General features: G+C 43.0%; 4 protein-coding genes across 5 annotated transcripts; 2 read left to right on the forward strand and 2 right to left on the reverse strand.

Moving 5' to 3' along the window:
* Positions 1 to 7,868: 7,868 nt before the first annotated feature.
* Positions 7,869 to 8,525, forward strand: ATOH7 (atonal bHLH transcription factor 7). Its single transcript, XM_058029564.1, has one exon. The coding sequence runs from the start codon at positions 7,869 to 7,871 to the stop codon at positions 8,358 to 8,360; it is 492 nt and encodes a 163-aa protein (XP_057885547.1). The 3' UTR covers positions 8,361 to 8,525.
* Positions 8,526 to 17,823: 9,298 nt separating this feature from the next.
* MYPN (myopalladin) lies at positions 17,824 to 61,052 on the reverse strand. Its single transcript, XM_058029288.1, has 19 exons — positions 60,115 to 61,052; positions 51,843 to 52,018; positions 50,809 to 50,860; positions 48,677 to 48,824; positions 46,048 to 46,119; positions 45,660 to 45,801; positions 45,062 to 45,085; positions 42,972 to 43,088; positions 42,189 to 42,555; positions 39,604 to 40,173; positions 37,578 to 37,722; positions 28,503 to 28,724; positions 27,918 to 28,067; positions 26,998 to 27,077; positions 26,365 to 26,491; positions 24,173 to 24,380; positions 22,925 to 23,090; positions 20,947 to 21,080; positions 17,824 to 17,993 (listed from the first exon to the last, which is right to left on the reverse strand). Exons 1-19 carry the CDS (start codon positions 61,050 to 61,052, stop codon positions 17,824 to 17,826), a joined length of 4,008 nt encoding a protein of 1,335 aa, XP_057885271.1.
* A 30,526-nt stretch (positions 61,053 to 91,578) lies between these two features.
* HERC4 (HECT and RLD domain containing E3 ubiquitin protein ligase 4) lies at positions 91,579 to 121,229 on the forward strand. Of its 2 annotated transcripts, none has more exons than XM_058029129.1 (26): positions 91,579 to 91,686; positions 92,459 to 92,606; positions 93,792 to 94,081; positions 96,738 to 96,897; positions 97,934 to 98,010; positions 99,745 to 99,966; positions 101,818 to 101,909; positions 103,169 to 103,299; positions 103,960 to 104,120; positions 104,447 to 104,523; positions 106,501 to 106,625; positions 107,123 to 107,182; positions 107,631 to 107,742; positions 108,074 to 108,263; positions 109,266 to 109,438; positions 110,380 to 110,496; positions 111,496 to 111,519; positions 112,017 to 112,115; positions 113,302 to 113,469; positions 113,566 to 113,709; positions 114,571 to 114,737; positions 115,522 to 115,588; positions 115,802 to 115,884; positions 118,138 to 118,321; positions 118,855 to 118,957; positions 119,839 to 121,229. In XM_058029129.1, exons 3-26 carry the CDS (start codon positions 93,856 to 93,858, stop codon positions 120,045 to 120,047), a joined length of 3,171 nt encoding a protein of 1,056 aa, XP_057885112.1. In that variant the 5' UTR covers positions 91,579 to 91,686; positions 92,459 to 92,606; positions 93,792 to 93,855; the 3' UTR covers positions 120,048 to 121,229. The 2 variants fall into 2 exon arrangements, with proteins under 2 accessions (XP_057885112.1, XP_057885113.1); XM_058029130.1 differs by having other exon boundaries at positions 92,459 to 92,556.
* A 5,171-nt stretch (positions 121,230 to 126,400) lies between these two features.
* Positions 126,401 to 142,293, reverse strand: SIRT1 (sirtuin 1). The gene is made up of 9 exons (XM_058029520.1): positions 141,852 to 142,293; positions 139,424 to 139,540; positions 138,261 to 138,502; positions 136,860 to 137,012; positions 135,607 to 135,754; positions 133,219 to 133,298; positions 130,597 to 130,783; positions 129,325 to 129,873; positions 126,401 to 128,428 (listed from the first exon to the last, which is right to left on the reverse strand). Exons 1-9 carry the CDS (start codon positions 142,291 to 142,293, stop codon positions 128,106 to 128,108), a joined length of 2,241 nt encoding a protein of 746 aa, XP_057885503.1. The 3' UTR covers positions 126,401 to 128,105.
* Positions 142,294 to 143,277: the final 984 nt, after the last annotated feature.

The following is a 143,277-nucleotide window of genomic DNA, read 5'->3' on the forward strand; positions in this document are numbered from 1 at the left end:
GTTTTTTCACACCTTGATATTCGATGATCCTCAACAGGGAAGAGTCTTCTAGGGAATTAATTTTGTTCCATGCTGCATTTCCATACTGTCTCTCAACATAGTTACCCATTCAGTTTCTGGTTTTAGGACTTTTTGTAGGCTTTCTACTCAATTCCAAAGGAAAAAAAAAAAAAAGGCTAACTTGTGAATGGTCTTGGTATTTTTTTTTAAATGTAGAGCAAATGAAATTGAGGGGCTTTTTTAGCATTGCAGTAATGTTAATGTATTTCTTGTGCTTCTGCTGTCACAGAAAATAGGCAATTTCAGAGTAACTTAGTGCAGTGTAAGAAAGATTGTTTTTTTACAAGGTTGGCGTGGGGAACTGGCTCATTCTAAGGCCTCTCATGCTGGTGTTTGGCAGGAAGCAGCTCCTGGGGACAGGAAAGCCATCCCACCACCTGACCCAGCAAAAGGCTGCCCTGTCAGCAGGCAAAATGGAATAACAAGTCACACCTTCTGCTTGAGGCTGGCTGACCATGCCTGTTGGTTAAGGAAGAGCACAACTAATTTCCTACCAAAAGATTTTGGTTCACCCATTCTTTGCAGCGAGCTCGGGGTCTTTGGTTTTGTTTCATTTGTAGCAGTGGTGTTGCTGCAGTGTCAAGCAGCCCGTTGAATTCAGCTACATTTATAAAGGTCTAAAAACAAGTGCACACATCCTGCTTCACGCAGGCAGGTTCATGAATAGTTGGGCTTTGGTTGCTGCCATCTCTGCAGAATCTGTTTGGCACAACCATTTCTGGTTTGAGGCTGAAAGGACCAACTGGAGGTTCTCCTGTTTGGAGGGCAGTGGGCAGTGGGGATAAACATGGGAGTTCCCATCCCTGGAATCTCACAGATCCCCTTGTATCTTACAGAGGTGACCGTGATGCACAGGTGTGAGGAATGGGCAGGGTGATAATTGGATGAGAGACACCTGGAAAAGTTAAAAAAGGAAAAGGACTGCAAGGGAGAGGAGGACTAAGGTAAGAGCCCCAGAACTGAGAGGTGAACACCCTCTGGAGAATTGCTCTCCCCAGGCTCTGGTGCTGAACCTGAGTCTATAATTCCTTCTTCTGGGAGGAAATGTGGTCAAATCAGCTGATGGAGTATGTGCTGACCATCTTCTTCATCTTTCTAGTCCTGAGCTGTCTGATCTGTGCAAAGATAATGATTTACCACTTGTGCTGCTGATTACCCTGTTAGAGGTTTTATAGAGCAGGCTAGGAAAACATCTATCAGAGATCACAGAAACAATAATTCCTGTCTGCAAATAGGAGGATAAAGATTCCTTCACTCATCTGGTTCATGGTGCAGAGCATGCATGGTGCTTTTAGGAATTCTCAAGCTATATAGTAATGGAAGGTCAGCCCTGGAAGACTCTTGTCTCATTGAAATTGAGTATGTAGGAAAAGAAAAGGTGCTTAAAGAAACTGAATTACATCTTAAATAAATGGGTTCTTCTCTTGCCTATGTCAGAATGCCTATGTAATGTTAACAAGTAGTGCTTAACAAGTATATTTGGCTTTTTAAAAAATTTGTATTGCCTGGTGGTACTGGAGACAGTGCTGATCAAGTCAATTGACAGCTGAAAGATGAACAGAGAGTCAGTGTTCAGTCAGTATTTACCCAGAGCAGTTGGCTCAGCTGTGGAACTGCAGCAGCCAAGCTTCAGTTCTGCTGGAGCAGTGAGCAGTGAGCATTGAGCCAGGTCACTGTGTGTGCCCTGGTGTGTTGTGTCTGTAGGTTCCCCTGTGAAAAACATCAGGACAGCGTTGCAAATTGCTGAGCCTGTGCAGGTGCACTTGACCTTGGCAGATAACCATATTTTTAAGCACATGCCATGTATATGGTACTGAAAAATTCCCTAGCTTTGTAATACATCAGAGCTTTTCTGCTGCTCTAGTGGTGCAGTGGGTTACCAATCATTCTGGGTGGAAACTTCTTTCATGATCTATTGTGTGTGTATACAAAGATACATAATGTAACCAAATTCAGTATATAATGTAAGTGAGAAACAATTAAATGTTCAAGACATGTCCCTCTGGTAACACGATAAAAGGACTCCTTTCTCCTTTTTGGTTTTTTGAGAGGTTTCTGAGCTCCTGTTTCTAAAGTGTGCTTTCAAACAAAGTTATGTTGAGAGGGTGTTCTGTGCAGGATCACTGGGGACAGCTCTGCTTTCTGGGCCTCAGCTGAGGGAGGTGAGAAGGACAATGTGGAACAGAAGAGAAATGGGTGAATTTCAGTGGTACTGGAGGGTGGTGGAGCCTGAGGTGCAGCTGGGAACAGGTCCTTGGCTGCCAGAAACAAGAGCCCAGAGATGCTGAGGAGGAAAGTGAACTGTTCTTTACAGGAAAAGGTGTCCAGTGCCAGGCTGGGAAGCCCCAGGTGAAATGACTCAAACTCCTGCTGCAGCTGTAGGTTGTTATTCCATTTCCAGTATTAGTTACTGAGTGTCCCTGCAGGATACAGCATTCTCTAGTGAATTGTTGGGTTTGGATGCTTCTGTAGCCGTGGCAGGGAAAACAACACAAACAACCAAGGCAGGAAAAGGAGTGGTTCTGCACACCATGGATTTCTAGCCTGTCTCGTGAGCTGAGTCAAATGTTACAAGAAATTGGGCCCTCAAGGATGGCCATATTTTGGTAGTTACCCACCTGCTCTTAATTAGGCAGCATCCAGCTTGCCATTCTCTCTGCTTTGCTCAGGGTAAGCAGCAGTGTGACGAGGCTTGAGGCTTTTAGAAAGGCTCTACCTGAGAGGAAATAGTTCTGGCTAGAAGGGAGAGGTAAGATTCTTATTTTGATACGTTGCTTGTGTATGCTTTTGTAAATACAGGTGGAGAAAGTAGGGAGGAATTAGACTTTAACCAGAAATATTGCTTTCATTTAATTTTAAAATTTTGTCTCTGGTCCCAGTCACTCCCCAATAAAAGTAATCAAAGTAATTAGATTGTGTTTTCCATAGTAGTGCAGGTGAAAGACATTCATCTCTTAGTGGGTGCTGCACTAACTGCATCTGAGTTTTTAACCTGGATACCTAGCAGACAGTTTTGAATGGGTTTATGTATGTAGTCGTAAATCCTGAAACTACCTAATTTCTTTAATGGATTGAAACTCCTTTATTTTCCTAATATTGATGGTGACTTGAAGTTGCTAAAATAATCTGGTTAATGACTGAAATAGCATTCTTATCTGTCTCTTGTTTTTCTCTGAGGGAAGCATAATATTTTGGTTAATAATAATGGTTTAGAATTAAAATATGACTCAGGAATAATGCTGTGAGGATTGTGGAATAGCACTAAATTGGTACCTGCATAGTTAGAGAATCAAAGATTGAATTTTGAGCAACTGGGTAGACATAGAAATTCTTTTGGTGATTCTGATGTTTTTCTGGCTTGAGATTATCTAATGAGGATAAAAAGTAAAAGGGAATTTTTTTGAGAAATGGTTGATGTACAAAACCCACAAAACTAATATAAGTTAGGATTTAAAAAAGGTTTTAGCACCACAGCAGTTTATCACATCAGGATATAGTAAGAGCTTTAAAAATATATATATATAATAAAAATATTGATAATAATTTAAAAAATATTTCAAATGGTAATACATACGAGGAATTGTTAAAAGTAAAGGGAGGAGAGAGTACAATTACATAAGGGCTAATTGAGACAAACTGAAATATAGAGGAAATCGAACTGAGTGAAGGAAACCTATGAAAATTCCAGCTGATACCCTTTCTCCTATACCCTGAGCAATAAAGCAGATTATTTTTTAGTTTGAGGTAACAATATCAAAAGGCAATGCAATGGGGCTGGGCAGATGAACTAGATTGTGTGAGTAGGACCTTGATACATTTTGTATTTTTGTTTCATAGAGCAGGAACTTTACAAAATTTCAAGTGATGAAAACCAGGGATTTTGGTCAGCCAGCATTTTTTAGCTTTGCCTATGAGCTATAAAATCCTGTTATTAGTTCATTGTTAGTCTGATTGGATCTGGGCTCTTGTCCTGTGATTTGATAGTAAATCATTTGCGCTGAAGTTACAGCGTGTTCAGTAGGAGAGATAAATCACAGCTCCTCTCCTGAGATTACAGCAGCATGTTAGTCAAAGCATGAGGATGGTGGTGAATCAATTAGGAAGGGAGAATTAACAGCACTGCTGTGTGCTGGGTCACCGTGCATTAGTGAAGGAAAATACAAAGTTTCTGAAGCACTGTGATTTTTCGATATATTTGAAGTCTTCGTTGTAATTTATGCTGGCTGGACATATTAAGTTAAAAAAACAAACTGCTGCCAAGTGAAAAAAATACAGTACTCTGTTTTAAAGGGGAGCTTTTTGTATTTATGGTCAGCAGCATTCTTAAGATGAAGAGTGATTAACTACCTGAATTGAGTAGCAGCTAGTTCATGAGAACACACAGCATTTATTACCTTACAGAACACCTTAATTCTCTGGTGTTCTTTTAGATGAAAAAACATTTGACATTCACTGTAGGAGACATAGGGTTTAACTAACAAACTTAGGGATAACAAAATTAGGGCTAGAAGGCTGCAGGAGCACTAAAGTATGCTTAGCAATTGCATGAAGATCAGATGTGGATCTTCTTTCCTGCACATGCAGTATTCCCGTGGAGCATCCTCAGAAGCAGAGATCTCACAAGTTCTAATTGCTGATCCTTTAGGGGAGACATATGTTTGCGTGGGGTTTTGCAGGGAGCTGTTCTCACACAGACAATCAGAAAGTGGTGCTTTAGCGAGTGCTAAAAGCTCTTTATGTTTGGGGAATAGGTCAGTGCACACACACACAGCCAAGTCGAACATTTCTAACGAAACGTGACCAAGTTGCACTTCTTTAAAAATTGAAGAAGTGGCATACATTTTGATAATGGAATAATGGAGGCTCCCCACCCCAACTATCATCTCTGCTCATGATCATTAGGATGGGGAATATTAAGAGCAGAGCAACTGGGCGTAACAGCCGACGTCCAACATCTGTCGCGCTGGGGTCCATTAGTGTTCAATTGCATCCTATTGTTTTTGGATTATTCAACTTCATTTCATTGTCATTGCTTCTGCTAGGGATTAGTCAGCTGTTTACAGCTACACCAAGTTTTGGAGTCATAATGGAAACAATTGAGCTATAGTTCTAAATAAATATACAGTATTCAGTCTCTAATGAAAAAAGTTACTAATTTATGAATGCTGGTAACAATTTAATTAAGTTTGAAATCAATACAGATAATAAATCGTTGTGTGGCAGGGTTTTTTTTTTCCTTTTGTGTACATCATAAAAAGATCATGTGATATTTCCTTGTAAGTTTATGTACTTGTGATTTTAGTACAATACAAGTACAGTAAAAGAAATATGTTGTAATTATGGAGCATGGCTCTGTGTATATTGTGGCTCCTCTGGCATTACAGTTGTCGCAGAATTGATCCCTTGCTGCCAGCAAGCAGATTTGTTTTTCATGTCCTCTTTTATTCTTGTCACTTATTTTGAGATCTAGTACTAAAAATACACCTTTAATTCATGTCAAATACACATAGGTACTTTAATGGGGTGTATTAAAAAGGGCAGTTTTCAGGTGATTAGTATACTTACATGTTTTTGTGTATAACTATCATAACCCATCTAAATATTTTTGCAATTATTAGGTAAATCTATTGCTACATTTTAACTGTTTAAATATGTTTAAATTATTTTAATGACTTTGAGTTTGCTGACAGGCAAATATACAATCCCCTTTTTTCTTGAGATACTACTCTGGTTGCAATGTTGTGCACTTTATAAAATATTAAAGTTGTGAATGCTGGAGGGTTTCTAGCAATTTGAGTTTACTTATTTTGGTACCATATGTGCGAAACAGTTCTACTCTTGGCCGTGTATCCTTTAGCTCTTTCTGCTGTTTGATTAATGCAGTTATTCTTCTATCCTCAACACTTAGCCAGAATTTTCACGGGTTTTAATGTACAAACACTACAATTCACAGAGATTTTTTTTTTCCCCCTGAGTTGCAACAGATTATCCATTGAAAGGGTCTTTTGCTTAACTGCCCAGAGTCTTGTGGGGCCAGCCAGACACTACTCCAGATGGCAAGTTGTTAGGGCTGGACAGAACGGCTTTGGAAGACTTCTCACCAGATGAAGGCTGTAATGTTGGGATTTTGCTGTTTGGCTTTTTCCCCTGTAGTTCCCAGGGTGGGAAGGTGCTGGGATGGCAGCAGCGTGCCGCCCGCCCACCTGCCACCACCTGTTCAGCCCTTGTGTTCCTATAAAGCCTGGTCCTGGCCGCTGCACACCATCCCTGCTGCCTGGGGGAAACAGAGCTCTCTGAGGGAGCCACGGCTGCAGAGCGCAGCCAGCAGCATCACTGAATCCCTCCTCAGCTGAGCCAGGACTGCTCTCACTGCAAGCTGCCATCACTGAATCCCTCCTCAGCTCCTCAGAGCACAACCAGCACCATCACTGAATCCCTCCTCAGAGCACAGCCAGCACCATCACTGAATCCCTCCTCAGCTCCTCAGAGCACAGCCAGCACCATCACTGAATCCCTCCTCAGCTCCTCAGAGCACAGCCAGCACCATCACTGAATCCCCGCTCAGCTCCTCAGAGCACAGCCAGCACCATCACTGAATCCCTCCTCAGAGCACAGCCAGCACCATCACTGAATCCCTCCTCAGCTCCTCAGAGCACAGCCAGCACCATCACTGAATCCCTCCTCAGAGCACAGCCAGCACCATCACTGAATCCCTCCTCAGCTGAGACAGGAGTGCTCTCACTGCAAACTGCCATCACTGAATCCCTCCTCAGCTCCTCAGAGCACAGCCATTGCCATCACTGAATCCCTCCTCAGCCGAGCCAGGACTGCTCTCACTGCAAACTGCCATTTGGAGTTGCTGTGCCTGTAACCCAGCAAGACTTTCTTGGGTTCAACAGACTGTTTTCTTCCTAACATACATTTTGAGAATGGAGATTTCATTGTTTCCTCTCTCACTTTGAGATTAAAGAAATTAAAAGAGTGAAAGCATAAGACGTAAAAATGCTTCATTCTTTCTTTCAACTATAAGAAACAATTTTCAGACATTTCCAGAAGAACCAGAAGAACTTTTATTTTATTATATTTACTTTTTTAGAAGGCAAGAAAAATACTCCATAATTGATATCGGGAAACAGATTCGAGTCGTACAAGAGTTACTCCATGAATGCTTTCCTTAGCACTCTTTAGAAGGCGAATTTTTGCTGTCTTTGTGATCTTTGTGTGTGTGTGCAAGTGAAGCTGCACCAGCTATGAAGACCTATAAAGACCTAGAGAATGGGACAGGCTGTGTGCTCAGGGGCAGCTCGGAGAGGATGGAGAGTGAGGCAGGCTGTGTGCTCAGGGGCTGCTCGGAGAGGATGGACAATGGGATGGGCTGTGTGGTGAGGGGTAGCTCAGAGAGGATGGACAGTGGGACAGGCTGTGTGGTGAGGAGCAGCTCAGAGAGGATGGACAATGGGACAGGCTGTGTGGTGAGGAGCAGCTCGCAGAGGATGGAGAGTGGGACAGGCTGTGTGCTCAGGGGCAGCTCGGAGAGGATGGAGAATGGGATGGGCTGTGTGCTCAAGGGCAGCTCGGAGAGGATGGACAATGGGACGGGCTGTGTGGTGAGGAGCAGCTCGGAGAGGATGGAGAGTGGGGCAGGCTGTGTGGTGAGGGGCAGCTCGGAGAGGATGGACAATGGGATGGGCTGTGTGGTGAGGAGCAGCTCGGAGAGGATGGAGAGTGGGGCAGGCTGTGTGCTCAGGGGCAGCTCAGAGAGGATGGACAATGGGACAGGCTGTGTGGTGAGGAGCAGCTCGCAGAGGATGGACAATGGGACAGGCTGTGTGCTCAAGGGCAGCTCGCAGAGAATGGACAGTGGCACAGGCTGTGTGCTCAGGGGCAGCTCGCAGAGAATGGACAGTGGCACAGGCTGTGTGCTCAGGGGCAGCTCGGAGAGGATGGAGAACGCTGCCAAGAGGAGGCTGGCTGCCAACGCCCGCGAGCGGCGCCGCATGCAGGGGCTCAACACGGCCTTCGACCGCCTGAGGAAGGTGGTGCCGCAGTGGGGCCAGGACAAGAAGCTGTCCAAGTACGAGACCCTGCAGATGGCCCTGAGCTACATCATGGCTCTGACCAGGATCCTGGCCGAGGCCGAGCGCTTCAGCAGCGAGCGGGAGTGGCTCAGCCTGCACTGTGAGCGCTTCCACGGGGACGGCTGCCGCCAGTACCCGGCTCAGAGAGCCGCGGCCGACAGCGACCCGTACGCGCACAGGCTGTTCAGCTACCACCCCGAGCACTTCCAGATTGCCAACTAGAGCCTCTGACAGCGTGCAGCAGGCCAGACGTGTTATTGAATAGTTAGCAAGAGTTAATCTGCTTGACTAAGGTAATATTGGCATTGTAATAGCTCATTCTTAATTTGCTCTCAGAGCATAAACTCAAAAGATCATAAAGTCATAAATTCAATGACTGAATTTATTTAATGCTGGTGGAAATTATACTTTTAATTTGAAGTGTTTCTGGCAATTCTTTCCTAGTTTATCTAGTGTATTTAATGCTTTAATTAAAGAAGGTTTCGGTGTCTTTTTTTACTGTGATGAATCATGACAGTATTTCTACAGATCATGGGAGAAGTTGACCCGTGGCGTAACTGAATGGAATAGCACCAGAAATGGACCTCATTCCATGTTTTTCTTTTAACGTCAGCTTTAAAGTTGTTCTTCAGTGTCTTTGCATAAATGGTTCACACATGGAAAAAGTTTTATAATGTATTGGAGTTCTAGTCCTCAGAGAACTAACTTTCTTAAACTTTGTAAGTTTGACATATGGGTTCCAAAGTTGTGTAGGTTTGCTTTAATCCAATTTATGGTGTCTCTTGTATGCTCGAAAAAGAGCTGGTTTCAAGTCGTGGATGGAATGTTTTATTTTCAATGGTTGTAAAAACACGTGTGATTGTATACTATAAATGAGAATGCTTGTGTGAAAATAATCTAAGCTTCTAGATTTTTGTAGGCTTTAAATGATGGGATTTTATTTTTTAACCTTATGTTATCTGCAAAAAACAACAGATTTTGTAAATCTTAAATAAAGTGTTTTATATACTATGTCCTCACTAAATATCTGAAATTCCTACCCTAGGTATTACTTGCTAGTGGATTTTCTACCCCAAATGTTTCACTACTTCTGTCACAATCCTGGCAGTTTAATGTGCTGAAGAAACAACCAGCAAATGATATTTTCTTCCCAGTTACAGTAAGGAGTGTATTTTATGTAGGAATTTGGGGGAGAATTTATGGAGCGTTTTTGTTGAGCAGTTGAGTTCATTTCAGCCCTGGTGATGTGCTGAATGGCCTTTTGTTTACTTGCTGCTTTCACTTGTGGGGGATAGAGGGGTCTGGGCAGAAAAGGCAGAAGAGGAAGGAGGTTGGGAAGATGAAGAAACGAGGAGAGAGAGGATGGCTGGGGAAGCAGCTGTGTTTGCAGCAGGGTGCAGGGGCTCAGCTGGCAGTGCCTGAGTGGTGGCTGCAGAGTGTGGAGCTGAAGGAAGGTGCTGCTGCTGCTGCTGAGGGGAGAGTGCAGAGAAAAGCCCTCCCTGGGGTTACCCTGGAGAGGGAAGGGGAGAACGAGCTGCTGCCATGTCACAGCATCTTTCATGGAAAATCCTCTCCTTAGGGTTTTTTCCCCTGAGAAGCTGAGAGGCCTCAGGAACAAAATGTAAACATTGATTATCTGCTGCTGTGGAACGCAACAGGTGCATCTGGGATTGGTCTCATGTGGCTGTTTCTAATTAATGGCCAATCACAGTCAGCTGGCTCGGACTCTCTGTCCAAGACACAAGCCTTTGTTATCATTCCATTCCTTCTCTATTCTTAGCTAGCCTTCTGGTGAAATCCTTTCTTCTATTCTTTTAGTATAGTTTTAATGTAATATATATCATAAAATAATGAATCAGCCTTCTGAACCATGGAGTCAGATCCTCATCTCTTTCCCCATCCTGGGACCCCTGTGAACACGGTCACACTGCCCTCAACAGCTGCTGGTGGATTTCCAGCAGGGAAGGCTGGCGGGTTCCCTGCTGGCTGCTGCCACGTCTTATCATTTAGGATTCTTTCCAATGACAAAAGAATAGCTTTGATAGGAGTTATTTTCGACAATTAAGCAGCTTTCAGAGAAGAACAAAGGCATGGATAGGAAGCGAGCCGTGTTTGGGGGAGAGGAGCAGAACAGAGTCCTGCCCTCCCTGTGCGTGTCCCTGCTCCTGCCTTTCCTGCCCTGCCCTGGAATGGCTTTCAGGCTGCCCTAAACACACTGTGCATTCTGAGCAACTCTCTCCTTTGAACACTGGCATTCAGGAATGGGTTTGTAATGTGTATTTAGGCTCTTTCAAGGTAATGAATAGTGTTAATTATTAAAATGTGGGCCTTGCTTCGTGTGAATTGCATTAGATCTTTATCAGCAAGCTGAAAGTGGGTTCAGCCTCAGAGATATGAAGTCATGTTACTCAGACAGTAGAATTAATTGCTTTCCATCACATAGGTTACCACTGTGTGAATATTACTTACCATTAAGTGGCAATTTTATGTATGTAATAACAATGAATGCAATTCTTAATTAAATTATTTGTTATCTTACCCTAAAGTACTAGCTGTAAACTTCAGGCAGAAAGTCTCACCTGCCCTGCCAACAGCAGTGGGTTTTCCATACTGGAACAGGAATTGGATGCAAATAAGCCATGTGGTTATATGACATAGAAAGCTTGGAGTAGTGAGAGATTGCCTAAAGCTGAGGTGGGAAGGGGAATACAGTGCAAAAGGATAAATGGCAGAATATGGTGCAAGAACACGACTGATGCTTCTGTGCCACTGACATATGATTTGTTTTTGTGGGACATGACATTGCAGTCATTCAGGTAAAAGTACTCAACAGCCATTTCTCTTCCAATTTTGTTTCTTCTGTGCAGCATTGTACTTTATGCTGCATATGATGATATAGTTTAAAAAATGGATTAGTATCCAGGGAAGGTATTATTAAATGGTAATAAACTCTCATAAAGAGGAACAAATCAACACAAACCCATGAAATATCTGTGCTCATGTTACCAGAAGTCATTAAGAATTGAAACTGAAGTCCTGCAAAGCACTTCAATGCAGTATGTGGGTAGTGAGCACTTCTAAGTCAGGTCATGGTATCAATCTCTGCTTCTGACCAGTATGGTTAAAGCTGTAATCCTCTGTAATCCCCATTCTCTTAGATTTTGTTGTGCTAATGGGACATGAATGTTTATTTTTATTTATAATTAGTAATATTGCTGCTGGGAAATTAGTGATTTTATCCAATGCTGTACTGGTTTTATTCCTTGGGAGGATGCAATGTTGAAGTTGGGATTTTCAGTTTAGTGTAGTAGTGAAGGCAGCAGAGTAAATTCTGTGTCGTGCACAGACAGCTGTCTGTCTATTGATTATCTGCCAAATCCTTTTGGGGAATGAGTTGAGGTGATGGGAAAGTTTGATCATTAAAAATTCTGTCTGAGTGCAGTTTGAAAAGCAGATAATATCCATGCTGGTTGGGACTTCTCAAACACAACACCAATTCAGTAACCCATTGATTTCTTTTAATAGCTTTTTTTACAAATACTTCAGTGACATTTGTAAAGTGTAAACTTGACAGTTTGACTTGGGTTTGATTATTACTCCCAAATATTTGTTCTCCACTGACTTTTTGATGCTGGTCAGGCAATGGCTCTGAGCCACCTCCTGAACTGGACTTTGCTGGGGTGGGCATTTCATGCCCCCTCCCCTTAAATAATTATGGCTTCTGTTAGGCCTTCAAATAAGATCAGATGCTCAGAGCTTGGTGTGTTCTTAGAGGCTGAGTTTTGTCTGCTCATCAGTCTTTGTCCCACTGAACAGTGCAGTGCAAACCTGAAGTACTTCTGTTTGTAGTGTCAGTACTACCTCAGGTGCAGTTATCACTGTAATTGTGGAACCACGTTGTTGGGGGAGCTTTGGGGTGACAAATGCTTGCTTCATTTAGTGTGTCTTGCATATTGTACAGATATGTGTGTCACTGTTGAAACTCAGTGTGAAATTCTAATGAACTATTTGGGGGAAATCACCCTCTGTTTTTCTGAAAGGACTTTCTGCAGGGTTTTCCATTTGAAGCTGCAGGTGCTTCTATGATTCTTCAGTCATATCACCCTTTTTTTGACCTGCCAAGAAGTTTGAGCTTGGAACTAGAGTGGCATTTTTAACTGGCTAAAAGCAGAATTAGAGTAGCACATTCCCAAAATGTGTCTTAGTAATAAAACCTCAGTGCTTTCTTCCTCATCATCACCATGCCTTTCAACTTCCATTCATCCCAAAATTTTAGGCTTTTGTCTTCCATCTCACCATTTATGAGGTATTTAGTGCACAATCCATCTTGTACTATACATAGACACAGATTTCTGTGTGGAATCTTTGTGAAAATCCCTCCTGTGATGGGATTCACTAGGAACAAATTCTAAAAAAGTTCTATTTCCAGGCCAAAGGAATTGATTTGCCAGAGGAAGCTTTGGCCTTAACACAGGTACCCTTACTCTTGGGATTCCAGCTATTTGAGCTGAGCAATATGGAGATGCTTCTGTGTAGTTTAGGAGTGAAATTTATCCAGATTTTTAAAATAATTCACAGAATCACCTGCTTTTTGCTCCAAATATGTTCAACTCTTCTATTTCTACAAAATATCCAGAGGAAAAAGCCAAGTGCACTGAGGATGAAGACATTGTATTCATGGAAGAAGCAGTCCAGTGTTTCCTCTACGCAGATAGCTTAAAAAACCATTTATTTCACCTGGTACTTGTGAACTTCCTAAAAATTCTCTATATTTTAAACTTTAATTACATGTCAAACAAACCTGGCTTCAAAACCCCTAACCAACCCCATGCTTATACACTATTAAAAAATACAAAAATATACTCTTCTACGAAAGAGTACATTTTCATATTGTCTACCTTTTTTTTTCTTTTCTAATTTGGAGTTCAGTTTTCATTTGTATAGAAATTAGCATTTGTATAGAAATTCACAAAATATGTCTTAAAATTTGCTTGAAGTGTCTGCATACATAACTCCAAGAAATAAGAAGTTCATTTTTGACTGGCTTCCTGCAACCTGAGGTCCATAGTAATATTTTCTTGTAAATTTTCAGGTTGTCTTCAATGTTCTTCCATTCCTTTACAAAACTGTGTTTCTGTTACTAACAGACTGTGTGACCATAAAGGATGGGCAGTTCCTGAACAGAATTCCCACTGGCACAAATGGAGAACTCCACTTAAATTCACACACATATGGCCCAAGATATCTTTTGATTATGCAATAAATGTGATGGACAATTCCACAGGAGTATATTTCAGAACTGATAGGAACCGATACCAAGAATTGTTTAAAAAAGCAACAACTTTATTTCACAGCTACCTGCTAGAAGCATGGCTAGTATATAACTTGACAATATTTATGATTTTCTTCTAAATAATGTAGTCTGATTTCATTAACCAGCTGTCACAGCAAAGTTCTGAGAAAACTTCTGGCATTGTTGCACATTTTCACAATTATTTGAACATGTGAAAGACACAGTCTTGTATGCAACTCTGAAGCATTTATTTAAGTTCAGGAGAGATGAAGGGAAATACATTACTGAACAGTCAGGTGGTTTTTTTTTCCTTTCATGTGCAGTTAAAATATACTATAAAAGTGACGTGAGCATTTTTCTTCCCAATGAGAATGACTTTGGGAAAAAAAAAATCAACTTTAATCAATAAGAAATATTAGCTTAGAATGTTAAGGCTCAAAGTGAACATTTTTGCATTGAAAATAATGAGGCAATTTTCAATGAATCACTTCTCCAGTATTAACAGTAGAAATGTTTCATTAGGTTTTGTAAAGACATTTTTCAGAAACTAGTGCCATTAAACCTGGTAGCATGAAGAGCCCAGTTCTGGAATGAATCTGCATTCCAGATTTATTGGCTGAAGTACCTACAATTGCTGCAAACAATTGGGACTGGCAGTTGTTCACACATGGAGATGCAAACTGCAGGCTTTCCTTTTTGCAGTGTGTGCTCTCATCTCCTCGTGTTAGCAGATGTGAGGGCTCCTGAACCCCTCTGATTTTATGAATTCCCACACGAGGCATTCGGAAGGGTTGCTCCACCTTCCATGTGGAACTCAGTCCGGTGGTTTTAGGGCAGGAGGCCCAATGGCACCAGTGCAGCCCCATCTGTAATGCTGCTGCAGGCTGCCTTTGCATCAGTCTGGACCAAAAGTTTAAAGCAGGAAGGAAACTTTCTGGAATCTAGAATTGCAACACCAAAGACGTCATTTCTGCTGTAGTGTGCAATAAACTGTACCTCTGATTGGTTGTAAAGCAAACCAGGACTGGCAGGAAATGGGAAACCAAACAAACCCACAAGATTGTGAATCAGTGAACACTTGAGAGGCTCCAAACACGAGCATTTCTGTATCACACACAGCACTGTGCTCCACACTGGGGTGGTTTCATGGGTTTTGGGAGTTAAGAACTAACAGTGACTTCAGGGAAGGTGTAACATGTCTTTTCCACCACTTAACAGCACAAAGGTAATTTTGGTGTCGTCTTCTTGCAAGTTCTTGTGATGAGCACATCAATAGCATTTGTCCAGCAGCACTGCCATCCATTCCCCCAGCTGCCTTTGCAGGCTCTCTGCATGGGCTCAGCACACAGGGGGGAAATGTCCTGTGGCATTTATTTAGGGAGGAAAATGTAACACCTCCAGGCCATTTGGGACCAGGGTATGAGCTCGTTTTCATCTGAGCTACTGAAAGGAATTGAAATTGCTGGCTTCTGCATTTTGTAGGGAAATGTGAAGAGTTTTGTTCTTTTTGTTAGGAAATACTGTTTGGGGAGAGAATATTGTAGTTCAGCTAACACATTTTTGGTGATCTACCTTCAGTAGCATGACTCTCACTTAGATTTCTGGGGCCCCTTCTTGAATGACTAAGGATTAATCCTTCTTACTCAGATCTTTGGGAAAAGTCTTTCAGCTTCTTGTCCTCCCACTTCCAAAGAACTGAATGGACATTTTAAGAAACATTTCACCTCATAATGGTCAGCATGTCAGCTCAGCTTATAACGATGACAGTTTGGGGACACTCCTGTGGTATTGCAGAGAGAAGGTGAAGAGAGATGGTTTGCACGTTTGCACTGTGCACTTTGTCTTTCAGTTTGCACTGAGTTTTTGGGTGTGATGTCTGAGAGAAGCACTGCTCTGTCAGTAATACTGATCAGGATGGTTCCAGCACTGGTAACCTGGTATTTCCAGTGGGGAGTACCAGATTCCTGTCTTCTACACTGTGTGAAGAGCTCTTGGAGCTGGCCTTGCCTAATGGGTTGGAGCCCAGCAAAAAGGAAAAGTTTGTGCTCGCTTGAATTCTGGGTTTCTACTCAGCTGACAGGTAACCTAATCCAGGTGGGATATCTAGACAGGCAGCGGGAAATAAAATAATTTAGGAAGTGCGGAGTGATTTAGGTCTGAAAGAAGCTCAGGGGGTTATCTGGTCCAACCCCTCACTGTCAGCCAGGAAAGAGCCACAGGGAACTTCCCAGCAGGCAATCTCCTGGCTAAGCTTGTGCTGATGGCCAATATACAACCTGGAGTATTTGAGTTCAAAACCTGCTCTCTGCTTTGTGAAATGATGGCATGACCAGGGCTGTGGGTGTGAGTTTGATCTTTTGTGTCCTAATTTCCTACCTTTCCATTTCCCAGCAGCACTGAATTAAGCAAGCAAAATCCAATAACTTTTCTCGGATTATTTTTCCAACAGCAGTAACTAATGTGGGAAACTTGAAATTTTGGGAGTAGTTTTGGAATCCTTAAGCCATTCTAAGAACCAAAAGAAGGAAACAGGAGCAGTAGATTCTCTGTCCTAGAAGATCAGACCCACAGAATGTCTTAGGGTTTGCATCTCATTACTGAAGTAGCTTAACTCAATGCATCTCTTTCAATAGCCATGAGTTTTATTTTGTTTGCCAGGGAAGAGGTACAATGTTGGAAACCCCTGTACCTTGTTTTAACCCTTAGGATAATTCTGGGTTTTATCTTTCTGGTCTGTCCAGGCTTGAGTTGCCTGAGATTCCTAACAAAGGCATGAGAGTTATAACGATGGTGTTGTTTTATGGTGTTCACTCAGGTGGGAAGTAAAACAACACAAGAAATTCACTTCCTCTAAATCCTGAGGGAATCAGCAGTTAGGAACAGCAGAAGCTCTATTTGGGGGAAGCTCAGTGAAAGACATTCTCTTTCTCAGTCTCTGGCTATATCCAACATTCTTTTGCTCTTAACATAACTCTTCACTGTTTTCTTTGCATATGGACTTTTTTTTAAAGTTAATCTTTTAAATTTGAAGAATCCCCAAAAATAGTCTAAAATGAAAGCATCTGTTAAATTTTTTTCCATCTCTGTGACTTTGATCATGACTTTGTGGCATTCTGCAGCCATGTTGAAAGCAGTAAGTAAGGAGTGCTTGAAACCAATGTCTACAGAGAGGGTTAGCAGTAATTTAAAGATGCAGGAAAACATCTTAAACATTCACAGATTTTAACAGCTGGGGGTATTGATGCAATTGTATAGATGCCAAATATATTTAAATCAATCATTAAGTGTTGTCACTTAGTACCTCCTGTAGATTTTTCAATCATTTGCCTTATTTATTACTACTGTTGGGTTTTTTTAGCTTTTTGCATATGACTGTTGCTTAACTTCTTAACTTTTGTATATTAACAGAATTTTCTGTCTTCCTATTAGACACCACACTTCTGATCATTTCCTTCATGGTGGTAAAAGTTTACCAGGTCACAATTCCTTTCCATTTAGCTATAAAATGAGTTAGATGGTAGATGCACATTAAAAATTAGGAAAAAGAAACTGATATTTGAAAGCCATGAAGTGACAAGTTTGGTATCATCCACGTTAAAGTCAGAGGATCACTAACATGGTGAAGAAAAAAGTATGAAGCACATCTGGTAAATAATTTCAGCTATGGGCTCAAGAGAACATGCTTCAGACAAGAGGAATTTCCATTTCCTATGTGCCTTATGCACATGCCCTGTACCTTATTTTCTGAACCCTTACACCAAGAATACACAGTTCATAGAGTACACACACACACAGATATAAATATTCAGGGTATACAGCTGTACCTACATGAATTGCTATATTTACCTAGTCTGGAGTTCAAAAATTCTAGAATAGGCTGGCATAATAATAATCATATATAAAAATGAGTTACATCTTTTCCATTTAACTTGTGCTCTGTGATTATTTGGCATGTTTTTTTAAGTTACATTCAGAGTCTTGTTGTTCACCCTCATTCAGGATTGGTGTTACTGTAATGTCAGTGTTTTCACTGGCAGTATTCCAGTTAATCTTTACCATGGCAGCTACAGTGCAGTAGCTCCAATTCAAGAAGTAAAAGTGGTATTGGCTTTTAGGTGCTGAAAACTATGTTTACTATGTAATTCTTAGCAAACTACACAGTACTGAATTTATTGCACAACACTCCATACCACAATTATCCTGCATTAAAATCATATGCAAAAGTCTTGTACCATATGTTACTCGCAGCACTTGCAGCAGCAGAACACTTAATTACAAACGAGTTGCTTGTAAACCTTGAGCACGGTGAGTTGTCCCTCTTTTTGTTTTTATTATTTATTTTTCACAGTTCCGAGCACCTCCGCAGGCGCACCTGGAAGGAGTGTTTGTTTTTCAGAGTTCTTCACTCTCCACCAGCTTGTGGCTGGGGGCTGAGAACAGCACGGGGCTCTCGGGAGCGGGGAAGGCACAGAAGGAGTCGAGCCCTTGGCTGCTGACGGAGGGGAAGCGGCTGCCCCCGGGCCACAGCTTCAGAGCCTGCGGGATCTGCCGGTGCCACTGAGCTGCAGCGACACAAACACAGACACGGCGGGCTCCAGAGACCCTGGCTGGGCTCTCAGGAGGCAATGGACATGGGAGAAACAATGGACATCCATCCATACATGGGAGAAACACTGGACACCCATCCATACATGGGAGAAACACTGGACATCCATCCACACACTAGAGAAACACTGGACATCCATCCACACACTAGAGAAACAATGGACACCCATCCACACACCAGAGAAACACTGGACATCCATCCACACATGGGAGAAACACTGGACACCCATCCACACACCAGAGAAACAATGGACACCCATCCACACACCAGAGAAACACTGGACATCCATCCACACATGGGAGAAACACTGGACATCCATCCACACACTAGAGAAACAATGGACATCCATCCATACATGGGAGAAACACTGGACATCCATCCACACATGGGAGAAACACAGGACACCAATCCACACATGGGAGAAACACTGGACATCCATCCACACATGGGAGAAACAATGGACACCCATCCACACACGGGAGAAACACTGGACACCCATCCACACACCAGAGAAACACTGGACATCCATCCACACATGGGAGAAACACTGGACATCCATCCACACACCAGAGAAACACAGGACATCCATCCACACACCAGAGAAACACTGGACATCCATCCACACATGGGAGAAACACTGGACATCCATCCATACATGGGAGAAACACTGGACATCCATCCACACACGGGAGAAACACTGGACATCCATCCACACATGGGAGAAACACTGGACATCCATCCATACATGGGAGAAACAATGGACATCCATCCACACACCAGAGAAACAATGGACATCCATCCACACACCAGAGAAACAATGGACATCCATCCACACACCAGAGAAACAATGGACATCCATCCACACACCAGAGAAACACTGGACACCCATCCACACACGGGAGAAACAATGGACATCCATCCACACACCCATGTCACAAGTGCACCTCATATGGCTCTACACATTATTCACTATCTGTATTTTCTAGTATTGATTAGTAGTGCTGCATTAACATTTCAATATAATATATAATTATATATTTAATATCTAAAAATATTAAATAAATATATATTTAATAGACATAGAATATATGCATTTAATAAATACAGTTTTGTAGTTAAAGGGAACTTTTGTATTTAAAATAGGAACTATGTGAGTGGGGGGTTATTTGAAGAAAGGAATGAGGTGCTTGCACCACACAGCAGCCACAGGACACCTGAATCTTTCAGAGAAAGAGAATTTATTGCTCCTTTATCAGAAGAAGCTGACTTCTTCCTGCCTGGCTAAGGATTGAAGGTGCCTTAGGATTAGGAGGAAGAAGCTGACACTGCCCAGACAGAATCCTGGGTTTGAATGGAATTTATGCATCATGGATGAGGTGTATGAATATGCAACAGGCTGTTGTTTTTAAGGGTCAATCCTCTGTTAACGTGGGGCCTTTTTTGGGCTTGTGCTGCCCAGGAAAAGGTACCTGGACAGTCTGTAACTCTTTGTTTTTATTGCCTCATATTGTCCTAATCAAAATTGTCCAAATTATTATTACTCTAATTCTCTTACTATTTTCATAACCATTTTATTACTATTCAGCTTTTAAAAATTTAAAAACAAGTGATTGGCCTTTTCACAGCCGGGAAGTTGCTCCCAACATCCCTGAGGAGAGCACAGCATTGAGCTCTCTGGGTCAGGGTCTGTTCTTTCAAATCTTATCATTGGCATTGTTTTTATGTTCAGCAATTTTCCCTTGAAGTCTACAGGTAAGATTTCATCCCTGTTCAATTCAGTGGCAGTGTTTGCATGGATTTCACAAAGTCCAGAATTTAGTGATTGAATCTTTGGAGCCTTCTCCAGAGCCCTTGCAATCAGAACTAGAAACATCCATAGCATGAACAGAGATGAACAAAGTGGCCAGGGCTCTGATTCTGTTCTGCTTCATCCTCTGGATGGCTTTTCTTCAAGGAAGTGATTGCAATTTTTATTGCCATGTAGTAGTTACAACTACTAACATGTTTTCTAGAATTTTTTTTAAATACTGAAAGAAATGTATTCCAAAGACACATATTTGGTAATTTAAAAGTACAATTCTACATGCTAAAATTTTGTAAAAATATTTTATTACATAATATCTAGTAGTTGATATCCCTAAAACACTTCAGACAAGGGAAATGATATTATCTTTGCCAATGTTTATCCATTTGGGTCTGCCCCCCAATTAGACATATCTGTCAGCAGTTAAAATGAAAAGGGTATGAAAATGGAAGTCAGGTTCAGGCTCCAATGCTCTGAGATAACTTAGTGTGGGAGACAACAATCTACATGTTAAGCATTGACAGGACATATCTTTCCAAGCTGAATTTTAACCCTATCTATCTGGAAATATTTTAAAAAGAAGCTCCTTTTTTCTTGCAGTGCCAATTTTGTTTCTACTTGAACTCATTATTTACTCACTATTATTTTCCTTTGCATGCAGAATTGCAAATATCAGACCACGCCTACCATCCCTTGACTCCACCCATGCAAAATAGCACAAAGAAAAATTACTTCTGTCACTGGGTTTGGGGTGTGAGTTGCTTATCTTAGGAAATGTGGTTGGAATTGGGAAGCATTTCTTGATTTCTGTATTTTTCCTGTTTGTGCCTTGAATCCTTCATTTGAAAATTTATGCCTTTCAGCATTTAGATACCTAAGGAAATTTTAAATTTTGTTTCACCTTTCTCAAATCAGCCTCCCCTCTCTCGAGCCTTCCATGCTGCCCATACCACCACAAGGTGGCAGGCGGCTGACAGAGATGTGCCGGTGACTCACTTGTGATGATTAGCTGGGGTTTGAAAACCAAAATGGAAATACGAGTTTGAAAACACGGGCTCTTTGGTTTTTTGGGGTTTTTTTAAATGTCTGTTCTAATCCAACCTACCATAGATGTCCAGGCGGGCAGTGCAGGAGACGATGCCAGCCTCGTTCTTTGCAGACAAGGTGTACCAGCCAGCGTCTGCTTTCTTGGCAGGCTGGATCAGGAGGCACACGTACCCCGTTGTGTCTTGGTGCATGCTGGAAAACAAGTGTTTGGGAATTAGTACTTCTCACGAGCACGTCAGCTTTCAGATTTTAATAGATGTATATTGAATATGAAACAGAAATGTTGTCATCTCTGCTCCCAAAGAGGCAGCAGTCTACATTCAATAGATTTCCATGAGAAAATGACCAAGTGGGAAAATCAGAAAGATTTGTTTGGTTAACACTCTGAAAGAAACCTGCTTCATTGTTCACTTCCTTGGCTCTCCAGTGATCTGAGGCTTTGTGGCTGCAATTTCCAGGAAAAACTTTCCAGCAGGATGTAACAGAACTGAGACTCCTCTGCTCTCTAGGCTGAGCCTGGTCCTTTTTATCAAGCCAAGTGCTTCTCTCATTATAAAGGAACAGAAGTGAGATGAGCACTTCAGAACACTTGAAATTCCAGGATGTTCTGAAATTTGAGATTTTGTTTCCATATGAACTGGAACGAAACCGCGGGCGTGCAGGACAAGAGGACATTTTGTGCTCTAATAAAAAGGGAACATTTCACCCTTTGTTCCCAGCACTACACAGTTTGCCTTGTGCTGGGGTGCAGGAGCTGCTGTGTGTCCTTGCTGTGCTACAGAAGCCTCTCTTGGCTTCAGGCAGGAATCAGTGAGCTGGGATAGGGACAGGAGGGGTGATGCTGCCCCGGGTCTGTGCACAGCCACTGGAGCCTTTGGGGTTTCTGCTCTCAGCTGGCTGGGGTAGCAGAGCTGTCACAGCCTTTATCCCTGCTCCTGTGGGCTGGGAAGGTTTCCCTTAGCCATTCCTCTGCTCACCTGAAGCAAAATTTGTTTTCTAACCTTTTGTGAAACAACTGGAAATGTGGCATTTTAGGAGACTTGTTGATTTTCCAGCGACTACAACATGTGTGTGTGTGTAGAACCACAATCCCTATGAAAGGGGAACATCTTTATGTATGTAATCATAAATTTGCTAATGGCAGACTCAATTCCCTCCTCCAGATTATAAAGATATTAATATTAAACAGGACAGGGCCCAAACCATAGAGCCTGTAGGCTGCAGAGGGTCAGGGTTGGGTGGGGATTTTGGAGAGTCTCTGGGTGGTGACCATAAAAGAGTTTTCTAAGAATGCTTTCCTTGTGCCTGGTGTCCATCCCTGAGCAGCTTGCTGCACTCACAGCCTGTGTGGGAAGGGATCTTCTTGAAGCTGATCTCAAAGATCCAGTGACTGCAGCAAGCTGATACTTGGAGCCAAGTGAAATAAAATACTAAAAATCAGATAGATGCTGAAGTAGAAATATTTAAAAAAAGAAAGCACTTCACTTATCATTAATTACAGCCAGGCACATTATTTCATCAGCTCTTCTTTTTGCAAAAATTAAAAAAATAGTGCTGCATTTGGCTGCAAGAGGTGAACCTGAACTTTGTTGTATTTTGTAAGCATGGATAAAAGGCTTTACCATTGTTTGTGACCAACTTTGTTAAGTTTCTTTATTTGACATGATAAATTCTCTATTATCCATTCCCTGGGGCACTGAAACTGTTCTGAATTTGAATTCATACCTAGTTGGAACCAAAGTGGGAAAACACAGCTTAGAGAGAACAAGGTGCTGCAATGCCCTGAGGTGCCACCACACCAGGGTGTGTGTGATAAGGGGATCCAGCACCCTGCAGGCTCTGTCCCCACTCTCTGAGGCAGGGGAGCATCGTGCCTTTGTTCTGAACCAAGGGACAAACCACAGGGAAGCAAGGCTTGTGCAGCTTTCTGTGGGTGAAAGGAGCTGTTACCCAGCACTGGGATCTGCCCTCAGCACAGACTTTTCATGGAAGCTGCTGGCCCAGGCACAGGAAATTCAGGCACGGTGTCACAGTACCTCATCCTCTCTCTGTTGGATGGGATGGTCTCGTTGTCCTTCTTCCAGTAGAACACGGGAGGTGGCATTCCCACAACTCTGCACTCCAATCTGACAGGGTAGCCTTCTGGGACTCCACAGTTCTGAAGCTTCTCCAGAAACATGGGGGCTCTCTTGACTTCCTTTGCTGCAAGGAGAATTATTCAACAACAGGTATTTTATTCTTTGTTTCTCTTTGAATAGTATGGGAGAGCTTGATTAAAAGTTATTCTTGTGATAGCAAAATAGGTTGTGAATTTTTAGTGGGATGTTGGAAGGGAAGTGAATTGCCATGATACAGCCTCTGTAAGGGAACATAAAGTAAATAATAGGCAGAACTGATGTTCATGAAAGAATATATGCATGTCTAATGAGTCTAAACATACTACCATTGCAGAAAATGAATGCCAGATCTATAAATTTCAATATCTCACATATTTTAAGGCTTTATTAAAGAGCAATATTCAGATTAATTTTTTTTTCTATTTAAAAACATTTTTAAACCAATAAAATTTGGGCTGAAATCTGGAATACCTCAACATATATATTATGAATTCAAACCCTGAGGATTTTCTGGGGAGAAAGTGAGGATGGGTGATAATGAGGCAGAACTCTTCTGGCACTCTCTTAGTAGCAGGACTCATCTGAGCACCAGGTGCATTTCTGTGAGGGTGTTCACAGGGGTTCTTGGGTGAGGGAAGAGACGAGGAACGGACTCCATAATTCAGAAGGCTGATTTATTATTTTATGGTATATATTACCTTAAAACTATACTAAAAGAATAGAAGAAAAGGTTTCATCAGAAGGCTGGCTAAGAATAGAAAAGGAAAGAATGATAACAAAGGTTTGTGGCTCAGCTCTCTGTCTGAGCCAGCTGACTGTGATTGGCCATTAATTAGAAACAACCACATGAGACCAATCCCAGATGCACCTGTTGCATTCCTCAGCAGCAGATAACCATTGTTTACATTTTGTTCCTGAGGCTTCTCAGGAGGAAAAATCCTAAGGAAAGGATTTTCCATAAAAGATTTCTGCCACACATTTCCCTCATCAGCTGGGGAGGGAAATACATAGGTACAAACTACATGTCTGTGTCTACAGCTGTGGGATTTTCCTACTCTTAGTGCATTAACTATTTATTAACTATGACCTATAATTGTCTGTAGGTGAGTTTGAAGGAATGCACGCAGATAACGTCATTACTGAGGTGAGTTTTCCAGCGCTCCTTACCTACAACGGTGAGCTCCAGGCTGAATGAGTTCTGTCCCGTCCTGTTGGTGGCCAGGCAGGTGTAGGTGCCAGCATCGCTCAGGGACAGGGGGTCGATGAGCAGGGAGTGCACCCCTGTCTCTCTGACCAGCATCTTGTGCCTGCTGTCGGGGAGCACGGCCTTGCCGTTCAGCAGCCACGTCAGCTCCGGCGTGGGCAGCCCGCTCACCTGGGACACAGGGGACACCTCCAGGCTGGTGCCACTGGGGCACACAGCTGGGGACACTCACAGCCAGCCCTGCCTGCACACGCCACCTGAGTCGTGCCAAAATCTACACCAGAAATTTGTTTTTATAAATTATTTCTCGGGTTTTGTTTGCCTGCTGACTGCTTCCGAAAGGGAGAAACACAGAAAGCAAACAACTAAAGAGATTTAAAAGTACATTAAATATCTACATTTTTCTTAGTCAAAAAGGAAGAAACTTAGAAATATGAAATGACAATATGAGATTCACAAAAGACTCTCTATATTCTGCTAAAATTATTTCTGGTTTTGTTTCTCTGCTGACTGCTACCGAAAGGGAGAAACTCAGAAAGCAAAAAAGTAAAAAGATTTAAAAGTACATTAAATATCTACATTTTTCTTAGTCAAAAAGGAAGAGACTTAGAAATATGAAATGACAATATGAGATTCACAAAAGACTCTCTATATTCTGCTAAAATTATTTCTGTTTATGTTTCCCGGCTGAGTGCGTCTGAAAGGGAGAACCCCAGAAAACAAACGAGTAAAAAGATTTAAAAATGCATGAAATATCTACATTTTTCTTAGTCAAAAAGGAAGAAACTTAAAAATATGAAATGACAATATGAGATTCACAAAAGACTCTCTATATTCTGCTAAAATTATTTCTGGTTTTGTTTCTCTGCTGACTGCTACCGAAAGGGAGAAACTCAGAAAGCAAAAAAGTAAAAAGATTTAAAAGTACATTAAATATCTACATTTTTCTTAGTCAAAAAGGAAGAAACTTGGTTTGAAGTATGAAATTAGAATATGAGATTCACAAAAAACTCTTAATAATCTGCTAGTTTTCCTTTTTTTGGTGATGAATAGAAATCGAATTCCTTGATGTAAAATACTACAGAGTTTAAAGAGTTTAAATACAAATTACTTTGTATTTTGTAAAATTTGATGAAGAATGATATAATACTTCATAGCTGTTGAACTTGCATGCTGTAGAGCACTACAAATTAGGTATTTTTTGCAAGATTAGACTGTTTTGCAGTATTAAAAACCTTTTCAATAGGGAGCAGTACTTACTCATGTCTAGAATACTGCTTTCCAAACAACACTTTACAAAGCAGAGACAGAGGGAAGTGGAATTTTCTGAGTGGGGACTGCTCTCTCCCAGCTCTGTGCAATGCCAGACATGCTTGAAGGCCTCACAAGCCCTGCCAGGCCAGCAGAGCTGGGAATAACCAAATTCTCTGGCATGCTCCTTGTAAACTTCACGTCGTAAATTAAGTATAATGAGTCTTGCTCATCCTCAGGGTATTAACTTGTGCCTCAGAGCCTCTCCCCTCTTTGGTCAGGGTCAGCACTGCCACCTTTGCTGCACTGCAGGGACATAGAGGGTTCCAGAAGAGCTTGGGGCAGATGATTCTCCTAAAGGTGTTCAATATTCACTCTGTATACTCTAACCTCTGACAGCTCTTTCATGCCAGGATTTCAATCAGTAAATTGGGATGTTTCTGCCTCTGTGCATGCTGGGGAAGCATAAAATGAACTGGACTGCATCCCCTCTTTTCAGGGAGTACTAATCTTCAGTAATTCAGTCCAGTACAATGGGAACATTTGTTTGAACACCAAGCAATCCTCTCTTTCTCATGGTTTTGTGCTATTCTGGGTTATGTTTAAGAGTCTGGTAATGGAGCAGAACTTCTGGAGTTCATACTGGTAAAAGACACAGTGAGCACATCTAGTAATTTGGACAAGCCTTCTGTCTCTGGGTTGTGTTTTCTGTGTTCTTCATCCCATGGAATATTTGCTCAAAAGAAATCCCTGGAATCAGCTCAGAGACAACGGCATAGAGAAATAGTTTTGAAAATGAAGCGTCCAGACTTTGAATGGAGCTCATGCATGCATTCAAGAACATGAGAACACTGCATGTACAGAGGTAGGTGAAGTGAGAGTGACCAGGAGGAGCAGTTAATACCTTACAGTCCAGCCTGCAGAGCCGCCCCTCGTGTGCCACCATGTCCCCCGGAGCCTGCAGGAAGTATGGCCTGAAGAAGCGTTCCTGCACGGCCTCCTTGTCTCCCTCCGGCGCCCGGGGCCGTGTTCTGCAAAGCAAAAATCACACACGGCTCTGCTTGGAAGGCAAGTTTTTCCCCCCAGTGCTTAAAAAAAAAGGAGGAAATTGAGGAAAAGGATTGAGGAAAAGGATGGAGAGATAGCTTGAGTTACATAAAAGGGCAGGAAGAAATGGACTGATTGTAATTTAATTCTTGCATATTTTCATTTAGAAAGATTATCCAGTTAACTATATCATGTAGTAGCCTTGGATTCCCAAGCCAGCCTTTACTTATTTTTGCTTTTTTTGGCTGAATTTCATTTTGCTAATCCACCCCTTGCCTTTAGCTCCACTACAACAAGTAAATGAAATCGTACTTAGACTTCCCTGTATTTGAGGATGCCCTTCAAAAACATAGAAATGACCTGTTGGGAGGGAACTGCTGCTGTTATTTCCACTTTATGACTGAGAACTGAAGTTCAATGAATGCAGTGGCTATTTTGGATGCCTCCATTAAAAAGGATAAAGAAGTTCTGCAGGACTTTTTTCTTTCACCTGTGAGGCTGAGTTGTGGATATTCGTCCCCGAAAAGGGACACTCTGAACCATCAGGTGTCCTGAACAACTGATCCTCCCCTGCAATTCACAATGGAAACACAATTAATAGTTGGTTAACGGCTTATTTCATTTTAAAGTATAACTATTGAGCCTTACAGTGCATTAGGATTATTTTTATAAAGCAGCTGAGCTATAGTGAGAACACCACTTCCCCAGAGCAAATGCTGTCGGCCTGCAGTTGAGGCAGGGCTTTCCCAAACTCTTCCAGGCTGTGCCAATGCATTTGGCAGTGGTGCCTGTCCCTGCTGATTTTATTTATTCATGCCACAGGTACTGTCTGCTGGTACCTTTGTACTGGCCTGCTTTAAAATGCAGCCATATGGAAACTGAACAGAAAAATAATTTCAAAAAAGAAACTTTTAAACTGGAAAAAGTTGCCTGATGAATGTACTTCTAAATAAACAGCTAAGCTAGCACATGGGGTCAAGGAGAATGGTATAAGGGAATGAGACTATTTGCAGATCCATATCTTTGCTTCCTGAATAAAGAATATTGTTTAGTAACAGTTCCAAATTTGATTTAACTGTTTGTTCCTGCTCTATTCTTTCTGCCTGAAACATCATGTCAGTCTTGTCAGCACATCTCAAAGGTACCTACCAGCAACAGGGAGTGGGAAGGGGATAGGGCAGGAATTACTAACATGGGAAAATGTCCTTAGTGCTTTTAACCATCTGTGGAACAGGGGAGTAGTTTCATCAGTCATCTGTACATGGTTTCCTCTCCTGTGCTCTGAAGCACCTGATTTGTGATACAGTCACCACTTGATGTCAAAGCATGTGGCCTAATTTGTGTTCTTCTTAATATATATTAGAAAAAGATGAAACAAGCATTTTTGTAAAAGAAAATAAAACACCTTACTTGTGGGTTTGCAGCCATAATTGTATAGTTGCCATCATCATCATTAGTAGCAGCTTCAATATGTAAAGAACACGTTCCATCCTCTTCTCTGCTCATTTTGAAATGTGTGTTTTTCTTTGAAATCTGCTTGCCATCCTTGAACCAGTAGACCTGTGGTGATCAGACACACCCGCGTGATTTAACAGGGACTAGAAAAATAACAGAAGTTGAGGGACAGCTAATACAATTTTAGAATTGTATGAACTTTGCAGGTCAGTTGTAATGTGAAACAGTGATTCCAGGCAGAGCTCAGGAAGCTGCACATCACAGCTGGGCCTGCCAGGTTCTCTTTCCTCGGCTCTCAGCACGTTGCTGCTTAGATCAGGTCTCCTCTCTCTGGAAGTTCTGGGCTCGAGCAGTTCTGTGTCTCCTGCAGTCAGGGGGTTGCACTCAAGGCCTGCTGCATGCTCAGGAGCAGATACTGTGCTTTTAGGAAGGTGGGGGAATGATTTATTTGGGAGCTCTCTCACGTGCCTAGGAGGGATGAACAGAAACTGCTGGGGAGTTGGGTTTTGCTCCTTAGCAGTCCCAGCGAGAGTGACCTACCTTGGGAACAGGAATTCCAACTATCTTGCAGGTGAAGGTGATAGGGAATCCTTCCATGACCCGGAAATGCTTGAGTCTCTTGTCAAAGATGGGAGCAATGTATTTGCCCGTGGGGATCTCCTCGTGCTGGATTTCATCGTCCGACTCGTCCACCGGCGTCCGCTCCAGGCGGAACTCGATCTCGTTCATCAGCCTCTGCTCGAAGCTGGAGATCCTGTACTCCTGCAGGGACAGGGACAGGGACAGGGACAGCCCTGAGCACACTGCCAGGGCCTGGCACTGCAAACCCAGCTGGAGACAGCTCAGGGCCTGACAGGAGCTCACACACTGTGCAAGCTTTGAGATAAAAATGCTGACTTAGAAATGCCGTGGAACAGCAGAGATGTGGGGTGGTGTTGGCAGGGGTGCCAGGAAGAGGGAAGAGATGAGAACCTTGACTCCATGTTTCAGAAGGCTGATTTATTATTTTATGATACGTATATTATATTAAAACTTTCATTCTTTAATAATAAAAGAATAGAAGAAAGGATTTCATCAGAAGGCCTGCAAAGGATAGAAAAGGAATGATAACAAAAGGTTGTGTCTCAGACAGAGTCCGAGCCAGCTGACTGTGATTGGCCATTAATCAGAAACAACCAACATGGACTAATCACAGATGCACCTGTTGCATTCCACAGCAGCAGATAACCATTGCTTACATTTTGTTCCTAAAGCCTCTCAGCTTCTCAGGAGGAAAAATCCTAAGGAAAGGATTTTTCACAAAATGTGTCTGTGACAGAGATATTGTTGGGAGTCAAGTGGAGCCAGAAACAAGTTTCAAAAGATGGCCTTAAAAATAAAACTAGATACTTTGGAGCAATAGAACTATGAAAGATGCACTGTAGTAGGACCTAGAAGGGATAATTTTAGATTATTGCCTTTAAGGCATTTACTGCATAGTGTGGCAAAAGCTGATAGGCTAAGAAACACTTGTAATTAGGAAATAACTGGCTTCTGATAGTGATGCTGTGAATTATAACATCTGTATTGTCTCGCCCTTCTCATGAAACTGAAAATAGAAATAGTAGTTTTTAAAACTCCTCTCAGTTGCCCCATCTCTAGGTCAAGAAAAAAGTATTGCACACTGGGGTATTTGCAGCACTTTTAGACTAATTCTACAAGTGAAAATAAAAAAGCCTAAGTAAAGCTAGGACATCATGAACTGAATTTGGTTTGCAGGCACAGATACTGCAGAGTGAGCCTGCACAGTGTAATGACACTGAGTTTTTTCACAGGCAGCAAAAGAAATCACACATGTAATTCCTCTTAAGTCCCTGTCAAAAAAAAATTATACTCTTGCACACTGTTGATCAAAAGAAATCATTAAAACATACCAAAGTTTTGAGGATTTTGCATTCGAGTGTTAGTCACCTGCTAATTATAGAAATGAATGCTGTACATTTTCATTCATAATTAAATAAGGAAAACTATACCAACTAAAAGAGAAAATTAGGAAGAAAGGGAAATATTTTCAGAGTAATTAACATCAGATTAAACTTGGACAGATTTCTAGCTGGTGTATCTGAGAATGCAAAACATATTACATTAAAATTCTTAAAAGATTAAACAGATTAAGCACTAAACCCAGCATATTCCTACATAAATGAACATTTCCAGATAGTTTGATGTGATTATGAACTTTCTCCTGATCCCCTGAATTCAATCAGAAATGTCTTATCACTTTGCTGTTTTGCATGAGGAAATCTCCTGTCTAGACCAGGAGGCATTTGACCAAATTTCTCTTGCTGTGACTTGTGAAGCCTGAGAGCAGGAGCCAGCTTCAGTCTGTGCCTCCAAAGCAAGTGTTTGTCCTGGGCATGTGGAGCCTGCAGCTGCACTGCAATTTTGGGGGGAAATATTCTATTACCTGTAGAAGAAAAATCAGTTTGCTCAGACCTGGATTTGTGCAGGTTTTAAGCCCAGAGATTTCCTGCTTCTATTGAAAATGTAGTAAATTTAATTTACTATTTAGTAAATTTCCATTTACTGTTGAAAGCAGTAAATAAAGGTGTAGCCAATCCTTAGGTATATTCAATTTGCTGAAAAAACAAGGTTCAGAAAATGCACCTTGTCTGAAATCCTATAGGAAGTGAATTAAAGAGCCAGCAGTTATCCCCAAACACTGGCAATTACCTCCCTGATCGTTTGGCCATTCCATCTCACTGCTGATTGTGCTCTTGACCAACAGTTTCCAGAGAAAAGGGAGAAAAGATGGAGGCAGCAAAAAAATTTTAGCTGACAAACTCTTCTGCTTTCTTCAGGAGACCAAGGAGACACAAGTGGCCAAAAGTTTGGATATTGCAGCGGAGTTTTGAGGAGTTTGTAAGACTTGGGGGTGATAGAGTTTCATCTCCACAGCCCGATAGAGTTTCATCTCCTCAGCTTTCCTGCCCTCATGCAGCAGCTCTCAGCAAATTGCTGCATGGATCAGATTCTCATCTCATGAAAGCCAGGGTAGAACTGGAGTTTCTCTGATTCCTCACCAACCAAATGGATCATTTTCCCACGCAGGTGGCAAGAACTGGTTCTAGTGTTCCAAGGGAAATCGAGCCATTGCTGTTTCACCCTTGACACTGAGAACAGCCCTGTGTCTTTTCAGGAAGGCAGAATCATGGAACAATCAGGGAGTGGCTGCTGTAGCAGAGGGAAGAAATGGGCTAGAAAGGCACTGCCATTGCACTTTGAAGGCATCACGTTAATGTGCAGAGCAAAGTGCTGCAGAACAGAGTTAAATTTTGAAATATTGCAAGCTGATGGCACCGTCCGGTGTTGTTTATAGGCAGCTGAGTTTAGTCAGCAGTTTTTCATATGGATTTTTTTCTAGAATCATTGCTGTCCAAAAGAAGTCATGGTATGTTATGAGAAATGAATAGTGAATGGTTGCTGGAGCCATGATGGCCTACAGATGAAACCAGATAATGCTGATGGAAACAATTACATCTTTTTTCCCTCTACTCAAAAAGTGCAGATCTGTGTTAAGTGATCTAACCAACTAACATAAATAAAACTTAGAGCAATCATTTTCAAGTTGTAAGTAACCAAATTAACCTGGAGTCTGCTTTAGATCCTAAAAAGTGAATGCAGTGTATGATTTTATTTCCTGGCTGATGTGCTGAGGATATTAACTTCTTACAGACTACTTCATTTAGAAATATGGGCACTAGGTCCTTTTCAAATGTCTGCTTGCAGAAGAAAATACAGCAGAGGAAGGAATGCATTTCACGGGACCCTTTGAGGTGAATCATGGACAGGTTTCCTCCCACTTTTCTTTGCATGTGACCCTGGGTATACAGAAAGAGGCACAAAAGAGACACTTTGTGAGGACAGAAGCATTTTGCTGCGCCATCAGCTCAGGGCTGTCACTGCTGGCAGCTGCTCCCTGCCCCTGGCAGCCCTGGGTGCCCTTGCACAAGTGCAGGGCTCTGCAGGAGCCTGGAGGAGTTCTGTTCAAAAATACATTCTGAATTAAAGACATTGAAGTCAGGGTTCCACAGCCCCTGTTCCCTGTGTGTTGCCCTCATACTTCAGTCTTTGCTTTTCTAAACCTGTTCTGTGTGTATATTTATGCCTGTATCAATTCACAACCAAACCACCAGGACCAAGCTAACTTTGCTGTGAGAATCTGAACACCAACATTCAGAGGCTGAAGGTGTTACACCAAACTTCTCATAAAGAATAGAAATCTCTGACAGAAGTGAGAATGCACCTCTGTATACAGAGAATAACCTTGGAGGTTTTTGCTTGTTTGGTAGGTTTTCTTTTAGGATTGGCAAGAACAGAAAGGAGTGGTTAATATGGCTTTCTGAAGATCTGTGTTCATCACAGAAGCCATGAACCTATTTCTGAATGTGGTTACAGCAGTGGTGTAGGGCAAAGAGTTGTTGTGGTTCAGACAAATATTTCACAAAGTGTCACACAAAGAAGAAGCCCATGTAGCCACGGGTACAATGTTAAAACTAGGCTGCAGTTCAGCATACTGGGGACACTGGGGGAAGGAGCACAAAGGTTCAGGCCCTGGTTTGGACTCAGAAGTGTAGCATTGCAGCTCCTTTTTTGGCAGCTTTCCTAGAACATGAAACTTTTACAGGCAGTAATTCACACACTTGTTCACTACAGCAGCCAGATATTTAAAATTATTATAGCTACCAGCTAAAAATTCAAGCTCCTCTTCAGTGGTGTAATGCTCTGTGCAAAGTATAATGCATACAATGCATCTATAATTGTATATATTTCTGTAGGCTGAGAAGATTGCAGCTTTGGAAACCTGGCTATTTCTGCTGCATCTAATGCACACTGTTTAGCGTGCATGGTGTGCAAAAGGGGAGTAGGCAGTGGTGCCTGTATTAATATTGTCACAGTGTAGTTTGAAGGGTAAAGGACTTAAAACTGGCCAAAGCAAAGCTAGAAAATCTGCTGAATATGCATCTGAAGTGGTTTGGTACTGTTCTGGTGGGACTGTGTGGCAGATGGAGAAGTGGAATGCAGCTTTCCTCCTGCTTGCTTTGCTGTGCCTTGGCAATGCTGCTGTGCCTGCTGCTGGGGGCTGTATTTGTCCTGCACTACAAACAAAATCTCCTCTGCGTGCCAGCCTTGCTGAAGGTGCAGGTTCACAGCATTTTGTCTCTGTGATGGATCTGTTTGGCCCCATCACCATCATTCCTGACAATCTGAGGGCACAGGGCTGTCATCTGCATTTCACCTGTGGGAAACTGAGACCTAAAGAAGCTCAGGAAGCTGGTAAGGTAACACAAAAATCTGTGACAGAGCAGAGCTGGATCATGCTCTCCTAGGTTTTGTCAATTAATTTAACACCTAGGCCTTTCTGCTCCCTGGGAACATTTTTGGCAAAAAAGGGGAATTGCACAGAGTGTAGTAATTCCCATTAGATTCCAAGCACCTTTCTATATGAATATGAGTTCTAAAATCCTGCATCTGTTGTAGTTCAGATTTATCTTTAGCAGGATTTTAATTTATCTTTAGCAGGATTCACTGAATAGACATACATTTAGTAGATATATTCAGTGAATATACATACTAACAGTTAGTAGAAGCTTGTAGAGTCAAAATAATCTGACATTAGGATAGTAACTCATGGAAATTACCACAAACAGGAAGCCTAGGGGAGCTCTACCCAAATGTTGATTACCATATACTATGTAAAAACAATTCTGTTGCCAACTTAATGCCAACACTAGACAAATTTCCCAATTTAATCCCAGTTTTGTAAGTTTTACTAGATTGCCTTTTTGGCAGGATGAGTAACAGTTTATCTAAGAAAGTGGCATGTGTTGCATGTCAGCATCTGTTTCCAAGCTGTACCACTCCTTAACTCCACAGTCCAATCTGGGCTGCTCTGCCTGAAATCTCCTGCTCACCTTGGGGTCTCTCTCCTCTCCCTGCTCCCTCTCAGCACTGGGAGTCAAAAGCAGCAGATCCAGTGGTTCTGTGTGATCAGTGTTGGGGAATTACTGCACTCGGGGCCTGTGTGGTGAGCTGGCATCTGCATGTGTCCTTGGCTTTTAGTGATCAAAAAGCTTTTGGACAAACCCTGCTTCTCTTCTGCTCTGAAATTTCTTACCAAGCATGCTCTAGCAGAGGTGAAGGATATTCATGTGAGGGCTGTGCATAATTTTCTAAACAGCTGTAGGTTTTTCTATGTGTTAAAAATCAGGCTGCAATCTGACTCTTATGTACAAAATCAGCATTACAACCTGATGTTCTTCATAGTAAATGACACAGATGTGTGAGCATGGTTTGTAGCTCTTTTAACCAAAATGTATAAACCAGGCCCTGGTGTTTAACTCTGCTGTCCTTTATTATTGCATGAGTAATTAATTTAGTTTTATTTCTGTACAGGATTTTGAGGTTTAATGATATAATTTTTCTATTTTATATTATTTGTATAACAAAATGTTGAGGAGGTAATAGCATTAATTTCTAAAGTTTTGCCTGTGAAGCTGAATTTCCTCTGTTAACAGAGGAAATATTTATAGGTTTATTTATATTGGTGAATGCTTTCAAATACCAGGGGAAAAGAATTAGTTTCCATTAGACATTTGTATTTTTCCATTTGCCAAAGTCTCCTTATTTCCTTTTCTCCCCACACACCTTTTTGTTTCTACATGACTCATTCTAGCTGAAGATGACTGAGATATTTCACTTGCAGGGCAGATGAAAGGCCCCATGGACTGGAGAGGCAGAATTTGGGGAGTGGAGCTCAGGCTGCTCCTGTCCTCAGGGGCTGCAGTTCCTGACCCTCACTGAGATTATGAGACTTGGATGTTTGCTCTCACAGCACTCCAGTGTCAGTCTCCACGAGGAAACTCCCAGCTCTGTGCCAATAAAACATTCTGGGGCTGGAGGGGAGTGCATGGGATCTGCCTTGTCCTTCTTGTCCTCTTTCACTTTGCAGAAACACTGAGACACCCACCACAGCAAGGACAAGAATGCAGGACATTTTTGTCCTGGTTCCTGGGCAGTAGAGTGATTATCTTGTTATTTCTCTGTCTCAGTCTGCCTCTGTTCCTTTTCTCCATCACAATCTGGAAGAAAAAATGCTAACAGCTTCCTGAGAGGACCCTAATCATTGAGCTGAAATGCTCTTTGAAATGTCCTGCTAGCTGGGGGCCTGCTCTTGGTGCCTGAAGTCTCAAGTTTTATCCTTGGAGCTGGAGGAGGTGGTTTCCTACCACCTAGCTCTCTTCCTAGCTTTTCTAGCTCAGGTCCCCTGTTACAGAAGCTGCTCTGGAAGGTGGCATTTCCACATTTTTCTGCTGCTGTTAAAGAATGCTGAATTATTTGAGCAGCCTGGTTCAGCACCAACACAACACACACCCAGTGGCAAAGAGTGAAGCCTGTCCTTAAGGGAGTGCAGAGTCAGGAATTCAATTGTATTCAGGCCAAGGAAGACACTGAGTCAGGTCTGCTCTGTCCTGGGATTTGTCCTAACACCTTCCTGGGATTGCATAAAGCCAGTGCTGCCCCTTTTGTTGGAAAGAACTGAGCAAATCTGCCTGATATGTTTGGGTGTAACTGGATCACATTTTTTTCAGCACTCCTGGCCGTGACGAAGTTTCACCTGGCACTAGAACTTGCCACCATCTGCAGAAATGAGGGGCACGGCCATTTTATTTCTGGTGAAAACGACAGCTTGTTGTTGCATGTACTTGGTCAAAGTTGCAGTTAGAATCTTGGCAAAGTCATATTTGTATTTCTGTCAGCACCTCCTGGTCATCACGGCTGTGGCAGCCCAGAGAGGAATCTGCTCTGTCTCCTGCAGCATCAGCAAAATTCCCAGCTCTGCTCTGATGCTGGATCTCTTTATTGCTGGTGATGAATGATGTACTGGATGAAACAGAAGGAGTGCATCTGGATTATCAGATATCCTGCTGAGTGCAGAATGCTGACACTTAGGAAAATCCCATCTTGTGAGCTGAACATTTTTCATATGGAAGTCAATTTTAGATAATAAATAGAGCACCAGAATGCAGATCCCTCCTGTTCATTACTGCCCTTTATGCAGCAGTACAAGACAATACCAGGACTTTAAGGCACAGGCTTGTCATCTGCAGCATTTGTTCTGGATGATCCCTGCATGCTCTGCAGGTATTGTAAGTGGGAATGAACTCTGCCATTGAAATGTGGGGTCCCAGTACAATGCTCTAAATGAAAATACACCAGAGGACACATTTTCTGAGGAGGAATTTTTAAGGTAGTATGTAGACAATACAAGGAAACCAACATCTGAGATTCTAACTGGATTCTGTACTCCATTTTGCAGTGATCTCTCACACAGAGGAGACTTGCATTTGTGTTTATGACAGAGTAATCCTTGCCCTACCATTACAATAATTGATTTAATACAGATATTCCATGTGTGGAATGAAAATGTCTCCTTTTAAAATTCTATGTTAACTGTGAGAGGAAAAACCAGGACAGAATATATGGGTGTGAATGCAGCACTCCAGCCTATTATTCTCATGATGCTGACTATTCTGTATCGTGTAAAACAAGAGGAATTTTGGAAAATACTCTCCATCCTGGCATCTGTTGAAATAGTCACTGCCTTCATTGAGGAGAAAACTCAGACTTGAATTTGCTGGAGTAGGTTTTTCTCAGATGAGAAGAGTAAAGTCAGAAGGGATTAAAGTTGGGAGTTGAGAGGAAAATGAGGAAACCTTTATTGATTTTAGTTCATTGCCATTGGCATTCTAATTACTGTAACAATTACAGAAGTGCCACCTTTGAACTTTTCCAGTGTTTGAGGAATTTGAGAATCAAGATTTAGGTTTGGTCTCATATAGAATAGCAAATAAGTATGAGTATAAATATCTTTTGCTGTCAGCAGCTAACTTTGACACTGGTAGTGATCATTTTGTTCAGGTTTAGTAATTTCAACCTCTAAATACTATTTAATTTTTTACTTCTTCTTTAGTTTCATAGACAGTGCGCAGATCCAGTGATTCCAATGAAGAGGGAACTGATATTTTGTTCCTTGAGCTTTGTAAAAGGTTTTTTATTTTGTTAAATTCTTATAAAAGTTCTCCAAGAAGTCCCTGTCAATTCATATAAGTTTGGAAGTTTGGAAATACATTTGGAAGTTGAAAGCCCATTTTAGTTCAACTGAAAGAAGAACAAAAACCTTATCCTAAACTGGTTTGTTACATTACACTTTGTTTTAAAACAGAGTGTATGAATGTGTTTGTGCAATGAATTGAGCAACTTGTAAAGCAAAAATTTAAAAGCCAATGTCCAGAAGCTTCCATGAAAATAAAGGAGTTTTACATTCATACCAGCCTTTGAGATGATCAGAACTGAGAAATGCTGCTCAGTCACAAAGTGAATTTTCTACAGCTGCATCCCTCATGCTTTCTATTTAAAGTTCCAGTTTGCTATTCCAAACCAACACTCACATGAAAGCTCCTCCTGCAAAGCTGTGCAGCAGCTCACCCACACCAACACCTTTTTTCCCATATCATCATCATATGTGTCTTGTTCATGAGTGAAATTTACTTTTATAACACCTGATTTTCTTACCTGCTGGCCACTTTGCTGGTTAGCATCCTCTCTGAAATGCAGTTTTCTCTCCAGGTCCTTTACAAGTGCAGCTTTGTTTTCCCGAATGGAATCCTCTGTTGCCAATGGCAGAGGCTTCAGGTTTTTCTTTAATCCCTGGGTTGGGCTATTAAAAGAAAATTCTGATACTAACATGCAGCAACCAGTATTTATATATATTTTTATATATATATTGTCACCTGTATGCTATGATACATTATGGTGGAACCTGTGTTATTTATTTACTTAGGAGCCAAAGCACAATACAGGATATGATGGATATGATTTTTTTTTTGGTACTATCTTAATGTGTAAGATAACCCCATTCCCATGCAGTAGAAATTAAAAACACACATCTCAATGAAAGTAAGGGTTGTAATGGTACAATAAACATCTAAGTGCCATTTATATTTATCCTGCAATAATGATGTCACAGTAAATGCTAAAGAAATGAGTGCAGGTGTTACCTGAGGTGTACAATGTGCACATTTGACTGCTATCAGGCAATAATTTAAAAGTTATTACAATTGATCTTTATCTCACATCTCATTGATCTTTATATCACATCCTCCCTGATCATTTACTCTTTCCATGAACTTTTACTCCTTTAATTTCTCTCACCCTTTTATGACACCCAATATCAGCAGGGTTATTTTTTGTTTGTTTGTTTGTTTTTATAGATGTGTGTTTGATTTTAGTAAAGTAAAGAGTACAGGTCTGAAGGCAGGATTCTTGGCACACAGAGTGGTGAATGCTATAGACACAGGGCACTTTCTTCTGCTGTAATGACAATTTGGTTGATCTAGTATCAGCAGGATAGCCAGGAGATTGTGACTTGCTGGTGGTTACCACTACCTTGAGCTGTACCATTGATAAAAGGGGAAAATATTCCTCACTTTGTGCAGGATTTGGAGTTCTCTGGTGAATAGTTTGGTAAACAGTTGTACCAGTGTACAGGTGCTAGCCATGCTAATGCAGAGTTCATGTAGTCCACAAAAGAGAAATTTGCTTCAGCTCCACCACTAAAGAAGAGAATCCTAATGCCCCCACTTTGTCAGTGCACCATCATCCTTATTTGCTTTACCAGCTGTTTTGTCATAGAAATCATGCTGGCTCTTAATTAAATTATTTATGTGCAAACCATTAACTCTCCTGAGATTTTTCTGGGGCACCTCAAATGTTGAAAGTACTGCAACCAGAAAAATACCTTTACAGAAGTTATTTCTCAGATTCACCTGGACTAGAAAAACCCTTGCAGTATGAGATACCTTTAAAACTTTACTTCTTGCTTACAATAGGTATGAATGTTTTTATACCTGGTGTAAGCAGAGAGCTTTGGAGTGACTTATCCTGCAAGCTCATGAAGCATCTTCTCTCACACCAGTACAGTCTTACGAACCTCTGAGCCCCCACACTCTTGTATATCTGTTTGTACACCCACATCTCTCCATCTTCAATTCTCTCTTTCTACAGAAGGTATTTGTCACCCTGTTCCTCTAAAGTTCTTCTAAGCCTTCTGATGTTTACATCTCTGTAATGGAGTTTCTCACACACTTTTCATGTAAATAATGATGTTTTGCATTCCTTTCTGGAGGAGGAGAGAATTGATGGACCAGTGTGGTTGGAGAGGTGGCAATTTCATCCTCCAATCCATGGTCACATTTGGAATTCTATAAATATCGAGGTCCAGAAATAAACCAGCCCTTTTTGCCTTGGACATCGCAGCGCCATTTCGTGTTGTATTGCGGCAGGTGTTATCCCTTCCTTTTCTTTACTGGGTGTAAAGGTTGGATTAAATGCCCAGAACATCTGGACATCCCACTTTTCTATCTTACAGAAGACTTGCATTTCAGTGACTCCCTGTCCTGGGTTGACCGTATGATGCTTTTATCCCCAGCCTGTGAGTTCTCTCCAGAATTTGCCCCGCACCGGGACGCTCCCCACTGAACAGCTGGACAGAAATACACCCCGCTTCCCTTGAGCATTGCCGCCGTTTGGTGCTACTCACGTGGCCGGGGTGCTTCTGGGCAGTCCCATGGCATTGGTGGATGGTGCAGCGGGCAGGGAGGGCAGGACGGCGCTGAGGAAGGCCACGGGGTTCTGGATGCGCGCCGTGGGGGACAGGGGAGCGGGGGCCACGCTCTGGGGCTGGAACTGCTTCACGGGGGGCAGCGCCAGCGGGGGCACCGCGGCCTCCCTGGGGCTGGGCACGCTGGGCTGCTCGCCGCGGCCTGCGAGGCCTCCCGAGGCCCGCGCCGGGTTTGAGGCGAGCTTCTCCGTGGGGCTCGTCCTGGGGGCACCCGCGGCGGCGCTGCCCAAGGAGCCTGAGCAGGAGCTGGCACAGGGGCTGCCCGGCGGGGTCTGGGGCGCCAGCAGCTGCTTGGGGCGCCCATAGCCCAAGGTCTGGGGGGCGCAGGCCGAGCCCTGCCGGTAGAGCACGGAGCCCGACTGCTGGCACAGGGCACTGGCAGAATTCACCAGCGTGCTGGCGAAGGACAGCTCTCTCAGAGACGCCTGGTGCACCTGCTGCTGTTCGAGCAGCACCTGGTTGTGGAGCTGCTTTAGCTGGCTCTGGTCACTGCACAGGAAATAAAGATGAACAGAATTGGTTACGAGCCCCACGTGAGCCAGTTGGCTGCATTTGTGTGTATGAATTCAAGAGGAAAATTCAGTGTCCTGTGATACAGTAAGAGGCAGGAAACTGCTACGTGGCATATTCTCTAACATTATGAGAGAAGTATAATGTTAGTTTTCTACTAAAATAACCTTTTCCTTCATGTTCCCTTCTTTGCCAGAGGCACCAAAGCTTTTTGTCCACAAATTATTTGATTGAAGATAATTTTCACATTTTAGTATATGAAATATAAATCTTACTCAAAGATATTTAAGGGATATCACTGTCAAAGTCACCTTAGTACCTCCTTGCTTGTGTAACTGAGAGTGAGATTTGGTGTATCATAATTTAAATCAGTGTTTGTAAGCCAGGTTGCATTATTTACCTCCTGCTGAAGTGGTTTCTGAAACCAGCACTTTGACTGCTAAAGCTGTGTAATAATCCACCACAGGATATGCTACCAATGGGGTTTAGGTGGTGTTGGCACTCAGTGACAGGCAGGAGTGGGTAACTCAGAGAGGACCTGCATTCCATGCAGTTGTTGTTTCTCTAGATGCTATCTACTAGATAGTTTTTCAAGGCTTTCTTACTTTGAAGTTAAGGAAAATAATTTTGCCTTGTCAAGAGGTTTATTTAGTTATTATGTATATGGAAATACAGCACATGAAAAACAGGAGAGCTTTTTCCCTTCCAAAACCAGAAAAGACATGGAAGAGATGGAAAATGATTGTGTAATAAACTATGGAGTATTAAATATCTATTGATAAAAAGTGGAAAATGTGGATATAGAGACCAAGCACAACAGCTCCTGACAAAGCAAATACATGCTCATCATAATTGGTTTTAGTTAAAAGACTTTGTTTATACAATGTACCAAACAAAAACCACATTAAAGGCAGATAAAGATAGCACTTTCAAGGTTTCATAAAGGAGAATGGTGGAGTTAGTAGTTCTGTGGGCCTGATTTTGTGCCCTTCATGTATACATCTGCATAATAAAGCAATTCTTTGTAACACAGCTTTTTTGGGAGGGGGACCTGAGAGAAATTCTGCTCTATGCAAGCACTGGGCACTTAAATACTGGTTCTGTCCCCCCAAAACTCACTATAGCTCAGAAAGTGTGTAGGGCTGTGAATGTGGGCTTCACAATTCAAACCCTGTGCTCTGAGTTCTGCCTCTGCCACAAGGAATGTAAGTTCTGTCTTCTCCTTGTAATGTTTATGCTATGGAATTACATCCTGGCTTGAGAGTACCAGGGAATTACATTATGGAGTCATTCCTGAGCTCTCAGGAAAAGCCTCTGCATATTTAAGAAATTAAATGAAGATGTTTGTTAAATTACGTGTGGGAGGTTGAAAAAATGCTGAAAATACTTCTCATAATAAACTGCAGTGTGAATTCCATAAATTGTCCTCTAAGAAAACCACATTACTTCTTCAAATTTCCCCTTGAGCTCCCAGGTCAACAATCACTTTTTAGCTCAAGTGTGTTCCCATTATCAAGCATTTCCAAGTATTTTATCTGTTTTGGGGGGAGATGACGTTTGTGGGCCACACGAGTCAGGAGGCCTTTGGGATGACAGTCTGTACTGTGTGTTAGCCTGAGTGTGTCTGCTTTGGGCAGTATTTCATACCCAGAACTGAGTGAGATATGTCTGAAGAACCTACTTTTATTTTGCCTGCATAAGATCAGTGTTCTTCACCTCTTGATTGCAGCAGAAAGCATTGTGGAGTTAATAACATTTCAAAGGGAAAACATTTTTCTTTTTAAATCGGAGGTCACTTTTCCTGAGAGAGATATGCAGAAAAAATAATCTAGTGCTGGAGAATTTGTTTTCTAAGATTATGGTCAGCTAGGCCAATACCATGTAATCTCTTTATCCTGCATTTGAGTTTTCACTCTGGTGCAATAGTGTTGTGGTCAATAAATACTAAATAACCTCAGCGATGCTGCTGAGAATTAGAACTTCTGTTTACTCACAGCTTAGGTTTAGCCAGCACTGGGGGAGGCTCCTTGGATGGTGATGCTGGCTCTGGTGTTTTCACTGGCTGTCCATTTATCTTCTCGGGGAAGTGGTTGGGTCTGCTTTGGTTGGCGGTGCCAGGTCCATCCTCTGAGGAGGATTCACCGCCCTTCTCATCTTCGGGCAGCTTGAAGTGCACGCGGAGCCCTGCCTTGGAGCTGGACCTGGGCTCGTTGTGGTTCACCAGGACTCCCTCCAGCTTGGGTCTGGGGGCTTGGCTGTGCAGGCTGGAAGGAGCCTGGGGGGCAGCCTGGTGCTCGGTGGCCACAAAGTCGATGGAGCACGTCGTGTGAAGGGCAGCAGTGCTGCTGCTGTCCTCGGGAGCTGGAAGAGGAAAGGTCAGACCTTTGGGATGTGTAAGTGCCAGAAATCACAGTGAAATGAAAGCACTCGCTCTGTCCTTCCAGCTGTTGCACTGGCTTGATTGGCCGTGTTTGTTTGAGAACAAATTCCCTTGAAAAGGGAATATTGTAAAGGTAGAGGGGAAAGGGACACTGCTCCAGTTTGGAAAATCAGTCAGTGGTCTTCAGCCATGTCCCCAGTGAATTATTCCCCTACATCTTTGAAATACAAAGATGTATTTGGTTTTTTGTATTTGTTTTTTCCCCAGAGAATTCCCCCACTTTTTAGTTACGAGGAGCAGTGCCAGAGCTTGAGCTGCGTTGGAGCCAACAGCACACAGCCCAAATCCCAGCTCTGCTGGATTTACCAGGAGCTTCAAAGGACTCACTGGCTCTTACCTTTGACAGTCAGACGAGCTATGCTGGACACTGTGCCATATTTATTGCTTGCAGTACAGGTGAAACTGCCAGAATCTTCTGAAAATACTTCAGCAATAACCAGAGTACAAATCTCCTCTGCAAAGCACCAGAGCAGGGTTAGCACTTGGAGCGAGCATGCAGTGACCAAACACACAGAACCCTGACTGCCTTTGGGGAGATTTCCTTTGGGACTTCCACCTTGCTCACTTTGTTTCTAGCTCCATCAGTATTATCAGTTTTGGCAGCCTTTGTGTGCAGCAGCTGTTATCAGCATTGTCTGCAGCAGCTGGTACCCTCTGTGCTCCAGCATGCCCAATGGAAGCAAAGAACAGGTGTCAGCAGAGTGTGGAAAACATTGGAAAATGTTTTCCTAACGTGAAGTACAGACTTAAAAGAACTGAAAATTTAATTTGGAAAAATATATAGTGTACTCCACACTCTCAGCTCATTTAAATATAGGTATTTTTCATCTCTGATGATTGAAAGATTAATTATAATTGACTGGGAACAATTCAAGTGGAGTCACTCTGTAATGGGGATAAATATAAACCTCATACATATAGCCTGTTGTTTTCAAAAGTACAGATTTGCAGATAGAGGGGTTAGTGCTAACTGTGCTTACAGAAAGTTAACTTTTGACTTCTTTGTGAAGATGACTAAAGGGCACCAAAAATATGCTAGCAAAATTGTACTAGGTAAAACCATATTCCATCTAGAAAAGTCAGTCTGGGTTTATGCCATTCCTGTCTGACCAGGCTGGGCAGCAGTGCCAGCTAATAAATACCTGCTATGATGGGATTTGAAGTCTTTTGGTTTGCCTGAGTAGCTGGGAGGAGGAGGGACAGCAACATCTAAAGTGAATTTAAATGTGGGCTGATAAAATTCCTTCACCTACTCAGTGGCTATTTTTCTACAGTTGTGCAATAGACTTTCCTAAACCCCTACAGGATAAATATTCTATGGGTACTTTTGTACACTTGTACTTGATTGTTTCATGTCATCACCAAGGAAAACCCAAGAGCAACAAAGAGATTGTTTCCTATCAACTATAGGAGAATAATAGTTTATTATAGCAGTATGATAACAGAACTAGTTTAAGGCATTATAGTATCTAGTTTATCATGCTGGCATCTGCCAACCACTGCATGCATGGAAATCCAGATTCCTTCTGAATGAGCAGCAGGTGATGAGGCTGTGACAACTGCACCCAGCTGATTATCCCCTGAAAAGTGCCTCACATTACTCAGCAGTGATGCCAGTGCACAGTAACAGAACGGTGGCACTGCCTTCTGGCAGAGGCTCCATCTTCATATTCCTCACTCTCAGACACAGGCACTTTCTTTCACGACTCTCTTTGGGGTAAAAATGTTTCAGATAGGGCAAGGAGAACACAGAAGTTTGTATTCCATAAGGATTAATACTGGCTTGATAATTTTTTTTTTATTATTTTGCATCTTGACAGGTGCGACTTCTTATTTTTGATGGCAAAGAGCCACGAGGAGAGTGGATCTGTCATGGAGAAATACCCAGAGCTCCAGGGCTCCTGTGCTGCAGCCCTGTGGAGCAGCCCCCATTCTGCCCTGGTCCTTGGCATCGGCAGGCCCAGCCACATTTACAGGATTTGCTGATGCCAGGGGTGGAGCACCTGATGTGCTGCTCTCACATTTCGCCGCTCGGGAGCGCGGGGAATGGCTGACATGGCTGAGCATCTGGTGCAATGTTCCCTGACTGGTAAACTGGGTAAAAATAGCTCAGCTCTACCTCATCTCCTGTGCTTCAGGACCTCAGATGTACAGGGGAGCCTCATACATTCATTTTATTAATCTTTAGCTCGTTTACATCCAGAGGTAAAACTGGGTCTAAGCAAAGTGGAAGCATTTTCTGCAAAAGAGACTGAATTAATTCAAGTTACATGTTTGTGGAACAGCCTACAGTGAAATGTGTGCCACTAGTAGCTACAGAACATGAGGAAAAGAAGAAACTATGTTAATTAAATAACGAAGTTTTATATTTAATATTTTATAAAGTTAAACCACCACATTTATGTAATTAAAAGTTATGAACCTCACCTGGTTCAGCCATAGATCGTGGTTCTAAAGGGAAGAAGAACAGAATTGTTAGATTGAATATAATTATTTTTGCCAATATTTCTTTTTCCTTAAGCACTATATATAATGTTTAACCTTCTAAATAAGATGGAATACTCTTTTTGATCCAATTTTCTGTTTAAGGGGAGGTGAAGACAGCCAGGCCTTTTACTCAATAACATGTCAAAGGCACAGTTGAACAATGTGAACACTTATGAACACTGTTGGGAACTTGGGAATAGGAAATAAATTCTCCAAGTAGCTGGGTGGGGTTTTTTTCCAGTATTGGCACAATTTTATTTTGTCTTGAAGACAATTTCTGAAACTCTGACCCGCATGAAATCAAGATATGATGCACCATTGTTTCACTTAGGTTTAGCTTAGTGTGGTATTTAAGGAATTCCTGTTGAATTTTCACAATTTTAGCATTTCAGTGACTTAGAGAAAATGGCAGATGTTCTGACTGCATTTGAAAATTAAAATTACAGTTGTAAAAAGAAATTCACAGTGTTGCCATGTTAGCAGTTTTGTTGCTTGCCTGTATTTAATTAGACACAATATTTTCACACAAGAAACATACTTTTCTGTAATATCCTAAAATCTGGAGAGTCTTCTATCAGTGTTCCTTCTCTATACCATTCAACCTTTGGGGAAGGAGCTCCTTTCACCCGACATTCAAAAACAACAAGCTGCCCCTCAGAAGCTGAAATATCCTGTAACATCTATTAGAGAAAATGAATAGACAGTCAGTAAATGTCTTAATGGTCTGGATGAAACACTGATTTCACTAAGATTTAATAAAGCCACTTAAACCCTTGAATGGCTTAGGAAAAGCATATTTTTTCCCCTTTTTTTCTTTTTTTTTCTCTTTTTTTTTTTTTTTTTTTTTTTTTGAGAGCTCATTTTTAGTTATCTCTCTTTACAGTTATCTGACCTCTACTTTTCAAATATGTCACAGAAGAAATTACCTTTGTAAATACAGGAGCAGCAATTATAGGTCTTCCATCCAGTCCTTGCAAATAGTTAGTGGGGCTTTGAGCCTGTGGATTGCAAAACATCACAAGATGATGCTGAGGTGTGCAGACATTATTGAATTTATTCACATACAAGAGAAATGTGCTTTTGGAATGACATAAAAGAGATTTTGGTGGATGAATTCCAAAGCAAAATAACTAATGCAATGAACAGAAATTCTGTTGTGGACAGCTGCTGGTGATCTTCCTGGATGGGATAACAGCAGAAATGTTATTAATTTATTGCCTTAATCAGTTCATCATGGCAAGAAAAGCTTTAGCACAGTGTATTGGAACATCTTTTTTTCATACTTCAATAAGGCAAATATATGTTGTCTGCTTGGTCATATTCTTCTTTTAAAACTCCTTAATCTACAAAATAGTTACTGATGTTAATAAGGAAATGTTAAGTCACGTGTGTGACTGCTACTATAATTCTTCTCCTTTGCCAAACCCAAACCTTTTACAGAGGTGGGATGTCAACCTGTTGATCCTACTCAGTGGAGCAGAATGGAATTGTTTTCCTGCAGGGAAACTTTGTTATATGGATCGAGTATTTAATACAGTTTTTTATTTTAGTGTACCGGGAGGTGCCTCAGAGCAGCAGAATTAATGATTCAGTATCTCAGGAAATAGCCAAATTTACACACAGATGGTGCCTTATCAGCCAACAAAATTTAACAGTAGTGATTTTTCAGATAACTATTACCCTTAAGCATCTTCTTTCAAATTGGAAACTGTGTTACTTAGTTCTATTTGTTCTTAGCTCTATTCTCATTGTAATCAAAAGCAAACGTGCATTAGGTCCCCTGTTCAGTATCTGTTCATTGCTTACCACCTAACCCTGGGCTGTAAGCTTTGAAAAGGCACTGGAAAGTGAGAAACTTGTGAACTTTTTGGTTTTAAGTAAGTATGGCACTCTTTCCTACCTGGAAATAATTCACAGCTGTGAATGTGCTGTCAGTTTGCAACAAAAAGCACTCCCAACGCATGGTAATGTTAATTGGAACATGGCAATGTTAATTAGAACATGGCAATGTTAATTAGAACATGGTAATGTTAATTTCCTTTGATGTGGAAAGTAAAATGTTATGTGGCAAACAAGTTTATTTACATATAAAGCAAACATAGCAGTGAAACGCTTCCGCTTAAAGCAAGTTTCATTGGAAGGAAAGGACTTCAAGTGAGCTCTGCATTGAGGGAGAGGAAATCCTGCTGGGCTGGAAGGGGCATGAGGCAGTTTGGGATGGGAGAAGGGCACAACCAGGTGCCCTTCCAGCCTCGGAGCTGCAGGAACACACCTGGATCCTGTGCAGCCCCAGGAACACACCTGGATCCTGTGCAGCCCCAATGAACACACCTGGATCCTGTGCAGCCCCATGAACACACCTGGATCCTGTGCAGCCCCAGGAACACACCTGGATCCTGTGCAGCCCCAAGGAACACACCTGGATCCTGTGCAGCCCAATGAACACACCTGGATCCTGTGCAGCCCCAGGGACACACCTGGATCCTGTGCAGTCCCAGGAACACACCTGGATCCTGTGCAGCCCCAGCCCAATGAACACACCTGGATCCTGTGCAGCCCCAATGAACACACCTGGATCCTGTGCAGATCAATGAACACACCTGGATCCTGTGCAGCCCCAGGGAACACACCTGGATCCTGTGCAGATCAATGAACACACCTGGATCCTGTGCAGCCTCAATGAACACACCTGGATCCTGTGCAGCCCCAATGAACACACCTGGATCCTGTGCTGATCAATGAACACACCTGGATCCTGTGCAGCCCAATGAACACACCTGGATCCTGTGCAGCCCCAGGAACACACCTGGATCCTGTGCAGCCCCAAGGAACACACCTGGATCCTGTGCAGCCCAATGAACACACCTGGATCCTGTGCAGCCCCAATGAACACACCTGGATCCTGTGCAGATCAATGAACACACCTGGATCCTGTGCTGATCAATGAACACACCTGGATCCTGTGCAGCCCCATGAACACACCTGGATCCTGTGCAGCCCAATGAACACACCTGGATCCTGTGCAGCCCCAGGAACACACCTGGATCCTGTGCAGCCCCAGGAACACACCTGGATCCTGTGCAGATCAATGAACACACCTGGATCCTGTGCTGATCAATGAACACACCTGGATCCTGTGCAGCCCAATGAACACACCTGGATCCTGTGCAGATCAATGAACACACCTGGATCCTGTGCAGCCCCAGTGAACACACCTGGATCCTGTGCAGCCCCATGAACACACCTGGATCCTGTGCAGCCCCAGGGAACACACCTGGATCCTGTGCAGCCCAATGAACACACCTGGATCCTGTGCAGATCAGTGAACACACCTGGATCCTGTGCAGCCCCAGGAACACACCTGGATCCTGTGCAGGCCCATGAACACACCTGGATCCTGTGCAGCCTCATGAACACACCTGGATCGTGTGCAGTGTCTGGATGGCTGCCAGGCTCAAAGCAAAGCAAATGCTAGAAAATTTGGGGTTCTCAGTCCCAAACTGCAGAAGAAAGCCTTTATTAAGAGCTCACTTTTAGTCCATGGTGTCCCCCTACCTGGTTAACTGGTGGTGGCACAGTCTGGACCAGGACAGACACGGGCTGGAGCTCAGCTGGTGGGGCCCTGGAGGTTTCTTGGTGCTTGGCTGCAGCTCTGACAGCAGGAGACGCTGCATTCGCAGAGGTGCTGGCTGGCTTTGGTTTGCTGTGGAATATTAACAAGAACAAGTTCTCTGACTGGAGGCCAGAGCTGTGTGTGTGTCCCCGAGTCACACCTGTCTCAGTTCCAGCCTCGCTGCTGGCACTGAGCTCCTCCAGGCTGAGCTGTGCTCTGTAAAGCTGCATTTGGTCAGCCTGCACACCTGGGCACTCTGAGATCTCATTTTTGGCCTGGATTATCCCAGCTGTGGCTTTACCAGCTCACAGCAGCAAGAGAGAGCAATGCTGCTTTCACAGAGGACGCTGCTGCTTTCCATTTTGGGGAGAGCTGGGCCTCTAAGGTAATGCAAATACCACGGTTTGCTTGGATACAGATTCAGTAATCAATTGCTCAAAAATAAAACAGAGACATGCTTTCTGATCAACATATCATCAGTTCTAGTGTGCAGATTGACACCTCTTCACTTTGTGGTTGTTTATATATGGAAATACAAGAGCTGACCCTTTTTGGGGAAATGATGCAGACAGTGAGCAGCTGGTCTTTTTATTCAGTTCGAATTCCCCCCAGAAAATCTAGCCTTCAAAACAGAGGGTGCTTTACTCAGAGTGAAGGTACAGCTGTTGTGATCACTGATTTCTCTTTTGAACTTCTTTTAGCACCTGTTCTCATATGAACTCCCTTTGTTACAGGTGCTCAGATTGGTGTGATGGCAGTGGAAGCTGAGCAGAAATGAAGACATTACACCCAAAACTGGCCTTTCATAGTGTGATCATTTGGGGACAGCCCACTGTGATGTCAGAGCAGCATTCTGAGAAGAAAATTACCTCACAATTTGATGAGGTAAGTGATTCAGAGATGCCATCAAGTGATCAGGATCATGGCCAACCCTACATTGACACCTAATGAGGTGAATTGGGAAAAAAAAATAAAACAAAAAAACCTGCCTGTGACATTTGGACAGGGCTGAGCTGGAATGGAAAACTTCACAACTCATCCAAACTGATTAGCAGTACATCCCAAATCTGAAACTTTCTTAACCTTAAGTTTTATAAAACCCCTAATATTTATCAAAGTCCATGAACCAATTCCATCTGGAGTGCTTTATGACCTTGAAGTTTAAATTGCATACAATAGGATTTGCTGTCAGCCTGAGGTGTTCAGTCAAATACACTGCAAATGTCTTCTCTTTGCATTTTAAAAACTGGCATTTGTAATGAGTGTAATTCTCCTTAGTGGTGGAAAAAACCAAGAGGGTGCATAAATCTATCTGATTAGGGCCTCTTTTATCAGGGACTGGTTGCTTTTGATGTTGAATCTGTGCATACAAAGGAGTTCAAAATAAAAGACTGACTATTTTAGTTTTCAAGCAGTCTGACTCCCTTTCTAGTTCATAGAAGGACTTTGATTCTGAAAGATTTTTAACAGCATTGGATCGAGTTCTAAATCATCAGGGGATGGATTTCAGTTAGGAAAAATAAAGAAATGAATAAATAATATTTCCCAGATTTTAGGTTACACCTGACATATTTTCTTTTTATAATTAAATAGTCTTTCACACCATTTCAGTTCACTCTAGTGCATGTCTATTAATTTCTTCATCTTAAATCTAAATCATCAATCTACCTATATTCTGCCAAAAACCTTGTGTATTTTCATGTGAGAAAGTGTACTGCATTCTTTGTCCAAGTCAGACACTTAAATCAGCATTTAAGCTGAATCTAGTCAAATGCCTTTTGTTTTAGTAAATTAATTTTAGAATTTCAATATTTATGGTAACACCTTTCCTTTTATACTAATATTTAATAGTGAAATTTCGGTTCTTAATCCGAAGTTGAGGACACAAAAGCAAACTGGTGTTTGTTCCATACCATTTGTAAAGCAAACAAGTGCACAAACAAAACCCAACACAACCAATCCAAACTAAACCTAAACAGAATGATAATGTCTTGGCAGCTGCAAGCTGAAATGTCTGCACTTGTGGGGTTTTTACTGTAAGAAATTTGGGAGGTGTAGTTGGTTTTAAACTTACTGATCCATTTCGTCCTTGGTGATTTCACCTTCAGAGTCAGAAGAAGAGATGCCTGTGAAAAAATAAAAATAAATCATTTAGCAGAGAGGTTTTGAGTTTCTCTCTGAATGGTACAAACCTTCATTCAGCTTTGCTGTAGCCCACTCCAGCACCCACCTTGGCCCCTGCCTTGTAAATCCCTGCCAAGCACAGACATCTCCCTCTGATCAGGGCAGGGCAGATGCTGAAAAAGGGATTTGTCCTTTCCCTGTCAACTTAGAGCCATGGAAGGAGAATAGCAGCAAAACTAAATTCATCTTTTGGGCATTGCTTTAATTTGTGAATGGCCCCACTGTGCTCAGTGATGGTGCCCATGGTATGCTTCTCTGAGAGAAAAAGAAAAAAAATTCTATGTGTTTATTTTAAGTTTGTAGTCATGCTAGCACAATAATGGATTCAATCTCAAATCTTACCCAAGAAAGTGTAAAAAGAAATATTATACATAGACCACTCTTAGGTCTACTATGTACAGTAAAAAGCATAAGGAGAAAGCAAGGACACCTAAACCTGCAAATATATATTCTGTTTGATTTACAGCATCTACTGGGCAAGGAGAATATAAAACTGATGGCATATTTATTTTGGTTACAAGGTCCCAAGAAAGAGTTAAGAGGAAGCTGTCCCACATTCAATTTGCAATAATGACTGTAGGGAAAAGGGATTAATAAGAATTAGACACAAAGTTTAGTTTCTTACACTTCTGTAGAGTTCCACAGACAAAAAATACAAGGTAGTTTCAGAATCTGAGTATTTTTAGACTTGAATCTTGCAGTGAGATACATAAAACCTCTGGGAAGTAACACAATAAAATGTAAGGGCTGGTCCCTTGTCTGAAGAGTATTTTACAGGAAAATAATAATGATTTTGGTAACGATGGAAAGTGTTGACTCCTGCCATGGCTTTTTAATGACAAAACTATCACAGTCAGCAAACAAGGCACCTAATTATATCTTAGTTTCAACCATCAGTTTGTGGATTACCAGCTGTGTGATTACCTTCTATGTAAATCTCTGCAGAGGTGGAGTCAGTTCCATAGATGTTGGAGGCGAAGCACGAGTAGCGCCCCGTGTCCTCCTCAAAGGCCTCAACAATGACCAGGGAGTGTCGCTCTCCTGCCTGGATGATCTGGATGTCTGGTGAGTTCTCAAGCTCCTTCCCTTCACAGTACCACCTGCAAGGCAAAAAGAAATTGTTCTTCAACGCAAACAAGTTGGTGATAATGTCTGAAGTCTTTCTGATGGTTAAAATTGGTAGGTCTAGCCTGGAGATTCTGACAGAGTACTGCAGGTAAGTATTGAATCAACAGTCATAGGAATAAAACATGGATGATTTTCATAATAGTCAATAAAGAGTGAAGGAGCTCTGAATTTGGAACACTGTCAATCCAGCTCTGAATTTCTCTTGAGGTACAATCAGATCCGTGTAGTGGCTCAACGTGCAGCAAAAATCACCTAACTCTAAGTTAACAAATATCCCTCAAACTTTGTTTCTTAAGTTCATGTTAATTCAGAATGTGACTGAAATTTGTCTTTGTTTGGTGATATATTTAACACAATCTGCTTTTTATAAAAGATGGCAGAAGTGTATCACGAGGTGAGAGGGTTGATCTGTTCAGGAGGGAGAGCAGCACTGATGGATGCTGGTTGCAAGGCACAACAGAGGCACACAAAGCAGGTGGGTCTGCAGAAACAGATTCAAATTAAATCTAGGCTTTATAAAGAAGATGAAGTGCTGTGTATCAAGATCCAGAGTTCAATGTTCGAGATAATATTCAGAAATACCTGTAATTATAGATAACTAGCTGAATTTGAAAAGCCAGACTTGAGTGCATTCATCTTCACTGTAACTTTTCTAATGAAGATGGATAGATGGATAGATGGATAGATGGATAGATAGATAGATAGATAGATAGATAGATAGATAGATAGATAGATAGATAGATATAGATAGATATAAATGCCACTAAAGTATTTGTATTTTCTTACTGTGACTATCTTAATTACATGTGATTAGCTACTGCATCTGCTGCATGTGAGGGTGGGGGCTGTCATACTGGCAATATATTTTATTCAATTGAGTTGAAAAATTATTAATAATTTCATCCATCTTTTATGGTACCTTGGTAAAAGAACCTGTCAACATTTGAGTGGTACTACAGAAAATAAGATTTTTGTGGAAAGGATAAGGATAGGTTTTTAAGTAAAAAGTTGTAATAATGAATACCTCCTGTCTTACACTATGAGGCACTTTAATACATTTCCATCTCAGATATTTTCAGAAAACATGAATAAATTTTTTTGATGAGTCGGTTGCAGAACTTTTTAAAAACTTTGTGCTACAAATTAAGCATGAAGAAAACACCAAATTAATATATTGAAAAAAAACCTCTAAGCAGTCCATAGCAGCAGAAACCCAGAATATAACTGAAGTAAAACACAGAACTGAGGAAGGAGCCTCAAGGGGTGCCTGAGGTATGGAGGAACACAGATCTAGCACTAAATGCTGATTGTGTAGCTGAGCAGAAGAGCAGGCCCTGTTTGTGCCCATGAGTCTGAGCCATCCAACTCAGCTTTCTCACAGCACACAGGGAATTCCTGCATTTCACTCACCCCAGTTTGCTGCTTCCCAAACCCCAGTGGAGATGCTGAAGCTGCAGAGAGTTTTCTCTGGCCACCAACCAAACCTCTGGAGGCTGCAGAGCCAGCTGTGCTCCCACAGGAGGGAGCAGTGCCAGCAGCACAGATCCAGGGGTGCCAGGTGAGCTGGCACAGGTGGGAGGAGGAGGAGGAGGAAGACCCTGGGGGTTGTGGCTCAGACCACAGACCCACCTCACCCAGCAAGCTCTGCTGGCACTGGCCCAGAGTGACACTGAGGGAAAAAACAGCAAAATGAGCTGTACATGTGTGTATATTCTATGTATGCGTGTACATTCTATACATGTGTGTATATCTGTACATGTGTGTATATTCTATGAATGTGTGTACATTCTATACATGTGTGTATATCTATACATGTGTGTATCTCTATACATGTGTGTACATTCTATACATGTGTGTATATCTATATCTATACATGTGTGTATCTCTATACATGTGTGTACATTCTATACATGTGTGCATATTCTATACATGTGTGTATAATCTACCCCTGTGTGCATATTCTATACCTGTGTGCATATTCTATACATGTGTGTACATTCTATACATGTGTGTATATCTATACATGTGTGCATATTCTATACATGTACATACATTCTATATCTGTACCTTCTATACATGTGTGTATATTCTATACATGTGTGTACATTCTATACATGCGTGCATAGAACATTCTATACACGTGTGTATATTCTTACATGTGTGCATATTCTTACATGGGTGTACATTTTATACATGTGTGCACATTCTTACATGTTGCATATTCTATATATGTGTGCATAATCTACCCCTGTGTGCATATTCTATACCTGTGTGTATATTCTACACATGTGTGCACATTCTATACATGTGCGCATATAATATTCTATACATGTGTGTACATTCTGTACATGTGTGCATATTCTATATCTGTGTGTACATTCTATACATGTGTGTACATTCTGTACATGTGTGTACATTCTGTACATGTGTGCATAGAATATTCTATGCTTGTGTGTACATTCTATACATGTGTGTACATTCTGTACATGTGTGCATATTCTATACATGGGTGTAAATTCTATACATGTGTGCATATTCTATATCTGTGTGTACATTCTATACATGTGTGTACATTCTGTACATGTGTGCATAGAATATTCTATACATGTGTGTACATTCTATACATGTGTGTACATTCTGTACATGTGTGCATATTCTATACATGGGTGTAAATTCTATACATGTGTGCATATTCTATACATGTGTGTACATTCTGTACATGTGTGCATAGAATATTCTATACATGTGTGCACATTCTATACATGTGTGTACATTCTGTACATGTGTGCATAGAATATTCTATACATGTGTGTACATTCTATACATGTGTGCACATTCTATACATGTGTGTACATTCTGTACATGTGTGCATATTCTATACATGGGTGTAAATTCTATACATGTGTGCATATTCTATCCCTGTGTGTATATTTTATACATGTGTGTACATTCTATAGCTGTGTGTATATTCTACACCTGTGTGTACACTCTATACATGTGTGTATATTCTACACCTGGGTGTATATTCACTCATTGCCCCGGAGTGTGTAACCAGTCTCTTTAACTTCTTCCCCAAGGTGTGAAGCAGCACTTAAAAACACTTCTAAAAATGTGAAATCACTGGTCTTAAAATCATAATTTATGAACTACCTCTCCCTTTAAGAATTTAATGGTCACAGTACCATTACCATTATTTTCCAATAGATTAGACTGTATGGTTCCTTGCTAACATTTATTTTGAAAATACAAATCTTTATTTATGTTATCTTTATTTTGAAACTATTGGTTTGCCTTTTCATTCAAAATTCCTTTCTTTTAAAAATAATTATCTTTCTACCTTCTTCTGATCATCTTTTAGTGGTCACACTCTGTCACAGTTCTGTCAGATCCTCTAAAACAAAACCCTTCAAACAGAAGGAGCAGCTACACCTATTTTAAACTTCGCCCATGATGGCTTGCCCAAACCTGGAATTTTTACCACTAATACTTGGATACAAAGGGTTTTTTTTTTTTGACAGGTTCCTCAGAAGTGAGGATCACATTTTTCTTTCTGTTCAGTGCTGTCCTCACACAGGTACAGACACCGTAACTCATAGCTGGGATCCAGGGCAGAAACCTCCCCTGCCTGGGATAGAGGAACAACTCCACCAGGGGCAAGCAGAGGAAATGTTTACAGCCCCAAGGGAGAACCATGGTAATGTGCATTACAGGGTCCATTGAAAATATCCTGTGACATTTATTAGTGCCTTTTCAAGGTCCAGACTTGGGAATTACATAGGATTCCTGTGATACTGAAGAGAGAATTTTTAAAAATTCTGTTTACATTATGGTTTATTCTACTGTTGTTCTCAAGAGCTGCAGTTGGTGATCACTGAAAATGGTCACATTACCAGGAGAGAAGGTCCATGCAGTTGTGTGACCGCAGGCACAAATTTGGTATGTGAATGTACAAGTTGCCTTTTAGGTGTGTAATTCATGTAGGCAACTGTGTACTTTGGGACATGAGTCATGGCACTTACTCATGTCTTTTTATATTCCCACCCCATGCCTCTTCCTTATATTGTAGCCTTGTTTGAGTGTGTGAGCCCTGGCAGACATCAATAAGCATTCAGGAGAATACCCATGCTCTAGAATTTGATTTCATTTCCAGCAGCACCTTTCAGAACATTAAAATAACTTGCATTCTACAGTGATATTATATTTTTGTGTCCACTTAAATGTGTTTCCTTAGCGAAGTGGCACATTGGGCAAAACACATGACACAAAATGCTGTGATATAATTGCCATTAAGGTAGAACTCACTGTGTTACTGATCAGCTTTTCCAATTAACCTGTTGTGCTTGTGCAGAGTTAAGTCTGTATTGTCCTTTTGTGAGGCACAATTTAATTTTCCTACAAGCAAATTTTAAAACACCATGTAAGCTAATCTTTACACTTCCCTTGTTAGTATACAAGTATTATATTCCTTAAGTAGACTCAAACTGTGAATTGAGTTAATTGGGGTTTTCGCAGTTATTTTTTCCTTTGGTTAGTCCCAAATTTGCAGCATCAGTAATTTAAAACTTCAGGAATAAACCTGTGTTTAGTTCTCTGTGCAGTGTGTTCTGCAGTGACTCTTTTCAGCACAATGTTCAAGTATTTTGAGATTAAGTTGGAAAGAGGAGCATGTTGTGTGGATGCTGTCTGGTTGTAATGCTGATAAATCAGAACCAGTGGTCTCCTGTGAAGTTAAGCTTCATGGAAACCTTTGGGGTGGTGTAGCTACTCCTTCCTTGCTCACATTTGGTTTTACACTTGCCATGAGAACACTGTACGTGGTGGCAATGAAATGTCAGCCCCAGCAGCCCTGGCCCTGAGCTACGTGCCATGGCTGAGCACAGAGCTCTGCACTGACATTTCATCCCTGCCGTGGATTGCAGGGAGAGCTTCCTCCTGCAAGGGAGGCTCACATTCAGCACAGCACTGCCATCCCCGTGCCAAATTCATCCCAGATCCTCATCCACTCACTTGACTGCAGCTGAATGTAAGAGGAGTTTGGCTATAGACAGAGCACTAAAACAGAAATGCTTTCATTTGGCAGCCGGGGAGAAAAATCTTAATTAATCTTGCAGGGTTTCAGAGTTTCTAAAAATCTGTGATTACTTGCAGGTCTGGTCTCCTCAAACAAAGCAGCGTAAAATGCAGCTTTTAGGCTTTGTATGCCTATGTTAAAGAATGTTTTCATAGAAACCTTATGACATACAGCCTGTTTTTAGAACATTAAATCCTCATGACACTTCCAGCATAGCTGTGTATGCCAAACCATGCAATGTGATTCATCAGTAAAATTAACCTGAGAGTGATGTGCCAAACAGTTTGGAAAAATGTAGGCACCTCTGAACTTGAGGGAAAAAGGAGTGCTCTCCTCACAGAGGGGAGTAAATGTCACACCTACCATTACTCATAGAAGGAGCATGAGAAGGAGGTCATCAAACACTTTGGAAGTACACCCTGCATTTCTCTCGAGGTTTGTTTCTAGCCCACAGTGCAGCCAGAGCGAAGCAACCAGCAGGAATTGCAGCAGTGCTCTGTAACTGCCAGCTGAGGTTGGAGCTAGCTGAGGCACACATCCTGTGCTGTCACACTGAAAAATGAGTCACTTCTCACACACATTTCTGGACAGGCTGGCCAAATGAGCTTCCTCTGAACTGTGGGCTCGTTGCACTAAGGCTGAGTTACCTTTAAGAACATTTGGGCAGGTCTCTCTGAATTCAGCCCAGAGGACTTGGCTTTCCATGCCCTGGTGTTTCAGATCAGTTCCCCAGTTCTTCCCCTGCTCCACCATCCAGTTTTCTTTCCCTCAGTGAGCCCTTGTGCTGGATAGTTATGTACCACACCTGTAATGCTTTATCATTGCCATGCTTTGGTTATTTGATGAATAACCAAAATGGTATTTTGACCCTGATCCATCACAAATGTCATTTACACCATCTTTTACATCAATTTGGTTTAGTACTATCTTGCTTTCAAACATGGTATCTGCCCTTCATATTTTCCAGTCCTTTCTATCCCTGTGATCAGCTTCTTTCTAAATATCCTGTCTCTAATTTCTCTCTTGTAATCCCCATTACATCAGTCTGCTCCTGGTGTTGACTGATTAACTGCATTGCAGAGCTTGCTGAATCCTGTTCTTGTTTCACAGTGCTCTGGGTTCCCACAGTGACTCCCACTTTGTCATTGTGTCTAATATATGCATTTAAGGCACTTGGGCTCCCTTTCTGTGCTTCAGAAGTCCATTTCAAGTCAAAGGTCATTGAGATTTCTTTCAGCAGTTTGCTCCCTTGCCAGTTGGTCCTTTCCAGGGACTCTGATTTTTTTTATTTCTTTTACCTATTCAAATCCTTCTGTCCTTGCCCAGCTCCACAGACTCTGAACTCACCATAAAGCTTGGAAAACTCTTACCCTCCAAGCAAGACATTTGGCAATTCTGAGCAGAGTTCTGCTCACAGTCCCACAACTATGGCCAGCAAGATGCCTACCTCACTCGTTCAGAAGCAGATTAAAAATAAGCACTATTTTTAGGGAATAAACCCCACATTCTTCTGGTCCCCATGATTGATGGCACACAAACCCCAAAGTACAGTCTGGTTTCTGGTTTCCTTGTGCTGCAGCAGTGACTAACAAGGCCACCACACATGGAAGCATGTGAATATTTATCACTCAGCCAAGTGACAATTTTTGCACCTTCTGCACAGTGGTGGAGGTGAAAGGATCTTTGAGGAACATGACAAAGTTTTGTTAATAAATAATTATGATCAGGAAACTCTTCCAGCAGCTAACATTCCCAGCTTTCTCCTTCATATAGCACATACATACACACACAAACACAAGGGAGAGAGAGTTCAGAGTTCCCTCCTTGTGACTTATCTTTTATTTTTTTAGTTAAAATTGTGAAACTGAAAGCTGAGTCTGATCTTTTTCTTAAGCTGTAACTGCTTGGGACTAACTTTCCCTAGGGGATTTCTTTCTCCCTGTCCCTCATTTCCTGTATCTGATGGATACTTCTTCTACAGAGGTGTAGTAGCTCCTGTACTGAATGGTATTCACATAAGTCACTTATGCAATTAATCAAAATTAACAAAATCAAATGTTGAAATAGAAATTTCAACTAAAAACCATCAGGATTGTTGGGGCACAAATGGACCCAAGTCACAAAGATATCCATCCTCCATTTCTGTGTGGGATCAGTGGTTCCTGAATGGGGTGTGCAGGCATTCTGCTCAGCCCTGGGTATCTGCAGCATGAGCCATCACTCCTGGCTTCTCCAATCTGCCCTCGTGAGCCTTCGGTGACTCCACAGTGTCAGCTTCTAATTCTGGGGGTTGTTAAACACCTAAACTTGGCTGACATGAGCACCTTGTCACTTTTATGTATGTCAACAGCACAGACATGACTGCTGGGATAAGGACAGCGCTGTGGCCTTCTGGAAAAACACCTGAATTGAATATTTTCTGGTGGACTAGCAATTGTGACAAGTCTATGAACAAGCAATTCAGTGTTCACCTGTTCTGAGTATGAAGAAAGCCAGACTGAGTTTGTGTACAGGTTCAGATCCACAAGAGAAGATGATTTCACTTGTTGTCTTTGCATGATAAGCTATGAATGATAAAAGGGGGAAAATAATTCCTGACTTCCAGGGATCCTACTGACATTTTTATTATCAAAAGGATTTATCAAGGCAAGTGCCTGGAGAAATAAGCAAAAGAAGTGTTCAGAGTCTTGCTTTGTAAGCAGAGAGTGACCCTAATATCTAGGGGATATGTTTGTTTTCTGTTAAAAAAAAAAAAAAACCACCTTAATTTCTGGCACTGTTTTCTCTTTTTGTCAGACTCCTCTATGAGTTTATGGGCTGAACACAATACAACATTTGTAATGGCTCCACCATGGGAATGCCTCTAAACTGTTAATAAGAGCAGTGAGTTTAGACTGGAACATAGTAGAAATAATATTCTTCCCAAGCAAGGTATTCCCCACTCGCACACACCTACCATTACAGAAATACAAAATGACAAGTGCAGAATGTGTTTACCTGACTTCAGGTGCTGGGATTCCTACCACAATGCAGTCCAATTGCACTTTGGATCCCTCAGGAACTTCCCTGCTCTTCAGTTTTTGAGTAAAGCGTGGTGGCTGTCCAAGGGGCTCATCAGAATACACAGAGGCAGATTCTGACTCTGCTTTCAGCTCTGCACTTGTTAATTGACTGAGAGATTCCAGGTGTGCTGCCTGTTGATCATCTATTTGTTCCAAAGCTTTCTCTGCTTTGTTTTCCAAGTCTTGAGGTGTTGGAATGGAAAGCCTTTCTCTGTTTTCTGATGTGAGAGACGGGTTAGAGCTGCCTTTTTGAGCAGACTTGTTCTTGGACTCAATTTTGCTCTTGTAGTTTTTGCACGTTCGGGGCCGTATTCTTTCTGAGTTGTGGGCTTTGAAAAGTGACGAGAGCTCCTCGATGAAATCCGCTGCCTTGTTCAGGAACTCCTTTTTGGATTCTGATTCGGAAGGGAGGTGGTGTTTCTTTAGGTCCTGGGAGCTCCCTTTGGACCCCTTTGTGTTTCTGACGTGTTCCTGACAGAAGTTGGAGGGCAGGCCATTGTCTGCAGTTTTCAGAGCCGCGGGCTGGGCCATCGCTTTGTGCTTCCCCGTGGTGTTCAGCTGCTCTGGGGGGCACTGTGAGTGTGCCTGAAGCTCATCCTGCTTCGTTTCCAGCGGGCTCTGGTCAATAGCTTGCCTTGCCAGGTTTACGCTTTCATCGAGCTCTTCTTGGCTCAAAAAGGCAGACAGATCTGGGAGGTCATCTTGGGCAGCTACCTCATCTGAATCACCAGAAGCATTGCCATAGTGGAAATTGTGAGAAACTGGCTCTGACCTGCTTCTTTCACTCCTCCCTTGGTGCTTGGTTTCTGCTAAATAGCTCTCTCTCAGAAGCTGAGATATTGAAGTGGAGGTTTCTAAACTGTCGTCTTGCATGCTGCCAACAAAAAGGACAAACAGGACCACGCCTTATCAATAGCAATTACTTTGATTGAACACAATGACAGGCTTCTGGAAAGCAGAACACAACGTTTTCAAACTGCATCTGTGTGCTGAATACTTGGGGGCACTTGTAGTACTTGAAGCATAAGGATGGCCTTGTGTTAAAGGCTCCTTCTGCCTTCAGCCAGCAAAGTTCATCCTTCATCACTTTCCACTGTCAGTGACCTCACATAAAACAACTGAGAGTGGGGTGTTTTCTACTCTGTTCAAGGCAAAACTTCAACTACAGAGCTATTAACCGAGTTTCAATGTCAAATCTTCATCATTGCTGACGTGTGTTGCTCAGCTAAGAAACAATCTCACCAGATTAGATGAAGTGTTGGATATTTCAGGGACTGAAAGTTGTTGAGAATAACAGTACTTTAAAGCGAAGTAAATTTAGCTTGAAAAGCACTGAAGGAGTAAGTAAATGAACCCTCAAAATCATAAGATGGATGTGAGGAGGAAGGAAAAAGAACTAAAATATTCTATAATGACAATTTTTCTTGCACTATAGGAAGGTATAATGGTGCTAAATGTTCCACAGCTTCTTAAATCCAGCCTTATTTCTCATAAGCTATTTAAAGTAAGTAGAGAACTATGCCATTATTTATTGAAAGTAAGTAGAGAACTGTGTCATTATTTGAGGCAAACATAATTTGTACTACAGGGCTTTCAGAATCATGTTCTTAGGCCGTCCTGATTCTGAAAAAATGTACCACATGAGATGAGAGCATCAGGAAGCCAAACTTAACTTGCATGCCTGGTAAGCAAAGCTAAAGCATCCCCTTTGATACTTGAACAAGTGTAACTGTGTGGGGTTCTCCCTTTATTTACATGAGCCACGGTGAGTGCAGAGGGATTCAGACACCCTGATAACACCCTCCTCTTCTGGTGCCCTAAATAGGGAGACAAATGAGTACTCTGAGTACAGATCCAGGGAGATCATGAGCACTGAGAGAGCCGATTGCTCCCAGGTACTGAAACAAGTGCAGGACTGGTCCCTGGATCTGTCTCTCAGATTATGCAGTGCTCATGATCTCCCTGGATCTGTGTCTCAGATTATGCAGTGGTCATGATCTCTCTGGATCTGTGTCTCAGGCTGTGCAGTGCTCATTATCTCCCTGGATCTGTCTCTCAGATAATGCAGTGCTCATTATCTCCCTGGATCTGTTTCTCAGATAATGCAGTGCTCATTATCCCCTGGATCTGTCTCTCAGTGCTCATGATCTCCCTGGATCTGTGTCTCAGATTATGCAGTGCTCATGATCTCTCTGGATCTGTCTCTCAGTCTGTGCAGTGCTCATTATCTCCCTGGATCTGTCTCAGATAATGCAGTGCTCATTATCTCCCTGGATCTGTCTCTCAGTTCTCATTATCCCCCTGGTTCTGCCTCTCAGTGCTCATGATCTCCCTGGATCTGTCTCTCAGTGCTCATTATCTCCCTCCTGCTTAATTTATGGTGTGGCAAACCTTGCTGCAGTGGTTTCAGGTGTTCCTGCCCCAAGCTGTGTGGTTTGTCACCCTGCAGAAGGTTCTGTTCCTGTCCTGACATCAAGAGAACATCCGTGCCTCAACATTGGCCATCTCCATTCACAGCTTTGAGTAGCAGCTGAAGTGACCAGGGAAGGGAAAGTTAAAAAGGAATTGCTGCTGGGAAAGGCTTTGGGCTTTCTAGTGGGACAGTTGTCCCTGGAAAAGGGATGCTTAAGAACAAATGAAGTGGTAATGTCTCATACTGCTGCAGTATTTCTTCCAGGAATGTGAGTGCCAGCCCTTATTCCTTATTTACAAAAAGGAAGATTTCAATTTAAACTGTTTCTATTCTTCTTCAATGAATGGACACCCAGCTATCATAATCTGATGTGCATTTTGAGACCTTAATCCCTCTGCTTGAGGCAAGTTTCTTAATACTGAAATCCTCTTCCTTATGTAAACATTGGGCATTTTATATTTATTGATTTTGCTTTATTTTCATAGTATTAAACAAAGAAAATCACTAAGACTACAGAGGCACCCGATCAAAATATTGCTAAATTTGTAGCTGGAAATAAAATGCCATATAAATTGCAGGCTTTTAGCACACCATGGAGTCCCTGCACTGAGCCAGCTCTGTGATACCCACTGAACACTTGGCATTCCATTATCTGGAGCAGTGTTTCAGCGGAGCTCTGGCACACAGAGAACACTGATTTGGGAATCCCACACGAGATAATATCGTGAGCTGTTTCATGACTGCACAGAGTTTATTATTTAACCTCTTAAGAGTACAAAGAGTTCTCCATGAGGCTTAAAGCTCCTGCTCAGTGGAAAGTGCTTTTGCTTGCTCAGCTTTCACTTGTTGGGCAGCTGTGCCCCCTCGGTGCAGCTGAACGTGTTTCAGGGGCTCTCTTTGCTTGTTTATGTGCTGATCACAGACTCTGCGCTCTAAAGGTCACTGCCAAAGCTACAGTTTCAGCTCCCCAGAGTTGAAATACATTCTGCCATGGGGAGTTTACAGCCTGCAGGACAGGCCTGTCCCATGAATGAACTGCAGCCTAGATCCTCTCCACGTGAGGCTCTGGCTGAATTGGAGCATGCAGCTCTTTGCAGCTTCACAGGACATAATGGGAGGCTGTGTTTTACATGGCTGGAGAAGTGTGTGTTTTACAAGGTGGCAAAATTTAGCTTGCTGCATTCCTTGGCCACTCTTTCTGCAGCATTTCAGAATGGCACATCTTCATCTCAGTGCCTGTAAAGGTCATCAGAGCTGGAAAAAGATGATGCAGATCTTTAGAGACACTGGATGCTCTAAGGAGGGAAGGAATAGTGTGATCAAAACCTGAAGTCAAATGAAGAGCTCCTTTAATGGTTTTGTCTAAAGAGTATATGAAAATTGTCTGACTGAGAGTGTTCAGGGTTTCATTTGCTGTGTTGCACAGACATAAGTGTTATTTCACAGTGCTATGTCTGTTTGAACAGAGCTTGTTAATCACAGTGTGGCTTTTCTGCAGGAAACCATAGTAAAGCACCATAGTAAACCATAGTAAAGTGTTCAGCATGGTTATGAGAGACTTCATCCTGGGTATGTTTGACACTTTGTTCTTGCATGTCTTCTCTTCATCTTTTGATGAATCAAAAGCATTGACACATGAAAGAAATAATTTCTGCCAATTTGCTTAAGGAGTATTACTACAACAGAAGGAGCTACTCTCCAAGATGTGTTCAGGCAAAATAATTTTATAATTCTAGCTTGAAAAACCCCAGTGAGGAAGCCACTGTCTGATAGCAAAGGGAGGAAAACAAACAGTTCCCCAGCAATGGAGCTGCAGCAATTTCCTTCCTTCTGCCCATTGGAGCAGAAGAGGGAACAGGGAGCAGAGTTCTCCTTCTAGAGCTGGGAACCAAGATATTCATGGGAATTAATCTGATGCCAAATTCTTATTACTTAGAGGGCCATCACTTTTCTTTAGAGCTCACCCAGGCTCAGAATTTTATATCTAACTCTTCTCTATTTTCAGCTTGTGTAGAAGATAACTTTTTATTCTATTTTTAGTAATGAAGTCTCTGGGTTCTAGTCAAATGTAGCACTTTGAGGCAGTGCTTGTCTACTGAAATTTCAAAATATTTGGAATTATTTTGTATTTTTAATTTAATGGAAAATGTTAAGTTTCAGCGAGTGTTGGTTACAAGTAATGTCTCTGAACTTGTTTTATTTAGGGGAAATGGGGTGACTGCCACCAGCAGCCTGCAGTTCTCCACTCTTGACTGGCTCATGAGCACCAAACCACAGCACAAGGGCATCTTTGGCTTTCCTGGCACACCAACTGCAGTGACCTTGGGCTCCTGCTGTCCTGAAAGGCACCAGAGGATGCCACACACAAAACTGATTCCAGGAATTTCTTCACTCTGCTAATTCAGTTTCCATTAGGCAACTAATTGAACAAGCTTTGAGTTTCCTGGAGCCTCTGCTGATGGCAATGTTCTCTTATTAGCCAAGGGATCTTCAGGATTAAACATTCACAAAGGTAGAATAAGTTTCCAAAGTTTGTTTTGGCAGTGACTTGACCTGAAGATCCTGGCATGGAAGGGAGGAAATGTGTACCACAGGGGTCTTGCATAGTGTGACACCAAACACTTTCATTTCTTCTTGTCTGAGTTTTCTTAGACTCATTCCTGAGTCACCACTGAAAGAATCTGAGTTTTTCCTACAGAAATAGCACTAGTGAAATCTCAGCAAGTTTAAGGGAATCCCAGATATATCTGATATGTCTCCATTCTATTCGGTGAGAACAGCTTCTAATGCTTGATGCCCTAAAGATAATTTTTCAAACTCTCCTTCTCTCTATCAGAATAAAGAGGTTATTAATTAGCATATTTGATGCAAAAAGCATTGGAACATCTTGGTGTTTCAGAAGTTAAAAGGAGAAATTTTGGTGGTTCCTGTCTTTTCAAGCTCCCATTCCTTCTGTTGGGAGTGCCTTTGTGTGAAACCCCAGCAGCAGAGCAGCAAGCACACAAACTCCTGATTCTGATTCTGATTGATTCTGATTCTGATTCTGATTCTGATTCTGATTCTGATTCTGATTCTGATTCTGATTCTGATTCTGCTCCTGCTCTGCCCAGAGGCCTTTGTGCCCTTTGCACAGCAGCACTCTGCATGCCCAGCACCTCAGTGTGCCAAGGGGAAAGTTTAGCAAATATTCTAGGTTCTGTCTGCTTCATGGTTAATTTAATTGCACATAAATTGCATTTACCCATAGAGAGCTTAACGTTTCTGGGGGTGTTGCAGCTGTATGGCTGCAGCTGTGGAAAACAAGGTAAGAGCTGACACAAGTGCTGTGCCTGCAGAGCTTGGAGGATCACAGGCACATTCTCTGGGCCTGCAGGAATTCTCACTTAGCAGTTGCCATTGTCACCCTTTCTGTGCTGCCTGCTGACAAGCTGTGGCTGCTGCAAGACGGGCTGAGGCTCCAGACACAGGGAAGGCTGGGCTCGGGTGGAGGACTGAGGTTGTGTGTTTGGGGGCGTGGGTGTGAGGTATTTTTAAATGGTGTTTAGAAAGCTGTGTGCAAGAGGGTGCTTTACTTTTCTGTTCTAGACACTTCAGTGGCTTTGATTTCCATTCCCTGCACTGAGACAGATAACCAGAGTCCCAGTTTCAATAATGCAATTAAAAATGGAAAATGGGAATCTCCAGGCTCAGGAGTGTAACAACTTCTCATGGAAACGAAATCCCTCAGAAATGGGATGGGATCAATCCTCTCTCCAAGGTATTCTGCAGCAGACACTGCAGGAGCCCTGTGTGCACTTGGAGTCATGCCCTGGCCCATGACCTCACCGTACAGTATTGGACACCCTGAGCAGGAGGAAATACTCAACTCTGCTTCAAAGGAAAAGCTCATTAAGAGCTCTCTAACTTTGTCAACATTTCCTTTGTACTCTCATATAATGACAAGACCTTTGATTTTTCACTCTGATCACAAAAGATCTTATTTCATAATTAATATTGTCCCTTAGTAGTTCTCAAAATGAGAACTGAGACCCTTTATCCCATGTCTCAGGTTCCCATTTCCTCCTCAGTGATTCTCCTTGAACTGCAAGGCAAACAATATCCTGAAGAAACAACATCTCATTGAAACAAGTACATTTTCAACTGATTTTTAAATTAAAAGTTCAGCAGGAAGACAGGTGATGTCTCTGAGGCCTGCTTGGAATGGTTGTCCATCCTCCTTTCCCAATGCCCTGTGCAGCCAGGCCTCAGATATGAGAACAAATTCTGAGGGAACTTCAAGTGCTCTCAATGCAGGACAAGTTTTTATTGATTCAAGTAATGTGTCCTCTTTCCTTCAAGGATTGCCCATATGAGAAAAAGTTTATATGCAAGGCCAAAAAAGAGTTGCAGCAGAGATCCACAATTTGATGCTGAATGTACACATGGAAGTCCTCAATGAAAATACAACTAGCAGGTAACAATATTCATTTTATCCTGGTTCAAACACACACACACACCACTCTGCTAGACTCAAATGCATTTTCATGGATTGTGAGCCAAATGATCTGAACTGAGCCGTGTCTGTGGCTCCTGCTGGCAGTGTGTGGGAGCAGAGCAGAAATCCACACCTGCACGTGGCTGAGGATTTCAGCTTGGGGCTGAACTCCAGCTTCGCTCCAGTGTTCAAAGGCTCAGCCTGGGCTGACACATCCCAGCCCTGCCCTGGCACTGCCATGGGAGTTTGCACAGCCCAAAAGCTGAGCAGAAATCTCTGTTGTCCCCTGTGTGTGAGTGGCACCAGTGCCAGGGACTCACCCACGAGTGCTGCTGGCTGCAGCCCTGCCAGTGTGTGCACCCTGAAAAAGCAGGGCTGTGGAAGCACATGGCATTTGCACATCTCAAATCCATGGGCTGGTTGGTTTCGAAATGAGAGTCAGTTTTTCTACAAATACAGGTTCCCGGTGGAAAAGGGAACTTCAGTGTTAAATTAGACACAAAAGAAGTCTGAATTGTGTTTTTCTCCTCAGGTTTTTCAGTTGTGCCTTTCTTGTCTCACAGTCTCACTGTATTTCTTTCTGTCCACTGTTCTTTTTTACGTTTTTTCAACAGTCTTCCCTAAGAACATTGTAACATAAAAGCCTTCATATTTTAGTCATATTTTCAAACTGCAATGTTTAAACGAGGATTATATTCTGCAGGAATAATTTGCCCATTCTTGTTTATGAAAACAAGCACGAATCCAGTTAAGCTTTAAACTGAAAAGTAAACTTAATTTTTTTCTTTCCTCCCTCACCCTGTGGTTTAGGTTACAATTGAGGTTGCATTGCCCAATTACCTTTATGGTACTGTGTGTATTTTTGACAAATTATCTTAATGTTGTGTTTATGTGCAAATATGCCTTGACTACTAATAGTTATCAGCTGTGGGTAGAAAAACATTCCTTCAGTACCACAGCAAGACCTGCTGTAAAATCTCTAAAGAATGCACAGGAATAAAAACCAGCACAGATCACACAGTTCCCCTTTGTGCTTGGTACTCTGCCATGTACAAGACCTATCTCCTGAATTGACCATAAATATTCTTTGATATGTAAATATTATTCTGCTCAGCTACAGGAACTACCACACTATTGCTGTTTAATTTTGTTAGCTGTTTCTGAAAGTAAAAAAAAAAATTAAAGACAGACAAAACCAAAGAAATATCCTGACCTTAGGAAACTTCAGGAGGTGTAGGGGAGGGAGAAGAGCAGAGCTGAAGTTTATGAAATTGTTCCATTAACACTTGCTGATTTTGTTTTCACTCTTAAACTCTAGAGCATCTTCACAAATGTAAACCTCACAACTGAAACAAAACTGCTGATGAAGTAATCAGTGTCTTTAGCATGATTTCTATAATGTTCTGTTAACTTATGCTCAGGAGCTACTCTGTTCTCTTGTCAATTGTTGATGTATTATTTGGTAACTTAACATGGGCTTCTGATTACTGCTTAATGTTGCAATATATTGGGCCAAACATTTGCTACTGACAGTCAAATACTTTTCTGAGAGAGAGAAAGAGAGCAAAGGAGATAGTGAGCTCAAGGGTGAGAGCTATGCCCTTCTAGCAGGACTGTTTCTGCAGCTGTTGTGTACATTAATCCAGAGAGCAGATCTCCCTGCACTAAATATAGCCACGGGGGTCATTTTACATGACAGAATAAATAATTAAATAAATAGAAAGCATTTAACTATGGGGGTCACATTAAATTAGGCTGGATTTTGCTTAAGAAGAACTACCAAATGGTGGCATCTTGGTTTAAGGCTGAGTACAAGAATGTGTATATTTCAGTCCTCCGTTGTTCCATGAAGGGAAGATGAGCAGGAAGAGGAAAGAGTCCCGGCAAGGAACTTTTCAGGTCATTAGAGTCTCGTTGACTCTTCAGAGGAGTCAGACTGGCTCCGAGGGATTTGAGAACCCCACCACTGCTATTCAGGTCCTTTATAATGCTGCAGAACACAGTTTCCCTTTCCCTGCAATGCACATACCTCAGTATAATCTACGTTAGTTTAAAACCTACTTGTTCCCTGTATATGCCTTACCAGCTATAATTAGCATTCAAATATACATGCTTATCAAACCCTGCTGCTACACTCTGCAAAATCAAAATGCAGACCAATCTGAAATGGAGGGATTACCTTTTTTAATTGCTCCAGGTGTCGCTGCCCAGCGTGGCAGTGAGTAGCGCCGAGAGTTATCCAGAAGTGCGAGGCTAAAGTTAAGGCAGCGAGGGGATTCTCGAGTCCTCAGGAGCAGAAAGAGTTAGGAGTCCATCCAGTGAGGGGAGTTAACCTTGGTTATTGTGAGGATGGCCGTGAGGAGCTGGACAACCTGTCACCACCGGAGCAGCAGCATTTGTCAGTGTGCAGGTCCCAAGTTATTTTGAGCAGCGTGAACCATGTGCCCGCGGAGCATTCCACCTCATTGGACAGGGAATCCGCTGCTCCCACAGCACCTTGGGCACCCACTGCCCTCTCCCCACTCACACAACAGCCCCTATGGGTGCATCTGTGGGTTTTGCTGATTCATCCAAGAGCCTCTGGAGTGGCATTGGATCACTCTTGGCAGCTGCTGTGCACTTCAGCCTTTTCAGAGTGCTCGTTATCGCTCTTTCCTTACGTTTCCATCAGAACTCAAAGGTTTCAGTCACAGGGAAACCCATCAGCTGGTAGCAACATAAACGTTTTGCAACTCCAAAGGCAAACCTAGCAAACGTGTTATTTAAATAGTAAAATATTCCTGACTTGTGTGGAGTGTTCAGTTTAATAGACACAGTGAACAGCACAGAAATCCTTCAGGGTGACCCTTAACTACAGATCTTCAAAGGGCTAGAACTTCTACATCTGTTACTGAAGGCACAGAAATGAGCTGTTGGAGGGAAAGCAATTCAAAGAGGCAATTGAAACGAAGCTCTAAATAAAACTGAGGAAGAAACATAGGTGGGATAACTTCAACACACTTGAACCAGTACACAGAGAAACCCTGTTACTATATAGAATTTCATTGCTTAAAACCTTGACTTGGCCAAAACCTACAACACCACTTGGTAAACACAGAGATGAGATTTTCATTTCTACTCTTCCTACGCACAAGCAACAAAAAGTGGCCTGTAATTTTAAACAGTTCATCATGCTGCTCAGTTGTTGATATCTTGTTAAAAATTCTGATTTTAAAAGATTACTAAAATATTATGCATTCATGATGGGGATTTGATATGTAAGCCTTTTCATAGCAAATGATGTAAGAGCTGGCTTCTTGACCTTCTCCCAGACCTCTCAAAACATTATCAAGTGAGCACCTGTGCTACAAAAGGAGTTCATCTGTGGAATGCAGTTCTTCAGAATGCTATTTTATGAGTTGTAACAGTATGGAAAGTCAGAGGGAAAGGCAATTATTTCGTGTAAAACTTCCTGATGCATTGCAGATACTTTTCTATGATTTCCCTCTCTTTTTGTAAGACATTGTTGTGGTTTAACCCCAGCTGATAACAAAGGTCCACACAGGGGCTCACCCCAACCCCTGGCAGGAGGGGAGAGGATTGGAAGAGTTAAAGTGAGGGAACTTATGGACTCAGATAAAGCCAGTTTAATAAATGAAACAAAAGTTATGCACACAAGCAAATAAAAGCAAGAATTTCACATAGAATCACAGAGTAAACTGAGTTGGAAGGGACTGATAAAGATCATCAAGTCCAGTTCCTGATCCTGCTCATGACCATCCCCAAGAGTCATGTGCCTGATAGCATTGTCCAAACCCTCCCTGAGGGTCTGTCAGGCTTGGGGCTCTGCCCATTTCCCTGGGGATCCTGTTCCAGTGCCTAGCCACCCTCTGGGTCATTAACCTTTTTCTAAAATCCAGGCACAGCTTCAGGCTGTGCACCCAGGTCATCACAGAGGAAAGATGCTTGCCCTGTCCCAGGTGCAGAATCCAGCGCTTTCCCAGTTGAACTTCATATGGTTGATGCTTGCCCAGTCCTCTAACCTGTCGAGGTCTCTCTCGAGGTCTCCCTGCCTTCAGCAGAGTCAGCAGCCTCTCCCAGCTCTGGATCATCTGTAACCTTGCTCAGTGTCCCTCCCAGTCCTGTGTCCAAGGCATTCATGAAGATGTTGAAGAGCACAGGGCTGAGGATGGAGCCCCACTAGTGACAGGTCACCAGTCTGATGTCACCCTTCACTGTCACCCTTTGCACCAGACCCGTGAGCCAGTTGTTCACCCATCCCATAATGTGTTTGTGGGATGGACCTTTTGTCCAGAAGAATCCTGGAAGAGACAGTGCCAAAATTTCAGATTTGTTGAAATCCAGGAAGATTACATCAACAGGCTTCCCTTGATCACTTGGTGGGCTGCCTTGTCCTAAAAGGAAATCAGATTTGATGAGCAGGACTTGTCTCTCATGAAGCTGTGCTGGCTGTGACCAATGACTGCATTCTTTCAGGTGTTTTCAATGCCTCCCAGAATATCTTCTCCATGACACTGCCAGGCACTGAAGTGACACTGACAGGTTTAATTTCCAGGGTCCTCTTTCTTGCCCTTCTTGAAAACTGGGACGACATTTGCCAGCTTCCAGTTACCTGGGATTCCCAACACAGCTCATAAATCAGGGAGAGGCTTTGAGATGACATCATCAGTTCTGTGTGGATTCCTGGATGGGGCCCATCAGGTCCCATGGATTTGTAGGGATCCAACTGGAGCAGCAGATCCTGCACATTGTCAGAGTTAGCTGGGAATTGATAATTTTCTCTGTCATGGTCCTCCAGCTCAAGGCACTGAGACCCCCTTGGTCCATCATCCATGGAAATGAGGAAATGAGTGCATGAAACAGCCCTGCCCTGTCCGTGTCCCTGATTGTGAGGTGACCAGCCTCACCCTGGAATGGCTGGTGTTATCTCTACACTGCCTCCTGCCACTATTATATTTGAAACAAACTCCTTTTTCTTGTCCCTTGGAGTTCTGTCAGCTTCAACTCTAGCTGAGCTTTGGCCTCATGAATTTTATCCCTACAGCTGCAAGCAGCATATCTGGACTCTTCCCACGTCTGCTGGCCTTGCTTCCACTGGGCATACACTTTCCTTTTTTGCCTTATTTCTGAGAGATGATTCCTGTTGAGCCGAGCTGGCCTTCTCCCTCACCAGCCTAGCTTCAGCATTTGGGAGCTGCTCCTCCTGTGCACTTTGGGAGTGATGTTTAAAAAGCAATCAGCACAGATCAACCCCAGCACCTGCACAAATATATTCCATGGGGACCTTGCCTCCTAACTCCCTGAGCAGCCTGAAGTCTGCTCTCCTCATGCTAGGGCTGGAGTTCTGCTGGCACTTTCCCTCCTGTCAACAGAGATTTTAAACTCAATCACTTCATGGTCACTGTGGCCAAGACAGCCCCAATCCCCACTTTGCTCACAAGATCCTCTCTGTTGACAAGCAGCAGGTCAATGAGGGGATCTTTCCAAGTCAGCTCCCTCAGGACCTGTTCCATGAAGTTGTCATCCGGGATTTTTTAGGAATTTTCTGGCCCAGGTTGTACCAGTTCATTTCTGGCAAGTAGAAGTCCCCCATAAGGCCACAGTTGATTTGGAAGTGTCCCTTAGATGCTCAAAGGAAAGTTTGTCACTGTCATTGTCCTGCATGGGAGGTCTATAGGAGACTCCCAGGATGACATCTCTGTTACTTGTTTGCCTCTCAGTTTTATCCAGAGCCCCTCAGCTGTGCCCTTGCCAGCTGTGAGCTCAGTGCCTTCCAACCCTTCTGTTCCATACAGTGCCTCTTCTGCCCTGCCTCTCCCACCTGAAGGGCCTGCAACCATCCAACAGGGAATTCCAGGCACAAGACTCATCACCCCAGGTTTCACCCATACAATGATGTCAAGCTCTGGGGCAAGGCCAAAGCCTGGAGCTGCTCCTGCTTGCTCCTGGTACTGTGTGCATTAGTGTGGAAACATTTTAGGTGTGGTGCTTTGTAGCCAACACCTTGTGTAGCAGATTGAGGGATCTGTGAGTGCTCATTTCCTCCAGGTTTGGCACAGCATCCCATCCCTCCCTTGTGCTACCAATGCCCAACACCCTGTGCTACCAACACCCTGTGCTACCACTGCCCAAAACATCCCTGTGCTACCAATGCCCAAAACATCCCTGTGCTACCAATGCTCAACACCCTGTGCTGCCAATGCCCAAACCATCCCTGTGCTACCAACGCCCAAAACATCCCTGTACCAATGCCCAAACCATCCCTGTGCTACCAACACCCAAACCATCCCTGTGCCACCAATGCCCAAACCATCCCTGTGCTACCAACACCCAAACCATCCCTGTGCCACCAACACCCAAAACATCCCTGTGCTGCCAATGCCCAAAACATGCCTGTGCTGCCAACACCCAAACCATCCCTGTGCCACCAATGCCCAAACCATCCCTGTGCTACCAACGCCCAAAGCATCCCTGTGCTACCAACACCCAAACCATCCCTGTGCTACCAATACCCAAACCATCCCTGTGCTACCACTGCCCAAACCATCCCTGTGCTACCAATACCCAAACCATCCCTGTGCTACCAATGCCCAAACCATCCCTGTGCTGCCACTGCCCAAACCATCCCTCTGCCACCACTGCCCAAAACATCCCTCTGCCACCAATGCCCAAAACATCCCTGTGCTACCAGTGCCCAAACCATCCCTGTGCCACCAATGCCCAAACCATCCCTGTGCTACCACTGCCCAAACCATCCCTGTGCTGCCAATGCCCAAACCATCCCTGTGCTACCAACACTGCTTCCAGCACAAATCCAAAGCACAGCCACTGTGGAAAACTCCTGAACTCTACCCCAGCAAAAACCAGCACAAATTCCTTTGTCAGAATACCTTAGAGCATGAGTTTGTGGTGAAGACAGGGAAAGGCTGTGTAGTGAAGCCAGCCATTCTTTTGGGCACAGGTGAGGCATTTTATGGGTTGGGTGGGTGTGATGTGACTTTATATTGGGAATAGAGATCTAAGATATTCTTCATGGTATCTGCAACAGTAGATGTGAGCCATACAGTGCTGCAGGAACTGCCTGTTGATGCTGTACCTGTGCTGCTGTGATTTGGACAGTGTCTGTACCAAGTCTGCAGCTTGAAAATGAAGTCTGATGTGTCTGGTAATAATTGTAAATCTATGGGGAGTTCTGCTGAGATGCAATTATTTACCTTGGAGTCTTGCTGTCAGTGTGCTGTTTGTGAATTGCTGTTTGTGCATGATAAGCAAAATTATTCAAGCTGATCAAAAAAAGCAAAAAGCTTCCACTTTAAGACTGAGTTTAAGATGCTAGAATTGCAAAATCATTGGCTAATCTGAGCAGTAAATAAGCTCAGGGTTATGTAGAAAGTACAGCATTGAGAAACCACAAAAAGTTATGAGCCTTTGCTGTGGCAGACAGGCCATTGTAATAGCAGATGGTACAAGGCCAAAAATTCCAGAACCACAAAAAGTTGGAGCCTACACAATGTGCCAGGTCTTGCAGAGCTGGCATTTTGATAGAGCAACACCAGAGAATTTCAGATTCACTAGTTTGTAAGTAACAGTGCAAAGCCCATGAAAACACTGTGGCTCCTCTGTCTGCATCTATAGAATAAAAATGAAATCAGGCTTTTGCCTACTGAGCACTAAAGAAAACACTTCAAAGTATGATGACCTCCAGCTTCATGTCCCTTTGTCTTTGCTGGCTGGCACAGGAATGAGGCATAGTGTCCTAGAATAAATTACATGAGCACTATTTCCCTCCAGATCTTGGCTGTCAAAGCCCAAAGCCTTCTTCTTTGGCCCAAAACCCAAAGCCCAAACTACCTTCACAAGCTCAAACAAGACTCACAAGAGGTGAGTTTGAAATGGAACTTTATACATGGCTGGTGGGCTGTTATTCCTCAGTAGGATTATCCAACTGTGTTTGTCAACCTGTGGGTTTATCATAAATGGAAAATTCTTGATTTTCTAGATATTAGGATGAAATCATTACTGTTCTATTAATGGCATGTCTTGGGCTGTGACCATTGTGCTGGGCAAGGATGAATGTTCACTTTGTCTTTTGCTGGACTAGGCTGTTCCAGGGGCAGTGAATTAATTGCTCCCTACCTGTGCAGCTTTGGGCAAGAGCAGCCATGGCTTTTCCTGAAGCATCAGTGAGTGTTGCTGCTTTAATAACCACAGTTAGAGGCTGGGTAATCTGAACAGCAGTGGCAAGCCCTATTTCTCCTTTATAGACTTTAATAAATTATTGTGAGGCCATTGTTCCTCTGGTAAGAAAAGTGTTAACAGCAAATTTCTGGATGTTCCTGGAAGAGCTATTTCAAGTGATTTACAAACCTTGTGCAAGATGAGTTGGGTATTTTCTATTCATATCACTATGCAGCACATCTCTTACCATGAGTCTGCCATGTATTGTGTAATCCTAATTTGGATTCTAATTTTAGAAGTGGAGACATATTAGAAGGATGATAGAAATGGTTCCTCTTTTCTATGGAAAGTACAAATAATGATGTTAGAAATTCCTTGAGTGCCTATTTCTTCTGCACCCAGCCCAAACCAGACTTTATCATTGCATGAGGCAGCTTCAATCCTCACTTCATCTGAGGGTTGCCCAAGTGTTACCAGATAATTTTTCAGTGTCATTCATTATTTAGATGAAATGTACTTGTGATTTATGGGGCCTGATGCTGTTTCAAATGAAATCAGAGTTTGTTCTGTCACTGTCATCAACAGGAGAGGAGTCAGACTTTTCCAGAAAGTTATAACTACAGTAATGAAAGCAATCTTCCAGTCATCCACACAGGACCACAATCTCCTGTACCCCAGTATTCCATCTATTTGCTTTTCAAAATTATTCAATAGGTTAAAATATACCAGTAATTTGCTTTGTTGCAGTAGACAAGGTACAGCTGAAAAATGTTATAAAGACAGATAATCTCCAGGACATGAAGTAATTGATGTTATGGGTGGCAATTATACAAGGTGATTTGTAAAATCCCTTTTCTTGTAAAAAGCTTCTACTCAGTTGTAAAAGCATCAGGTTCTTTAAGGCAGATTCCCTGTCTAAAAACAGGGAGAACACCATGTCCTTATTTTAAATTCTGATATTTTTTCTTGTCTGTTATTAGCCCTTGCACAATGCTATCTTGTAAAATATCAGCCTTTCAAAAATGCCTGTGATACTAAAGAGTTAGCAAAAAGTGTTCACAGGCATTTCACTGTTCCTGTACAGTTAATATTTCCTTAGCTTCTCCTACATTCTTCCTTTTCTGAGGGAAATTACTTTTGTTTGAATGTTGGTAATTTAACCAACATTTTACCAGCTGCCAGCATTCAGATTTTAAGTGGATAGGTTTCCCCTATGGTTCCAATAGAACATGCATGCCCTCTGCCAGGAAAGGCTCATGTGGCTGAGTAGGATCTTGTCTCAGGGTCTCTTGCTGCTCACAATGACCCCAAGAAAATTGGGAAGTCTCTTTTCCCAGCCTGGCACTTGAAGAAGGAGTCAGGGCTCTTCATTTCTCGGTCTCAAGGTTGTTTATTGTTCCTTATCTATAAAATTCTTTCTCCTGCCTTGCCGAGGTCCATCCAGCAGGACAGACAGAGGCACTCTGCCTGCCCTGGGGTGGTGTTATGTCTTTATACTAAAAACTACATGGACAATATTTACAATCACTTCCCAATACCTATCATCTATGTTAGACAGTGAGCTTCTACTCTAAACCAATCTGAAAGTGACACCATCACAGCAGAAGATGGAGGCCAAGAAGAAGAAGAAGAAGACTAGACACACCCAAATCCATCCATCTTGCCTCCTGAACCCCCATTCTAAAACCCCCAAAATCTACTTTTTCACCTTGTGATAAATTCACTGTCATTCTACTTAATTTGTCATGGCTTGCAGATCTTCATCTAAGGTTGGTAATTTGCTCCATGGGTCACAATCAAAACCACACAGGGGCATTTTGGGCTCTGTGCCAGGGTCTGTGAGCCCCCTGGCAGGGTCTGGGCTGCTCAGCACAGCCAGAGGGATGTATGGGTTCTGACAGGATCTCCTGGCAGTGGCCCTGCACCATGTCTGGGTGCAGAGGTTGGCTCACACCAGCCTTCCTCCCGTGGTCAGCACCCTGAGGCCTCAGTGACTCACAGAGCACACAGCAAATACCAACACACACAGACTGGCAGCTGCCAAAAAAGCAAAAGTTGGTTCCAACCTCTTATATCAGATTGGTTTTAGAAGTAATTTAGAAATTGAGATAAAACTAATGAGGGCTCCTATCTATAAAGTTCAATGTCTTGGAGACTGTGATTGACGGAAACACAAGATCAGAAAACAATGATTAAAACTAATAACCAGAAGCTGGGTTTGATTACTGGGTATGTGCTCTTCCCTTCATGACTTTCTTTGGGCAAGTGGAGCAGGAGGAAGCTTGATTTGACACTGATACCAGCTGATTTCACAACCAGCTTGACTGAAGTGTGAGATTTACAGTCAGGGCCACTGCTCCCAGCATCACCAGAGACTGGGGGATCCATTTTGACACTACAGGATTTCACTGTCTCCATTACAAGGCATGATTAGACCAAAGAGACCAGAGAAGGGATCTGATAATACCAGTTCTGGTGTCTTCACCTAATTTGGGACACTTTGTGATATGTGAGATTTGCCTTCCTCCTATGACCCCTCTCCTTCCCTATCTTGTTTTACTTCATCCCTTTATTTCTTGTCTTACATGTCTTTCCTTCTCTTGTTTTTGATGCGACCCTGGTGTAGCAGACAAGGCTCATTTATTTTCTGTGTTGTTTGCAGCTGAGCCAGCCTCAGCCTGATGCTGGCACAGGTGTGAACACCTCTCTGAGCTGACACACCACTGGACTTGGGATTTCCCTGGGATTCAGTGTAAGAGAGGGCACTGAGCCAAACACAGGCCCATCAATTTCTATTTCTTTTTCCTCTTCTTTAGAACATACATCTCCAAAACATGTCATAATAATAAATTCATATCCATAATTAATAGCAACTGAACACATTGTCAGAGTGGCTGATACAGAGTGGCAGTACCTGCTTAACTAAATCTAAAGGAAAAGGAAATACAGCAATATTGCTAAGTGGAAACCATATTATATATTTCTATTTTGATTATTTGGACTTCTTCTTGTGTTACTTGTAGCAAACATTGATTTTTTTTTTCTCCTGGTGGCTATTTCTGTGGTTGATATTAAGTTGGTATTAAGTAGATATGACATCTGCAGTGTCTGCCTTTGTTAACCACTTACTGTTGTGCAGAGGCAGGAGCATGAATGCTTTTGACTTGGGGTTGAGATTAACACAGCAACATGTTGTGAATTGTATTTTTAAAAGTGGGTTAAGAGTCAGTTCAGGGAGGCATATTTTGTAACCACAGTCTCTATTTCCAATTACACATTTGTCAAACAGAGATTTACAGTTCACTCCTTATTCTTATCACTTAAATGGCTTCATACATCTAGAAAAGAGAGCAGAATTTCACCCAGTCTCCTTGCAAAGAAATTCCCAAACCCTGAAAGAACTGAGAGACTACTGAGAGCCTATTTGCAAGTGGTTTTAACATAAAACAACAAAACAAAGTGTGACAATTATTTGTGGAAACCTGATTAATGTGAGTTGCATGGTAATGAGGAAAATAAGCTCAAAGAATCTTGACTTCTGTTTGAACTAAGAACCCTATGTATAAAATATAGGTATCTTCAGTATCTTTTTTCTGCTTAGGGGTAGTGTCTTTGCGGTGTTGTTTGGTCTGTGTCAGAGGCCCTGAGGCCACAGCAAATTAACCCCAGAGGGCTGGGCAGGTGGCAGGAGGCTGAGGCTGCCAGTGTGGCACTGTAGATCAGGACCTTTAGGATTTTGGAGAACCCACACCCAGAATGAGAATGGCTGGTGTTTTCAACCTGTTCTAGACAAGCAAAACTGTACAAAATACCAGCTCTATCGCATGTTTAATAGGAAAAAACCTTCAATAGTTCAGTTGTCAAAATTGTACTTCACAAGATACACCCCTAATTAGAACGTCTTAAAAGTTGTCGGTAGATGAAAAAAAGGAGAGAGCAGTCATGGACAGTCTACATTTTAAAAATAATTTCTTGAGACCTCTTGCTTTCCAGACACATTCAGATGAGAGTTTCAGTGTTTACCAGTAGTGCCATGACAGCCTCCTCATCTCTGAACCTGCACTTATGGGATCACCTCAGATAAACAATCTGGGGAGCAGCAACATTATTGTTCAGTGAGGTGGTGTCCTAGGGTGACGTTCTGATGCTTGTATCCCCATCCCTGTGTTCTGTTCATGCCTGATATCGTGTTCTGTGCCTTCAAGACTGGCTCTGCAGAGCGAATGTTTTGTTTTGTTTTTGCTATCAGCCACTCCCCCACGGCTGGTGGGACATACAGACAGGGCAGTGCATGGTGCTGCTTTTGCTTTTTGCTTTGCTCTTGCTTCTGCTAATTAGCTAGTTTAGCTAAACAGTCCAAATTTCTTCCTGAACTGTTTCTCCTTTCCCTTTTTTGGAACCACTCGAGCCTGCTCCGGGCTGGGCCCTGGGAACACCGAGAGTTTGCACCTTGGGCCTGGCGGGGCCTACTCTGGGCAGCAGCTGCCCCAGCACCGGAGGGACTGATAACAGAGCCACCACCCCCAGAGAGACTTTCTGAATTTGTCATCTTTTTCAGAGTGGTGTCATCTGGTACTGTTCACTTTGTGTGCTGGGGGTGCTTCGCCTGTTAAATAAACAGGTTCTTTCCACTTCTCTCCAAGGAATCCTTCCCGACCCGGTTGTGGGGAGGAGCCATGTGGTTTGCTTTCTGGAGGGGCCCACTTTGGAGGTTTTCTCCCAAATTTGCCCTAAACCAGGACAGGTGGCCAGGAGAGCTGGCTGGAGAGAAGAGCTTGGTGAGGTGGATTGCATAGAAATGTGTGGCTTAGGGGGCAGGAGAGCATGGTGTGATACCAGTTTGCTAAAATGTGACAGGAGCGAACTCCATGGACAGCAGAGCCTGTGTGTGATGTATGGCAGGATGGGCTGAGGGAAGGAGACAGGAACAAATTCCATGGACAGGAGAGCCTGTGAGTGTTCTATGGCAGGATGGGCTGGGGTAAGGGGATAGGAGCAAACTGCATGGACGGGAGAGCCTGTGAGTGTTCTATGGCAGGATGAGCTGAGGGAAAAGGACAGAAGCAAACTGTATGGACTGGAAAGCCTGTGTGTGGTGTATGGCAGTGCAGGTGCAACAGGATGAGCTGAGGGAAGGGGACTGAAGCAAACTCCATGCACCAAGAGCCCGTGTGTGGTGTGTGGCAGTACGGGGGACAGGAGCAAACTGCATGGACAGCAGAGCCTGTGTGTGGTGTATGGCAGGATGAGCTGAGGGAAGGGGACAGGAGCAAACTCCATGCCCAGAGAGCCTGTGTGTGGTGTGTGGCAGTACAGGTGCAGCAGGGTGAGCTGAGGGAAGGGGACAGGAGCAAGCTCCATGGCAGGAGAGCCTGTGTGTGGTGTATGGCAGGATGAGCTGAGGGAAGGGGACAGAAGCAAAAGCAAATTCCATGGACAGGAGAGCCTGTGAGTGTTCTATGGCAAGATGAGCTGAGGGAAGGGGACAGGAGCAAACTCCATGCCCAGAGAGCCTGTGTGTGGTGTGTGGCAGTACAGGTGCAGCAGGGTGAGCTGAGGGAAGGGGACAAGAGCAAACTCCATGGACAGCAGAGCCTGTGTGGGGTGTATGGCAGTACAGGGGACAGGAGCAATCTCCATGCCCAGAGAGCCTGTGTGTGGTGTGTGGCAGTACAGGGGACAGGAGCAAGCTCCATGCCCAGAGAGCCTGTGTGGGGTGTGTGGCAGTACAGGGGACAGGAGCAAACTCCATGCCCAGAGAGCCTGTGTGTGGTGTGTGGCAGTGGTGCATGGCAGGATGAGCTGAGGGAAGGGGACAGGAGCAATCTCCATGCCCAGAGAGCCTGTGTGTGGGGTGTGTGGCAGTGGTGCATGGCAGGATGAGCTGAGGGAAGGGGACAGGAGCAATCTCCATGCCCAGAGAGCCTGTGTGTGGTGTGTGGCAGTGCTGGTGCAGCAGGGTGAGCTGAGGGAAGGGCACAGAGCTGGGCCAGCCCGGTTATATCCGCAGCTCCAGGGGAGCTCTCCCGGACACACGGGGGCAGCAGGAAAGCGTGGCAGTCCCTGTGCCAGCCCGGAATCGGGAATGGGGAATCCGGGCTGTAGCTGCTGAGTGCTCCGTGCACAGCGACCGCCGGCTCCGACACGGGAAAAGCCCTGTGAAAATGTTCCTCCTTCCAATTGCTATGGGGTCGTTTTGACATGAGAACACAGCCAGGGTACGATCCCTGTGAAATACCAAGCTGTGTTTTGTGTCAGGTACATACAGGCAATGTGCGTATTTGTGATTGTGATACGTGTGGAGACTGACCATTATAAAGACGAATTCTAATAATAACTGAGGAAAGTAAAGCATGGAAAAAGGCCTTTGAACCTATCCTTTGTTTGCAATTAACCTTAGCTGATTTAGGAGCATTGGAATTAAAGCACTAGGGATGTTGCTCTTTGCTTGTAGCTAAGCCTTAAAGAGTTTCGCAATAATAAACTTTTGAAGTATAATTTTAGAATATTGCTTGTATCCTTGAAACTATAGCTTTGGAATATATGTAAAGGAAACATGCTTATCTCACACCTTAACAAAACAGAGAAAAACAGCTTGAGAAAGAAAGATGAACATCAACTCAAGGATTTATAGTTTTGACCAAGGGAAGCTGGTCATCACTGTTATGGGATTTATAGTCCTTGTAATTAAAAGGTGGACACACATCTGGAGAGCTGGACTTCACCAGATGGGATTTGTCTTTCTTCTTTTGGGATACATCCTGAGGAAAACTAAATCACAATAGTGTATAGAATTGTGACATAAACATTGGGAATAGAAACTGCTGATGAGTAGATATTGGAATAGAAACTGCTGAGAAAGCTGATGAGTACCCCTGTAAATACCTGTAAGCCCCAACTATGGGTGTGCAGTTGGAGGGAAAACTTCCCCCACTGTACCCAGCGCCGTATTGCTCACACTTTACCATATTAATTAATAAATTGGTTGCTGCTTGAATATTGGCCTAGTCAAGCTTCTCATTTGTAACATCCCCAGAGTGCTCCCATTGCACGGCTGGAGCTGCAGTGTCCCAGCGCTGCAGTGTCACCTTTCTGTGCCCACTGCAGTGTCCCAACCCTCCAGTGTCACCTTTCTGTGCCCACTGCAGTGTCCCAGCCCTCCAGTGTCACCTTTCTGTGCCCACTGCAGTGTCCCAGCCCTCCAGTGTCACCTTTCTGTGCCCACTGCAGTGTCCCAGCGCTGCAATGTCACCTTTCTGTGCCCACTGCAGTGTCCCAGCGCTGCAGTGTCACCTTTCTGTGCCCACTGCAGAGTTCCCAGCCCTCCAGTGTCACCTTTCTGTGCCCTCTGCAGTGTCCCAGCGCTGCAGTGTCACCTTTCTGTGCCCACTCCGATCGGATCCCGGCCCCTCCCGGGACTCTGGCCCTGTCCCTGCGCTGCCTCATCTGTCTGGAACGCTTCCCTCGGGCCACTGAGTCACCTCCCCTCTTTAAATGTCGCGTTGTAACACTAAACTGATTCGCGTTATAGCGTAACCTGCACAAATGTGGATGATGTGCTGCAAAATGTTATCTGTAGATGCTGATGAAGCTCCAGAGCACCAGGGGGGTTTAGGGACACGACTCCACTGACAGATTTGATGGATTTCATTTTAAATAAAGATCTTTTATGTCAAAACACAAGCACAAGCAAACTCTCAGAAGCGACAGAGAGGAGAATTAAAGGGAATTGTTAGTACCAGCTTAGGAAAAGGGAATTGTTAGTACCAGTTAGGAAACACCATCAGTGTCAGAACCATTCTGTATAGCTGAAGAACAAATGGCTTTCAGGTAAGGTAAGCTCTCTTACACGATCATGACCCAGAAAATTCCCTCAGTGTGAGGCAGTGGCCATTCCAGCTAGGCAAGCAGATGGTTGGCTGTGCCAAAGTGACTTTTTCACAAATATAGAAGACAGAAAAAGAGTGAGGATAAGTAAAAGAACGGAGGCTATGCCTTTTCTTTTAGGACCTTAAATAAGACCTCTAATTTATTTCAAATAAGTCACCTTGTAATCAGAAATATCACTGAATACTTTCCCAGGCCAGTGGTTCTGCTTACTCAGTTGAGTCTCCAGAACCATCTAATTTCTTACCAGTCAAAACATTATTTACTCAACAGAAGGAGTCAAAAGATCTATCACAGGATTTAAAATACCTTGTGATCTGATAAACCATGCATATAACAAGCCAAGTTTAGATCAACTGGTACATCAGTGATATATATTAATGCCTTGTGCTATGCCACCAGTTATAGAAAGGAATTCTCTTTCGGGCAAGGGTGCCTTTGGAAATCCTTTTTTAAGAGTCTCACTTTTTTCTTTTGCTTTAGTAAAGGAAGAATACTGGAAGACTTCAACCTGTGATACTTAGAAAGAAAATGCAAACATGGTAAGTGCTTTTCATTTAATCTGATTAGCAAATGCCTTTTAAAGCACAACAAAACCTTTCTGCCATGCTTAATTGGTGATTGGGGCTGTGGAAATTCAACATTTGAATTAAATTTTAGATGTAATGCTCTTAATGTTAAATCAGGACAACATGGTAAATCAAGAAGAAATTTTATGAAGAAATATTTACTAGTTTGGAAATTTTGGAAAGGATATGAAAACCAATTATATTTTCATTAAATAGTTAAAAAGATAAGCTGTAAATTTTATTACATTTTTGTTGAAAATCTAAGGTATTGCCTGTGTAGATCTACTTGTATATTCCCATTTGAGGAGTTTACCTTCATATTGGCCAACAGTTTGATTTAAAATGACTGGAGGCAGTCACCTAAGTCTTTACTCACCATTTTTTCAAAATGCCAATACCCATTTTGAAGCCACAGAGCTCAAGAAGTCTCAATCACAATGTTTATAACCTGTGGGCATGAAAGCTGTTCCTCCTGTGTGGAGTGGATTTGTTGTGCATTTTGCTGCCAAATAGGATTTACAGTGTTGGAGGGAATAGGGAAGTGTAAGTGGGGCTGGGGTGGAGGGGAGCAGAATCTCTAATTTGAATCTCTAATTTATCAAAAAGTAATTTTAAAAAAATTAAGTTTCTTGAAATACAGCTGTAAACATAAATTTATTTGATAATCCTTGAGCTTTTAAATTTCACTTCAAAATATGTATACTTAAATTATATTTTTAAATCCATTTAATTCCACTTGTCAAATGGTATTTCTTTTAAAACCACTTGCTATGGTTTTTTAAAGAAAACATCAGAAATCATTATAATAACAGTATCTGTTTTGTTGTTACTTGGGCAACTAGTTCTGCGTCCAGTCAAAATTAGCTGTAAAACTACTGGTGTGGGAAGTTTCAAAAATGAAAATTTTAAAACTGTATGTGTTGTTATCAACTGTCCTAGACCAAAACTTTGCCAGAAGATAACAGTGTTCATAAATTTGATTTGAAAATGTCCAGACACTTTAATCCCAAATACTGGATTCCCGAGGGATCATTGCTGATACAACACACTGGAAATTACAAGTGTTTGTAATGGCTATAAATGGAACATTTCTAGGTTCCTGCCTGTTATAATTCTGCAGGACTATTATAGTTATGAACAGACTATTTTTATGCCTGTGGTTATTATAAACACAGAAGACAACACAAACAGGTTTATAATGGTGATGAAGTATTTAGAAACTCAAACTTGAACAAGAGGTCAGGGAAAATTATAAAAACCACATCATTTGCCTCTCAGAAAAGTGATTTTTAATCCTGTTGCTGCTTGCTACAAAGCAGCCACTTGTTCATGAGATAAATAAGCATTCATTTCCTTCATTTTATTAAAAAAAAAAATAAGTTTTAATCAAAGGAATGTAATTTGTAATATTGATTCTGTTAAAAAGCCATTTTGCCTGGCTGAGTTTGCTACAAGCTAGAAGCACCTTATAGTGTTTGTATAGAATTGTTTGTATTTGCAGAATACAGAATTATATCACATTTGGACATAGTATTTTTTGACAAGTTTATTGGCTAAAATAGGATGTGTAACTGTTTTCTGAGCAGACTGGTGTTTCAAGCTGGCTCTCCTGTAATGTTTCTGGTTTTGCATGTCCCCACTGGGCCATGGGGTGAGCAGAAGCTGCTGTGGCATTTGGACACTCTTGAAATGCTCTGTCTTTTCCTGAGACAGTCTCAGGAACAATCTCACTCACATCTCCAGGGTCCTGAGCTCTAGGACTCCTCTCAAATCCATTCTGTCTATTCTGGGAGTCATTTTGCTGCTCTGGAACCTTGACCAGGAGCTGAAAAGATCTCTGCACTATTTTCTATGAAAGTAAGTTTGTATGTGTGGACTGGGGAGTATCCAGTGCCCTGAAATGATAATTTCTGACTGGGACCAGTGATCGTATTTAGTGGTGTGCTGACATGAATGACAAGAAAGCCTTCACCAGGCAGACACAGGTGATGAATCACTGCTCCCTCCTGCCCTGTCCAAGAAAAAGGCACAGCTAAAAGCAATGGAGGCTTGGCACAAGTGGCTGCTCTGCTCTTTCTGCTTCCAAAAGATATTCAGTTGCTTTGGCTTCCCCTTGCAAGCTTGAAGTTCTAAATGGAAGCAGCTTGTTCTGTGCTGGTAGACCAAATAAACAAAGAAACGTTATCCCCAGAACACTGACCCAAAGTCTTCTGCAGCGAAATAGGAGCATCCAAATCACTCGTACCAAAAAATCAACCACAAAATTGGCAGCACTTTGCACCACTCCAGTGTCAGTAAACAGAAACAAAAGATTACTAATTTGTGGCAATTTTTCTTTCCTAAATAAAGTAAATATTGACTTAGGAGACCTGTGGGAACATGAGGAGTCATGGGTTTCTCTACATAGGAATTGTGTGTAGGGAGCAGCAGTGATTCCATTTTTCAGACAGTTATGAGGATTTGATTGCTCAGCTCATACAGTTCACCTTCTATTTACAATTTTTTTTTTATTCTAATGCCATGGTTGAGACTTACTCCATAGGAAATTAAGAGTTACAGTCCTTCAAGGACTCCAAGCTCTGACTGCTCACATACAATTTCTGTGGAACTCCTTAAGAACATCTGCAAGAGAATTTAGCTTTCCATCTGTCCAAGACTCTTTAACCACTGTGAATATTTAATCCCCTTTATGAACAGAGAAATCCTATACTGTAGTTGATACAAATGTCATAGATTCACTCCCACTTTGACACATTTCAGCCCTTGCTTCACCAAATATCTGTTGGTTGCTAACAGCACAAAAGAGACCTTATAGAATCATGCCTCTCTGGGTTTTGGTAATGCATGTGAAATCATAAATGTAGTCTTGAATTAAATTATAAAAGCTGCAGAGTACTGTCCAATCATCTTTACTGAACAAAAATACCTGTGTTGCAAAACAGTCCCATATTTCTGAGTGATAACTAATAGCAGAAACAGCTGTATGTAGTTTGGATGTACCAGGCACAGTTTATGCCCACAGTGTTATTTTCTTCCCAGCTATTCTTGCAGAGTGCTACCACAGGAATAGAGAAAACAAAACAGCATGCAGTGACAATTGTTGGGGCACAGGGCCACAGGCTGTCCCACCCAGCTGCTGGGGGCTGCTCTGGTCCCAGAGGCTGTGGGCTGCCCCCTTCATTCCAGCAGCCCTCTGATATCCAAATGTTTCAGTTTCTTTTTCTCTCCCCGTCAGCAAGCCTTACTCTGGGCTGGGATCTTTTCCTCCACTGTTTTTGTTCCTGTGCACTAACACATCTATCTTCCTATTTCCCTAACACATCTACCTTCCTACTTCCCTAACACATCTACCTTCCTACTTCCCTTCCTTCCAACACCCCTGTATTCCCACTGCCTGGAAGGTGATTTTTTTTTTTTTCCTCTCAAATCTCACTCCTTGTAAAGCAAAGGACTTTAACATGCAGTAAGTGGGGTAGAGATAGAATGGAGTAGCAGGACAAAATTGGTCTGGCTCAACAGAAAGGGACTTTATCATGTTGTTTCTGATTTTCATATCAGCCCATTTTTTTCCTCCATTCCCAGCTATATTCCAGAAACAACAAACTCAGTTTTTGTGGATTTAATGCCAGCTCCCACCACACTCCTAGAAGAGACCATCCATGTAATTTTCACAGTTAAACTCCCTGAACCCCAATCCCCCTGAGAGAACAGATCCCTCCTCCCCACCTCTGTTTACACGAGCACCTTTCCTTCTTCACGCTCAGCTCAGCCTGTGCCTGGGGTAAGACATTCCCCTGAACAATCCCACATGGAAATCTGCAAAGAAGCCAGGGGTGCTCACCATCAAGTGCTGTGGCCAGGCTGTGTGCGAGCCTCAGTCCTGCTCCTCTCCTGTGCTCTTTGTTCTCCTCGGGGCAGGCTGCTACCTTTCTGCCTGCTCTTTACGAAATAGTAAGAAGGCTAATTTTAGGGCGCTTCATCATGCTGCCTTGCAAAGACACAGTGTCATGTCAGAACCAGCAGCATGTGGCACCACTTGCAGCTATTTTATAAGCTGAGGTTCAGCCTGTTACCAAATCGGTCTCTGCGGGGCACAGCCCGCTCAGTTATTGATGTTGTGTTCCTGAAGGACTGCATCTCAAAAATCAAAGGTCACTTTTGGCCTGACCAAAACCCAGTTTCATGACATGGCAACTGGTGTCTCAGCATCCATCTCTTAAACCAAAAAAAAACCCAAAAGATTACATGGGAATTTTCGTGCTCAGTTAGCACCTGGCCTGCTGATCTATTTATAACAGAAAAATACATGTAACAGTGTGAAACACCACTGCAATAGGAAGAAAATATGCCACATGTGGGAAGGGGCTGCACTCCCAGCACTCTGTGTAGGATGCTCAAAAATGTTCAGCATCTTGAGCCCCAGCCTGCAGGTGCCTCAGCACTTGTGTGGCTGCTGCCAGGGCACAGGGAGGCACTCAGTGCCAGCTGCTGTGGGCCTGGGGACCCTGGATCCACAATGGGTTTGTGAATGCAGGGGCTTCATCCCCAACACAAAGGTCAGCTTCTTTCCTTCGTTATAGACTTCATGTCCAGGGCTCTTCCTCACCCTTCACTGCTTTTTCATTTTATTGCATTCATCATCCTATGAATAGCTTTCCTTTGGCTATTTCAGCTATGGTTTGTGGCCTGAGAGAATGAGGGGAGTTGCAGGTTTTTGTTTTTACTTATCTTAATTTGAAGGTGTCTCCTCAGTTTTCCCTTAACCAGCTCCTTTTATCAGAGGCCTTGAGTTAACCACAGAACTTACAATGTCACCTGTTTAGTGTTTTTATAGCGATTTATGTTCACAAACAGGTAAAAAACTGTTCAGTTTGTTTCAGCATGTTGCCATCAATTAATAAATGAATTGTCTTACTGGCAAGCACATTTGCATTTGAGCTGACCAGAACTGTTTGTGAGCAGGGTGGGCAGAGAGAGAACTACAACACGCTGAGCTATGGGCATATAAAACACATCCTCTGTGTATGTGAGCTCCCTGCATGGATACTGTGCAGAATCTAAGGATGAAATGTAGAACTGAAATGGCATAAAACATCCCTTGTTTGTAAGCCTATTTGCATTTTAAAGCCTTTTCTTTGTCTTCATCAAGAATATTCTACACAAAGGCTTCACACAAAGGTGGGTAATTTCTCACAGCAAAATGCTGACATCTCGAATTTCACGTTATCAGCTGTTCTGGACACCCAGTTCTATTTTCTGTAGTCTGTGACACATCAAAGTATAAAGCAAAGGGGTTTGAAATCCAAATTGAAGTTTATAAAGTATGTCCTGGCTGTTGCCAGGAGAAAATGGAGGCAGAGAGCAGAGTCTGTCTCTGTTACTAACTACACAGAAAGTTTTATGCCCTAATACTGTAGCCTTCAAAAACTTTATATTAACTGAAAGATGTTTTCTAGTAATTGAGCATAAAGGACATATTAGTTAACCCTAGACATGATTATTCTCCCATTTTTGTATTATCTCAGTGGGGGATTAACTGGGGTACAATTTAAGAGCCACAATTGTGCTGACAGCTATCGCCAGGCAGTAGCCAAGCATTGCTATTTTAATAATGGCAGGGGAACTGAAAATAGTTTCCTGCTTGTTGTGACCATCAATAAGAAGACTGTGCAATGGTAACAGGAAACCCTCAGGGCTAAGGCACTTACAAGGAAACACATTCCTTCCCTGGAGTTAAGCAGATTTACATTTCTTGTTTTCACTGGACTTTGCATCTCTGAGGTTTTATTTGCAGGTACTAGAAGGGACAATGGGAATTCTGAGGTGCAAGCACCCCACAGCTCCCCAGAGCACTGCAGAGGTTCACACATCCTCCTCCCTCCACTGCCCGTGTGCCTTCAGCCCCAAGGAGGGCATCCCATGAGGTTCTGAGGCATGGTAGCTAGGATATGGCTCCTCGGGCACAAAAAAGCAAATTTGCTAATATAAACGATAAGTGGAATAAAAATATGGCTCGTTCTTTATTTGAAGACACACTTGAATTATTCAATTTACAGTAATCTGATGTTAGGATTAATATAATTCTTTAAAATAAAATAGCTATGTCTATCGCAGAAGGAAGTTGAGATTTGTGCAACACTGTATGTTGTTTCATGCGTTATATGTTTTTTATTTAATGTGTTAAGCCAGTTATACCAAGTGACTTTTCCTTGTATAAAATTGTAGTGGGCATATAATGTTCTCTTCAAGTACTTGGGCATATCCCCCCATGCTGGTCAGAGGACACATTGCACAATGAATGCCAATATTTAAAATCCATTTCACAGAGTAGTTATTCACAGTTACTACTCCATTGGGCTCACAAATAAAGGAAAAAGGAAGTTTAGAAGGTAAGAAATGAAACGTTTTCCTCCATTTGCTCTGTGTCACAGCTCCTGCTAACCTTTCAGTCTTAGATGCAGAATGGCAAAAGGCAAATCACTCACATTTCTCCTTTAAATAGCAAAACCGGGCATTTGTTGCCCTGAAAAGTGCTGCATCATTTAGCCTGTGTCAGCTGTGCAGCAATCTCATTTTCCCTAGGCATGAATTTCATATTTCTGGTTTGGATCTTTCCTGATGAATCTACAGCCACAAATCCTGAGGAGTGCTGGGCAATCTTACCCATTTACATATACAGGAGTGTTTAACGGCTGGACCAAGACATCCCATTTAGTGGGATTTTGTGAAATGATTTCCGTTTCACCAAGCACAGAACTTTCCTCACACGCAGTTTGCAAAATCCCTTGCTGTGACGCGTGCCTGGTCCTGGCCTTTTTTCACTTCCCGACCTACATAAAGCTGGATCCTTCTGCAAAGAGGCTGCTAAATAAGGAAATCTCATTTCGATTGCCAACCCGGTCCAATTACACACATTGCAATGGATTTTCCTCCCAAGCATAGTACCCAGGGGAAAAAAAAGTTAAGAAATGTGTGTGGCGTGTAAACTTCTCCTTCAGCGGCTCCACTAGAGATACGTGTTCAGCGAAAAGAGACGTTTTACGGTGCCCATCGTGGGCACGGACACTGAGAGCAGCCTGCGAGCAGGCTGGCACGTTCCGAACGCCGCATTTCTTTCTGGGGAGGGCAGGGCAGAGCCCCAGAGCAGCCACGGGAGCGGGGGGCCGGGCAGGGCCGGCGCTGCCGGCGGCTCCGATCGCCCGCGGGAGCCGCAGCCTGCTCCCGCAGCCAACGACGCCTAACGGGAGCGTGGGGAACAGTCTGTTCCTCCTGCATCCCCCCGGCGGATCCAGCTCCGTCACACTCGCTGAGCTCATTCTTCTCGTGCCCTCAGAGACCGAGCAGAGGCTGCCGCAGATCAGGAATAAGGATCAGCAACACGCGCCCAAGTGTCTGGAGAACTCCGCAAGGCGGACGAAACTCGCCATACGAAGACCTCTCCTGTGGGAGCTATCTGCCCCAGAACCCGCTCCAGTTTTTTAATCCTCAGTTTAAAACCTGCGATGTAACACAACGGCGGCTCTGTATTTTCGCGCTCACACTGTCCCCACGCCAAGAACGCGCACAGTTTCGGTCACCGCCGGAGGGAAGGGCCGAGCTCCGCGCCAGCCCCGAGCTCACGGGCAGGAGGAGAGCGTCCCTCCGGAGCTCCGCGCCTCACTCCGGCTGCCAGCTCCTCGCCCCGCCTCCGCACAGCCCAACGGCGGGAACGCAACCACGCGGTGCTCCGAGCGCAACGTCCCTGGGGGAACCCGGCCGAGCTCCGGTGACGGCTCCGCGCCGCGTCCCCGCCCCCGACCACGCGGCCGGGCGGGCGGTGGAGCGGGCGCTGCGGTCCCGCCCGCCGAGCCGGCGCCTGCGCGGCAGCGGCGGCCGGGCCCTGTCACCGCGCCCGGGGCTGCTCACGCTGCTCACGCCCCGGCCGTGGCCGGCGAGCGCCTGCGGTGGGCGGGCTGCGGAGGGCAGCGGAGCGCTTCGCTGCCACCGGTGAGTCCCGCCGGGCCTCGGCGGAGCCGGGCGCCGCCGCCCTCGGGCCCCGCGGGGCGGACGGGAAAGTGGCCGGGGCCGCGCTCGGGCCGCGGGGCCCCAGGGCGGGACGCGGGAGCGGGGCGGGCCGGGCGGCGGCGCCGCGGGGCAGGTGCGGCCCGGGGCGGTTGGGCCCAGGCCGGGCGGCGCCGCGCTCGGGCCGCGGGGCACGGAGGGCTCCGGCCGCCGCCCCTCTCCGCCGCCGGGCCGCGCCCGCCGCTCCCTGCGCGGCTCAGCGCGGCGGGCCCGGGGAGCCGAGCCCCGCCGGGGGAACGCGGGCCCGCGGCGAGCGCCGGGCGGGCGGGGTCCCCTCACGGGCACGGCCTGAGCGCTCCGGCAGCCGCCGCAGCCCGCGAGAAGCGTCCAGGCGCTTCCCGGGCGCCCGCCCGCGGCCCGGGGCGAGTGCGGGGCTGCCCCGGCCGGTTCCGGTGCCCACACGGGGCAGCGCCCGCACGACCGGGGGTACCCGGCCCTGGCCGCCCCAGTTGGCTCTGATGGCACGCACAGCGGTGGAAGAGTGCCGTGATTTGAGATCAAAGTACAGAACTTTGGCTACTGGCTCTTAAATGATGCAAAACAAAACAACCCCGCCTTCCGTGGAGATACATATAGAGTTTAGCAGAAAGGAGAACTTTTCTTATTTTTTTCCCCTGCTGGAGATGGAGATAAATCTTGACTGTAGAAATCTCGAAGAACTATAGTGATACATCTTTTCTGATTTCTTGTGTTGCAGGTTGAAGCAAGTCACCGCTCCAGATGTGTGACATGTGCTGCTGCATAGCTATGGCTTAACTGAAGACGTCTTGGTTTCGATGTCCCCTTCTGAATGTGGTAGGATATAGCTAGGGAAATATTTGATCATGCCTCACCTCCTGAGATAGGTAAACAGAATGCAATATATTTTAAGCTGTTTGGCTGTTTTGGTTCGGTATTGCTTTAGGGGTTTTTTATGCGGTCCCAAAGTTAAGTGTCTTGTTTATTGCATTTTGTCTTTTGCAGAGAAAAATAGTTTATCCGGTTGTGCTGGCAAGAATTCTGCCCTTTGGTGTACGTAACACTTAGATGTTAAGTGTTGGCTTGCTTCTCTGAGCAGTTTGGGATTTAGGTAGTTTATACATGTCATAACCCTGCAGAATAATGGTCACAGATGAAAATTTGTAGTAATTTCTCATTAGATTACATTGACTTTTAAATTGCTCTGAAAATGCAGAGAAACTTGCTGTCGTGGAAACGGGGTATGAGTAGTAGTGAAAACTTTGTCACCGATTTTTTTTGTTGTATGCACTGCTGCAAATGAAAGAGAAGGGCAGCTTTGAATCCTTTCCAAAAAGGTGCAGAGTCTGTCAGCACAAATACTGATAGTTGTAATTTAGGGATTAGGGGTGTGGACTTGCCTGGGGGAGCTGGTGTACGTGGCCTGCTGCTGCTGCAGAGTAACTGAAGCTGTAGCTGATTGCAGTGCAGGACTGGGGACTTGACTTTCAGCTCTTTATTTTCTCTTAAATTGTGAGTTCAGTTGACTCCTAGTTGTTTAAATGCAACGACTGACACAGCATGTTGTACTTTGTGTTGCATAACTGGATTGATCAGAGCTGAGCACTTTTTTCCGAGCTGTGAGTCAAGTGTTGTTTTTGGTGATGATCTTGAGGCGGTGCACAGCCCTTGCTGGAGTCGTGCAACTCCTCAAGTAAAGAAAGTAGCCTGCACTGTCCCCTTGGAAGATAGCTGGGGTCGTTTCCACTGGCTGGGACTGGCTGCAACTGCAAGTTTGTATAAATCTGAATAAGGGATTAAAGAGGTTCTACGAAGAATGATGTTTTAAGTTTTTGAAACAAAGTTATGCAAAACCAGTGACCTGCACATCTTAAAAGTTGTATCTGAAAGCATTTTACTGCAGAGTTAAGGCAAATCCTGTCCAAGAAAGCAAATCACACTCTTAAAAATTGTTCAGGGTTTGAATACATTGGTATAGAGAAGGTGAGCTCATGGATTACATGCTGTGTAGAAAGTAATGTAAATGCTGGGGACAATACTGAAAAATGTACGTTTTCCTTTTTTCTCAACAGCTACGCAGAAGGAATATTCTAGAAAAGTGAAGTTGGAAGATCTCTGATAACAAGAAGTGTAAACATGTTGTGCTGGGGCAATGCATCTTTTGGACAGCTTGGATTGGGTGGAATTGATGAAGAGATTGTTTTAGAACCCAGAAAAAGTGACTTTTTCCTAAATAAAAGGGTCAGAGATGTAGGATGTGGACTGAGACACACTGTTTTTGTCCTGGATGATGGGACAGTTTATACATGTGGATGCAACGATCTGGGACAACTAGGGCATGACAAAGGCAGGAAAAGACCCGGTAAGTTTAGAAGTGATGAACTGTGGGGATTCTGTGGGGTGGTGGGTGTGGCTTTCGTTTTGTTGTGCTTCGTCAGAGCCAAGATTACCCAGGTGTCTGCATGGGGCAAACTCATGCCCAGCAGTTCTTCCAAGAATGGACACCTTTTTGACTGGAAAAGCATTGCCTTGTGGGATGGGTTCTGGTGAAGCTGGAGACACCCAGCTGTGAAACGTGGCAGTCCCCCCATATTTTTGCATGCTGTGCAGCTGGACACTGCCACTGGTTTTTATTTCAACCATGGATGTGAGAGACTCAGTGATGTTTTTACTCTCAAGGGGAGCTGAGCTGCTGCAGTCCATGGGTTGGTGTTGTACTTCATGTATGGGTTTGGCTGTTGGACTGTGGTGGAAATGAGTATTTGGGATATCACTGCAGGGAAACATGCAGTTTTTAGTTGTCTAATACATGGTGTACAGCAGGTCTGATTGAAGCAATGTTCTCTTTTTGTGAGAACTAAAAATAAAACTTTTGATAAAAGACTTATCAGCACAAGCAGCGCTACGGGGAGAGGATGTGGAGAAGCCTGAAGGATGCTGTGTAACACTTGTTTGGGCTTTTTTCCTTCCCACCTCTGTTTGGTGTGTGTTTGTGCTCCCTGCTAGTGCAGTTCTGAGCAGAGCTGGGTAAACATCTTGCAGGGACTGCAGAGGAGTGTGCACATGGGCTCCCTTCAGAGCGTGCATGTGAGTCATAGCTGGTGCTGAGAGCCAGCAACAGAGCTGCTCACTCTGCTCACAGCACAGCACACTGGGAAGGCTGACTGAGACTTGCTGCTAATCACTCCTAGAGCACTTTCACAACTTGCTTGGCTCAGTGTTTGCCACAAATTTTTCAAATGGAAATGAGGTGTCATGCGGTATTTTAGTAGTTCTCCTTTACACAGAGTTTCAGTTTTGGTGCCAATTAAAGATTTTCTTGATTTTTTTTTTTTTAAACTAATGTGGACTTCTGTTGGGAAACAGTATGTGGATATTAAAGCTGATAAACTTTAATCCTGTGCAAACATCTGCTTCATGAACATGAAGAGAAACTCAGCATGTCAAACTTACTCCGACTGCTTGTTGCCCACTTTAAAAATTTTGCTGAATTGTCTTTTAGTCTAAAGGTTACAATGAAAATATCTGACATTTAATTTGCCTGACCTTTCATATGTAATGGACCTACTTGCATTTTTTTTTAACATGCTCAGACACACGAGGATTGTAATGTCCTCCCTAATCTTCCTTTCACCCAGAGGTTACTGATGTTACTGCTGAGTGTTGTATGAAGTCAGAGAATTGGGATAGCTTCAGTTGCACAGCCCAAAGAGGCTTGGTATCTTTATAGATGGGTGGATGCTCTCCTTTAAATGTGTTCCTGCTAACTGAAGATAATTTTGTTGCTGACTGGGTGTCTTTGCTGCCTCCTTGTCCTACTGCCTTTCTTCTTTCCTCCTCCTAGAGCTCTGCTTGCCACGGGCACCGCATGGCTGAGGCAGTCAGGCTGGCTGGTGCAGCAGCTGGGCGAGATTGCCCGAGCTGATCTGTGTGCTGGTGCCCCAGTGGAGAGTGAGAGTGCCTCGGTGACCTCTCCCACTGGCAGAGCTGTGGGAGGCTCTCCTGGCTGAATTGGGGTGGCAACCTCTTCAGTCAGACCGGCTGGGTGTAATAAAAAGAGCTTGTATCTGCTGCCTGTGTCGGTTTATTTTGGAAGCTGGGTGCCTGTCGTGCTGCAGATAATGTGAGCTACTGTTGTGAAGCTGCCTTGGGCTGGGCTGTGTTTAGAGTGCCCATAGCATTGACAATACACAGGCTTTTCAGGCTGGGATGGAGTTTGTGTTTGAAAACTGGGAGTAAAATGTCCAAGCAGTGCCTTATTTAAGGGAACTGTTAAAAGTTCTAGCCTTAATGACAGGCCCTGGTGATATTTCTCTGCTTTGCTTATTGCTGGAATTGAAATGTTATTCCGATCACAAATCATAAGCCCAAAACCAAGCTTTGAGTGTTTCCAAATGCATTGGTGCAGGCTCCTGGAAAAAAATCAGAGATATTTTAGTGTGTGCTTTTCAGAGGTGTCACCGTGTGTCTAGAAAAATTACTCTTTAGGATCCATTTCCACAGTATTTTGCATTATAAAGAAGACATTGTGTAGCTCATTGCAAAATCGGTAGCTTTAGTCTGTAATTTGCCCTGCCTTGTTTTGCAGGCTCTTTCTTAATGATGAATAGGTGAATTTAATTTGCTGTGGTGGAATGTTTTCCTCTTACATAATGTTTTACACGTGTAGTCATTTGACAGTAATCTATTTGCCCTTACTGTTAATTGAGTTTCTGCACTCATTTTCAGATGGCAGCGTTAGAGGGATCCGTCAGGATTGAGGCGCAGGTTTTGTGCACTTTGTGCATTGCTCCAGAAACACTCATTACCTGGTTACTTCAGGGTGTCAAATTTAACTCATTTCTCTAGAATTGCATAATTGCATGTTTGTAATTTTAAATAAAGGGTGTTTCAGCAGAACTTATGGGCTTAGTTGATGTCTTAGTACTGTGTAAACTGCTTGGAACAAGCCTAGCTTGTTAGTAGCTTTTATTTTTTTTTTTTTTTAACCAACTAATTTTATTTATTCCTTTTTTTAGAGCATGTTGGTGCACTGGATGCCCAAAATATTGTAGCTGTGTCATGTGGAGAAGCCCACACTCTTGCATTAAATGACAAAGGTCAGGTATATGCTTGGGGTCTGGCTACTGATGGACAGCTTGGCTTGCCAGGAACAGAGGAATGCGTCAGAGTGCCCAGGTTAAAAATAGTACATGATAATTTGCCTCTTTTTAAAATAATGTGCTTAAATCACATTGGTTAAGCTATTCTGTTGTTACAGGTAAAGCCATATAAATATAGAAAATGTATATTAGCTGTGACACTTGAATGCTGTGTGTGGACAGTTTCCTTTCTCAGAAACTCTTGTGAGAAATGTCTTACAGGTGTGCTTGGTTTCTTGCTTTTTGGGATGTTTTGTTTGTTGGTATTTTTAATAGTCCTCCCCCAACAATAAGACTTGCATTGGAAAAGTAGGATGGGTATTTTAAGAGTATGAATGCCATTTAAGAGAAGTAATGTGTTAAACTTTCAATGTGAAGAAGGTGCATTTGCTGTCCTATCTTTGTACTTCAGTTTTCAGCCCAAAGCTTTTCAGCTGTGATTGAATAATACACCTTCTAGTTAAAAAAATTCATGTTGGCCAGGGTTGTTTTCAGAATGCCGTAAGCATTGCAGCCACCTGAAGTCCACACACAAAAGTAACAATTCCTTGGAACCTTAGTAATTCATATTAAAAATGTTCTATCTGCATCCAATTTGAATGCCCACAGGCCCTTAGAAACTTTTTTCTCTTCCCAAGTGGAAAGCATTATTAGTTTTAGTGCACATGTGCATGTATTTGCAACTTCTTTGGAATATTGTGCAATATGTATTAGGTTTATAAACTGAAGTTTTGGAAACTGGAAAGTAAGAATGAGTTTCTTCTCGTATTCTGTGTTCATTCCTCCCTTCAGCTGTGTGAGATCACCTTCACAGCATGTGAACCTCCCTGATTCTTCATTATGGACTTTTACAGACTTGATCTATTTGAAAATAAGGCAGAACCTGACCGTAGAAGGTTTAGAAGAAAAGCAGTTTTGTCTTCAGATTTTACTAATTCGCATCTAATTAAAGTTGGGATGTTTAGTACACTTCAGTAAAAAGGATTCACATTTTGTATATTGCCCTTTATTTCATACCATGAAGTAAAGCTTCATTGTAGCTTAATTGTTTCTCTGTTTTCTTACTCCAATAGAAATATTAAAAGTTTATCAGAGATCCAGATTGTCCAAGTTGCTTGTGGTTATTATCACTCACTAGCACTCTCAAAAGGTAAGCCAGATCCTCCTGAAGTTTTGTGTGATTTCATACCAGGGAATTCAGATGTTTTCAAGATATATTTTATCTCTTTTTTTTTCATTATTAAACATGCTACCACTTAGCACAAATGGGATTTCAGGTTGGTAGGGGCTCTGTAATTTAATGATGGAAGCTGCCATCAAATGTAAAAACAGATGTTGAGTTGTGCTTTTATTTCTTCGGGGTGTGTGTTTATGTTGGTTTTTTTCTCATAATTTGGCTTTCATGTGATTTCCTTTTTATTTTGTTTCTTTTTCTTGGTCCCAAATCTTTCACACTGGTCTGTTTTAACCTGTAACCTCAAGTTACTGAGGCTGGCAGGAGTGACTTCCTTGTGTGCTTTATTATGGCAAAGCCTCTGGTTTTTGGTGCTTCCATAGTTAAAATTCCATATCACATACAAGCCACCTTTAATGTTTCTTAACAATGTGTGTTCAAAATATGAGCCAAATAACTGTGGAGAGGCAGGTGTTCATTGTACTCTGACTGATGTTTATTCTTTAAATCCAATAGTTTATGCTGTTTATATGTGCCTGGGTTCTGTGTGTGACTCTTCATGGGCTCCTATTGGGCAATTCCTGTGCCATTGTGAATTCCCAGGTGTAATTATCATTATAACCCAGGGGAATGCCTTTGTTTCAGGGCAGGCAGAGCTTTAGGAGTAACCCTTTGCCTGAGTTAAGATCTGCAGCAGAGTTGTGAGTTGTGTTGTCAAGTGTTCTGTTGGTCAGAGGTGCGAGAATGTCACAGGAATTTGTGATTTGAAATTTAAATAGTCACAGGCTTCAAGTAGAGCATCACTGTGTTATTGCCAGGTCATGGGTTTGCAGCTCTGTGTCTGTTCTTGGCGTGGGCTGTAGGGTGTTTTGGGTTAGTTGTTAATATAAATAAATAAAATCTGAGACCCGTGCTCCAGAGGATGGGTTTCATTGTTTCCCCATCTTGATAAAACTGTTACTGGAAAGGTGGAGATGGGAGAGGCATGGGAAGCATTTTGAAGGTAACATTGCTCTTGAAAACGTTTCATGTCAGCAAAATAAATTATTTTGTATTTGGGTGTTGATCTTTAGGACAGTAAATACCTTGGCAAAACATTGGTTGTTCAAGAGAGTGTTTTATTTTAGAAGCAGTTTTAACATCAATAGGTCTTTGATTGTCATTCTTTAAAATGTTTTTCTTTGTAAATTATCAAGTGACATTATAAATCTTGTGCTTCAGTGATCATGTAATGAAGACAGTATTTAAAAATATACATCTCTTAAATTGTCTGTCAAAATTTAAGTATCTTACCTTAGAAAACCTTAAATGAGGCTTTTGATTGGAAGCAGGAAAATTTTCCATGTCCATCTTCAGCAGATGTCTGCATAAACATCTGTGCAGCAGAGGAGCTTCCCATGGAGCAGTGCCTTGCTTTGGAATAACCAAGCTCAGTAGATCTGCACTGTGGAAACAGGAATGTTGAGAGCAGTTTGGAAGGGCTTGAATGTGATTTAAATACTTCCAGTCTGATTAAGTGCTTGAGTTGAATGCCTGCAAATTACACAAGAATGCTCAGCTTCACAAGTCAGTAATTTGTATGCATTTTCAAACTCAAAAGTTTTGGAAGAGTGACAGTCTAACTTTTAGCTTTTCTTACAGTGGATAAACATTGTATTATTAAACTGTATTAATTGTGTTTCTTGGTTGTTTATTTTTTCCTTCCAACAGGAAGTGAAGTGTTTTCCTGGGGACAAAACAAATATGGCCAGCTGGGCCTAGGTTATGAGTATAAAAAACAAACCTCCCCACAGATGATTAAATCTCTGCTGGGAATCCCTTTTGCACAGATTGCAGCAGGAGGAGCTCACAGCTTTGTGCTGACTCTTTCTGGAGCCATCTTCGGATGGGGACGCAACAAATTTGGGCAGCTGGGTGTTAATGATGACACAGGTAAGGAGGCATTGCCTCAGGGGGGTGTGGATGGTGAATCTGAGGTGAGCAGTGTTCTGGAAAGGAGCAGACACAGCTGGGGTGTGCCAGTGCCACGTGGGATGGCACAAACAGGGCACAGAGGTGTTTTCCTCAGTGTAGTGCGAATGCTGACAGTGCTATGCTGAAGCTCTTGCCTGCTTCACTTGTGTTCTTTGCCTGTCATTTAATGGGATTGAATTGAAATACTGTGCAGTAGTTACAGTTTGGACTGAATTTAAGTGAATGAAATTGCTTGGCAAAAGCAGCAATCTGTCACAACTAATTGGTTGTCCTTAGTAGTCACATTTAGGCCATTTTCATATTTTACTGCCATTTACTTTTACATTCCTTTCTCAGGCCACTTTTGATAATCATTCACAATTTTTGGCTAACCATTTCCAAAATTTCCTCTGCTGGGTGGATGACCCCTCAATAATTTTTATCAAATGGTTAGATTAGACAAAAAATTCTTTTTTTGGTTGTATTGTGTTACATGCACAGTATGTGCTCACAGGGCTCCAGGGTGACAGTATTTGCTGTAATACACAGTTTAATAGTGGATAATCTATAGATGGTTTCATGAGTTCAGATTTGCTTACTGATTCATTGTTGTCAACACCATTTAAAATGGGGAAAATGGGTTGTAAATAAAATACTCATCTGAATGCCTTAAAAATTGCCACATTCATGTAATAAGAGAATTACAATTATTTTTCAGAAATCATGGGAGACTTCAATTGCTCCTACATATTCTTTGGAATGTGTGTAACCCTAGGTTTTATCACTTCTCAGTGTCTTCATAGGGTTTCTTGCAGACATGTTAGCATGCCTGACAGGTTTTAAGACATTAGCACTGACATTTTAGAGTTGCCTTTGTACAAGGTTGGCTTGTCCTAGTGATGGAGGGAAGTTATGCTTGCTTCCTGTTTGTTCAGAGCTCCATTCTGTCATGCAGTCTGTAACATTAAAATGTGTATAAATTTACTTTCCAAAGAAGCCCGACTGACACTGATGCCAAGATGATTTTTTGCCTTTTTTTATCTACTTTCTATGTATCCTCAGTGTTCTTAGCATTCCTTAAGCCTGATAACTTGGCATAGTGCTGGTAATGTGCCAGGCCAGGAGGCCAAACATCCTGAAGGCCTTGCAGCAGGAGGCTGCAACCCCTCTGGAACACACCCCGTGGAACAGAGATTGGCCCATCCAGGGTAGAATTCCACACGTGGGGGAATAGCACAGCATTCATCCAGGCCTCCCACTGGGGCATCCTTGGTAGAAATGCTGATTTGTAAGGTGTGTAAATGGCACAGGGGGTCTGTCATGTGTGAGCATGGCAGCACATTCACCTTGGCCAGTAAGGATCCTAATTAAACACTGAGGTGAAACCCCTTATCCCTTAGCTGGGTCTGGCTCTCCATTTTTGGGACCAAGGAAAAGGTGTCAATACCAACTTACAGGAACATTTTAAAACATGAAACACATAAACAATTCATTTCAAACACAGAAACAATGTAAATTTATCTTTTCTCATGGCCAGTGCCAGGTCTAATGTAATGTTCCATATTTAGTTGTCTGTGTATTGACACATGATCCTGTGCTAGTGAAAACGAGGGCATGGGCCACAAACTTTTTCAGTGTCATAGTCCCTGTCTTATTCTGTAGCAACACTTCCATCTCCAGGATCCATAAACCCAGTTGTGGTGATTGTGTTATGTTAACAAATTTTAACTGCTTGCTTGGCTAGAACCAAATTAGAATACATAAGCAAAACTATTTGGGTTTTGATTTTTATTGTCAAAATAAGTGACCTTTCTGTATTAAACCTTTCAGACAGGTATGTTCCTACCCTGCTCAAGTCCCTGAGAAGTCAGAAGGTTGTTCATATATGTTGTGGAGAGGATCATACTGCTGCCCTTACAAAGGTACAGAACTTTAGGATATGTTTATGCTCCAATTTTTTAATGTTTCCATTGAAGGAGAAGATGCTACCTGAACAGGAAATAATAAACTAAATTCTAAATAAAATTTCTTGTAAATTTGTGGGATTAAGTTGAGGAAAGATTGGAAGAATGGTTAAATATTTGAAAAAAATTACCAAATACAAGAAATCTTTATTTCTAAATGCTTATTTTCCTTTTTCATGCATAGAAGTTAACTCCAAACGTACTTTAAAGCTGATGGGCTGGGTTGAGGTTCTGAATGTACTGTGAATGTTTGCAGAGATTGCCACCCATGTGCATGGCTCCAGTGTCCCTGCAGAGCCAGGGGCTCACACACCTTTTGTAGGCAGTTAATGAATTAATTAATATATTAACCAACACTTTTAATGTTTAAACCAAAAATATTTTCAGAAATTATACACCTTACCTCACAACAACTTTGAAACTCTGTGTGTGTGAGCATTCTCCAAGTCCTCCTGAAGCTCAGAAGAGCCTGGCACTGTTTGCTGTCCTGCCTCAGTGACTGGGGCTCTTGGGTTTCCTCAGTGCAGTTCTGGTGATGGTTTCCAGCTGAGGGCCTGGCTGGTGCAATTAGATTTGAAAGAAACAGTCACAATTTCAAAGCATCTGAAAATGGCAAGTTTCAAAGTTGTTGTGAGGTAAGGTCTACAATTTCTGAAAATACTTTTGGTTTAAACGTTAAAGGTGTTGGTAATTTCTTGATTAATCAAAAACTCTTCAAAAATTACATGCCTCACAATAATATTGAAATTTCTGGTTTCTTATGCTTTCAAATACTGAGGCTGTTTCAGCCATACTGTGGATCATCTGCTGAGCAGGGCAGCTTCCTGCTGGCTAATCACTTCAACATTTGCAATCTGAGTTTCAAAGCTGAAGTATACTTTTAATAGTGGGAGTTTGTTCATCAAGAAAACTGGAAAAGAGGGAAAATGAGGATTAGGATCTGTAAATGACACAAATTAATGGCAGGACTGTTGTATGATAATAAGGAAATTAGATGAGTCTGATTTAACACAAGTGAGGTAATGTTTCATAGCTGTGCCATGTTGTCATAACTCCAGTTAACTTGCAATTCTTCTGTGTCTCAGAACTCTGTTCATTTTCTTTCCTTTCCCTGCAATGCCAAAATCACCAGAAAAGATTTATTAAACCCCTATTTCTGTGGAGTTTCTTGTTCTGAGATATATGATCATATTAATGTAAAATATTTATTTGTTTAGGAAGGTGGGGTTTTCACATTTGGAGCTGGAGGCTATGGCCAGCTGGGACACAACTCTACCAGCCACGAGATAAATCCCAGGAAAGTTTTTGAGCTCATGGGGAGCGTTGTCACACAAATCACCTGTGGCAGGTAAGGTCTATTCTGTGCTAACCCTGTGACTCCTACACATAACTTGTTTTGTATAAAACTTTATGTGTATTGCAATATGAAGTGGGGGTTTTCTTAGCCTTTGTGGTCAGGGAAGACAAAATGACCCCTAACAAAAGATATTTAGTGATGTTTTGGGGATTCTAAAAGCATTGATAGAAGAGCTAAAGGAAGCTGTGTATTTGAGAGGCTGTGATTTTCTAAACTGGCAGTGTGAACAGTAGTGTGAGCTGTGAGAGTTTGTTGCTGTCACTTCATTTCCTGTTGAAGAACAAGTGTGTTTGGGAAAGTACAAAGCAGTTTGCACAAATTGCCAGCTGGTTCTTCACAGGCCTGTGGTGGGAGAGGGGCAGTCAGGATGGGGAGGGAAAGGAGGTGCGGGCAGTCTCTAGACATTCATTTCTGATATGCTCTAAAGGTCAGCCAGGGGCTGGGCACTGGCAGCTCCATTCTGGGAACCTTTCCATACAAAAGGAGGGGTGTCTGTTGGAGTGTGGGTGGAATATTGCCAGTGGCAGGGCATTGCAGGGAGTGTTGGGCAGGACAGGACCTTTCACACAGCGCTGAGCCCGGTCCTGGCCAGGCCTGCTCAAAGCTGCTTCCAGTGCTTAGGTCTGTGGTACTGAATTCTCTTTGCCCTAGGCAGCACACCACTGCATTTGTCCCTTCTTCTGGAAGAATTTACTCCTTTGGACTGGGAGGCAATGGGCAGCTGGGCACAGGGACCACCAGTAACAGGAAAAGTCCCTTCACAGTGAGAGGAAACTGGATTCCCTTTAGTACCCAGTGCCCAATGAGCACAGGTAAGCACCAGCTGATGCATTTACTGCTTGGTTGCCTGTTCCTTTCTAGGGCTTGAAATTCTTGAGTTTTAAACTGCTTATGGGCTGTAATCATTTTTCCCAAACAGTCTGATTGTGCTCTGGGTTCCTGCTGTAGGAATTGCATGCCTGTGCCTGGTGGGTGGGGGCCTCTGGTAGCACCAGACCTAGAACTTAGAAAAAGATGGACCATTGTATCATTAACTGGTGTTTCAGTGTGTTGGATCAAGGTTCTGCCACAAGGGAGCCTTTCTGTAACCCAGTGTTGATTGCAGTATCTCAGTTTCACATTTTTATTCCTCTTGCAGACAGTGAGGAGTGCTACTGTGTAAAGAGAATTTTCTCTGGTGGAGACCAAAGTTTTGCACACTACTTTTATCCACAGGTAACAAATTAAGTGTAATTTGGTTCCAAAGCTTGTGAAAGTTGGATTTTAGTTTTTTTGGATGCATTTTAAACTATTTTGATGTTGAAGGTGCATGTGACTGTATTGTAAAGTTTGTTGGAGCAGTGTGGAAGCAAAAGGCACCAAGTCATGGTAGCAGCTGGAGGACTTGGATCCAGTTAGTGTGTGTTAGCTGTCAGAAATCATGTGAGATTGAGACTTTTTTGGCATAAGCTTTTTTCTTGATGGATGAATGCACTTCTTTGTATGTCTTAAGGGAAGAGTTGATTGAATATTTGAGCTCTTTGCTCCTTGCCCAGTCCTCCTCATACCTCCTTTGGTGTCTTCTGCTCCGTGGCCATTTTAATGTACCACAGTGGCAAGGAAACAAATGGAGCTTTTTGCTAAAAATTACTGCTGGTGATATAGTTTATGTCAGTTTTATCACAGTCTTAAAGCTTACATTTTAAAGTAACAAGAATTGATCTGTTTAAATTCTGCTACCTACAAGAGTCTAGAAGGACTATACAGTAAAAGTGGCAATGTGGAAGTGTGATGGAAGGAAAATGCTGTTGGGGGATGAGTTGGGAGAGAAAATAAAAACAAGGTGAAGATTCATGGGACTGTTTCCAGTACAGCTCAGCAGATATTAGACCATGGGGATTAATGAAGCATCAAGAGTTCAGTATGTAGGGTGAAAACTAATTTGGACACAGGGGAAAATGGATTTTAGTGGGGAAGCATGCTTATGAAGAAAAACTGAGTGCAGGTCAGACTTGCAGCAGTGCTTTGTGCTCACAGCCTGTTCTGGGTGTACAGAATCAGCAGTTTTTCTAGGATTGACTTGTTGGATTCTCTGTCTAAATTCTGGTAGAGTTTTCGCCATTGCTGTATTTGAGAGAAACTTGCTTAGCAGGTGTAAACCTGAAGATTGCTTATAATAGAGATTCAAAACTTGTCTATTAAAGCTTCCTTAATAACTTTATGTGCAATTTTCATAATTACTGGGGTAGTTTCTGACTAATTGAGGTGAACTGGAGGCTGTATGAATGCAGTTATTGTGGCTTGTTCTGTACAGAAGGTATTAGCAGTAGATGAACTTCGATGCTGCAGAAGTATCCCTTTAGAACTCTTTGGTTTGGTAATTTGTGTTGAATCCTTCCTTAGTTCTGTGTGTACTGTGCCCCTGGGGGTTGTGTGTCCCTGCCATTTAGGGGGCCCAGCCAAAATCCATTTTGGGCTGCTCAGTTCCCTGAGTTATTTCCTTTGGCTGGACAGAAGGGAAATGGCAGAAGTGCTCCTCGAGCTGATGCTGTGGGACGGGATCAGAAGTGCTGATTTTTGGCAGCAGGTAGCCATTGTCACACTGAGTCAGTGATGGCATCCTCAGGAGGAATGTTTTCTGTTGATAGTTTCATCTTGGTTTTGGTGCTATTTGCCTTCTCTTTTTGAAGCAATGCTCCTCCTGAAAACAATGATCTTGCTTCTCCTCTTTACTATCACAGCTCTTAGTGGAATTCAATTTTCTGTGAGCAGCACTTCCAAATGCAGCTCCTCTGACGAGGCAGGGCGTGTTCACAGAGGCACGATCATTCTCAGAGGAGCCTGGTGGCAGTGGGGTGGGAGAACATCTGTCTGGAGAATGGAACGGCTCCTTTGCTGTGTGCTCACAGCTTGGCAGGGAGCTGAGGGGCTCCTGTGGCTGCAGGGCAAGAGATGCTTGCTGCTCACACCTGAAGCTCAGTTAGTGATGTGCAGGGAGTTGCCATTTAGCAAGGTGTGTGAATTATCACCTAATCCAGCTGGTTTTATGCATGCTCTGCTTTCACAGGGAGGCAGAGCTGTTAAACACAGAGTATTTCACTGCAATAGTCTGGGTAGGCAAATTGTCAGCTATGACAGCTCAGCCTTGGCTGATTTTTCTGGAAATCAATTCTGTGTGCCTGACTCTTTATGTTTTCTTTACAATTTATTTAGAACATGGTGCCACCAGATGATTTTAGGAATCCTGACCTTTTGAAGCAGATCTGGACTGTGAATGAAATGTTTATTCAAAAATTGCTGAGTTTCCCATCTGGAAGACTTCCTGTAGAGATAGCTAAGTAAGTGATGGAGGGACAGGAGTGGTCTTTGGTGATTCTGCTTCTGAATTGAGCATTAGTGGGGCTTTGGACTATTTGTAATTACTGACTTTGGGACGTGCAGAGCTCTTGCTGTGCTTTCATTGTCGTGCTTGTTGAGTAGTTTAGATCCTTGAGACTGTGGCATCTCTGCTCCAGCTTAGATGATTATACAAGATAAATTAAGTATCTAATTGCACATTGAATATTAGCAATACATCTAAAGGAATATGAGAACAACTCGAAGATTATTGCTTCTATTTTAATAAAAGAGTATGCAAAGCAAGACTGGCTGTGATTTGAGCTGTCCTAAGTGTTGAGTCTTGAATGGAAGTTTAATCTAGTATTGCCTAGTCACATTGGAGTCATCCTTTGCACAGTCTAATTCATTAGGGATTAAATACAGGGGTTTTTATTTATTGCAAATGCTGATTTTTAAAAGGAAAACCAAATGTAACATTTCGTGTGACCAATTTCAGTGAAATTGATGGAACGTTCTCCTCTGCTGGGTGCCTGAATGGGAGCTTTTTGGCACTGAGGTAAGTGGTGGGCTTTTGCCAGGTGTTCCTGTGGTGACTGCCTTCCTGGTGTCCCTGGGACACCTTCCCAGGGTTTCCTGTCCCATTCCTGTCTCATTCCTCCATTGAAACTCCTGCTTCTTTCCTGCCCTGTGTTTTGTCAGCTGCCCCAGTGAGGATGGCTCCATGTGAGCCAGCAGAGCTCATCACATTTGTCACCCCTGGGTTGTTGGTAATTCCAGGGCAGTCCCTTGTGTGGGATGGTTCACATCCAAGTCTCTTTGTGAGATTTTCTTGTGTTTAGAGGAGATTTTTTCTGGTTGTTTCTTAGTTGTTTCTAAGGCCATGTAAAACATGGAAGTCTGATATATTTTAAATCCTTAGTCAGTGGGTCTAAAAGTCAAGGGGTTAAAGTCTTGAGGTGCTGAGAACACAGGATTGAGTCTTTCTGGTTTTTCCCTTCCTGCAGCAATGATGATCATTACAAAACCAGTGCTAGATTCTCAGGGGTTGACATGAATGCTGCTAGACTACTCTTCCACAAACTCATACAGCCTGAGCACACTCAGATATCACAACAGGTTTGTGCTGTGTGTTTTCTTCACATTTGGGATTATCTTTCTGGGTTACAGCTCTCCAGAAATACTTCTGTTATGCTTGGTCCAACCGTGTAAATGGATTTATTTACTCAATAATGTATTGACTGCAGATGTGTGAAACTGTGTTTTGTTGAGACAATTAGGTGATACACCAGTGTATTCTATTTTAATATTTACTGTCATTGTCTAAATGTATAATAGTTTTCACTGAAGCTCTTAATTATTGTCTTCTAGATTCGTTTTCATATACATGGGCATTTTGTTTAAAATCTCAATTGTATTAAAATAAACAGAATTTTCTGATGTGCTGTAGGTGGCAGCTAGTTTGGAGAAGAACCTTATTCCCAAATTGACCAGCTCCTTACCAGATGTTGAAGCTCTGAGGCTGTATCTCACTCTACCAGAGTGCCCACTGATGAGTGATGAAAACAATTTCACAACGTTAGCTATTCCTTTTGGAGCAGCTATTCTGAACCTGGAAAAAGCTCCTCTGAAAGTTCTTGGTAAGAAACTGAATTTTTACTCTTAAAACTAAGGATCTGCAGATGAAAATGTACAGAAATTCCATCAGTGAGACCTGGCCTTGGCAGCACCTGCTGTGTATTTACAGTTCCCTGCAATTCCCCAGTGAGAAAGTTAAGGCTCAGCGTTGCTTGGTGTAAGAAAACACTTATTCTGTTGCTTCAGGGTGAGTTAGCAGGCCATCCCTGTGAATTCATGTGCTATTGTAGTTTTTGGACTGATGCCATTTGGGAGGAATTAAGCCATGTAGCTCAGTGTAATTGATATGTGTCTTTGCTCTTTAAAGTGAAAATTATGTGGTCAGACAGCTAACAAGCTCTAAGCAAATTACAGAAGTGTTGCAGAGCAGATGTTAAATTGTCTTGGTTGTGACTGCAGCACCTGTTCTGAGCTTCTGAGGCAGTTGATCTTTTCTTGCTGGTGGTGCCAAGATGTGGTCTTCAAATATGCAGCTGGGAATAGCTCTGGTTTTTTAACTCTACTTCTTTACACTTTCTTGTTGTGCCTCAGCTTAAGGAAATTCAGCCTAAAGAATTGTTTTTGGAATATTTTGCTATTAATTGGTTTATTTTTGAGAGGGTTCTTTCATTTTCCTCAGTTATGCTTTGCCTTGTAATCTCACTTTGGTTTTTTCAGTAGTTTTTGGTGAGAGTAAAGAAAAGCAAACTGACAGTTTTTAGAGCTCTAGATCCTTTTCCATCATTTTCTGTTGCTCTCACTACTGTTCCCTTAAGATTTCAGGTTTTGATCCATCTTTTCTTATCAAATGTTACATTGTGACACTGTCTGGATGAGCAGACTTGAGGGGACTTAGATTTGATGTGTAACAATAGCACATTTGTTGTGCTGCAGCTTTCTTTTCAGAGTCTGCAGTAAGTGATGCTTGTGCTTTCTAGCCAGACATGTTTGTTAGTTAAGAGATAACATAACAGTGTGTGGCAGTGACAAGTACTAAATTTCATGTGTTCACCATGTGTTGACAGAAAATTGGTGGTCTGTGCTTGAGCCTCCCTTGTTCCTCAAGATAGTGGAACTCTACAAGGATGTCGTGGTGCACCTTTTGAAGGTGTGCAAGATGGGCATTCCCCCTTCTGACAGGAGAATACTCACCAATTTCCTCCACACAGCCTTCAGAGTTCTGGAAATCCTGCACAGAGTAAGTTTGTGGTGTTTCTGAGCAGCTCCTGGGCTGCTTGGCTTGGTCAGCATCTCTGTGCTGGGCACTTGGTGGAAGCTAAGTTACTGATCAGTGTGAGGGATCAGAATTGCACCTACAGAAATATCTGTAGCTCTTCCATCTGGACCTATGAATCATTGGGATTCTGGGTTCCAGCCTGACAGGATGATGATGGAATTAACTGGTTTTTGGGAACACAGAGTTACCCAGTCCTTTGCTTCTGTGTGGATTAAAGTGAGAGGGGGGGAAAGGGGTGGCAGCTCTGGGGTATTTTGCAGATATTGAGTATCTGGGGTTTGGAGGGGGATGTGGGAGGTATTTGTGAAAAGTAGGCTTAGATTATCTGAGTATAAAGGCAGGATAAACTTGCTGCTTTGCCAGTTAGCAGTGCTTGGGAAAAGAAGTGTGTATGAGGAAAATGGGGATGCTTCTGGATTAAAATTGTACTGTAGAGACAAGCCTCTGTACAAAGTTACTTTTCCCACATCTCTCTTTTTTTAAGCTTATTGTTTTTAGATGGAAACTGTTCCTCTGCTCACAGGTGATAGTGTCCATATTATAACTAAGACTAAAGTTATTGAATCATAATTCTTTAACCTGTGTGAATACAGGTTATTATTTATTCCCTTGTGCACATGAATGTGTGTACTATCACTGTTCCTCTGAGGTGTTTCAGAGTGGCAGCCCTGTTATGCAATAACTGTAGTGCAGTTCATTGTATTTTCCTTCACTCTTTGATGGGATTTTGAATAGTCCCTGTATCCATGTTTTTAACATTGTTTTTTGCTTTCTTGTAGGCACTGTTGTTTTTCTAGAATTTTTTTGGTAGCTGGGTATCTGTGGCTGACGTATGAAATGCTTGAAAAACATGGAAAAATATCCCTTTGAAAGCTAATAAAAAATAAATTGCACTTTCTTAGGTAAATGAAAGAGGACAAGTTATACAGTATGACAGATTTTACATTCATGAGATACAAGATTTGATAGATATCAGAAATGACTATGCCAACTGGTTCCAGCAGCAGGTGTTGGGAATGGTAAGTTGTGTTGATTTTTATTTGGGTTTTTGTGGGTGTTTTCTTCCCATGTTTTGTGTTTGTTTTATCCCTTTAAAGAAACCCGTAGATTCTCTAAGCCTGGGGATTTTTTTTCATAATTTTTTAATTTTTTTTTCATACAAATACCTTCAGAGATGAGCAGTGCTGAGCAGACTGGTCTCAGGTGCTGACTAAAGAGGAATTGTTGAGAAGGTGTTTTTCTCCTGGGGTGTCATTCCTAGGACTGACACTGCTCAGTATTTGAATCTGTCAGTTAAAATGTGATTCAGAATTGCTCTCACTGAACACTTGCTATGTCAAAAACGTTGGGAATGTAAGAATCCACAGTAGGAAAACATGCAGAATAATCTGCATTGCCACATTAGACAGGTCCAGTCAGTGAGCAGGCTGCAGCTCTCTTGGGTAATGAGTGCAGCAGGAGCTGCAGGGGCAGATAACTGATGGAATTTCCTACTTTGAGTTTAGCAGCCACAACTGAGATAATTAATTCCTGCATCTGTAAACACAGAAGAGTGATAAGTGGGAGCAAATTAATGACTGTGCAGAGAATTAGTGAGTTGGATAGGTTTTTGCACAGTTCCTTGACTTTAGCTTTGAAAGAATATTGTAAGTAATTTAATAAGTTTTCTCTAGCCACCCATATTTTATTATTTTACAACAGTACCAGCAGATGTCATTAATTAATGTGTGGTGGAAGTAAACATTTTAAGTGTGTAATTTTGTGCATCCAAGCAAACATGGTACTTTAGCAGCCCTGTTTTTAAAGACTGATAAACAGGGTGTTGAAAGACAAGCTTGTATTTAATAAATGAATTAGAATGTTTATGGTTAATGTTTATTTCTCAGTAAACCTTCTCTTGGGGGGAAGCAGTAAATAAATATTTTTTGAATTCTACATCAGAGATGAGTAATTAATGCAGACACTAATGCTGCTTTTTCATCTTAATTGTTGCTACCTTTGTGCAAATGCTGTCATAGGATGTCAACCATGGATTAACTGAGGTAAGATTGGATGCAGTCTGATTTCTTTGGAAGAATGTAAGGAAATCAGAAACGTTAAGGATTGTCTGCTGTGTTCTGTTGGGAGTAAAGCTTCAAATTAGCCATGGCTGTAATCTGAAAAAAATCTTGTGGTGTAAAAATATGTAATTGTCTCTATTGCAAATTTGGAACAGCAGTTGGAAAAAAGGGTTACTTCTGTGCCCACTAGCTGCAATAACAGTTCTGAAGTAAAAATGTGCTAAGTGAGAGTGTTGTTTGTGCCTGGCTTGATTGAGTTTTGTTGGGGTTTTTTTTTTGTTTGTTTTTGGCTGAAGTACTAAACAATTAAAAATCTACTTCATGTTCCTTAGATGCTTTGGTTCTGCATTGATAATAAGTCAGGGTTGAGTTCTCTTTCCAGTAAAATAGATCTATTAAATGAGTGCTACTGTGGTTTTTTTAACCAGGATTGTGGCTTTTGAATGAGCTGAGCTATGACATGGTTCTTCTCATTGCAGTTAACAGAGGTTCCTGTTATAATTTGCACATACCCATTTGTATTTGATGCCCAGGCAAAGACAACTCTCTTGCAAACAGATGCAATCATACAGATGCAGGTAGGAGGCTCTGTTTTTAATGGTTCAGATTCATTCTTTTTTTTTCCCTGAGTTGGGGACCCTGGGGGTTCCTGTTGTATTTTTTTGTTTGACTGGTTGGTGGTGTTGTTTGGGTTTGTTTTTTTTTTTTTTGTGGTTTGTTTGTTTGGTTTTTTGTTTGTTTGTGGGTTTTTGTTGGTTTTTGTTTGTGTTTTTTGTCGTTGGCTTTTTGTGGTGTTGTTTTTTTTAACTCTGTGCTATTTCTCCCCCCTAAAAATCAAGGATCTAGTTTTAGTCTCAGGGTGTGCACACAATAGAGGGTAGTGGGGTTGGGATCACATTGAAATTAGACTGTTTTGTACTTGCCATACATTTCCAAGGAACTTCTTTTCCTTTCAGTAGTGAGATTGGTTTTTTTATGTGTTATCAACCCACAGTATAGGTACAAAAACCCCAAACCCACAACCCAAACAAAGCAACAAACATAAAACCCCCAGCAGCTCCCACAACCAGGGAACAGCCCCACCTCCCATATGAGCAGACTTGGAATATTACCTTGGTCATTGATCTGACTCTGAAAATAACCAGATGATGGAGGTCATGCTCAGGTAATGGGCTCGTGTAGGAAAATATTACCTTGCTAATTAATAATAAATGTCCTTTATGTGCCTTTAAAAATGGATGTGCACAGTCAGTAACCAACATTTGATGGATTCAGGGAAATGTTCACATTGAATGTTTCTATTAATAATATTAAATAGCATTAAAACACACAAACTCTCAAGAGTTCTCTGTCGTATTCAGAACATTTGCAACAGCATTTTCTTTTTCAAACAATTTTAATACAGAAATTATCATGCAAGTTAAATGAATTGCTTTTCATGCTGTGAGTTAGTTTTTAATGTATGTTTGGTTTCATGCCACATTTATATTAAACAGCTTACTCTTCATTAGATGGAATGCAGGATCTTTTTGCTTCCTTTTGTTATCCAAGGTATTATGACTGGAATGTTAAAACCTGAGTTCTTACACTTCCCTGAGAGCAATAGGTAAAGGAAAAATATTTCCTAAAGTCAAATACTCGCTGAGATAAAAGGAATGCAGAGAAAAGTTGGGCGAATTCAGTAGTTATTGCCGTCTGCATTCTGCAGACAAGACTGCTGGCCAGGTGGTCCTGACAGGAGCTTTTCACTTTGTTTTCCTGCAGATGGCTGTGGATCAGGCCCACAGGCAGAATCTGTCTTCTCTCTTCCTGCCAGTGTTTGAGTCTGTGAACCCCTGCCTGATAGTGATGGTGCGGAGGGACAACATCGTGGGCGACGCCGTGGAGGTGCTCCGGAAAACAAAGAACGTGGACTACAAGAAGCCCCTCAAGGTATCCCAGGACACTGCTCAGGGGGCTGCAGGATGCTTTGGGGCATCTTTGGACACTCTGTCTGCAGTGCAGTGCTCACTGGGGTGTGTGTTTCAGGTCATTTTTGTAGGGGAGGAAGCCGTCGATGCTGGAGGCGTTCGCAAAGAGTTTTTCTTGCTCATCATGAGGGAGTTGCTAGATCCCAAGTATGGAATGTTCAGGTACTACGAGGAGTCCAGGCTGATCTGGTTCTCTGATAAGGTAGGCTGTGGTCTGTATTCACTCATTTTAATTTACAGGATTTATATTAATAATATATAAACATTGTAGTTGGTGGCGGTTTTATTTCATGAGTAGGAGCTGAAGCAAGTATTCTCAAAAAAGTTAAATTTCTTTGGCCATTGTTAGATCAAAACTTCCCTCCTTCCTTGTTTACTCCTTACTGGTTGTCCCCAAGCCCTCCAGATTTTTAGGAAGAAGTAACCAGAACAAACTGATTCCAAGGGCAGGGTCAGGAAGTCAGGGTGCAGAGACAAATTCTGGGGGTGGCCTGTTGAACAGGGCTCCCTGTGTGCACTTGCATTTATGGGTGATGGGTGCTCATGGAGTTGTACTTTATTGGAAGCTTTGATCCCTGACTTTTAATTCATTTTCAAAGAACACTGACTGGGGTGGCTGGATCCCAAATACCTGAATATTTACATTCCCACAGTCGTGCTTAAAGCCTTGGTAATTAATTCTGAGGGTTTCAATAGTGAACTCCTCCCTCTTCCTCCCCAGAATAATTTGTTTTAAAATTGACATCTTAAATCACTGAGCAGTGCAATAGGAAGTGACTGACAAAAGCAGAACCTTAGTGCAGTCTGGGTCCCCTGTAACACAGGATATGTTGCAGCTCAGCCTTTTTGATTTTAACTAGAAAGGATTCTGTTCCCTTGGATTTCAGTCTCAGCTGGTTAAACTTTATTCTGTTTTCCTTGGTACTTACAGATACATACATATTTAAAGAAAATATTAATTAAATTCACTCAGATTATACTGTACTGTACATTTCTTCCTGCACTCTGCAAGGTTAAAATAACTTCTTTATTTTAAACCATTTTGTCTGTTTTCTGTTCTTAGACCTTTGAAGACAGTGACTTGTTTCATTTGATTGGTGTTGTCTGTGGGCTAGCAATATATAATTTTACTATTGTAGACCTTCATTTTCCTCTGGCTTTGTACAAAAAGCTATTGAATCAGAAACCATCCCTGGATGACTTAAAAGAATTGATGCCAGATGTTGGCAGGTAAGCAAGAAAGAAAAACGGGTGTTGGTAGAAATTAATTTTGAAATCAGCATTTTCCTCTAGGAACATTGCATTTCCTTTCCACAGTCACTGGGAAAACAGCTCAGAGTAAATTGCAGCCACTGTGTCATTTGGTGTAAATGTAATAAACACCTGTGTCCCAGTGCCTGGTGTTAGTGATTGTCTCTTCTGTTTTATGATCCTACAGGAATTTTAGGGGGAAAAAAAACCCTTGAAATTCAAACCCCTCGAGCTTTAGCCACTAATTTTATAAGCCTAAATGTGAACATAGTTTCATTCCTAAATTAAATCCATCAAGGAAATATTTTTGCTTATTTCAGGAACAAATGCATGCTAAATATTTACTTTTGACCAGGGATTTGAATAGGACTGACTAGCAGGTAGGAGGCTCAAATGAACAGAAGAGGCTGCTTGCTTGCCTCAGTGTTGTGGATGGCAAAGTTTTCATAGATTCAAGGAGAAATCAAAGGTGTTAATGGAAGAGCCAGCCAGTGGTTTTTAATTACCACGTGCCTCTGCTTTGGGAACCCCTTAGCTGAAGTCTTAGGGCAGGAATGTTCTCTCTTCACCCCATGGGATAACCAAAATGAAATGATTGCTTGGAATTTCCCAGCACTACACAAGTTGCAAGTCAGTAAGATAATGAATGAAATAACAGTAGAAAGATACTTTTAAAATTTGAATTATCAAAGCATAAAGAACACTTCAAAATAAATTCATTTTTCTTTCCCCTGGTGCAAGTATTTTGTAACTTATTTTGCAGGGGAATGCAACAGCTACTGGACTATCCAGAGGATGACATAGAAGAAGCATTTTGTCTTAATTTTACTGTAAGTTTTCTGTAGTGTTTGAAGTATGTCTTGCCAAGCTCACACCATCTATTTTAATTGCCTCTGATGGAGTGTTTGAACAAAAGCATCAGCAGCTGATTCCCATGGGGTTTAGCTCCTGTGCCTGCCATTCATGTTGCTGTTCACTAAGTGTTGGGAAGAAGTGTTTATGCCATAAATAAGATTTGCACAATTTTTGTTTGTTTCAAATAGATCACTGTGGAAAACTTTGGTACAACAGAAATTAAGGAGCTTGTTCCTAAAGGTGCTGACATTCCTGTAGTCAAACAAAATAGGTGAGTTGTGTGGGTTGATGTTGTTACTGGGCTGCTGTGAATGCCCTTTGCTGGGCTCTGACACTGCTGTGGGAGGCAAAGCTGCTCTGGCTGTTTTCCCAAGCTCTTCTCTGCTGTTGTCCTGTGTTGACACACACAGGCTGTGCCCCATCCCTGGGGGTGGACAGGGCTTGGACCAGCCTGCTCTGCTTGAAGATGTCCCTGCCCGTGGCAGGAGGCTGGACTGGATCTCCAGAGGTCACCTTCAAGCCCAGTTATAAGATTTTATAAGATTAAAAATGTTGGAGGTGCTGGTGATGCCTTGGAGTGCCTGCCTAGGCCAGAGGCTAGACAAAGTTAGGGGAATAATGTGGGTATTTATTCAAGGCCTGGGCAGCCAGAAGCCTTCCAGAGGCTGCACCCAAGCTGGACAATGGTCACCAGTTTTTCAGACAGAGATCAGTTTGGTCTGTTTGCACCTGAGGGGTTAAAGCTCCAATTGCAGCCTCAGGCAATGAAGTCACGTTCCCCCAGTTTGCTGCCCCCCAGCTCACTGTTGTTTGTACTTTTTGGGGCCTGAGGCTGTCTTTGGGTCACAGGCCCAGAGGGATTGTTTTGTCTAAATAAATGTGAAGGGAGTTCACTAACACTGTGTATGGAGTTCAGAGTTGTGCACTAATGCAGTGCAGGATGTGAAAAAATAAAAGCTGAAGTCTTAAGGCATCACTGCAGGAAGCTGCATATCACTGAAATTCAGTAATGATGAGAACTCTGACTTGAGGGCCATTATTACAACTCCTCATTCATACATGAGTATGATTTCAGTGCAGTCTTCCCTTTGTGGAGTAGATAACATTAAATAAGTTAATCCAGTGTTGTTGTCAGAAGAGGAGTCACAGGAGGGTTTTTTCCTCAGTCAAGGATTCTGTAACTTTTATTTATAAAAACAGTCTTCCCTGCCCTTTGTTCCCTTTCTGCTCCTGGAAGATAGGCAGAACATACCTGCTGGTGCTTTTGTCCCCTTTTTGCAGAATTTTCCAGTCCGTTCTTTGATCTTTATCAATTCTCTGTGCTTGTACTTCTCCCAGGCTAAAGGGAGAATTGAATGGAAAGAATTGAATGGAATTGAATGCACAGGGAAAACACTGCAGCTCTGCAGTTCTCTGGTGTAGGTTTGATGTTCTGTCACTAAGAGACTGTAAAATTGAGTTATGGGAAGCGTTTCAAGGTGCCTATGGAATGCCTGCTGCATTGCTACCACACATTGTCTTGCAGTAATGAAGAATTCCTCTTTCTCAAGCTCTAAATATTCCCTGATGCTTCAGTTAATTTTATAATATAAATTAGTTTATCACTGTGACTTTTCCCTGGAGCATCCTTGCCCTGTTAGTGTTACACAAGTTACCTGCCCTCCATGGATAAGGGGAGCAGTGTGGATCTCCACTTTGGTCATCTCCAGCATTTTCAGTGCAGCAGCTGCAGTAAACACATCATCTAAATGTGTTTGTATGAGTCTGTAAACTGCTGGTGATGCTGCTCAGGGGCTGGGGGTGGTGTTGGAATGCATTCTGTCTCTGCACAGTGAACATGTGTTGGTGGGATGGCTGTAATGTGCAGCTGAGGGCACTGCCAGTGCAGAAACCAAACACTGTGCACTGGCATTGATTCAGAAATCACCATAAATGCTGTATCACACCAAGGAGTTTCAGATCTCCCTTCAGTGCTGCTGGAGATGTTTCCAGCAGGATCTGAGAACTCCTTGTACCAGCACAGATAACAGGCCATCTGTTCCTCACTATCCCAGCTCCTTGGCACTGGTCTTTTTGCTGTGCAAGACTCAAATGTCCTTTTGAAGTCGATTTGCATTTTTAGTGCAAATATGGTAGTCTTTTTAATTTAAAAAAATGGAGCAGGGAGTTTGATTAGTGGCTTTCAGGACACTCCCTGGAATTCAGGCCTTCCAGCTTGTTGCCACTGAGTCCAGTTCACTGCAGTGCACACAAGGGAGGTGTTTGTAGTGCCTGAGGTATATAACATTAAATGTTCCTGCTTTTGTGTTGCAGACTGCCTTTGGGGGTGTGTTGGGAAATACATTCATGTGCCATTTTATCTTCACTGTGGTTGTTACATAAAGCAGGCAATACAATGTGTTGGGCTCCTGGTTGCTTCATTGTCTGTTCTGTACAGAAATGGCCACTGGTTTACTGGTAAAAGGATGACCTGTACTGCTTCCTCTTGATTTCCTTAACATAATTTTTCTTTCTCTTTGTACAGGCAAGATTTTGTAGATGCGTATGTGGATTACATCTTCAATACATCTGTGGCTTCCCTATACAGTGCATTCCATGAAGGCTTCCACAAAGTGTGTGGAGGCAAAGTTCTTCAGCTCTTCCAGCCCAGTGAGCTGCAGGCAATGGTGATTGGGAACACAAATTATGACTGGAAGGAGCTGGAGAAGGTAAGAACCAGAGTTAGCTTTTGCTTTTGTATAATTCTAATTTCAGTGTGCAAAAGCACAGCTAGGTGTCCTCTTGAGCTCTGTTTTAATTAATGTGATTCCTGTTATTTATTGACACCTTAAAACATCAATGAATGAAGATCCTAAAATATTATTTACCTTCCTGCTTTAACTGTTTCCATCTAATTTCTGAAGGAAATCAGACTTAGAGGAGAGGCAGAAAAATCCACAGAACCCTGAGGCAACTATACAATCTTTCATATTAGACATGAGAAAGCGAAGTGATTGCACACAGTTATTAAAAGTAAATATTCTCGATTGTCAGAGCTCAGTGAGACTTGGTCTCTGTTGGGATTGCAGTACAGGCATCTGTCCCTGTATTGAATTCAGAGTGAGCAGCTGAAGGAAATGGAGGGAGAAAAGTTGTAGTAGTGTGTCACTTGCTGTGTGCCTGCACACAAACTGCATTCATTCTGCCAGCTTATCCAGCTGTTCTGTGAGCAAGCAGTAACCCCATTTCCTGCTCATTTTAGAACACAGAATACAAAGGAGAATACTGGGCAGACCATCCTACAATTAAAATATTCTGGGAGGTTTTTCACGAGTTGTCTTTGGAGAAGAAGAAGCAGTTCTTGTGTAAGTATTGGAAATTATTTCACAGAAGTTTCTAACTGAGCAGGATCACTGGGATTTCAGGCTCTTGCTGTACGAGGGCAGGTGTAAGTATTTGTAATGATGTGATTAACTATTTGGGAAAAAAAAGCACGATAGAAAAAATTGATTGTGAGCTTGTCTCTGATTTTCTTGGGGGTGTCCTGAGTCATTCTGGGTGATGGGTAGTTACAGATCACAGTAGCTCAGAACAGCATTAAAAAAAAGAAAAGCCAACGCCCCAAAACACCAACAACCTCATCTGCTGGTGGCATTTATTTGGTAACTAGGATATCTTTTCCTGTGCTTTGACATATAGTCCACATCCTCCAGGTTTTTCACTGCACAGAGATGGAAATTTGGAGTAGTAACTGATTGTGAATCTGTCAAGGTACTGATATAAGTGGTAATGTACAGGTGATAAAGTAATCAAAGCTTGTTGTGAGTGAGGATTTGCTTGGAATCGATCACAGATTAGTTTCCAGTTCAGATAAATTACCGAACAAACTAATTGTGTTTACAAGATTCTTGGAAATGCTCAGTAAAGATGCAGCCAGTGGATTTTAAGTTAGAAGGTTCTCTTGCATGAAAAACTTTATAGTATTTGAAGGATTGTTTGGTTTCATATGCTAAAATGAAATACTTTCCTTTATGGATCACTTGTTGTGTTACAGTTATGAGCTCAGATGTAGAGGGTAGAGACAGGGTGGAGTCATTATTCCCTGTTTCCCAGAGTTCAGAGAATGCTGGTGTGAAAAGCTGGCCATTGCTGGAATGATGACAAAAGGCCAGCAATGATTAGAGCAGCATAAGTGACACAGACAGTCTTCAGCTCGATATTACAAGGCTCTGTTTTTCCTTGGCAGTGTTTCTGACAGGCAGCGATCGGATCCCCATCCTCGGAATGAAGTGTCTGAAACTGGTCATCCAGCCAACAGGAGGGGGAGAAGATTACCTGCCCGTAGCTCACACTTGCTTTAATCTTCTTGATCTTCCAAAATACACTGATAAAGAAACCCTGAAGTCTAAGTTGATCCAGGCTATAGACCACTATGAAGGTTTCAGTTTAGTATAACTTGAGCAATGAAAGTTCCGTGTACCGTGGGATCATTGAGTTTTCGTGTCTTTCTTGTGGTGGTAAATTCAGTGGATTAAGTGATGCAGTTGATAATATAACTGATTATTTGCAAAAAATGTTCAGTGGTATGGATATTCATGAGAGCCAAAAAAATCATTTCCAAAACTGAGGAGCTGTCTTAATACATATACCTTCCTGTACAGAGCCATGTGGATTTTGCCATCTTACAATAAAAATGAGAGTATTGTGAATGGGAGTCAAGTTTCACTAACAAGAATTAACATTTCACCTTAAGCAAACAATTTGGCGTGTGAGTGCATGAGAGACTTGCTTCAGTTTTTCAAATCACTTAGTAAGAACATTTAACTTCTTCCCTGATAAATTCACTTGGTACCTTTTCATTTTGTAAATAATAAATTTTTGTGATAAAATAGTTCTGTTCCAATACCAGTATGGTTTCTATTGCTTGTAATTGAATATGAGCTTATTTTATGGCTTTTAACAAAAAAAAAAAAAAAAAAAAGTAATTACTCTGATTTCTGAAGATATCTATTTTTCTGGTTTGTTTTAAGAACCTTAATGAAAGTGATTGTTCAAGAGACATTCATCCTCACAATGTACAATCCATGAAGCAGTCACTTAGTGCCGATACAAAACCGCAGCCAATGGCATTTTTAATCTGTGGATGGACAAGCTGACTTGAGACACTGCTTTCTTTTTAAGGACTGATTCTGTAATTAAGTGGACACAGTTATAAAAGAGGTTAACTCATTATTTGAAACCTCTGCGGTCATGTGTCAAGAATACAGCTGAAAAGAAAAAGGTGCACCAGCCAATTGTTGCTGTCAAGAGGTTAAAACGTTTATTTTTAAATGCTGAAAGCGTAGTTTATGGTTTCTAATAGAATTTTCACTTTTTTCCAGATAAATGCATTTGAAATAACCTTTAACACCCCTCTCCCTTTTTTCTTAAGATTTTATTTTTAGTATAATTGCCCTGAGACGATTGTGCTTAGCTGGACACTTTTGGATTTGACTTTTCCTTCTCTGGTTAAATTCCAGATTTTGTGGTGTTAATGCATATGTGACTTGCAGCTGTGAAACAAATATTTATTTTTTTTAGATTTTTAAATGCAGTGAAAAAATTCAAGCTATAATAAAAGACTTGAATGAAAACCTTTGTTGGTTGATGTGTACGGATGCTTGCAGCAAGCAGAGTTCTTCAGCTGGAGAGGAACTTCAGTGCATTAAACTGGAGAGTACAACTAGGAAAAGCAGGGAAATGCAGTCATTGCAATAAGCTATATAACATCCAGTTTCTGTGCTGGCAGTACATATTGATATAATACAAAGAAAAAGGTCAGTACAGTTAAAATCAGTGTTTTTCCTTAACACTGTTTTTTACAGCTTTCTCGCACAGTGTAACCTCTTAGTAATTTCTTTGTATGCAGCCCATAGTCCATCTTTTCCAACTTTTGTTACCTGGCTTGGAAATCCTCCCTCTTGGAAAAAACAAGAAACCAGCAAATACTAAAGCAGCTTAATCTCATTGTACATGGAAGAAAGAAAAGGAGAGAAGAAAGAGGAAAAAAGGGTATTATGCAGTCATTTTACCAGGTAATACCAAACCACCAAAAGTTAGATATTCAGAAGTTAGGAAGTGGCTAATGTAAATTATATTCTTCCTTTCTCCCCTGTGTATTATTGCATGTGCAAGTGCTAGGTTTTTCCCATGGGAGCCTTGTTTCCTTTGCTGCTGGTGTTGGCTCAGTAAGAAGGGCTTTCTGTGCAGTTGTGATTTAGTCCATATCATGCAAATCCAGTGGTACATGTACGTGTTTCATTTCCCTGTGGGATATTCTCTGGCTTTTGCTGTATTGGATTTCTAGTCAATGTCAATGTTAACTAAGTTAATGTTAACAAAGTTAACTAAGGAACCTCATTCTGTAAGTGAGGGCTCAATGGCAGAATCCAAGCTGTAATTCACTTGCCCAATTTAGGATGCACTAAACATCATAGATGTCCTTCGTTTTTGATGTGCAGTTCTTGCTGACTAAACTGCTGTGCCAGGTGCTTCATGTAGCTGCAAAACTTTCTCCATCATGAGGCAGACACATTCCTTAGTCTCTTGGAACATGAGTGGACATGAGTTTGGGAGGAGGGTGGTGGTGCTGGAATGGTTGATTTAACCTCAGAGCCCACTGGCAGAGCAAGGCTGGAGCCACTTCCCTCAGGACAGCACTCACCTGAGATTTCTCTGGTTTGACTCACTTCGCAACATGTAAGAAAGGGGGGAAACCCCATTTTGTGTGTAGCTGAAATAGCCATGATGTTAGTGAAGAAAGCTTAGAGCTTTCCTTTTCCTCAGACCTTCAGTTGCTCAGGAAACCTTGGGTACCTCTGCTAAAAGGGTAACACAAACTGGGGAATGGCAGCAGTTTGGGATTCGGGGGAGCATTTTACAATAATTTATTTTAAAGTATTTTTATTTGATGATTAGATTAGCATTTGATAAAGATTCAGAATTCTCAGTGGAGAAGAGCAGTTGCATGTCAGACTCGCCATCATGACTGCTGAGGGAGATTTGCTGTTGCCAGAGCAGTGCAGCCATGGCCTGCATTCCACGTGAGTGCAGGGATGGAGGCTGAGTTTGCCTGGCAGAATCCCCAGGCTTTTTGAGCTACAGGCACAGCAGATGTGTGTCCCTCATTTTCCAGGGCCAAGGTAAGAACCCAGTGCAGAGCTGTTAAAGCAGTGAGCCCTGCTTCAGCACAATGGTTTGTGTCCTTTGGCACTTTGTGGGAGTTGCTGTTAATGAGGCTGTTACTCATCACAGAGCTTTGAGCTATGGTGTTCCCTTTAAGAATGTTTATAAACAACTCTGAAGAGGGTTTTAATTCATTGCACTGCTCTCTGCTGCAATAAACTTGATAATAAATGAAGCTTCATGTAATCAAATGTAAATCACTGTAAAAGAGAGCTCCTTAAAGGCACATGAGGTTCTGCTGCTAAGATAAATGTAGATAAAAGGTTTCATTTAATAGTACAGTTTTCAGCTCTGGTAGAGAGTTGAAACCTTCAAGAGTGGCTGTGTTGACTTTCTGTGAGCAGCCAGAACTATGTACTTGTGTATCCTGTGAGGAGTTGCCTTACTCAGTTTTTGAAGGGGAGAAGATAAAAGAGGAAAAACAAAATACTTGTTTCCCCTGACAAGAGTCAGGGTCCCATTGCTTACTAGGTGGGTATTTCTAACTTGCCAGGGCAGAGTGGGGTTTGGCTGCACTAATAGCAGCCTGCTGGTTTGGTCCTTCAGTCTGCTGTTGGTGTTGGTCAGGTCTGGAGCAATGGCTTCAGTACCCCCAGCTAGACATTGAAAGGTGCAGAGCATCTTCTGTCACTGGCTGTCTCCAGATCAATGCAGCTCCTTAGAGCCCCAGGAAATGCCTTTGGGTGTTTGCCTGCTCTGCATGCACAGTTAATCCATGGAGGAGCTCCACCAGGCAGCATTCCTGACTGAGTCCTCAGGTTTTTTATTTTCCTGGGGAAGGGATCCAGTTTGTGCCTATACACAGAATTTTTCTCTGTGGTATTACCTCTTACACTGAGTGCCTTTCTGTGGGAATGCTGAAACTTGGTAGCTGCAAACCTTTGCCTGTCCCTGCTGCAAAGTGCTGGATGAGGAAGATGTGTCACCTTCTCACCACAGGGCAGCTGGGGCTGGGCAGCATTGGCCATGGCAGGCACAGAACTGTGCTGAAATGCCTCATCCCCAGCCCTGCTGGTCTGAACAGCCTGAGCTCCTGGGTTTGCACATAGCTATTGACTCTGCAAAACAGCAAAATCCGGTGTGGCAGGTGCCAGGGTGCCATCACAGCCCCCTTACATTAGCCAGGACAGCACTTGGCATCATTGTTTTTCTCCAGCCAAAGGCACATCAGTTTCAGATTAGGAAAATGAGGTTTGGGAATCTCATTCCACATAGGAAGTACCAAATTAGTAACTTCAGAGTAGCTGGAGTGTGCAGTGCTGGTGGGGACCTTGATGTCGCCAGTGCTCCAGGCTGGTTTTGGCAGCAGGTGATGGATCCTCACCTGTGCAGTGAATGTCTGCAGGTGCTCAGTGCCTCCCTCCGTGAGCCTCATGGCAGCAGGAGACAAAGGATGGGTGTTACACAGAGAGTTCACTTTGAGTGGAGGGCACAAGTCAGGGTTCCTTCCCTTTTCCAAGCATGTCTGGGGGGAGGAACACACTTGGCAGACTGCAGCTGCACCAGCTTCCCGTGGGAGTTGTAGCTGCCATCAGTGTAAATTTTGGTGGCCTGACCCTGCCCAGAGGCTCTGTGGGAGCCCCTGCCAGCAGAGTTTGAGGACTCTGGGTGCAGCATCTCCAGGCTCTGGGGCTGTGCAGCGTCAGGGGATCCTGACCAGGTGCCACTGTGACATCAGGAGCAAGCAGAGGGGAAGGTAGCTGAGATCAGGAAGCCCTGCAGTGTCTTTAGAGGAGGAGGTGGCTGGAATAGCCCTGCAGGCTGAGGTGTGAGTGCAGAGGTCAGGCCCTGCAGGGATTTCTGCCAGTGCCCAGCAGGGAATGCTCGGTTTTAGTCTGGAGCAGGAGGGTGGTGGTGCCCCACAGGGCCCAAAGCCAGTTCTCCATAGCATTCAGCACCCCTGGGTGGTCTCTGGAACCCAGGGTTTGGAGCTTCTCTAGGATCCAGGCTCCCTCCTGCTGGGGAAAGGAAGGAGGGTCCCCCCCAGCCCAGGCTTGGACTTGGGAGCAGGGTTCTGCCACTGGAAAGGGTGGTGGATAATAATTGTACAGAGTTAAAAAACCCACGGCCAGACAACTAAATCCCACCCAAAGGTGTTTGTGTTTTGTTTCTAAGGACTCCCAGTTTGTGTTTCTTTGTGGCTTTCAGGATAACCGAGTGTGTAGTTGGTGCATTTGCTTTGTGCAGGGCTCTGTCCCGGGTGATCCTGGTGCAGGAGCTGCTCCCAGGGAGCCTGGGCTGCTCTCCAGGGCACATGGGGTTTGTAGGGAAACAGAGTTTATCTGCTCTGTGAGGGTAAAAACAACCATTAATCATTAATATTGTTATTTTCCTACTGAGTCCTAGTCTGTGCATTCTTGGAACTGCCCAGCAGAGTAACCCAGGGTACAACTCCATGACTCCTCAAGGATTTACAGCTAGCTTGGTGCACCATTGTCACCTAGACATGGCCAGTTGTTTTAGCCTGAATCCAGCCTTTTGCACGGGGTTTTATTCTCCAGTCACTTTGTAGAGAAGTGTATTATGCAAAGAAATGCAGCTGCTTTTCAGTTTGGCTGTTCTGGTTCAGTATTTAAGCACAGATTACTGAGCTTGAGGAACTCCCCTGGGTCTTCTTTTCTCACTTTTTTCCAGTTTGATTCTGGATGCTGGTTTCACTAGAATGTTGTGCTCCTGTAGCCCCTCCTAAATGGATGTTGTCTGTCCCTTTGTTGTTAGGCATTTTAAAATATTACATATTTTCCATAATCAGAAACACTAATTAAAAATGTACTGAATTCAAGCCAGATCCAAATAAAATACATAGCCTTTAAGAAGAAATTATGAGAAAATGTTTAAATATGTGCTTCTTTAAATACTTTTGCAAGGTCATTATTGTCTAATGTACCTGAATAGGCTGGAAGGTGGCTGGGGAATGGCAAACAAATGCTTGTACTTTGCTTTTTTTTCAGGGCATCTATTCAATATGAATAACAAGGGCTAAGATGCTTTCATAGGGTAGTTGTGTAAATTATCAGGAAAAATAAGTGATCTCCTTTTTTGAGATGGTACAAATTACAGCTGGACCTGGACATGCTCTGCCACGCTTTCATGCAAGGAATAACACAAAGCTGTGACAGCAAATGTTTCCTCGTGCCCACCACTGGGCTCATCTCTTGGAAGACAGCACCGTGTTTTCAAGTCATTCAGAGTAGTAAGTAATTGATAGAAAAACATCTTGTGTGCTGAGTCTAACTGTTTTTAATACTTTGTGCCTCAAGTATGTGAGTTTTATCACCTCTGTTTTTTTTTTTTTCTTCCAATACAAATCAATTTCTGTGAGAGAGGTGGTGGTTTAGAAGTGCAGTGGAGCCCTCCACACAGTGAGGTGTTCCACAGTGGGGAGCTGATTAAACTGGGCCCTGAGGGCCACTGCAAGGGCTCTGGGGTGTGCTCAGCACAGCTGCAGCCCCCAGGGAGCCACGGGCAGGTGGAAAAAAGCCATTCCAAATGTGATGCCTTCATTGGCCAGGGTATGCCTCGACTTTATAGGGCATCTTTGGTAAGTTTGTAAGGTATAGCTAGAAATTAATAGAAACCAGAAATCAAATGACAATTTTAATAGACTTTAGAACAGAGTGTACGAGTATAAAACACTGGTTTTGTATTTCAAAAGTTGCAGGAAGATAGCCAGTCATTTTAAACAGTCTTCTACAAAACATATGCCAGTAGATTACATAAAAGACACTATATACAATATAAAAGAGCAGAAACCAATCCTCACTGTAAAAATAATTTAAAACAAAGTATTTCAATTTAAAATATCTCCTATAGCACAAACTAATACATTGTGACATGCAAGTGAAAACTAAACATATTGCATTCTTTATGTAGCCAAATAAGAGCCGTGTTAAATTTGGACAATGAGACGACATGCCAACATTTCCCCGTGAATACAGGAGGCTGTTCTTAAATATTTATTAACTGTTGGTTTATGTTCAAAGAACAGCTACTATACATCTTCCAAAATGTAATAAATATTAAAGCAAAGTATATGAATAATCTACATCGTTGAGTTCATCATTTGGGCCAATGTTGAAAAAGTGGTTTATAGAAAAATGCTGTTTCACTGACTACTGCACTGTGCAATTGTACAAAATAGTTCTAAAGGCTTGGAAACAATCTGCACTTGAGCATCTGCAAGATCCAGTTTTAAGGCAGCCTCGCACGTGAGAGAGCAGGGTGGGAGCTGTGCCGGCAGCTGGAGCTCTCCCAGCTCAGCCAGGGGCTCAGGCCAGCAGGGGTCAATCCTCGTGGAGCTCCTCGGCAGCACAAACAGAGGCTCCCAGCACTGGAGTCAGTCTCTGCTGGGCTCGGTGCATCCGTGAGCACAGAGGAACAGCTTCATTTCTGCGCCTTCCCACGCCGGGAGGAGCGCTCTTCCCAACTCTGTTCCGTGCTGGAGCCTCGGCAATTCCTCAAACGCTGTTTGTAAAGCAAGCTGCTCGAGAGGTGACCGCTGGATCCAGCGTGGCAGCCTCTGACTGGGGGGGATCCTTTCTGGTTAAATGCTGGATTCTCACTGCCAGGGAGCCAATGTCAACAACGCTTCGTGTCCACAGGAAGCCAAACACTCAGCAACCTCAGCATTTTCACAGCACTTCTTGATCAAGCTAAAAACCATTGGATTCCTCAAGTGCTGCTGTCTTGTTTCCATCTCGCTATCTGCTTGCAATTAGGTTTGTCTCAAACATACAAAGGAACTGTTAAAGCAAAAAAAAATTAGCTGCCACAGTAGGTCTTAGAAAATGCCAGTGTTTAATGACAGACTAGGCGTGAATGAAAGGTTTAGCAGAAGCGTGAGAAGATTTTAAATAAACCAAAGTGTTACAAAGCAAGAGGTGTGAAAATACCATTCTTTGGTCTAAATTAGCTGTTCCCTTTATATTAGTTTAACATTCCAATGGCTTTTTCAAAACTGTTTAAAAATAATATAAGCTGAAATTTATTAAGCAAAAATATGTATTATATACATGGATGCCTGATCAGACAGATGAAATTAAAAGTGAACATAGTGACAGTTGTTTAGATAATCCTAGTACCTTAAAAAAAAGATGAGTTAGTGTTGAGTGCGCAGTAATAGATTTTTATTGAAAAAGGTAAAAAACTAAGCATGAAAATCTGTTTTAGTTATTTATAAACACTACATCCTTGTGGTTTTGTTGCTCTAAATTCAGACGTAAACATTCATTCTGACATGCCAAAGCTCCTATTGCTGGTGGGAAGTTCCTGTAACCATCAGCGCTCGCTTCAGGGCGCGTTGCCGGGACGCTCCCTCCCCGCGGCCTCGCTGCTCTCCGCCGGTTCCGCAGCCGCCAGCTCCTCCTGCTCGGCTCCATCCTCCCCGGAGCCGGGCTCCTCCTCGCGCTCGGGAGCATCCTCGTCCTCCACGCCGTTGTAGAACTCCTCCATCTCGCTCTCGTCCTCCACGTCCAGGCTCTGGCTGCGGCAGGAGCCGCTGTCGCTGCTGCTGCCGCAGGAGCTGGAGGAGATGATGTCGTCCTCGGAGTCCGAGTACACCTCGGCGCCGTGGAAGATGTAGCGGTTGGGGGGCAGGAACAGATACTGGGAGCCTGCAACACAGTGGCAACGGTCAGGGACTGCCGGGTACAAAAGCTGGTGGTTGAAATAGATCTGTTTCCAACATCAGATGACATGGAAATGCATTTATGCCATGCATGTGTATTTATTACAAAGGACAGAAGAAATGCTTCACTGGAAATTCAGTGTTCCTCCTCCCCTCCCTCTGACACCAAAGAGAATTTACACTAATTGTTCAGCAGCTGTTTTATGGGAACACGTTCCCAGCTAGACTTCCTCCACCTATGGCAGGACAGGAGCCCCTGCATGGAGCATCAGACAAAGTCTAAACCCAGCCTTTCCTCTAGAAATGGTAAGCAGAAAGTTGGGTTTATACCTGGTTTGTGTTGATCTGAATTTAGAGTCACTTTATTTCCTGACTCCTTACATCAGTTACAGGACTGCACACTTGAGGGCTTCCTTGGAAAGTCTAAACATTCCTTAAAAACGTGCCTCACTCCAGCTGTGAGATTTTTAAGTCCTGTCATTACTTTGTCTTCCAGCTCTACTGCAATACCAAATCATGCTCTACTTGTGACCAGCTTCTGAACACCTCAGGATCAAACTAACTTTTCTGAAAATACATTTGAAAATGTTGCGAAGGGATTTATTTTTTGATACCTACCTTCAGCCTCCTAAACTTTGATCTTTTAGGTGAGGATGTAATCCCTGATTTTTAAACCTATTGTGAAATACAAACAATATTTCCTACTGGCTCTCCAAAAGAAATAAATGGTTCAATGAGAGTTATGTAGACACTTGTCTGAACAAAAATAGCCACCAAAACCCACTGATTGTGTCAAGAGTAACTTATTTACCACTTTAAAGTAAGTCTAGCATAAATGTATCTGCCAAAAGAAGCAAAATACTGAAAAGCATTAACACTTACCATCCAGCCTTTTGCTAATCTGTTCTTTTGCAGATCTGTTTACCCAACACTTCTTCAATATTTCACTCTTTTCTTTATTTTCTCCATCATTAGATCCATTTTCCTTCATTGTTTCAGAGTTCATTAGCTCACTAGCAGGATTTTCAGGGTTTTCTGATGACACCTGAAGCGTCTCCTCTGAGCAGGTCCCTTTCGTTTCAGAGGCAGGCTCACAGTTTTCTAGCTTACATTCAGGGGGGTGCTGTGACACCACGGCAGGACTGGCTGGGCTCATCCTCCCTGGCGAGCTGGAGCCTTCTGAAATGTTCAGAGGGGTTGGAGGGAGCTCAGCCGAGAGCGCTTCCAGCTCCTTGTGCGGCCGCGGCGGCTTCTCTGTGATTTCCGAAAGTTTCACCGAGTTGTAGCAAAGTTTTGTGTACTCACTGCCCAACCTGTGGCACAACTCGTTAATGATAACATCACAGTCTCCGAGAAGCTCCACGTCAAAGTGAAGATGAGGCAAAGGTTCCCTATTGATTAAGATCTGAGGCACTTCATGGGGGATGGAACCTGCGGGTGGAAAAGAGAATTCAAAGGTGGTCACTTGGGTTTTACTTCCAGCAGAGACCTGCTGAGGAAGCTCAGGCTTCTCTTCATGCCTTCACTTGAAACAAGACAAAACCAGGCAGGTCAGGAAGAAGGCAAGCCAGTCCCAAATTTAACAATGGCAGTTTGAGGTGCTGTGCCTACTGTAGCCTGCTTAGATGGATTTTCCCTCCCCCCATTTTTTCCAGTTAAAAGCATTTCTCAATCACTGAGAAACATATGCACAGAAATACTGGCTACAGTAATATTAAAGATTAAAATTAGTACTATAATACCTTCAAATTATGTTGATTTTGTGCGTTTACTTTATGTACTTAAGTGCACACGAAGAATTACTGCTTTTGAGATGCTTCCTTTCTAAAGCCTTCAAGCCCTTCTAAAGCATTTCACAAGCATGGAGAAAAATGAATCTTAGAACTGAGCCATTCAGGTTTGAGAGAGCAGTTTTTCAGATAATAATTTAATTACCTTGAGATTTACCTAGAGTATAGAAAAGGCATTTAGAATTTGTTCCTTTCTCAATTTTGCATTTCAGCTTTACATAGGCAAGCAGCTTTAGTCTTACAATTTTGTGGTGCTCACTGAATTGAACCAAAGATGTTCTTAAGAGCTTGGAGTTTGTTAACTGAGAATCCCACTTTTGATCCAAAATTTGTAAAGAAAATATTACCAGACAGAGTCACTTACTTGGGATCAATGCTACTGGTCTTACTTTGAGTGAAGACCCAATGACAATGAGGAGATCCACTTCATTTTTGTCATACTTCATGGCACGGTGGAACTGCTCAGGCAGGTTCTCCCCAAAGAACACAATGTCCGGCTTCATGATGGCCAGGGGCTCCTCGGGGGGACAGCGGGGACAGCGGGGCACCACCTGCACACAGAGCCCTGTTAGTGCCAGCAGGAATGCCCTCTGGAACACCCACATGTGCCACAGCCCTGTTAGTGCCTGCAGGAATGCCCTCTGAAACACTGACATGTGCCACAGCCCTGTTAGTGCCTGCAGGAATGCCCTCTGGAACACCCACACCTCACAGCTGCCCTCTGAAACACCCACATGTGCCACAGACACTTATTTTGGCAGAGACAGGGAAGTTTCAGTGATGTTTCCTCATTTCATTGTTCTGTGGATGTACAGACAGCTACACTTCTCACTGCTGACTGGAACCCCGCTCAGGGAAATGAAGCCACAGCAGGAATAAAGAGGGACAAGCCAGGCAGGTCTGTCACACAAACCAAAGCCCAGCAGTCGTGCTCAACACCAACTGAGCACACCTCCCATTGGACAGCAAGAGATTTTTCATAGTCTGATCTGAACAAAAGCTGAGATTTCACTGTCAGGTTCCAGTGGAGGATCTGACACAAACCCTGTCCTGATCCAAGAGTCTTGTGCAGAGCTTTACCTGCTGTCCCTCCCCTAAAAGGTTACAGGTGTTGCACCCACAAAGCTACAGGGCACTGGGGCAGGCAGCTGGCCAAGAGCATCCAGCACAAGAACAGAGCCCAGAACTTGCTTGGTCTCCATTTTAAACTTTTCTAATTCCTCAGAAACAGAGGAGAATCCTGCTTCACTAACCAAAGTGGCCACTAGTCAGATTTGTGGAGAAGTAGATTCCCTTTTTTCCTGAGCCAGGGAGTTTTCTGATCTTTGGGACCTCTTTCAATTCTTTCCTATTTAAGGACTTTTTAAGAGAGAAGAAAAACAAGGCGAGTGATAGATCTACAGACAATACGGAGCAATTTCCTTCTAATAGTGCAAATTTTTTCAGCTGTAGTGCTAAAATATAAGACTTCACAATAAATCCAAGGAGCTGCAATCATATAGGAACCATCACAAGCTACAAATTAGAGCTATAAAGGTGAAAAGATATGTACATTACCTATTGGAATAGAAAAATACCTGAAAACTGACATTTAAATGCATAACAAGTCCCTACTATACAGAGAACAGCTGCAGAAAAAATAATACAGAATGTTGAAAGTTTAAATGAAAGAATTAATTTTATGGATGCCTGCAGTGGGACAGAAGACAATACTCTCCAAATCAGAAAATATCACAAGTAGAAGGCCTTCCTCTAGTGTCAAATGATCTTTCCCAAAATTCAAGTGTTTGAACAAAGAAAAGCCTTTCGGGATGGATGCCTTGTGGGATAAGAAGCAATTTGGCACAAGAGCTAGGAACTGGAGTGGTGGAAACCTTCACCCTGCACCCAAGCAAGAAAGCACTCAATAATCCCACATTCAAGGGAAACCACCTAAAGGATTCCCAAAAAGGAGCAGATGGCTAGAATGAGTCTTGAACTTTCCCCTCAGATATTTATATATTAGAAAGAGAAAATCTAACTCCAGCCAGCTGGCTCTGGAGGTAAAGGAGCAAAAAATATCTGTAGGATGTTCTTAAAAATACTATTCTTAATAGCAGAGTAAACCAAATTTCACATTCAGTAATTCAGTGTTACAAGGCTTCAGGCTTATGAGATTCACAATTCTTAAAGCTTTAACTCAAACATCTCTTGTGAAAGGCTTTCACTGAATTCCATTTCAAATGTAATGAAGGATTTACATCCCTTCCATGTTTCTCATCTAAAGTTGCAACTGTGGACTCAGAAGCATTTATCCAAAAAACCAATGAGCCTGCAGAAAGAGCCCCTTTCATTTGCATAAACAAGATCTTTTTGATCACAGAATCTGTTCCTTCAAAGGAAGGGGAAGAAGAGCAAAGGCACAGAGGATCCCTCCAGGTCAAAGACAGAGCAGAACCAACTCCTGCCTTGGTCCCAGGTCACCCAGACTGGGGAGTCTGGAACATGGAATAGCTCAGGAGTCTCAGGAACACCAACACCCCATCTGATCCTTGCTCTAGCCTGCTCTGTGGTTAGCAATTTCTCCATGTGTCAGCTGCTGTTTGAAACACATTTTTAATAACATCCAGTGTTATAAAAAGCTAAGAATGCTTTCTCAGTGTGACTCTAAATTCAGATCAACACAAACCAGGTATAAACCCAACTTTCTGCTTACCATTTAACCTCTACTTTTTATCAGAAGAGCTGTTAAAAATGGACTCAAGGTTTTGTTCTGATTTTTGCCATTACCTAATTTTTGCAGTACAGTATTTGAGTACAATTCTGAATACCAGAGGAAATGCTAAAATACAGAGAGGCACTTCTTTGAAATACATGCAGAGATATGGAGGCTTTTAAAAGCAGATCTTGTAAGCAATCCCAGTATGATGGGTCAGGGTTTGGTGTGGGGTGGTTTTCAGATAATTATTAATTAGAAAGCTGCAGTGAGTTAAAGTAGATTTTTTACCTGATTGAAAATATCTCCTCGAACAACTTCACAATCAACTTTGTATTTACAGATCAGGCAGGAAGCTGTTGCAAAGGAACCTGAGGGGAAAAACCCAAGTGGTAGCATCAGGATTTTCAGTCATTCAGATCTGGTGTTATGGCCAAGCTGTTTTCACAAAAAGGCTGTTATGCTGCAGTGCTACAGAAATCAGGCATTTAAAAGGTAATGCAAAATTAAGAGCAGATCCTTGTAATACTAGAAGTTGTTGTTCTAGGTGTTAGTCAGCAGAAATCTTGTTTTAGGAGTAGCCATACAGCACATGCATGTCACCACAAAGGATTCTGTGTGCTCTCATTCCCCTGAGCTGTGCAAGCACAGACAAGGAGCAGAGAGCAGAAAGTGCCCTTCTCATTACACAGCAGTGGTGCTGCACAGCCTCAGCAGCACAGCAACTCCACACAGAGCACAGAATTACTGAGGAAATGCATTAGGAAAGACAATATGCTTACAGGGTATTGTATCTGGGTAAGACAAAGAGAGTGAAAGCACAGAAAAACCTGGAGCAGATCATTTATGAGCACCTGGCAGCTCAGCTCTGCTGATCACTGCAGGCCTGCCAACAGCACAGCTTCTGAAACCCTGCTCAGCACTGCAGCTCCCCAGAGCCAGGGGTTCCAAGGACCATGGCAGGTGTGACAGTCATTGGCTCATTCTAATTAGCTGATTGTAATAATTCAGAGCTTCACACAGCACGTTAGGGAAGTCTGTCAGGCTCACAAACCCAACTCAGAGGCATCTGCTGCCCTTCTCTGCAACTCCATGATGTGAATTATTGCTCAGCAGCACAAGTTTGGTGCCCATGCATGAGCCATTCCCAGGCCATGGCCTCTGCTCACTCAGCTCCAGCAATGGCAAGGAATACAATCCAACTCCAGCTGCATGGGTTGAATGCAAGAGCCATCCCAAATACAGCAGAATGCACCTCAGACACCACAGTTCTCACAGCAGGAACTGCACTGTAGGTCTGCAGTGACAGATGGGGCTGAAGGCTCACATAAGAACTCCCCAAATCACTGCAAGGTTCTTTTTTAGCTGCTCATGATTAACTTGCCATTGCCCCAGCCACAGGATAAAGTAGAATAAGTAGAGCAGTGTGAGCCCCCACAGAAGAGTTTGGTTTCTCTCCAGCTACCGTCATTAGGCAACAAGCATTTGTTAAAAGAGCAGCAGCTGTAGGTCAGATAAAGCTTGATGGGCTCAAAATAACTTTTGCTAATTTCCAAAGGCCTCAAAATCTCCAAGTGCACAAGCTTTTAAAGCATCTGTGTCATTCAGAATCACTTTATACAGGACATGCACTAAAGATGGTCTGTGATCCATCCCTGCAGTGATGTGCAAAAACCCAGCCAGGTAAGGGGTTTGTGATAAATGCCTCAGATGCAATGCCAGCCAAAAGAAAACGTGTGACACACTGAGCACAGATGGAAACCAGCCCTGGGGCTGGGAGCTGGCTGGCAGAGCTGCTGTGTGCTGCCTGGGCTCTGCTCAGAGCACTGTGCTTGCTGTGCCTGGGGAGCCCAACCCCACAGATCTGCACTGAGCTGAGCTCTGTGTGGAAACCACGAGAGTCTGGCCCCTGGCAAAGGTGCAATTAGATGGACGGGCCTTACAGTGCTGCTTTTAGATGATTTATGTGTCTGAAGTTTACTAAATGATCCAAACATGCATTTAAGAACTAATTTTCTGAATACTTTTCTTGGAAATTAATCCTTGGACTCTCAGCTTGACACACGCAAGCCCTTGGAAATGGAAAGCATATCAAGCAATTAAAGCAATTCCACTTAATTAGGCCTCATAATTACAGAATCTGTATGACACTGAAGGTGTAACAAGAGGATCTTCAACTGAACTGGTGATTAATCCTCAATGTTTTATACATGAGGTGGAGTCATTGAAGTGTCAGGATATTTTCAGATTTCAGTGGAATATAACCTAAATAAAGAATCAGATAACACCCAGACTCCCCTTTCATAGGAGGGATGGGATGGGCAGTGAGAGGGACCTCTGGCAAGACTGGTTCCCATGTCGTGCTGTCACACAGATCAAGAAGCACCAAATGCATTTTCCAAGTTACAGTCCAAGCTTGTGCCAACAGGGTGTGGATCTTCACTGATACACAGACCCACCATCAAGCTCAATTCCTAACAGGAGTTATTTCTACTTGAAACACTTCTGATTTAAACATGCAAGCTGTCTAAAACAAAACTTCACCATTTAAAAACCAGAATATTTGTTGGCAAGAGACAGGAATTCAAGGAAAGAAGGGTTAATTCCAACAGTGATTACCCTGTCAAATGCACCAGTAAGAACTCCCACAGGGAAAATGAGTGAAACTACAGCACTAACCATGGCACTGGATTATCCTCTGGATGCCTGCCACCTGCTCCAGGGTGTCGATGTTCTGGGTGTAGTTGCGAAGGAGTTTTCCCTCTTTATCCATCAAGGCGATGAACTTGTGACAGAGGGATGGCTGGAACTGTCCTGGGTAGATTTCCTGGGGAATGCAGCAGCACATCAGACACTGCAAGTGGGTGCAGAGTTTACCTGAGCTGGGCACTGTCCCAGCCATGCCAGAGCCCTCCCCTGTCCCTCCCTGTGCCCTGCATCCAGCTCCTCTCCCACTGCCCAGCCCCTCAGCCTGCCTGCAGAACTGCTCCCTGCAAGCTTGGGTTCCACACAGCACAAAAGCAATGCTCAGATCTTTTCTGGTTTTGAGAATTATGAAATAGAAAGCTTTCTCTCCTTTGTTAAGTATCAAGTGAACTCAATATTTGTTACTAGAAATGTATTCTGATGGACAGAAAAGGAGGAGTGAAAAGGCAGAAAAGTAAAAAGTATCAGCCAAATTAGATTTGGACTTTTCTGGTAAAACCTGTGTGTAGACAGGTTTCAAGTAAGTTGATTTTTTTGCTTGCTGTGATGTTTTTTGGTTTGGGGTGGGTTTTTGTTTGTGGGGGTGGTGTTTTCTAATATTAAAACCCAAAGGAACCAAGTATACTAATGAACATCAAAATTTGTTAGTATCTGGATAGGAGGCTTTCAGAGAAAGCCAAGCAGAAAAAGAATGCATTGGTTTTCTTTTCCAATCTTTGTAACAGGACAGACCAGTAGTATGAATTGTGAGAAATGGAAGAAAAGATGAGCACAACCAGTGGTGACTGATTTTCACAAGTCCTTACTGGTCCTGTAGAAATTCTTATGTCTTGGGTTTGATTTCTTTTTGGTCCCAAGGAAATTGAAGACTAAATGCAATTGGGTTTGGTTGGGTTTTTGGTTTTTTGGAGTTTTTTTTTGTTTTGGTTTTGTTTGTTTGGTTTTGGTTTTGTTTTGTTTTTTTGTTTCTCCATATGTCTACAGTTTCTACAATTCCTTCTTGCCTAAGAGACATAATCACTGCTTTTGATACTGTTTAATATCATAGAGATCTTTTCAACCATCTGAAATAATTGTTTATATCATGAACTCACAACAGGAACAGTAAAATAAGCTTTACAAAGAGAGAATGTTGCTGAGCAGTTTCTATTTTTTATCTGAGTTATGCATTTTAATGCTGTCACCTGCCTTTACTGCCCAAGACAAGAACTGCTGGAAATCCATACCTTTGCAAACTTAAAAAACGGCCTGGGGTCCTTTCTGAAGTATTCTATATCAAACATTGCTTGAGGATCTGGAAGGTCTGGGAAGTCCACAGCAAGGCGTGCATAGATGCCATCTCTGGATCTGAAGTCAGGTATTCCACAAGACACTGACACCTGAAATAGATTTTTGCAGTCTGAAATAAGTGAAACTACATATTGGACCATAAAGTGTTACTCTGGGAAACCACATTTCTGTATGGTCAGTGCTCAGAAACATTAAGAACAAAACCAGTCTGGGTTCTCTGTATTTACTTTTCTTTTTTCTTTCTTTTTTTTTTTTTTTCCTTTGGCCCAATATAACAATTACCAAATCACAATCAGGAGAAACAGCACAGAAACAAAATTTGACAAGTGGACAAAAATCCCTTTAGTACAGTCTGCACACGTAGTAACAGGGTACCAGAACTTGCTTTTACCACTGGAAGTTTTCTAAGATGTGAACAAAAATTTAGAGCATTGCTGCATTAAATTTAATTATTAATTGCTCACTGATCTGCCAACTCAGGCTTAGATATGGTGGTTGATATTTTGAATTTTTTTACAAGCTAAGTAACAGAACAGTAACAGAATAGTCTTGCTTTTAAAAAATATATATTCTTACTTCTGAAGAATAAACCCCTTTTGATAAAAGTTGTTTATTGATAGATATTAAATATCAAAGCATTGTAGTAGCCAATAAGGACTGAAATGATTGTCTCAGACCACCCCTAAACAGCATGGGAAGAGGAGGAGAAACAGGTGCATGCAAGTATGGAGAGAGCAGGACTGAGAGTAGCAGTGCTCTTGTAAAAGCTGATTGGAATTACTCATCTGCTCTGAGTCGTGTCACACCATCTGTGTGTGAACAACAGAAGCAAGAATTATCTGGTGCACAGGTACAGAGCTGCAGATGTGCAGCAGTGCAGAAATGTTCTTTAGTCAAACAGTGAGTAACTTTATCCCATCACAGAGCACCATGTGCTGAAAGCAACATTCAGTCTGCAGAAATCTGACCAAACTGTCGCTATGATCATCCTCCTCCTCTGCCCCCCAGCTCTTTTCTAATCCTATTCTAGTCCCTCAAGCTCCATCTGGGATTTTAGGAGATGCACTGGGATTTTGTTTACAAAAGCCATCCCCTTTGTCTGAGGACTGGGACAGAAAAAGTTCTGACAGGTAAAGTGCTCTCATTCTATAACTGTTTAGCACGGGAGAGCTGTTTACAAGTTTCTATGTGTAAGAATATTTTGTCCTGAGAAGAGAGAGGGTGTAATCTCCAGGGAAGCTGCAGTCCCTGCAGTGGGCTGGACTCTCCCCCAGCACAGGGACTTGCTCCCACCCCTGCATGCTGCACTGAACACCCAAAATTGCAGCAGCACCTACCCCAGCTCCAGTCAACACCATGATCTTCTTGCACTCCTGCAGAAGTTTCACAGCATCATCAATGGTGTTAATGTCTTTCCTCTTCTTCCTCTTTGGTGGCTCTGAAAGGATGTTTATCACGATTTGCCACAGAGTCATGTCATCCAGTTCAGGTGGGGGGATGGTTTCTGGGAGCAGGTCCTTCAGAATCGTCCGTGGGTCTGTACCTAACATGAGATGCTGCTGAACAAAAGTGTAGGGACCTAAGGAAATTAAAAATACAGATATTTAAAACAGAGTCAGATATTTAAAACTGCAGATGATCATAGTTATTGTTCCATTTATTAAGGCTTGCTAGTACAGTTTCATTAATCCAATTTAATGCTCCATTCATCAAACCCCCTGTATTTTGGTCTAAACTCTGAAGTGAGAGCTGGGCATTTTATTTATTTATCATTATTTTATGTTAACCCATGAAGGATTTCAGAGAAAGTCAGTCAAGTAAAAATCCCAGTTTGCAGCAAACTTAAAACTCTTTTAGAGGTACAACAGGATTTTCACAATGTGTCTCCATCTGTACTTTCCCAACATTTGGTATTTACAGGAATAAGCTGAAAACAAACAAAACCAAACAAACAACAAACATGCATTTACTTTCCAGTGGTATTATAAACCATCACTCTAAACAGATACATAGAGCCCAGAAATCCATGGATTTTTGTTGGTTTTTGGTCATCTAACACAATGTCTGAACTATTTCAGACATTACCTCCTCAAGCCATTAAATCAATCTTTCCAAAAACACTTGAGATGAGGGCTCACTGTCCTAAAATCATACATGGATCATCTTCTTGAACCTAAAGAATGAATACTAAGTAGGCAGGCTATAGAAATATGCCATAAATTAGTCTAATTTAGTGAACCTGTGTGTATGCTTTTACTAGGGATTGTGGCAGGATTTCTGTTCAGGAACAAAATAAGACATTGGCAATTTTAACCAAAACACAGCAAGTTTCATTTTGAAACTCCTTAAACAACACTCAGAATACAGCCAACACCTCTAAGCTGTTCAGAAGCACTAATTGCCAATATTTTTGCAACAGGAAAAATAACTGGAATAGTGGGGAGAATGAAGTGGCTGTTCAAAGGCAAAGAGCATCCAAGAACATGCTCCAGGCTTTTACCTATACGTGGTCTTGGGGTCCAGTCGCTGGAGCTGGCGTGTGAGGCTCTGTCTTCTTCATCACTGTCACAGGAGTGGAAGCCATTGGCAATGATTTCATCGCTGAGGAGGAAGTTATCTGCAAGACAGCACGAGCAGGGGGTTACACTCCAGCCCAGGGGCACGGGGTAGCTTCAAACAGATCACAAAAATAAAGATCTCACTCTCAATTGGCACTTTTGTCACTTAGGCACAGAAAGTGTCTGTTTTCCTTCACAAGTATAGGTATACTTCCAAGCTGTTGGTGGGTTTGCTAGCTCAGTGCTGGGCTTCAGGGGACTGCAGGCTGGCCTTGGTGAAAGCTCATTCTCTGAAGTGTTGGCATTATGGATATTTCACCATAGAAAAAATCCAAACCTTTTAAAAGTATAATTAAAGATGTCTTTCCCCTGCAATTCCCACTGCATTCAGCTTGTTGAAAAACTGGGTGAAATGACAACAGGCCACCATTGCAGACAGATCTTTGACTAGGTTTTAAGAGCATTTCAACAGCATTTTGAAAGAAACCCACAAGTGCACATTTGCTACAACAAATTCACAGGATTTGGCGAGGGTGTTACCTTGCAGCTCAGCTGCATCTGCTGACCACATACACAATTTATGCTACTTCAGCTGTGACACAGAAGATGCTGCCCTGAACCACCTTCACTGAGTTTCTCTCATCCATGTGCCCCTGCAGCTGGGTCTGGTGCCAGTCAGCCAAGCTGAGCCCGTGGCCTCAAGCCAGAGAAACTCAATCTAACTCCACCTCAGCCCTCCGTGAACCAGCCCAGGGCACAACCAGGCACTTGTGTTACTGAGCTCACTCTGAAGGGAAATCTACATTCCAACCTGAGCAGCTTATTAGAACTTAGACTACTCAACCTTTTTTACTGGCTTTAGTAGAAACAGCCTCAGCACCTGTAGATTCACAGTTGTTGAAAATCTAAGATATGAACAAAGAACAAATTCCAGTCGTGCTCTGCAAAGCAAAGAATCGCTAACATGGTTCTCGGCCTCTTATCCAAAGAACTGAAGAACACCCCACACTATTTTAGCCGTCACTCCACTTGATTCTCAAATAAAGAACACCACAAAACACCATCATTTTTTATTCAGAGTTTGTGTTCTTCTCCAAGTCCTTCTCCTTGTTGGCATAAATACTTTATTTTTTATTAGAAAAGAAATAGGTCAGTGACAGAAATTTGTTGTTGGTTCTTGCTGTATTGTTCTTCTGAGGAGCTCATGGACATTACTATTATTAATCTATTTATTTACAGCATTTCAGTGCGATCTCATTATGCAAGAAGTCAGTGAAGATACTGAAAATTTTGGAGAAGGAAAAAGTGCATTAGCACACATGAGGAACTGCGAAGTGCAAGTTTAACTGGAGAAACCTTCACGGCTTCTGTATCAAGCAGCAAAGCTTACACTGTGAAAGGCTCCTCACACACAGAGCCTGGGATTTAGGAAACAGAGACAGATACAAGCAGGATAAAGTAACACTTTAAACTGTAACACTCCCTGAGCATTCCTCAAAGGACAGAAGGGGTAATGCTGGCCACAACCAAACCAGGCACAGCAAAACACGAAGCCTGAGCTAAAGGCTTCGTGTAAGGCACTGGTCAGAGATCACTGGCTTTGCTCTGAGCTGCTCCAATGGAGGATTTCAATGCTGAGGCTGCTCCACGTTTATTCTGTACCTGTTCCTTTTTGACTGCTTTTGCACTGAGAGAAAGCTTCTGTAGAGTTTTACTCAAGAGTTAAAGTACCTTTAACTGCATTCCAGGATAAAATGCAAAGACTGTACCGGCAGAATGCAGTGTCTGATATATTTTAATATATCCTTCCAAAAAAAAAAGCCAAAATTACCAACTCCAACAAAACACAACTCAAACCTGAGCAGTTTATACTGTGAGGCACTTTCACAGCGATGCTGCCCACCACTACACTTAAAATATGATCTGAAAGAATTCAGAAAGATTATAGTTCAGTTTTCTGCTGCACTCGAACCTTAACCAAGGCTGTCACTTAGAGTTCTTTAGAGAACTAGTCAAGGCTGCTGCTCCTCAGCCTGCGTGCAAGTTTCTAAGGATCAAAAATACAATAACTAACACGGCAGAGAATATGAAAAGGAAACCGTGCTTATCATTTCTCATTTTAATAACTTATGGCCAGCAGCACGGCAGAGTGACCGTTTCCAGGGCTGCAGCCGAGCCGCTGTCCCCGTGCGGCACAAGCCGTGCCGTGCCGTACCGGGCCGGGCCGGGCGCTGCCCCGGCCGCCGGAGCCGCAGGGCCCCGGGTTCGCTCCGTGCGCGGGGCCGGGCCCGCAGCGCTGCCCGCGCCCGGCCGTGACAGCGCGCCCCGTGCGGGCAGGAGGGGAGGAGGGAGGGAGGGGTCGGTCCTCACCGGGATGCGGGGCCGGCACCGCGGCCGCCCCGTTCGAACACTGCGCCCGCCCGCAGCCCGGGGCCGCCTCCGCCGCGTCTTCGCCGGGCGCCGCCTCCGCGCCCTCCCCCTGGTCCCGCCGCGGAGGCGGCTCCGCCCGGGGCAGGCCCCGCAGCCCGGCCCCGCCGTCCGCGCCGCTCCGCGCCGCCGCCGCCTCGCCGCCTTCCTCCCGCTCCGCCCGGCCGCCATCGGCCGCCGCGGCCGCCTCCTCCCCCGGCGGCTCCGCGGGCACGGCGGCGGCGGCGGCGGGCGCGGGCGGCGGCCCCGCGGCGCGGTCGGGGCGCGGAGCGGGCGCGGCGCTCCCCGATCCGCGGCGGTGCCGCTTGGCCGCGGGCTCGGCGCTGTCGCTGCCGGGGCCGGCGGGGCCGCGCGGGCGGAGCGGCGCAGCGTCCCCGTCCGCCATCTTGGCGCCGCCGCAGCCGCCGCCCCCCTCGCGCCCGGCCCCCCCCGCCCGTCGCGGGCAGCGCCGCCGCACGTGACCGCGCCACGTGACCGGCAACAACAAACCAGAGCACGTGACCGGGGGCGCTGCCGGAGTCACGTGGCGCTCGTGCCGCCTCACGCCCCCTCCCTGCGCCGGCCCCGCCGTGGCGGCGCCGAGAGCCGAGGGAGCCTGAGGGGGCCTGAGGGAGCCCGAGGGGGCCCGCGGGGCGCCGCCGGCCCGGCCCCGAGCCCTGCCCCGAGCCCTGCCCCGAGCCCTGCCTTCCCTTCCGTTCCCGTCCCTGCCCGTGTCCCTCACAGCCCGCCCCTGCAGTTCCTCTGCACTCCCCGGCCGGCGGCTCCCGGCAAACGGCGGCTCCGCTGTTTGCTCCTCGGCAGCCGCGTGAGGAGCCCTCGGGGCTCGCTCTCCCTCCGGGTATCGGCCAGATCGTGCCCCTTCCCGAGGGCGAGCTCCCCGCTGCAGAGCCTGTGCGGGACCTGGCCGGGGGAACCCGCCCGCCGGGGCTGCCCCTGAGCGGGGCCGGGGGCGCGGAGCGGCCTCGGAGCTGAGGGTGAGGGTCGGGGTGAGGATGAGGGTGAGCCCTGGGCACGGCCCTTGTCTGCCCGGACAGCGCACCGGCACCGCGGCTGCTGTAAGGGATCGCCCCCTGTGCTCCGGGATAACACCTTGGCCCCACCTGGAGCTCTGCATCGCGGTTCTGGAGCTTTTTTAGGGGGTCAGCACCCGTCTAAAGCAGTGCTGCTTTAGGAAAGGAGCCTGCGTGGTGTAGGAGTGACCCGATGGTCAGCGGCCGGAGCTGGGATTTGTCCGAATCCTGGCCCCAAACCTGTCGCGTTTCCCAGCTCGGCAGGGCTGTGCGCGTTGCTCTCCCTGCGTTCCCGGGATCCCTCGCTGTGTGCAGGGTCGGAGCAGCCCCCGGTGCCCCAGCCGGGCCATCCCTGCACA

Source organism: Melospiza georgiana, chromosome 8 (assembly GCF_028018845.1).
Source record: "Melospiza georgiana isolate bMelGeo1 chromosome 8, bMelGeo1.pri, whole genome shotgun sequence".
In the NCBI taxonomy this organism is placed as follows: domain Eukaryota; kingdom Metazoa; phylum Chordata; class Aves; order Passeriformes; family Passerellidae; genus Melospiza; species Melospiza georgiana.

What these genes read in the sequence shown, in the direction of transcription:
- SIRT1 (XM_058029520.1), bottom strand. Translation starts at nt 142,293, where the DNA reads ATGGCGGACGGGGACGCTGCGCCGCTCCGCCCGCGCGGCCCCGCCGGC. An exon ending in CGTTTTTTAAGTTTGCAAAG is followed by an intron (nt 135,755 to 136,859) that starts GTATGGATTTCC and finishes TGCATTCCCCAG; the next exon opens with GAAATCTACCCAGGACAGTT. An exon ending in GATTAGCAAAAGGCTGGATG is followed by an intron (nt 128,429 to 129,324) that starts GTAAGTGTTAAT and finishes ACTGTGTTGCAG; the next exon opens with GCTCCCAGTATCTGTTCCTG.
- HERC4 (XM_058029129.1), top strand. Translation starts at nt 93,856, where the DNA reads ATGTTGTGCTGGGGCAATGCATCTTTTGGACAGCTTGGATTGGGTGGA. An exon ending in GAATGCGTCAGAGTGCCCAG is followed by an intron (nt 96,898 to 97,933) that starts GTTAAAAATAGT and finishes TTACTCCAATAG; the next exon opens with AAATATTAAAAGTTTATCAG. An exon ending in TCAACCATGGATTAACTGAG is followed by an intron (nt 111,520 to 112,016) that starts GTAAGATTGGAT and finishes TTCTCATTGCAG; the next exon opens with TTAACAGAGGTTCCTGTTAT.
- MYPN (XM_058029288.1), bottom strand. Translation starts at nt 61,052, where the DNA reads ATGCAAGACGACAGTTTAGAAACCTCCACTTCAATATCTCAGCTTCTG. An exon ending in CCCAGAAGCACCCCGGCCAC is followed by an intron (nt 37,723 to 39,603) that starts GTGAGTAGCACC and finishes TTCTTTTAATAG; the next exon opens with CCCAACCCAGGGATTAAAGA. An exon ending in TGCCCGCCTGGACATCTATG is followed by an intron (nt 17,994 to 20,946) that starts GTAGGTTGGATT and finishes GTGTCGCTGCAG; the next exon opens with CTCAGTGGCACCGGCAGATC.
- ATOH7 (XM_058029564.1), top strand. Translation starts at nt 7,869, where the DNA reads ATGGACAATGGGACAGGCTGTGTGCTCAAGGGCAGCTCGCAGAGAATG.